Source organism: Oryzias latipes (assembly GCF_053564925.1).
Source record: "Oryzias latipes strain Hd-rR chromosome 1 unlocalized genomic scaffold, Olatipes_Hd-rR_3.1 chr1_Y".
Lineage (NCBI taxonomy): Eukaryota > Metazoa > Chordata > Actinopteri > Beloniformes > Adrianichthyidae > Oryzias > Oryzias latipes.
In genome coordinates, this window is record NW_027616335.1 from 6,998,785 (window position 1) to 7,142,254 (window position 143,470).

The 143,470-nt window shown below is 39.5% G+C and overlaps 6 protein-coding genes and 1 long non-coding RNA gene across 14 annotated transcripts in view; 4 read left to right on the forward strand and 3 right to left on the reverse strand.

Moving 5' to 3' along the window:
• Window positions 1-5,053: 5,053 nt before the first annotated feature.
• LOC144990417 (uncharacterized) lies at window positions 5,054-7,956 on the forward strand. The gene is made up of 3 exons (XR_013654418.1): window positions 5,054-5,630; window positions 5,915-6,017; window positions 6,409-7,956. It is a non-coding gene; the product is annotated as an uncharacterized LOC144990417 (long non-coding RNA).
• Window positions 7,957-19,258: 11,302 nt separating this feature from the next.
• LOC101167344 (lymphoid enhancer-binding factor 1) lies at window positions 19,259-59,238 on the forward strand. 7 transcript variants are annotated; one of them, XM_011476189.4, is made up of 11 exons: window positions 19,259-20,183; window positions 21,557-21,623; window positions 22,699-22,841; window positions 40,710-40,842; window positions 44,038-44,128; window positions 44,933-45,052; window positions 45,681-45,843; window positions 46,490-46,597; window positions 48,776-48,824; window positions 49,336-49,377; window positions 57,851-59,238. In XM_011476189.4, exons 1-10 carry the CDS (start codon window positions 19,980-19,982, stop codon window positions 49,368-49,370), a joined length of 1,113 nt encoding a protein of 370 aa, XP_011474491.1. In that variant the 5' UTR covers window positions 19,259-19,979; the 3' UTR covers window positions 49,371-49,377; window positions 57,851-59,238. The 7 variants fall into 7 exon arrangements, with proteins under 7 accessions (XP_011474491.1, XP_011474499.1, XP_011474507.1 ...); XM_011476197.4 differs by having other exon boundaries at window positions 48,782-48,824; XM_011476205.4 differs by having other exon boundaries at window positions 22,717-22,841.
• Window positions 59,239-61,160: 1,922 nt separating this feature from the next.
• Window positions 61,161-64,502, reverse strand: LOC144990441 (hydroxyacyl-coenzyme A dehydrogenase, mitochondrial-like). Its single transcript, XM_078943713.1, has 8 exons — window positions 64,333-64,502; window positions 63,609-63,737; window positions 63,374-63,531; window positions 62,758-62,884; window positions 62,592-62,681; window positions 61,713-61,785; window positions 61,520-61,636; window positions 61,161-61,437 (listed from the first exon to the last, which is right to left on the reverse strand). Exons 1-8 carry the CDS (start codon window positions 64,447-64,449, stop codon window positions 61,319-61,321), a joined length of 930 nt encoding a protein of 309 aa, XP_078799839.1. The 5' UTR covers window positions 64,450-64,502; the 3' UTR covers window positions 61,161-61,318.
• A 1,369-nt stretch (window positions 64,503-65,871) lies between these two features.
• cyp2u1 (cytochrome P450, family 2, subfamily U, polypeptide 1) lies at window positions 65,872-72,348 on the reverse strand. Its single transcript, XM_020703523.3, has 5 exons — window positions 71,821-72,348; window positions 68,105-68,755; window positions 67,101-67,262; window positions 66,845-67,012; window positions 65,872-66,760 (listed from the first exon to the last, which is right to left on the reverse strand). The coding sequence occupies exons 1-5, from the start codon at window positions 72,245-72,247 to the stop codon at window positions 66,561-66,563; spliced, it is 1,608 nt and encodes a 535-aa protein (XP_020559182.3). The 5' UTR covers window positions 72,248-72,348; the 3' UTR covers window positions 65,872-66,560.
• A 1,009-nt stretch (window positions 72,349-73,357) lies between these two features.
• Window positions 73,358-87,891, reverse strand: sgms2a (sphingomyelin synthase 2a). Of its 2 annotated transcripts, XM_023957417.2 has the most exons (7): window positions 87,755-87,891; window positions 87,351-87,531; window positions 79,345-79,834; window positions 78,408-78,525; window positions 77,772-77,925; window positions 77,413-77,579; window positions 73,358-74,705 (listed from the first exon to the last, which is right to left on the reverse strand). In XM_023957417.2, the coding sequence occupies exons 3-7, from the start codon at window positions 79,791-79,793 to the stop codon at window positions 74,520-74,522; spliced, it is 1,074 nt and encodes a 357-aa protein (XP_023813185.2). In that variant the 5' UTR covers window positions 79,794-79,834; window positions 87,351-87,531; window positions 87,755-87,891; the 3' UTR covers window positions 73,358-74,519. The 2 variants fall into 2 exon arrangements, with proteins under 2 accessions (XP_023813185.2, XP_023813184.2); XM_023957416.2 differs by lacking the exon at window positions 87,755-87,891 and having other exon boundaries at window positions 87,351-87,629.
• LOC101166444 (bifunctional 3'-phosphoadenosine 5'-phosphosulfate synthase 1) lies at window positions 87,884-110,491 on the forward strand. Its single transcript, XM_023957410.2, has 12 exons — window positions 87,884-88,153; window positions 89,270-89,384; window positions 89,471-89,706; window positions 89,841-89,979; window positions 95,219-95,337; window positions 96,704-96,817; window positions 97,023-97,134; window positions 101,390-101,595; window positions 106,094-106,229; window positions 106,811-107,079; window positions 107,439-107,668; window positions 109,529-110,491. Exons 1-12 carry the CDS (start codon window positions 88,094-88,096, stop codon window positions 109,665-109,667), a joined length of 1,875 nt encoding a protein of 624 aa, XP_023813178.1. The 5' UTR covers window positions 87,884-88,093; the 3' UTR covers window positions 109,668-110,491.
• Window positions 110,492-134,068: 23,577 nt separating this feature from the next.
• Window positions 134,069-143,470, forward strand: part of LOC144990245 (dickkopf-related protein 2-like) — a 9,944-nt gene continuing 542 nt past the window's right edge. The window contains exons 1-4 of the mRNA XM_078943284.1: window positions 134,069-134,565; window positions 140,399-140,552; window positions 140,973-141,104; window positions 142,332-143,470. The exon at window positions 142,332-143,470 is cut by the window's right edge and continues 542 nt beyond it. Of these exons, the coding sequence (XP_078799410.1) occupies window positions 134,383-134,565; window positions 140,399-140,552; window positions 140,973-141,104; window positions 142,332-142,582 (720 nt within the window). The 5' untranslated portion in view covers window positions 134,069-134,382 and the 3' untranslated portion in view covers window positions 142,583-143,470. The remainder of the gene's footprint in view (window positions 134,566-140,398; window positions 140,553-140,972; window positions 141,105-142,331) is intronic.

Here is a 143,470-nt window from a genome sequence, read left to right on the forward strand (position 1 = left end):
TCCAAGAATAAACAAAGAAAATTAAAATAAGAAACAGCAGAGTCTAATTTAGGACTAAACTGGCAGGACGTAGACGAGGATCACAGACTTATAAGGATCGAAGAGATGGAACTATAAATACACTGAAGACTAATTAAGGAACAAGACACAGGTGAAAGCTCTCTGGTCTAGCAAAGCAATCAAAGAAAAAGCTTCAAATGACAAACAGGCAAATGAGCATGGGCTAAAGCTCGCCCCATTCTCTGTGGACAAATTCACAGCATAAACACCTTTTACAAAAATAAACTTCTCTTTATTTTAAGAAATAAAAAAATATATTCATTATTACAGATAACGACTCAACGTAAAGAGCACAAAACAAAGCTACATCTATGAAATAATCATAAATGTACTAGCAAAGAAAGCATTGAAAAAATAGACAATAAATGCAACAAAAAAGACGTACAGTGGCACGTTGAAAAATGCATCCCTTGATCTAAAATTAACATTTCTAATTAAAGTTATGAACAAAACAATAGACATCACATTGATTCAAAATGTTAGTGAGTCCCAAGATATAATTGTTTTCAGAGGCAACTTTCTTTTAAAGGTTAAAAATTTACATTGGTCTCATTCTCTGGGCCACTCCTGGCCAGATTGTAAGCTGAGAGCAAATTTTCCCTCCACTTCTCTTCATGTGCCTCATAAACACGTGTGCATGCTGATATCAATGCTGTCTCGTTTTCTCCTCCTAATAAAGGTTCTTCCACTTCTTATTGAGTTAGAACTACTTGTGGTTGTTGCAGAAATAGTATTTGACGGCAAAACCAACATTTTTTAGCAAGATGCTGAAAGGAAAGCAATACATCTTGCAACAAGAATTTTATTTAAAACATTTGTATATATATATATGTACATATATATATATATATATATATATATATATATATATATATATATATATATATATATATATATATATATATATATATATATATATATATATATATATATATATATATATATATATATATATATATATGCACATAAGTTTTCCGACCATACCCCTTCTTTCTAATTCTTTAACATTCCTTCATAGTGAAATACATAATAACGCCTCACAGCTGCCCTGTCAGCAGGGGTTCTCTTTCATCGTGCTGAATCCATATCTCACCATTTTCCTTCTTTCATCATCCCCACAGTGAGCGAGGGATCCTGGCGACATTACGCAACAAACTGAAACGCTATTACCTCATTGTCAGATTTTAGCATCGTTGCAAAGGCGGGCACAGGACCCTTCAAAGCTGCAGTCCAACCGATTCAAATGTCTCCTCGTGTGACGAGATTCGCTGTGACTTCCCTCCTCTGTCAGACAACTAAGGGGGGCTGTGGCTGGCTGGCCACCTCTAATTATTTCATGCCCCTTGGTTTTGTGTGTACAGTACGACATGGTGTACAGTTGGAAAAGAATGAGGCTGATTGACAGCCAGCCCCCATCCCACAGGAGCTCATTAGGCTTCCTGACTAAAAGCTGGTGGGTACGCTCATGCTGCTCCTGCCTTCGTCTTCCTCTGGTCCTCCTTTTAGTCCTACATTCAGTAAGTTGGAAAAAGAAATGCCTGAACTCAGCTGCAAGCAGAAAAGTGAACTTACTGTGCTCTTATCTTATCTGATCTAAGGATCAGTTCAGAATAAAAGTTTTTTCTGTTTTTTTGTTCGGCTCACTTTCATTTTAAAGCTTTTTTCTTCTTCTTTACTGTCAGGGGCTCTCTGCTCATCTCAGAAGCAATGACTGTATTGCATTTTTGGTTTTGGAGTATTCTCGCTTTCACTCGCTGTGTCTAGCTCTCTCTCTTCATTTCTCCTTTGCTCTCTTTTCTCCCCCTCTCCTGGAGTGATACAAGGCAGTGGTGTGGGTTCTAAGAGCGCCTTGAAGTGTTGGGTCCTCTGAGAATACTTAAAAAGGCCATTTCATCAGATCATGAAGCAAAACTTGAAACCAAGCTCAAATATGACTTATGTGAAACTAGCATAAACTCCCTGGAAAGTTGTGCTACACCCTAAAAGATATATACTACTTTTCTGTGCAGTGGAGATCGAGCTGTGGTGTCTGTTTATGGTCTTACACTTTTTTTCCCCACAATCTTCACAGACGTTTTTGTTCAAGGAAAAGACAAAGTTACTGAATGTTGACAGACATCAAACTCAAAATTTCCTTTTGACAAGTCTTTGACAGAGAGCCACATAATCTGGGATGCAAGACGCCAGAAGTTGAGACGTTCACTGTGCAAACTCATCTGGGTTGATGGACGTGTGGCGGTGAAATGTCAATTAAAAAGATGTGTGTGTACGATGACAAAAAGAACACGTTTTTTTAGTTTTAAGTCTATTTCAGGATAAGCTCAACCTTTCTCGTAAGGGATTGGACTTCCACATGGTTTCCTTCAGCAGCTGTGACTGCGGCCCACCATTCCCCTTAGGGGATGGGTCAAAAGCATGGAACAAAATTTCACTCAACCATAGGGGTGTAAAAATTAATCCACATAATCGATGAATTGACATCCTCCTTTGGTTCAACCAGATTGATCTGTCTGAAGCAGACTGTTAATCCAATCGAATTGACCTGTAACATGAGAAAGTTTTTCAAAATTCGCGTACATCGATTAATCAATCTTGGAAAATACCTTGGATTGAAACTATAAGTTTATTTTATGAAATAAAAACGACCAAGTATCATCACAGCGGACAACACACTTGTGTTGGCAGCGAAAAATGATCAAGCCATAATTACAGTCCAATGTGAATTTTGCAAAGACGTGTAACCCTACAGATTACAGTTAGATGTAACCTGAATGTACTAGAATGTTCTAATGTTCCATTTTTGTTCTTTTCATGTGGAAAAACAACAGTGGGCTGAACTTATGAAGCCAAAATGTGAATGGATTTGCCATTAGTTCTTGTTTACTTGTTTGTTGTAGACATATTTTATTTACATTTGAATATCTTGCAAGAATAAGAAGGAATCTGGAAAACTTCAGCTGTACTGTTCAGTACCCAGGGATTTATCTCAGAGTCACACTGGTTGAATTTTTGACTAAAGAGGTCCTGGATTGATTTTAGGTCAGTAAATCGGATCATTCAAAATGAACCGATATCATATAAATTATCATGAATTAAATCAGTGTTAAAATGAATCTTTACACCCCTACTCACCCAGGTGTGTAACAACCGGTGGTCCCACTGCATCTTCAAACAGGACCACTGCAGCACTGTGTCTTTTTATCCAGTGGATTTACTGGTATGGTGTGGATCATTGTCTTTACTGAGTGACAAAGCTCTTGTCAGGCCTTGTATGGCGATGCCATGAGTTAAAGTGGAAATCTAAGACAGGAAATTCAGAACTTGTTCATTTATCAATGATATAATATTTCACATAAGTTTAAAAAAGGCCTTTGTAATAAATGTGTCTCTTTTTAAGAGAGATCAAAAGTACATAATTAAAATTAGTTTTATTGAAAAAGACAGAGACCAATTTGTTCCAAGAAGTGAACACAGATTTTCTAAATAAAATGGCTGCAAAACAGCCTAACAAAAAGAATAAATGTCCAAACACAACATTTAAAAGTTAAAAATGGTTAATGTGTGTGAACTAATACTAAAACTTCTTTTTTTTTTACTTATTTTCCTGCAGTAGTTTTCTTGTGAATTTCAAACCTTTAACTCCAACTGTTTGTACAAACACATTGCAGGCAAAGACAGTCCAGTTCAAGAGACCAGTGATGAGAACACCATGCAGTTAACATGAAATTAACGTTGTTTGTGTCATTGTTTGGCATGGGCTTAGAAAAAAGACATTAATGAAGGATATAAGATGATTATGAACATTTTCTTTATTTGGTCCCAAGCAATTGGTTAAATATAATTAATAAGAAAGCGGAAACATCAGTGAGCTTTCTGTCACTCTTAAATCCCTGGTTCTTTGAGCTTTGTTTGATGTCTTAAGTGAGAAGCTCGTTCACACTAAAATCAAAGACCTGCCATCTTGGTTGCTAAAGGAGCAGCTCATATAATTCTGTGGGACTTTTTATAGGAGTTTGTTTTTAAGCCTTCAGGAAATTGTTGTTTCCAACGGGAGGTTTACTTGGGATTTTCTTTGACTGTGATGCTTGCTGGCCACCAGATTTATTGCTCTTTTATGCTGTCTCCATGGAAATCTTGAAGATTCCTATTTCACCTACATCAAGCCTGAAGTCATTTCACACATTTCATTTAATGCACTTCAATTTGTGCAACTTGGAAATATCATAACAAGTTGGATTAAGATTAATTTTTAACTTTACCTATTTTTAGAATGAAACCACATTTGAAAAATAAATATTCTGAGCCAAATTGTTTTTTTTAAATAAAAGGTTGAGAGCAGAATTTAGAGTAAGAAGTCTGAATTTCTCAAAAGCGAGCCAATTGCAAATCTCACTGTGCTTGTAGGCACCATAAAGAAGTGTTTATCACAACTAGAAGAGCTAAATTTTAATCAATTCATTATTACTATGTGCAAAATCCCACCCAAAACAGAAGTGTTAATTCAATTCTCTTTGGAGTATAAGTTGCATTTTCTTGTATAGTTTGCTGTATTTTTCTGTATTTTCTTAAATACATTTCTCCCAAAACAGTGACTTGTATATGATTTCTTTTCTTCTTTATTACAAATTTTAATTTAGTTAATTCATCTCTCATTGAGTTAAATTTAACACTTAAAAAATGTATATATTAGTCCACTGTAGATTGAGTTAAAATAGCGCTTTTGAATGGTGAGTCCCATTACACACACTGCTTCCTGACACTGGCACCAACCTCTAACCACCAGGAGTGATGTGAGGTTCAGAGTCTTGCTGTCTTGCCCAAGGACACATTGGCACATGGGTATGTAAAGCCGGAAGTGAACCTGTGATCTTCCAGCTCTGCACCACAGCCACCACATAAGGTGCAATCAAAAACTAAGCCATGTTTGAAACAAGCACTGTAAGTACTGCTTAAAATTAGATATTTATTGTTGTTGTTCATGGATTGTGAGATTTGTAAAACGGATGATGTGATTTGATTGTTATTGCCTGGGAATGCACTATAAATTTTGTTGGAAGTATATGCTCAGACAGATAAGATCTCTCTCCTGAGAATGTGAGCCTTTTGTGTTGGTGGCAGGTGAGCACGTCAATTGTTTATGAAGTTATTTCAGCACCGATTAGGAGTTCAAGCTGGAAGAAAGAGCTGCAAATGCCATACCTTGGAATCAAAGGCAGAATCTGAATGCTCCCCCTACCCCTACAGCTTCTCCTTACCACTACATTAAGCGCTCCAAACGGAGGGTCATTGAAAAATATTGTCTCCTCATCCGAATGTCACTCCCACTCGATGGCGTCATCAATAGTGGCCGGTGAGCTACGTTAGCACATAGCTGCCAACACTCGGAAATACATGAAAATATCAGTTTTATAACATTGAAAAATTCCTGCTAAAACAAAAAGTCATTACCTACACTGTTTCAGAGCACACCCATGTAAAGAAATGTGTTTCTCCTCCGTGGCACAGCGCGACGGGCAGCCCTACTCCCTCAAACGCCCCCACAACTGGAAGGGTGGGGAGAAGCCGGAGGGGTAGGGGAAGAATTTCAGTCATAGACACAATTTTGTATTTTTGGAGTATAAGTTGCCTTTTTTTGCTGTATTTTCTGTATTTTATTGGGGAAAAAATTCCCAAAAATTTCACTTGTATATGATTTTTTTCTTCTTTATTACCCCTTTTTCCTGCTGCGACTTATACTCCAAAGCAATTTATAATCCGAAAATACTGCAACTAAAGGGACACCAATCCTTAATGGATTTTGATGATGCCTTATACCTGCTCTTTCTGAAGAATTTCCATGTTTCCCATGCTTCAGGGATATTGCAAGGGAGAAGAAGACGTCTCATCATGTTCGAACTGAACTTTACAATTGAGAAATCACGACATCACAGAAGAACACAAACCACAAGTTACAAGAGGTAAACATTGGTCTTGTCAGACACAATGAAAAAAGCCACTTAAAAGGGCAATGTAAATAAGCAAACTGGGCAGAAACTCAACGAGTGAGTGTAATCATATGCCGGGGTGGATTTTAATTGGGCTCCACCCTAAGGAAGCCTTCACCAATCAGAGGGATTAGTGTGGCACGCTTCAGGGTGACCGCAAAGGAACAAAAAGCATGCAAATGAGCGGGTCAGGATCCAAAACCTGTCACCCAGTGTGTTTCACTGGGTCACCACATTTTTAACAGTAGATTGTTTTGATTTTTTTTTTTAGATGTTCTTTCTACCCGAATAGTTGTTATCTCTTTTCACCCTCTTCCCTTCTTGTTTTTTTGTTTGAGCTGATTATTCCTCCTTTATTTATCAGGATGCTCTTGGTGGCCCTCCCTTCTTTCCTCCTCCTCTCTCCCTGTGCTGCTCAGCCCATCTGGGCTGTCTGCTGGAGTTGGGAACATCGGTCGCTGTCAGGGAGCTCAGTGGGGCCTTGTTGAAGACACAAAGAGGGGATTACTGCAGCTGCCAGTCACACTAAGACCCATGCAGCAACTCTTCGGAGTCTACGCCAGTGTCCTCAACCTTCTTACCCACCCTTGTCACAAAGGGACATCATTAGCTCTGACACAAAGGAGCCACCTTCTCGCTCCCACTTAAGCAACACTGCAATGTGGCAACCCGATTAGTGAAGATGATATGCATCTGTGATGCATGCTACAGCAGTGTCATCTTTTTTTAAAGGGAAAGCTGAAGAATGGGAAAATGATTATATTGTGAATGGAAACAAGTTTTTCTGCCTTTCTTTTCCCCCATTGTACTAAAGTGTAGTGCATGTTTTTTGGTTTCAAGGTTTTGTTTGTTGTCTCCATAAATAGTTAATGAGTTTTGGAGGCTTTCTGTGCACATCCATGGTCTTTCCTAAGCTTCATCCCTAAGTCCTACAATTTCAAACATTTGTTGTTGTTTTTTCTGAGTTTCTGATATTTAGCATGTTAGTGATCACTTGCAATTTTTCGTCAGAGAATTTAACAAGAGCCGTATTAAACCATCATGCTCAAATGCAATGCAATGTCATAGTATGTATTAAACAATTTCAATTATACATCAAAAGGTGACTTTTAATTGGACTTTGCAGAAGAATTTCTGAGCAGTTCTTGATGACAGTATACTGCAAAAAAAATCTGTTTCTGTCTTAAAAAATCTTAATGTTTTTTGTGTATTTGATTTCTGTCAGAGCGGGACTTCTGTGTTTTTGTGGATCTTTGTGTGCGTATGTCTATGTCTGATTATTTTCAGGTGTTGTGCTGGAAAGGGTGTGGCCTCCATTTGGACCCAAGCTGATGGAGACAGCCTTCAAAGGCACCATGTGGACCTCCAGCCTGTGAGAAGGGAGCTTTGCTGCAACCGGTCTCCACTAGCTTGGCGCTCTTCTCCATTTGTTTTGTAGTTCTCCACCTGCTTTGTTGTGTTGCACTTTGTAATTCTTTGTGTTTTGTATTTGGGCCCACTCTAATTTTGTTTGGTCTAATTTTGTTTAAGTGAAGCTGTAGGGGTGAACTGCCATTTTCTTTAGTACTTATTTTCTCCTGTTTATGTTAGTCCAGGAAGGTTAGTGTTTGTCTTTGTTTTCCCTTTTCTTTTGTTTCAGGTAAGAAAACAGATTTCAGGGGGTTGTTCCAGGAAGCATGTTTAAACTACCTTGACTTTAACCCTGAACTGTGGCTGAAATCCGCCTGAACTTGCTTACTCGCGGTATGTTGGTTCCAAAGGACCAGATATGAGTTAGCGTAAACGCACTCCACTTGGTAACCCTGGGTTAATGCACGTGCACAGCAGGTACATAAAGACAGATCGCCAATTTCCGGAGTCACCATGGAAACCCGTGGTGAAAAAAAGAGAGGGCTATCCTTCAGTGAGACAGAGTCGGATATTTAAATGACGGCGTATTAAGATTATACGTCCATCAAAAAAGTAATGATTTTCCTCCGGCTGCATTATCATCAAAAGAAAGAGTTTCTGCTTGGAAAAAAAGAAAGCACAAAATAAACGCAAGAGTTTCTGATCTTATTGTCATTGTGTTATATGTATATAACTTTTCCAACTTAAATGGATTCAATTGGTAACATATGTCATATCTCATATGTCTAAATTTGAGCCTGCAGATATTCTCACTTTTATAACAATAAAATGAATGAAACAAAACGGAATGATATCATGTAACCATATACCATATCTATAAATTATCAGCCATGACACAGTAGGGGTGCTATATAAACTCATCCTCTTCTCCCTCCCTCTCACTCATGGTGCAGAAAGAATTAAACATAGTAGGACAAATAACTTGTCAAAACACACTAGAACAGCTAAACAACTAAACACATTTGGTCAAAAGGGAAAGGGAATGGTATCCCACAATCCTTTGCGGTGCCGATCTGACAGCAGCGCCAAAGTTACACCTACTTAATTGAATTAATTTTAATAAAAGTAAAATAAATGTCTGGTAACTACGTGTTATTTTTAAGCTGACTTAACTAAAAAGAATTGATTTATCTTAACTAAAGCAAATAATTAAGTTAGATAGAAGTAAAAAGGTTTATCTTTCCAACCTCCATACGTGGTCTTATCACCCTCTCACGGTGTAAAAAGTATTATCTGAGCTTCTTCATCCACTAAATCATCTTCAAATGGACACGCCATGCTGCTTCACCTCTCTGAAAACAAACTAACCTTCAACTAAACCTGCTCCAGACCAGGTTATGTTCAGAGCATGAGTTGCTACGGGAACTAAGCATACCTCAAACATACCTCTGTTTTTGGAACCGAAAGCGGTGTTTGTACACTTCTTTAGCCTCCCACTTACCGTGGGAGCATAACCTGCTTTCTGGAAAATCCCCCAGTTAGGTGGGGTTTTGTTTGTTATTTTGGCCTTGCTTCACCCTGAGATCTTTTTGCTTCACTATAAGTTCTTGTTGGTTTTTATTCATTAATTTGTAAATGCATTTGTTAGATTTGTATGGAGACATTTCTTTTGGTGTTTTTCTTCATTTAAAATTCTTGGCCAAAACCATAACTTTTATGTTTTGCTCCTCCAAGTAACCCTAGAACTAAATAGGGGTGTAACATAATAATATATATTTTTAATAAATGCAAGAAAATATTTTTTTAGACCATCAATTAAACATCTTGCAGGGTCATGCATTTTTTAAAGTCCTACTCAGATCATCTTTTGATCCATTGAAAAAGTGTTCCCAGTGGTCTTTTAATTGTGTTCTGGCTGTTTTTAGGCAAAATCAGTTTTTTAGAACATAGTTTCTGCAGACCAGCAAGACTGCCTCAGAAAATTGCCTTTGAGTTGTAGACGGGACCGTTGGCATGGAAATAAGCATCTCCTTATTTCCCATCATCCCTTTGTTTACACCCTCTTCTGCAAGCTCACTGCCCCTCACAACCCCAACCTAACATTACCGGTTCAACAAAAATGACGAGAAATATCAGAATTATCCAGCCGTACAGTTTTGAACAAGATGCCAGCTCAGATGAGGAAAACAAAGATGTACGTGGATCTATTTGTCTGCAAGTGGAGGCATCAAAATGGAGCAGGGCAGGGACCGTGCAGCCTACCGATTGTAGTTTGTAAGCAACAACTTTTTTTTTTTCATCTTTTCCAGATTCACCGCGATTTGAATAAAGAAAACTCAAAGTCTTAATCTTAACTTTCTAAATATGTGTTTTATAACATTAGGAAAAGCTACAAGAACATGTAAAAAACACCAAAAAGACCATTTTCATCAAGGTGGGTCTTTAAAGACTTTTGATGCAGGACAATGAATCATGCATCAAGTGGTCCGTCAGCAACCTGGGACACATTCTTGTATCAAGTGGATCTGAAAGTTATGGCTTCATGAGTTCCTGACAAGGTGCAGAAATGTTACCTAATCTCCAATAAGACTTAGAAAAAATGCTATGACATTGTTGAAAGTATGAGTCGTGAATATTGGATGTGAAGGTAGGCGATGCAGAGAAAAACAGTATTTTCTTCCATCTGTCAGCTAAATATAAGCATCCGAAGCTACAAATAGAAATAGGTTAGCTTGTTCAAACTCAAAGACAGGAAATCAAGGAAAAATATGGACAAGTTTGACTTAAAAATAGAACACTGCCAACAAAAACCATAATACAAAAATAACTTTATTAGTAAATGAAAGATTTGTTTTTGCTATTTTTTGACATCTGTGGTCTAAAAAATGTGTTTTGTTCCAGAGCTGATCTTCCATTATCACTGACAAAAATAAAACAATATCAAAATGACATCTTCTTTAGAATGATTAATGGTAGTTTTCGACATAAAACCATAAAGACTTGGCTGCAGTTGCCATAACTGACAATATTTAATTTGATGCACATTTATTACTGATCTGGGAAATTCTCAAAACATGAAAACAGTCTTTGACTGTTGGATTAAAGCAAGGGGTGATTCAAAAATGTGGCTCAAGGGCTTGATGTCGAGTTTGGGAATTTCTTTAAAGTCTGAACCTGGACCAGTGACAGTCTTCAAAGGGAGCAAACATTCACATGTTTTATTCGAAGTGGGAGGGATTTCTGCCCACGGAAATGTGTGAACAGTTTGAGCGTTATCTCCAGAGGATTGACATCTCCTGACTCATGGGGACTGACTCTCTTTGACATCCATCAGTCTGCTTATCTTTGCATCCAACTGTGTTGTGACCTGGAAAATGGTGAGCAAAAAGTAGAAACAATTTAAGTGAGTGAACTTCAGAGAGAACTTTTGCGCGGTAAAGACAACAGATGATAAAGCTTTTTTACAAAACATAATAGAAAAAATGTAAAATCTGGTTTAATCTGCTATCCAGTGGATTTAGTGGATCTAGAACTTGAAGCAGATTACATCAACAAAGTTTCATGCGTGTAAATCTGCAGAAATGTGCATCAACAGAACATTTTTCAGATTTTCAAAAATACTAACACATCAGAAATTTCTGTTAAAAATAACCAGTTTTTTTTTTTTACCCAATTCTAAGTTTAAAAAGGGATTCACCTTTTTTCTGAATCATTGTAACTCAAGAAAAATATCATAATTGGATTTAAATGAAACCACTGTCACCCTTAAATTGGTCTTACCCCAAAAAGTAACCGTAAACTGTATCCCAACAGGAATAACCCAAGAATTGGGTTTTTAGGAGAGAAAGAGCAGTTCTCCTTTTTTAAGAGATTTTCATGATTAGATTTTAAATATCAAATGGCAGAACAAGAATGTGTTTGGCACAGCCACTTTATGATTCTTTCTTTGGGATTTTAAGATTTTAAAATTAACCCACCACTGGATGTGAAGACTCTCTCCTGCAAACCAGTTAAAGCTCTGATGCAACATGACAAAAAAAAAGTGTCCCTTTACAGCAGTGACTCTTTGAGCTGGCTCTTTAAACTCTAAATTGTACTTTTATAAGTAATATCTGCAGGTTCATGCTTGAGCTAAAAGAAACTGGGAGGGGAAAATGTGACATTCTTGGTTTAGAGTCTGCCCAGAAATGAAGGTCAATTACTGAAAGAAGGGCTTTGATCTTCCTTTCCAGGCCAATGAGAACAATAACACATTTATTTACCTTCGAATGAAGTCATCCATGCAAACAAAGAAAGCAGAAACCTGAACATTTTCTTCACACACATCCCGGTCAAGTCTTTATTGTCTGGTTTGTACAACAAACATGTTAGATTAAAAAAAATTCAAATAAACTTTTCTATTAAAATCATTTCAACATGTACAATCACTGATTGTATCACAGAATATTTCCTATTGGAAAAGTAATGTTAAAAAGTAGTCATAATAGAAAAAAAAAAGCTTTATCCATTCATTAATTTCTGGAAGAACCAAGAAAAAACTTGTCAAAAGAAAAATGCTTTGCTTCCTCTGGGAGACACTCGTTAGAGGACAATAGGAAAGAAACTATATAGTTGACAGCAAAATTGACAAACAAATAACAAATAAAAAATGTAATGGATTTTATAACAGCTATGGAGTAACAGCAAGGCCTCTAACCTTTTAAATTGGCAATGTGTGCCTGTGTGAAATGCTTCACTCTCTGGCAGCACCTCCTGGGAATTACAAGCTTTTCCTCTGAGACCAGGAGAAATCAATCAGCATGAGTAAGTATTACACTCCAGTGGTTTTAACAGTTAATATCCTGATGGTGCACACAGGAAATCAGCTCTGGGCCTGGTTAAATAAAGCCTTTTTAGACTCTTTACACAGACCGGCCTCAGTTGCAGACACTTAAAAAAAATGGCCAATTTATGTATGTGCATGTGTGTGGGTTTTAGAAATTAGGAATCTTTCAAAAAGGGCAATAGTAAAATTTTTCTCCCACAATATAAAAGTTTTGAACTGGTTGTTGTCTTCAAGTAATACTTGCTGGATGATCTTGATTGGATTGCAGCGTTTCCTGCTAATGCAGCATCTTTTGGCTCAAAATCATCTTCAGGACTTGTATGTTGAAATCAATGTGGAGAAGAAATGAAATAATCTTCTCATTTGACACAAAAAGCAGAAACAAAAGAGAAAGCTGGGTATACTTTTATTTTTTCAGGTTTTTTAATCAAAGTGCTTCCCGATTCTGTCGATTTAGCTGTATGTTTGTGCCACTTCCATCCATATAAACTGCTGCTAAAAAAGAAATCTAGAGAGTGATAATTTCCTCAATTTCAAGCAGCAAAAGTGGCAATTTAAACAAATAGAGACTGATACGTTTTAAAATTGTGATATATTGATGGGGTTTCCTGTCGCAATTAAATGTTTTCATGCTGCAGTTACCCATAAGGTGAAACACTGTTTAAGTTGTTGTAAGTGTTAAGTTTAAACAACAAAATCATTTGAATTCTTAGCTTATTAAAACAGCCGTTTGTCTTACAGTGTCATAAAAATGAATAAGGAATCAGATAAATCAGAGGCTTGCAGACTTTTGTGCTGTCCTACTATATCAGCATCTCAGCACACTAAAAGGCAAGAGAAAATGTTTGTTGTTCGTATAAAAGGCAGGAAAAAAAATGACAGCGCTTTTGTGAAGTCTATTGTGATATCTGTATTTCCATACAGACATCACAATAGACTTACACACAAACGCACACACAAACACACACTAAGCCAAAGCAGGCAAGCTGTGTTTACTGTTTAGCCCTGCGAGCTGATGTGATGGGACATCCAAGCTGATAACACAGGGCCAGAGGTACTGCCGCTCCGTGTTTGATCTCAGGCGGCCCAAGGCTGGGAGATGAGCGCAGACACAGGAGTGGGGTCAGGGAGGTGTGCTGTGTGCTTGATTACAGATTGGATGGGGGCCCTGTGACCTCTTAGCAGGTCTGTCCTGACCCCTGACTCCTACACAGCAGGCCTTGATGCACTGCTCAGTACTTTCTCCAATAACACAGTGTGATGAGACGAGCGGTGGCGAGCACACACTGGACCACTTCCTCCGTGGACGAGGAGCATGTGGCACGGCGGAGAACAACGCTCCTCGTCTGACCTAATGAAGTCTCCTGAGCTGTAAAAAAAAAAAAGAAATACAAATCTCCAAGAAAAAGTTCCACAAAAATCCCATTATGCATAACTGATGCGTTATGTTCTTTTGGCTGATCTTTCAGTAAAAATAAAAAAAACTGCTTTTCTCAGACGGTTGTGTGTATAATAAATCACTGTGTTGGTTTTTTGGCATTTCAAACTTATGCTCCAGTGAAAACAAAGGACGCCAAATGGAGAAGATCAGCAGATGTCCACAGACTGCTTGTGACAGTGAAGAGAAGATGGATGTCCCAGCTGAGATGAGATTTTGAAGGGAAACACCCCTACAGTCCCTTTTCTCACAGACACCTGAGTGAGCCAAATGCTAATCTTCTCATTAGTCCTCTGGAGTGACAGCGGGACAGGGCCGCATGCACGCACAGAGAAAAGGAGAAAAGACAGGCTGCCTGTTATGAAATTAGACGGCCCAGAGGATTTTTCTTTGCCTGCAGTGAGGTAGCACCTTTGAGCATCCTCTTGCTGTGTGTTTAAACAAGAGAGATGGCCCGGTAGATAAAATTGTTGCCTGTACATGTTTGTCTAATGGTGTCTGGCAATGTTTTAAAGGTTATATGTTCCTGTTTCGTGTGTGAGATGCAGCCAAGTCTCAGGGGAAAGGTGATCTCTTGCTTGGAGCTCCAGACTTTTTATTTTATCTGCATGACTGGCTGAAGAAAATAGGGGGAAGCCACATAACACTTGCATGATTCTCTGTGAGTAAAACAATACAGCCGATTCTAGAGTCTGTATGATATAAAGAATACAGTAAGACAGTTGATTTTATAAAATAAATATATTTTTATGCATTATGAATGCATAAATACTTCCCTTTTTTGTTTTTATCTCCACCCACAAAAAAAACTTTTAGAGAGGGAATTTTAACATTGTACAGTTTTGATTCACATTTAATTGTTTTAATCTGCATTAATAGTCATAGTTTAAACAAGATTTAAATCATTAAGAGTTCTTTTATTTTTACAAATTTCATTCCTTTGGGGTATTGGTCTTTTTTTTTAATCTACTCATTTAGGAGGTATAGTTTAAGGAATTCAAAACAAAAAGTGCCATTGAAGAATTTTCCCATCAGGACCAAACCTAAATCTCTGAAATGCAAGGAGAGGGGTGTATTTTAATTGTCTTAATTTTACAATCTTATTATTTTATTTTATTGTTTGGCCTTGCAGCATGCACATGTCTAGTATATAATCCATATTTTATAAGCAGTAACAGTAATAAAAGACCTCTGCCAACTGAAATTATCATATTTCCTCTGCAAAACTAATGTTTTTGAGACTTATGGCCTATAGATTAGATATTCATGTTCACTCTGTGGGTAAAAATAAAAGACACATTTTGGAAGAATATAAAATCAAATTGTCTCCAGATTTGCTTACAAAATTGTACTTGATTGTGTTCACAATACACAATATAATCTAAAGAAATAGGTGTGCATTTTTCTAACTTTATCTTCTGTAGTGTAGATCCAGCTCAGGGGCTGAGCTACAGGGGAGAAAGGAGGGCGCCCCCCCTCTAATTTTTCTATTTTAGTATAATTATCGACAAACATTAAGAAACCATCCACACAGTACCTTTGCTTTAACCAAATTCCACGCTGTTTCCATGCTTTGCCAAAGGGAAATAAATGAATATTGAAGATTGAATTTTGAAAATGCTGTTTAGAGAATATTTAGACTTTTAAAAAAAATGTTCCTGTTCTTCTCAAACTTTAGTATGTGGATATAGTTGATAAATTATTATATAAAACATTACATTATATTATTTGTCATACTTATTGTGCTTAAATTCTATAGAGGTGCATATTTATCTTTCAGGATTTTCAGCATTTTTTTGCTATTGCTTTAGTAATAGTACCTCAGCTTAAGGAATTGCTGTTTTACCATTAATAATAATAATAATAATAACTATAATAAAACTGTTTGAAATACGTGTGCTTGATCATTTTATTTGCAATGGCCCTCCTCTCTGCTGCTCTCATTTGCCCCCTATACAAGTTTGGTGTTGTGGCTCTGATCCAGCTTATGAAAAGGAACTTTGTTATTTGGAGCAGCATCCTGTGGCATTCCAGGTTGACAGTTTTTGCATCGCTTGTTGCCTCTCAAAATGACATGTAAGCAAAACAGAGCTTTACTGAGGCATTGGACCTTTTTGTAGTTGGTGTTTTTACACTTTAAAAGTTTACAGGATTGGGATGAACAACCCATTTGGATTGAGCTTTGAGCTCAAGAAAAAAAACGTTTTAAGAATAAACAATCCAGAACTAAATGCATATATATATATATATATATATATATATATATATATATATATATATATATATATATATATATATATATATATATATGTATGTACAGTGGTTAAGACAGAACACCACATTTCTAATTTTTGTGTTGTTTACAATTGTGTCAACTTGCCAACAAACATACACAAATTACAAAATAAATACACAGTCTGACAAATTCCCCTCCTTTTTCCATCAAGGAGATCATTTAAATTTAACGACAGTTTGTCTGACACCGCCTCCTAGGAGCACTGCCATAAATCAACAGATCATAGGTCTGTCCCTCCATCCTCTGCACCTTACCCTCCAGACACTTTCCTCCCCTTTAAGAAGGTGACTCATCTTCTACCAATCAAAGGGAGGCACCAATAATCACCCACCTTGGATCTCCTCTGGTTTTGATTTATGCTTTTGATAAATGTGTCTTCGCTCCGCTTTAATTGCAGACTCTTTTCATCATAATTTAATGTTGGTTTCCTGTATTTTTGTCAAAGTTATGAGCACAAAGGCTGTAATTTTTACATCAAGGAAGATTTTTTTTTTGTGAATGAGTAGCAGGTGGAATAGACAGCAGCAGGATGAGTTTAGCAGTTAAAAACCTCACAGAAAGCAAGTTTCACACTCGCAAACTCGTATTCACTTAGCAAATGCAGCACACTGGAGGAAAGGAGAGGTAAAGGAGGTCATTTCCATTTGAAACATTCAATTTGTGCAGATAAAAAAGGACACAGCTGTAGATCAACTGAATGTTGTCTCATACCTGATAAACTGTATCAGTTCTCCAAGTTTATCATGAAAAAAAGGTGATCTCAAAGTAGATGTGCAGTTTTTTGTTCATCAGCACTTGGAGAAACACTCATTTTCATTTTATCCATGAGATCAACTAGCATTTTGAAAAAAGGGGAAACCAAGCATCAACAGTGTGCTGGCGATAAATTATGCCGTGTGTATAGATGCACCCCCCCCCCCTTTTTATATAACATAAAAAAATGAGTATTTAAAGTGAGAGACAAGCGAATTCAGGTCACAACACAGCAGGAAATCTCCCTTTTCATGTGAGATCCAGAGGGGTCACTCTTATGAACTCATTAGGAGAAAAATGCAAATGTGGCTCTGTTTTTTTTTTTCCTCCCCTTTTCTCTAGCTTTTCCACTAGCTCAGCTTTCCCAGTTAACAGTTCAACCAGTGATGTACGGCTTATCCTGTGAGCGTATATATCAGTGAAGTGAAAGTGCATTCAAAGGTTCAACGCATTGTTAAATCATAAACTGGTGTTGGATTTTTATCATTCATGATCTAATTATACCATCAAAATAAGCGAAACTATTTGCATCATTGTTATATCCTGCAACAAAAATAATTATGATGAGAGTTAGGACTCTCAACATTCATTTTCCCATCCAAACAGGAGTAGACGTAAAGTAATTTCTGTTTTTTTGTGCCAGAACTTAAGAGGATTATTTTTTGTCTTCAGAATTCCGTTAGAGGCTGGTATTTTATGTTGTCTGCAAAACATGAATATTTTATTATGTATATGTTCAATGTGTGTGTGCTGGATACAAGCATTAATTCAAATGTTCAGCTAATGCATTTGAGAGACAAAACAGAAATAATTTGATATATATTTTTGAGCACAATTTTAAATTATGTTCTGTGTTTAGAAATATCCTAAAATGTTTTTATTTCAATCAAACGATCTTAATCTACTAAAAAAAATTAGCCTATCAAAGTAAACAAAAGGCAAATAGGAGACCTCTAAGGACTTATCTTTTTTATTGCAATCCATTTGTTTCAATAGCTAAGTGCATTCTACCCTTTTTTAAACATAATTTAATATACATTTATATTAAAATATCTTTCATTTCTTGTGGCCTGCATTCTCTTAACAGGTCTTGGTACAAAAAATGTATTATTACATTATTATTATTATAAACGCTGTGACAGTGTTTATGAAAGTGAAGGAGTTGATTTTAGGCTGGTTGTTGATTGAGTGTCATCATTTTTAATCTGTGCCAAAAAACAAACAAACAAATAAAACATCCGGATAATTAAACGGATCCGTGATGAGGTAGAAGAACCGACAACTTCTACACACAGGGAAGGAACACAGACAGAGCTTTCACCATTAACGCACATTTTGGCTGGAAAAAAGGATGGAAAAAAGCTAAACTGTTGAAGGGTATTTTCAAATAAGAAGGCTCGGTTGTTCTTGTCCGCCTGGGTGAAATCTGTCTAATTAGCCCTCTCTTTTATAGTGCTGTATTTACCGCGTGCATGAGAGTTGGTGCGCTTTCCGCTATACTCTGGAATGCAGCCAGTCTCTTTTGAATCCACACTCGGCTTCCAAAACCCAAAACTCTTTGATCTTTTTTTTTTTTTTTTCTCGGTCTCCCTACCCGGAAGAGAACCCCTTCTCCCACCCTCATCTCCTTTTCTCCCCTCTCTCAGCTGGGATGAACGCACACGTGGAAATGTTGGCTCGGCTCCACACTCGGACCAAATTTAGTCATACAAAGGCAAGGGAGTGAGGGGAGGGAGGGAGGAGGGGGGCAGAGGAAGGTAGCGGCGGTGGGGGAATCGGCTGGAGGGAGGGAGGGAGAGAGGGGGAGCTGGGGATGAAAGAACCAGCCGCCGCAAGATCAAAAGAAGCCGCGGCCCCGCCTTCCTAACCCCACCTCCGCGCTTTATAAAGACCTGCCTCCCTGTCCCAGCTCTGATTCTCACGCAATCCTGGACTCGCCGCTCGAACACGAAATATGCCCGGCTACATTATTTTCTAATAAAATAGTTCCGATTTTGAAAAACATAAAAAAACCATTTATTGCGTGTTGGTGTGTGTATTATTTTTACAAAATAAAAGACATTCAGAAAAGTCAAATGTATTTGCTTTTGCCATAATTATTCTCTGTAGGCCCTTATGTTATAAATACATTTGTTTGGTTTTAAAATGACATAGCTCTGTGATAACATGTTGTCAAAATTCTAAAAATTATAAATGTTTTATATTTTGATTAACACTAATTTTTGATAGCTATAAATATTGTTTTATTATTATTATTTTTATTTGGTTGGCGTTCACGCTGAAGCTCGTGCCAAACAAGCTTCCTCCGGTGTCTTTTTGTGTAATCTTTTTTTATTTCTCCTAATTGCTTTAAATCAGCGTGTGTCAGCCATGGCTGCTCCTTCTTCCCCTCCTGTCTGCCCATTTGTTGTGAGCTTTGTATAAATCTCTCTCTCAGGAGGAGTGTCAATTGGTGTGGTGTCAATCAGAGCCTCGGCTTCCCTTTCATCTCTCCTTCCTCCCAGTGACTGAAGAGGGAGGAAAAAAAAGGAGGGGAAGGAGGAGGAGGAAGCGCAGCTACATTACCAACACACACACGCACGCGCTGGTTACATTACGCCGTGGAAGCGCTGCAGGAGCAGTGGGAAGTCTTTCTCTTTTCCCCCCACCCCACTCACAGCACATCTTACTTTTTTCTTGTTGTTTGGTGACTTTTATCTTCGCCGCGTTCGTCCAGCTCTGAGGATGTATTTTTAAAGCATCACTTCTGTTGAACTCCTCGAAGTTTAGTCGGCCGTCCGTCTCATCTCCTGGCGTCTTTTGACTTTTTTTTTAGCCTACTTTGGTTCGCTAAACCACCGAGGAGATATTTTTCTCACTTTCTTTTTTTTTTTTTTTGTAATTCAAGGACAAATGTTTTAGTTGACTGAAAAAATGAGGAGGTGTTAACTTGTGTTATTTTTGCTTTTCCGTGACATTAAGTGGGACTTTTTTCTCTCCAGTTTTTAGCTAACAGGTTGAGTGTTTTTAGTGCAGCGGTGATGGTGAGGAAGGAGGCGGACAGCAGCCGCTCTCCTCCTGTTGCTTCAGCGTAAAAAAGAAAAACCTTCCGCCGCCGCCGCGTGCGTGAACGCCGCTTCCTTCAGTGCAGTGAGGTTTTTCTGGGGACTTCCGTGGGAGTTAATCCTTCAATTTTATTTTTATTCCCTTTGCAGTCAGTGCTGGAGTCTTTTTCGTCTTCAGTGGCGAGACAACATATTTTGTTTTTAAATATATATTTTGAAATTTAAAACAATGCCACAGTTATCGGGCGGCGGTGGCGGGGACCCGGAGCTTTGCGCCACAGATGAGATGATCCCCTTCAAAGACGAAGGAGACCCGCACAAGGAGCAGATCTTCGCCGAGCTGAGCCACTCCGAAGAGGAGGGAGACTTGGCGGACATCAAGTCATCCCTGGTCAACGAGTCTGAGAGCAGCCCCAACAGCAACAACCACGATGTGAGTCATGTGTGCAGAGATGTCTGAACTCCATCACTGAGGAGGGGTGGGGGCAGCAGCCCCACAACATTAGGTTATTTATTTATTTAATCCGAACCATCACCTGATCTAGCTTTAAGCTTTGAATCAAACTGACTGAACCTGCTGTCTTATTCTGATCACATTTGAACTTTAGCTATAAACTAAGAAACAAATGTTGTACATTCAACCTTAAGACAGCTGGATGAAGCTTCTCTAAATTCATCCTTCTCTGCCTCCATATTCCCCCAATGTGTGTGAATGAAAGGCCTTCAAATTCTGATGAAATGTGTAGAATAAAGAGAGAGAGAGAGAGAGAGAGAGAGAGAGAGAGAGAGAATGATGCAAAATATGTGGCCTTGAGTGCAGCCTAAACTGATGTTTACTTGATGCACTTGCATCTGTATTTTTTTTTCAGTGAAAACCCGTTTAAAAATGTTATTTCATTTTAAACATGTCTATATTTTTCTTGTTTTGTTTAAAATATCTCATAGAATTGCTGACAGATTTCAAACGACAATGAAAATTTTGACATTTTTTGGAAAGAAACATAATAAAGCCAAACATGCTGTAAAGACATCCGCACACACGTTGACAGGAGATTTAAAAAAATTCCAGCGTGTGTTTTGGTCCTGCTTTATTATATGTAGCTCCCCATCCATCATGCACCTGAGGCTGTGTGGCTTTCTGCTCCCCCCACCTCCTCACACAAAGTCGGTCGGCTGTTTTGTCGTTAGCAGAAGTTTTAATGAAATTTTGGCAACGTCCAAAAATTGAAATAGTACACAGTCGTCACTTTAGAAGCAGCGGGATGGAGGCTGAATGTTAATTAGGAATCCCATGGAATTTCTTCACTCAGCTCAAAAAAAGCCCTCCTGAGGGGCTTGAATCCCCAAAAGGCAGGTTTGGTTTCCTAATTCAAATATGAAATAAAAGTCTTTCAAAGTGCAAAGATTGATTTCTATTTGATGGAGAGAAAAAAAAAAACGAAACAAATTTACCTCACTTTTTGCAAAACTTGTAATGAAAAAAGGAATTGTATTTTTATTTGAATGAATAAATGAGAGCCGACTTCAATTGAGGTTTCAATTCCACCTCTTTAAAGGACAGGATTTCTAATTGAGTGTTTCCTTCTGAAGCTTTGATGCCGGCTGCACCATCCCCGCTATGTGTGAGTGTGTGTGCTTGAGCAAAATAGTGAAAAGCAAAAAAGATGCACTTTATCCCAGAAGCATTTGGGGGGGGCGGAGGTGTCTGCCCACATGAACATGTGGATGGAACTGGGGGGCCTCATTGCTTCAGTGTATATTAATTGTTTTTTCTTCACCTTTTCTTCTCTTTTGTTTTTTTCACAGGCAGCTAGGCAGTCCCAAATACCACCAGATTCATATCATGAAAAACACAGAGACCTCATAGAAGATGGTAAGTGACAGCAACTCACTCAGCCGCAGTGCAAACCTTTTATTTTTAGAAAGAGTTAAGAAAAAAAGGGGACAGAAGGCGTCACAGTTGTTTTACCCAAACAGATAGGGGTCATGCTGTGGGCCCCCTTGGATCAGAACTGCTGATTGTCCTGATCCAGGTCTAGTCAGAACACGCCTTGCATTCATAAACAGAGCTACCTGTTACCGGTTCCACCAGTGAGGGTTCCTGTTGAAAACAATTTATCAAATGAAAATAAAAATTAAAAAAAGAAGGAAGTGACTACTTTAAAATAAATGATTGCAGTTCAGGCCTACAATTCCCACAATCCCATTTACACCTGGTTCTTTATAATAATGCCCAACATCCTCTCACATGGATCGACGCTATCACATGCAACATGCTGCTTCGGGCCCCTGGGACTCATTCCTGCCTGGCTATTGTGGTCTGACCCTGCTGCTCCAGGTCATCATTAGGGCTTTAGAGGAGGAGTGTGTCCTCCTCTGGTCTCCCTTTCACTCTTGAATAGGACCCCATAAAAACCAACGCCCGCTTCTTCTCAAAACAAGATCCATGTTGCCATCACCCCCCCCCCCCCCCCCCCCCCCCCTTATTGCACAGCTGAGAGGCGAGTGGCGCTTTATGGAGGACTCTTGTATGAAGCTCCCCCTCTTAGGTCATTGAAGAACAGTTGGGGCGTCTCCTGTTTTGACACAGTCTGTATGTTCTTCTAATTGGCGCTAATTGGCACAGAGGGGCTCCATTGTTCCTCTGCATAATACGACACTCCTCTCCAACATGGAGGAGAAAGGGCACAAACAAAAGGCTGTGGCAATATGGGGCAGAGGTTAAAGCAATAGGCAGTAATATCATTACAGCTTTTACACCAGGTGAGGCTCGGAACCAGACTTCTGTTCAGAATATTGAGCCCAAGCGCATTTTAGAACATCTTGTTGTCCTGGATTTGGTTGTTTTTGATGTTCCACTGTAAAATATATATTATATAATTAAAATGTCCTCTTTGCAAATATTTTGTCTTTGTATTTTATGGATTCTTTTCATCCGTTTTTTTAAGCGGACTCTTGTTTTTTAGGAAAACATGCGGACATGTACGGTAAAGGCCACGTGTACCCGAGTTACCCAGGTTACATCATGATGAACATGAACAGCGACTCCTACATGAACAATGGCTCCCTCTCACCGCCCATGCCCAGAACGGTAAGTACCGGCTTTTACTTTGTCTATATTATTTTATACCACATCATGGTTTAACAGCTTAGAGAAAATAATATCCACACATCATTTTGGATTTGTTTATACAATAAACTCAAGCTTGAGTTTAACAATGCGTATAGTGAAATATTATAGCTATGAGAAAGATGGTTTACAATTCTTTTATAATAGGAAATGGTTAAAAAACATTTTATACTTATAGATAAAGGGATTTATTTTATTTCACTACAACTTTTTTGTAAGCTAATAACTGAATGCTGAAAGCAGGGGCTTGTCACCTTTTTCCCCTCTCTGAAAGAAAAAAAGGAGAAAACACTAGAAAAAAAAAGAATGAAGCGTAGCTGTGACTGACCAACAAAGAATTAACTTCATTTTGCAGCCGTTCAAGTAAAAACTGAGGCACCACTATGAATTTTACAGTTTTGGTTGTGTGCTAAAATCCTATTTTTGGGGGTTTATTTCAGCACAGTTACAGCGTATAACCCAAGTCAAAGAAGAAAAAAAATACAGACTTTCTCTCAAATTATTATGGATTTTTTTGAAACTTTACTTTCAGTATGCTTTAAAAACCACCAGAGAAAATCGTTAAAATATTTCCTTTTTGTATTATTGTTATGTTTTCATTCCACCATTTTGCCAATATTTTTAGCTAGGTCAAAACAAAAGCTTAAACATTATTTTTTTTCTAATAATGTGTTGCTAGAAATTCAGCTAGGCTTTTTAACTAAATAGCTTTTCACTGAAAAAGCTTTTTTTGGTCTCTGCTTTACTTGTTAGCAGTGTTGACTCCTGTCCTGTCAACCACTCTGCACAACTGCAAATCAAATACTCTTTTTTTGCCCACAAAATTACCAAGTGATCTACAATATTTCCCATCCAAGTCAAGTGATGCTTTTGCGACCGTTATACCCCAAGTAAACCCTCTTAAATAGCTCATGACTCAGTAGGCCTGAGTGCAAAAAGTCATGTTTTGAAATTCCCTTGTAGAAGATTTTCTCCTACTGTCTGGTGAATGTTGGAAAAAAAGATGGTGGTATTAATTTCAGGCCAGCTGCAGGTCTCTCGCTGGCAGTTTCCTGTGTCTGTCCCATTTGCAAATTTCTCCTCCCAAGGCAGACATAAAACACAAAGTGTACCAGCAGCTGTCCACCGTAATCCTTTTTGGACCATGTCTCACTATCTGACATGGTTGGACAAAGAGATGTTCAGTCTGTCCATAGGTGGGTCCCCCACACAAAGGAAAAGACTGCAACGTGAATGACTGAAAGTTGTTTCCTTTGAGTGCACGCAGACAGCAGGAGTAATCCTGCTTTTAATCACTTTTTAACAGAGGATGTAATTGCAGATGCCACATGCTGCGTGTAAAGAATCTCCTTTCACATGCAATTTTTCTTATCAAATGGTGATAAAATTGCATTCTAGGCTCCAGCATGAAACTATGCAACATGCTGGAGAAGAAATGACTGGTTCACTTTCCAAACTGCAATACCTTCTGAAATGTGCTTCAGGATACTTTCCAAGCTGTCTTTATGGCTTGTTTTCTGGTTGATGGTATTAAAAAAAAATTCAAAGTCTGTATGGAGACCAGCTGACTTTGTAAAAGGAAATTACCTCCCGGCACAGATGTTGTAGGCCAGGCGGTTAGGCGTCTCACTTGTTCCCAGAACCTCTGAAGCCCAAGCTTCATTTCAGTTTCTGTGGTTGATACCCTTCCCCACCACCACCACCACCCCCTCCTCTCACCCTGTCTTCAATAAAACGGTAGTTCTTTCTACGCTCTTCTCTCACTTAACCAAATAACACGAGCCAAGGCTTGGTGGAAGGATCACGGAACACAAGTCCTCTGGCTTTCTCACTGATGTCAGCTTGTTGCCATTGCTGCTGGCCACCGCAGCCATAGTATCTGCAGGCCTGGGATCAGTTTTCACTGAGATCAAAGGCACATTCTCTCTTTCATTCTCTTCCATCCCCAGCCCTATCACCGCCCCCAATCCCGGCAGTTTAGATTGATTTCCATTGACCATGACATTCCTGCACATGCCGTCTACTCGTGATGGAGCTTTTGGGAGTTGCTGATTGTCAGCAGATTTTAGGACCTCTGGCTTAATGAGCTGACTTCTCCAGAAGAGCTCAGATTTGGGTGTAAAGACGCTTGCGTTTAGGCTATTTCTTTCCTTGTTTAACCTCTTTAGACCTGGCGTCCACATGCATGGACATCACGTTTTGAGTTAGATTACCACAGTAGTCTTTCTGCTTAACTGGGGCCCTGTGTGTTTTGAGGGGTTAGTTCAAATATTAGCTGGGGTCCACAGAGGTTACATACATTTTATGAAACATATTTGTTCTATTTCTTTTTTATCCTGATGGGTACTGGAAGAAACCATATGTATCAATACATACATTTTTATATCAAACATTGTAGGAAACCTTTTTTTCAAAAAAAAGTAACTTGTTTTTAAAATAGGGCAGCTTTTTCAAAAACACCCTCTGCCTTATTGACTGGAATTTTTAAAAAACAGCTTCTAAAAAAGAGAATTAACCTTAAAATAAGGGTCAGTCTATACTTAAAAAAATCCAAAAATCTGCTTGAAGCATACTTCTGTCATGTTTAGAGCATGTACACTTCAGCTTTATAGCATTAGGCCTCCCTGAAGAGTGGGATGGCTTCCTTCAGTGAAGACACACAGAGGAGAAAAAGTTCTCCTTCAGGTCAGTCTTTTGAGTGGAGATGCAGCTCAGGACTTTCACCTGATGCTGAAGAGGCTTGTGATCTCCTGCTGTGTAAGAACAATGCTGGGGGTCTTGAGTAACAGCTTGAAGAGGGAAAAAACAGAAGTAAGCATTGCTGATTTTTTAGGTTTGTTTGCTGTGCTGGTTGTTGGTGAGTGTTCAGGGAGCCGCTCCTTTTTTTTTAGTGCCTTTGGACCCTGAATTGCAGATCCTCATGGCAAAAAAAGGGGGGGGGGGGGGGGGGGCGCAGCACTGCGCTCTCCTTTGATGTACTGGTAACGTGACGGATCTGCAAGCCAGCGTCTCGCAGCGTGGAATCACTAACCCAGGCTTACCTAACGGGATTTGGTGGGACTGCTCTGGTGTCCCTCAGTGCCATGTGTGTCCTGAGCTCATGCCCTCAGTGCTACCGTGGAAGATCCCTGTTAAAGAGAACACTGCATCTATCAGCTGCCTTCCATGTTCACACATCATGTTTTAGATGGCAGCTTCTGGCACTTTAAGGGGTTCCTTTTTGTGTCTCTACAGCGTGGACGTGTTGTGGGAACTTCTATGATAGCTGAAAGGGGATTTTTAGGAAGCTGAGGACCATCTAAAATAAATGTAGGCTGCTAAAAAATGTTCCAGTGATTGTATTTGTGCAGCAGGAGGAAGTGCATTTGTTTTCTCCTGCTGTGTTCCCCCCTCTTACTGTCACGCTGATGTCAATGTCCTCTGTGGTGCCGATCTCACACTGCAACGTGTTTGTGCAAAATCTTCACCAGGGACTCCAGCACTCAAATGAATCATTTGGCGTTTGTTGTTGTTGTTGCCTCTGTGTTGTAGGGTTTCATAAACAGTGCCGTTAACGCCATTTTTCCCCCCTTTATGTCGTCTGCTGTGGTGTGGTGAAGCTGGTTGACACATTTCCTCAGCATGCACATTTCTAATGACGCCATGTGCTTGCAATTCTCTTATCAGCGTTTTCATCATCCTAAATGGAGCTCAGCAGAGTAATTGTCTGCTAGCAGAGCAAGTATGTGTTGCTGTTGTTTAAGATGAGAACAAGGAGAAGACAATCAAAGTTTGAGCTGCTGAACATTTTTTGTTTCTTTCTTGGCACTGTTATGGTATGGGATATGTTGTTTTTTTTCTTATTTGTAAGGCAGTTTTGTCATTGAAAGACCTTTAAAATTGTCCTGGGTAAATGTTAAAATCTGTCGTTCCAGTTTGATCATTTTTATACTTGTGGAAAGGCATCAAACATTGAATCATTGTTTGAGGTACGTGTTTGTAAAAAGTTTTTTACATTCCTGAAAGAAATCGGTTGCATCACAGCCCACATCCCCGTACACGTGACAAACCCTGCTGATGCTTATTTTTGGGCGCGTGCTATTGCTCTGAGCATAGCGCTCATAGATGATGACATTTTCTTGGTTCCCAGTCCTCCCACTGAATTGAATAAAGCTTAACTGTTCATGCAGCCTGGAGCCAGCCAGTCAGACTTGTATGAACAGACTTGTGTTTGGGCCTCAGCACCTGCTCAGAGGACTTCACTCCTCACCAGAAGTCTGCCACTAAACTCCACGGGTCAGGTCCCGATGCCCACTTTGTCTAAAAGGCCGGGGTGTGGACTTCCTGAAAAAGTGGATAAAAAAAATGGAGATTTTATTATTAATATTATTATTATTATTATTTCAAATTTGTCCTACTGCTTTGGGAACAGATTAAATGAATATCTGATATTTCTCATTGCAATTTTAGACCTGGGTAGAATATGCAGTTAAACACATGTCAGATTTGAAGCTTTTTTTTTTTTTTTAATATTAACACAAAATGTTCTGTTTATGCCTTTAAAAGTTTTTCTGTAAGTCATGACTAACTTAGCAGTAGTTTACAAATGTGTCTCACAGTATCCCACTGTTCCCTGATGCAGCCATAAAATAAGTAAAAGCATGAATAGCTTGTTTTGATGTCATCCTGACAGCCTGTAGGTCTGGAAGGAGGTGAGCAGCATTCAGTGTGCTAAATTGCAGCAAGCGAGAACAATAAGATCAGAGGGGTGAACTGTGGTTCCAAATCCTGACGGCCGCGTCAGACTTCAGAAAAGCTGAAACAGCCTTCACTTTGTCCGGCTAAAGAAACGGAGCTATGATCAATAGCGGCTCTGTTGCATGATTCTGGTCAGTCGAGGGCGTGCTCTGCCCCCCACCCCCTCTGTGCAGTTTTATATTTTTCAGTAGCTCATTATTTCTTTCTGCTGTGGGTGTAAGTGCTAAAGAGGCTAACATGCAATGTGTATCTGACAGCACTGAAATATTAATGGTCCCCAGTGTAGGAGGTTGGTATAGGGCCTGCATGGTTGCAGTACAAAGGGTGCCTTCTTGCCACCAGGCTTTATTGGCCAAGCCATTAAATGAATAGATGGGTATAGCTTGCACTCATTTTTTTTTTAACGCCTCCTCCAGTGTTCGTCTGCTAAACATCAAACCACTTTATTTTGGTCTAACCATTTCCAACACAATTAAGCGTCAGATCAGATTGGCATGTGTGCCAACATATGAGAGTTGTACTACATAGATTTCGGTGGGAGGACAAAGAGGAGAGCTTTGCTATCAGTTCATTTTGTGTGGTCTTGGCCCATAAAAACACCCTGTTCTTTGACTGTGAAAAAAGGCCTGTCTTTAATTTTTGGGAAACCCATAAAAGTTTGCCGCTCCTTTCATATCGGCGGCAGAATTGGAAACAAATGCTACATTCTCCCCTCCTCTCCTTTGAACTGGCCAATTATGGAGTTGTGAAAAAAAAAATCAGTCTGTGGATCTCTTTACCCCTTCTCTTTTCTCTCCACTTTCCCCCTCTTTTCTCCCCTTTCCACACTCTTCATGTTTTCTTTTGGTTTTTTTAACTCCTCCTTTCTTGTTTTTTTTTTTTTTTGAAGAAACCGAGGGGGATCACTGATGTCAAAGTCAAAACCAAGAGCATTAAGAAAACTGGCGAAATGCAATACAGCTGCAATCCAACATGACGCTAGAAAATGGGGCTGAGGAGCAGAAAGCCTCTCTCCCGTATTCCCAGGGCCCGCAACTGCTCCCGGCCTTGGCTTTGATCTCTTCAAAGCCTCCTGCCTCCTACTAGATGGAGAGTCTTGGCTGCTGCTCGCGAACGCTGGAGAGAAGCAGAGAGGGAGTGGTGGGGGGTGATAGGGGGAGGGGGTGGGGGGAGTAGAGGGGGCATCGTCTTTTCCAAACCGAGGCTGAAATCAATCACAGTGCCGAAGCAATTATGTGTAATTCAACCCCAGCCAGATTAGTGACTCTTGTTACCTGAGCGACCAGAGCTCTGTAATCTGTGAGACACACCGGCCTCACCAGCCACAGAGAAGGAGCCAGGAGCAGGCAGAGGCACTTGAGGAAAGAGGAGGGGATTCAGGGGAGAGGTGCTGAAAAGCAGGCTGCCATGCTGCTGCCCAGCAGAGCAGAAAATCGGAGTACAATGGAGTGATTACACTTGCAGATGTAGCCTTATTTATGACGAGATGGATGGAGGGAGTAGAAAGAATAGCGAGTGCTGATTGCCATGGAGCTTGCTAGTTAGTGTGCTAACGAGCCAGGTCCCCTTTGTGTTTAAACATGTGTGCACTGTCACCTCCACTTCTTCCAGTACCCCCCCCCCCCCCCTCTGCCCCGTCCATGCGCTGTCCCCCATCTAGTGCCATATCTCTATCCCTCATGCCCTCCACAGTCGGCTGCGAAATGCAAGCTTGGCTGAGGCTCCTGCCCCAGGCGCCCAATTTACTATGGCTGGAGAAACACTGTGGCCCCAAGTCACAAAGGAGAACAGCAGAGCTCGCTTCCCTGCTGCAGCTCATCCAATTTGAGCAACTGTTTCAGCGTCTTAATACGCAGCAACGCCGTTTGAACCCTCCTGCCTTTTCATGCGGCTCCTACCTCAGAAAGACTCATTCCAATCTTCCAATTTTCTCTTTAGTGTGAGGAACTCCAAAGTATGCTGGGAGAGTGAAGCTCATGGCTGTTTGGATTTTTGGTATTTAAAGCTGTCAAAAGGAGGTCAGTCATGAAAGTGCAGACTTGCATTTTTGGAAAACAATTCATTGACTGCAGTTTGTCAGTAGGTATTGGTGTCACAGCAGAGAGAACAAGCTGTGTTTTTTGTTTTTTTCCCCCTGCTGCAGTCGCTCCATGCTGGATGATGAAACGCACAAAGATATCTAGCAAGAATATTTTTGTTGACGTGAAGAGCTCACACTGTACCAGGTCTCTTTTGATCATCAGAAAACACAGTCGGTGATGGAAAAATCCAGATTTTTCGTAGGATATAAATAAATGAGTTACATAATGCAGATGTGATCAGTGCTCTAAAGTCTGCGACAGGTTTTAAAATGCTAGGCTGACACAGAGCGGTAGAACTGTCTCTAAAAATATAAAGGTCATGCTGAAAGGATTATGTGGCATGAATGGAGCCACCGTCCAGCTCCACAGGAACCCTTAAATCCACCATCAGCCACAGTCCCTCGACGCAGGGGCCAGGTGATGCTTTTCATGTCCTCCAATGGAGACACATCACAGAAGCATCCTCCACTTTGAGCTGCCCGTCATCAAACAATGCATCAAAACATCAAATCAATCCACCCACACTCTATGGCTATATCTTTGAGATGAAACATATTGAGGGGAGGGGTTTACTTCCAGGTCTCCCTTTGGCAGGGCAGACACTCAAACTGCTGTTTGCCATAAAACTGAATGGTTGTTTCTAAATTCACTCTACGGTTACAAGTAGACAAAGTGGTGACAGAAATAACTTCACCTCAAGTCGGTTTTTCCAACCTAAACCGATTTCTGGATCATAATTGCTCCAAGTTCCATCGAAGTCAACTACCTGTTTTGGAAAGCAAGATATGACTGTGCAAAATAAACTGAAATAAAATAAATGAATTGACTTTAAGGGTCATTAAGTGTCAGACTGGACCTATGGTCCGCTTTAAGTGAAACATAGTTCGTTTCCCCTGATAATCCGGAACAAAGTTTCAGTCTGAATACATCCAAGCGGACCCTGATGCAGGACCAGGAACCATCTTTGGAGGTGGTCTCGATGCGTTTCCAATTGGACTGAGCTTCGATTTGCTCTGAGATTCCTCAGTCTGAATACAATCTGTCCTCGGAGCGGAACGACTGGACCAAAACGGCCACAGTAGCCGACGTGAACAGAGTAGGAATGAAGCAATAGATGAGACGCGGACAAATATAAATTAACGATTGTTGTGTTATCAAACAGAAAAAGAGTCCAACTGTTTACTTGAAAGAACGTTTATTTTAACACCGTTAAAAGCGTGTTTAAAATGCTTTTTGTGTCTCCTACCTTGTAGTTTCCTGAACAGAATTCTCTCAAAACAATGCCATAACACCACGATGATACACAGAAACTCATTTAAATGTGGTCAGATAAATGCAAGCCCATAAAACATCTTTTGGTGAGACCCACACTTGCAGTGCTACACAGTGTTTCCCCGATAATCAATATGTCATAAACACTTAGCGGCGTACCTTTATACCCTTTAAACACTTGCGTGTTTTGGCGTTGCAGCATGCCTCGGCTTTACCAAAGTAAAAAGTAAAAGGTGTTGTTGTCAAAACTGGTAATCAAAATATAAAGTTATAAGTCCACTGTCCTGATAGGGATTGTAAAGCACAGCACGTCTGTCTTTCTCTTGTTGTTTAAACTAGTCGTTGTAATTCCTGGCCAATGACTGAAGAGATCTTGAGTCACATGGTTTTGTTGGCAAACTTTGGTCCGTAACAGAATGGTCTGCTTGATGCAGACTACAGACCAACTGCAATGTTCGGAGCTTGATTCGGAAGAAATTAAGCGGACTCCATCCGGAACGAAGGATCATTTTCTGAACCACAGTCTGAACACACATTTCATAGCATTGTTACAACCCTTAGCAAAAGTGGAACATTTCTTATTGAGACACATTGGCTGAAGTTGAACGCTTTGTATCATGTAGAAGTTGGCAGAGACGGGCTACAGTTCTGACAGATCCTGAACACATTTATTAATCTGTTACTTCGCTCTTTTCTCAGCCAGTTTGAAATGATCCTGTTTTCAATTTACCTAATTTGATTGGAATACATGTTTAAGAGTTTACCTCAAAACGGAAAAACTGCGTTGCCTTGGTTTCTTAGGAGAAAAACAATTATGACCCTTGTAGTTGTGCCTCATGAATGAGTCCAGCTGAAATAGATCTGTGCTGCCTTCTTTATATAGCTAACACTTCAGGTTTGTGGCATCAGGTGCATGAGTGTGCCATATAATGGCGCAGCAACCATATGCCCTAGGACTAAGAAGTCCCTTTTGTATTCCAAAAATTACCATATCTTTAGACATATCAAGGGATAAGCAGACACCCTTTGCCATGTACATGGTCATTGTTTTGTTTGTGTTTAAGCCCACTAAACCCAGCTACAAAGCTAATTGGTGGGGAGGAGTTTTCTTGTGACCGCTCCAGATCCACGGAGAGGTTCTTTAAGAGTTCCCTTCTTCTGTGGGGTTGGAGAAAAGCTGTTTGTTCGAAGGGGGATCAGATCTGAATAGCTCCTTGCTTTCTATTCAGACCTTAGCAGGGGCGTGTGCGCCAGGCAAGAAAGAAATCCTGAAATGTGTGGTTTGATTAATGACTAATTCCATGGTGAAAGGCAGTTGTTGGTAGACTTTACCAGTTAATCCCTTAAAACGGGGAATTGAACCCAAGCAGTGGGCTGCCTGTATTGTTGTTTGATCCATGATGTGAATGAAATGTTTGCAGTGTCATCCACAACTATGAAAGCTCATTAGCACTGGAAGGAAGATGCATTTTTACAAACCTGCACACACAAAGAAATCGGTCAAATCAATTCTGTCCAATTTTTAAGAATTTTTTTTGAATGTTTCAATCCTATTTACAAAAGACTCAAATAATGTCAGAGTCAAAGGTTCAGATGCAGGTGAGCAGAGCGTCACTTACTTTTTTAGGATTACATAACCGTACAAACTGAATCAGTTGTCACAACTCAAACCTGAGCCTGTTCTGGTTGCATCAAGTCATCACTGGCAGTTAACTCTGATCTCTATTTTTATTCATTTTATTCTTGAACATCATGTGGGAGGGTGTGCTTCCGTCTGAGGGAACTACAGACGAAAACTAGGTCAGTACTCTCTTCAGCACAGGCAGGAGCCTCCATTTGAATCACCTCCCCATCCACATTTCCTGGTGTGTGTACCATTGACCTGCTAACACAGCAGTGCTCTCACTGCCAGCTGCTTGGTCCACTTTCAGTCCTTATGCCATCCATTTCCATCTTTTCTGCAAATGGGAAATTTTGCATTTGAGCTTGTCCAGGCTTAGTGCGAAGAGCACTGTCTTTAGCGCTCATCTCTGCAAGTAGATGCACACAAAGACCCCCACTAGACTCTATTTTTCCCCTCAACGCTGAGCTCCCAAATCCAAACTGACAGCCATTCATGCCCAGAATACCTGGGTGAAAGCTGAGGGTGGAAACACTATCTAGGTGTTGCAGGCAAATCCGCTCTTGTTCGGCAGTTCTATGAAGCTCCTGCATAAGGCAATTCATCAGCACTTTTCCTCCCATTCTGAACTGCATTTTCTCTCCCTGTTTGTGTGGGATTGTACGGAGGCTAAGGTTTTGGCGCTCCTGCTACCCGAAGTTAGCTTGTGTTGCGATTTTATTTGTATACATGTCTCAGGGCCTCAGACTGTCTTTGGATGTGGATGTTGGCATCATTGCTCTTCCTGGCATGAATGTAGCTGCTAATGATAAATCATGCAGTGTGTTAATGCAGCAGCAAGGCTGCTATAAATAGTGACTGAAGCGGGATGGAGATTGATTTAGGAAGAAATATATTCCAAAAATGTTCCGATTTTGGTCAGCTTTAATGATGAGTTTTTCCTGGTTTTATTTTTAATTTACAGCAGTTTAGAAAAAAAAGTTCAGTAAAGCTAAAACGTAACTTTTATGTGTTCTATTATTCATAAAAAATTACTCTCGAATTTTTTAACTTTTTCAATCTGGTGTTCAAGTGAGAGAAGGTTTGGACTCGGTGCTCACATATGTTTGTGTGCGGTCTGCCTTTGCTATATGCGTTTGCCTATGTGCTCACAGGCCTGCTGACTGTGGCACTTCAGCAGAATGTTTGCCCTTTCCTTAGTCCTTTGATGTGACCAGGTCCTGCTGTGATAATGAGCCCCGTGCCCCGCCGCAAGGTGAACATCCTGCAGTTTGCCCAGGGCCATAGCAGCAGCCCAGCCCCCACCATCACTACACGCACATACATGCACACGGCAAACAGAACCGTGAAGAAGCTGAGTCCCATTTAGAGCACGGATTGTTGTGGATTGGCAGCAATTCAAGTCTTAAGTCTCTACGGATGTCTATGTGGACTGTCCACATGACAGACATAGTGAACCGTAGATTCAGGTATTTACAATGATTGATAATTATGTGGATAAATGCAGAAATGTAACTACAATATATCACCTGAGTGTCAGTCAGTTGCTTGTACTCTTTCTTAAGCTACTTTAAGGGCTCTGAAATTTCGGTTTGTCATATAATATTATTAATTATTAAAACTAACAGTAACTTGTGACATCAGGGCTATGTAATCCAAACAAAGTTTGTTTTTGTTTTGTGCTTTCCTTGTTGGAGCGGGTGTGATAGCGGTGAACATGCAGAGCAAAATCGTAAAACAAAACTTGTATCTGTGGTGTTGGTTTATTGGTTCTATTTTTCAATCTTTTAAACACAGCACTTAAATAGAGGTAAAAAGCGGAGTGAAGGCTACGGATACATTGTGTGTTTGAGTTGTGGATCAGGATATCAGTAAAGCCCAACAATCATTGAGAATATTACATCTCATATGTTCATGAATGTCATCAAGGGTTCCACCCTGCTGTTTTCTGAGCCTTCAGATAAAGTTCAGAGTAGAGGAAAAAATGTAAACACACATAGAAAAGTAGCACCCCTGGCTAAACTGTTCATATTCATTTGTGGTAAATAATTGACTCATTTAAAGCTTTTTAAAATCATGTTAAATTATGAAGAATCAAGATGGCTACAACCCACAAAAAATTCTAAGACTTAGAGTTAAGCCCCATCACCATGACTTCCTAATATTTTGGAGGTTGCACCAGCAGTCATTTTGTAAAACTAATACAATAGCGATTCCCTTATATCCACATTATATCCATAATATCTGTCTGTTATATGTGTTATAACAAGCTTTCGTACAACAGCTCACTTTAAAGCTTTGGGAACTTTTACATGGAGCTTTTTGTTGTTTCACAGGAAGTTCCTGTACTGTTGCTAATTCCTTTTCTTAACATGTGAGGGAAAATAGCAACTGTATTATTTATAATGATCTGTTCCCTCCATTTGTTAGTACCGTGCTGCACAGAAATTAAGAGTTGAACGCTTATAAAAAAGAAAGTCTTTTAATCTGGGGCAGGCACATTTCACACATATTATCTGCCTTGCATGTGTAGAATGTCAGCAGCAGAGCTAACGTGATGGGATGCTGCAAGCGCATGTTTTTCATGCCAGCTGAAGGATGATGGGTAATCCATCTTGTTTTATTCACTCGAGTTTGGTGGTGGGATAGAAGACTGTGCTGTTTTTAGCTTTTATTTGTGTTTGTTTGCAGCCTGTATGTGTTGCAGTTCTTATTGGTCCCTGCACCATGAAGAAATTTTAAACATATTTGACCTCTAGGTTTTCCTGTTTATGTATGTAATTTATGTATGAGAGGCTTACAGAATCACAAGTAGTGCTATAGCATGTTTACTGTAAATTATCTGACTGGGAAATAAAGAATTGGGAGATTGTGGGACATTTTACAGATTATAGATTTTATTTGACATGAGAGTATTTGGAGCATAATGATTTTGAGGTCACAGGGTGGCTGGAGCCTATCCCATGCACTGTTGGGCAAAGGGAGGGTGCACCCTGGATAGTTTGCCAATCCATCGACGGACTCTAACTTACCAAAAATAACTTCATAAATTGATTGACTGAAGGGCACAACATATCATAGATGTAACCTTATGAAAGCACCAGTTGGAAAAGACTTTGTTTGGAGTTACAGTTTATTTAATGGGGTATTTAACCCTTGTGCTATCTTAGATGATCCCACCCCTACATTGACGTGTTCTCCCTACCATGACAAAGGTGGATAAAGGTGGAAAGATTTCATGTAATCCATGGACACCAGTGAAGATCACAAATCATTGAAAAAAAAGGTTCAGAGCACTGTCTAGTGGGTCTAGATGACTCAGCTTCCAACGTTAAAGTGCCTAGGATAGCACAAGGGTTACATGGTAGAAACAGTCTCACCACTAAAACAACAGAACGCTAAGCCATACAAGATGGTGACAGTAGTATAGCTGTTGGGGCAAATTGCAGATCCTCTAGCATTCTAGTAGGTTGCACTGTTGGAACAGAGAAAATTTGTCAGGGTTACAATCCAAGTTACCGAGGTAACAGAGGCACGTGCAATGGGAACGATAAAACACCACACTCTAAACATGACCCATTTTTTATGACTCAAGCTTAAAGCCAACAACAACAACATTTTGAACTTTAATTATGTGGCATGTATTTTTGTAAGGAAAAATCAAAATGCTACCATTAGTTATTGTGATTACATGGCTTTGCGTCAGATCTCAGTACCGGGTGTTTGGTGACCCCTATATTATCCTGATCTGGGTCACAGTGGTTGCTTGAGTCTATCAGCTGTACTCTGGGAAAAACATGGGTTACCAGTCATTAGTAGAAGCTTTTTCCCCTGGTTATAATAAGCACTCTGGCCACAGGAGTCTTTCCTGTGAGGTACGTATTCTAGCTTGTCATTCAAATCTGGCTGTATTCAGTGATTGATAAGTGGTTATTTATTTAGGCTTCCACAGGTTGGTCCTCATAGGCTTTGGTATACAGGGTGGTACAGTGCCCTTTCTTTGCTGTTCTTTGCACTGCTTTAAGCAGATGTTTGCTCTCTTTTGTTGAGCAAAGGTTGGACAACTAGCTCGTAAATACACCTGAGAGTGAACACCTGGTCTGGGGTTGATTGTTGGAATCCAGTACTGGACACACCTTTGCTTCATACTCAAGCTCGAAGGATCTGCAGTGGCTTTGTCCAGATAAGCTCCTTCTATGTGCACATTGTAAGTAAGAAGAAAATAATCAAAAGAATTTTTGGTTACATATATTAAGGGTGTGCTCTCACTAGTGATCAACCTGATGTAATTTAAAATGATTATCTGCAGGAAGAATAATTCCGTTTTACGGTTTCAGTTTCTTGCCTCATCTTTTTTTTATATATATATATTTTTCGTCTATTATGGGTCTTTTTTTTCCTAGAACTTTTTCTCTCTAGTGAGCAGAAAATCTTATGTGTGGGTGAGGTGAAGTTTTGGGGCGAGAAGGCCTTCTGATTGAATAGATTGAGCAGCATGGGAATCCATAGCCACCACTTGAGTGCCATCTCCCCAGCTGTTTGTGAAACACCTCACATGGTTTCTACACACTTGATTGTAGCTGCAGGCGCAAAGAGTCCTCATTGCATATAAATTACAGAAGTGGGAAGTGATTATAAAATTCCTGCTTTTTCCTTTTTCCCCCCCCCCCACTCCACTCTGCAGAAGTGGTATAATTGAGGGGAGTACAAAAGCTGGGCTGTAAGGCGTGAGAAGAGTGGTGCTAAAAAGGCAATATAGCAGGGATAGTCTCGGCGTGACACGCAAACCCATGGAAGCACACGCATTCATGCTTAGCCACCATGACAGGATGTGGTAATATGACAAAACAAAAGCTCACGGACACCTGGCGTGGTGTCTCACATTTGGGTTCAAGTTTTCCAGTTAGGCAGCAAGTCACTGGTTCTCCAGCTGAAACGGAGTGATGTTTTTTTTTGGCTTTTTAGGACTTTGCCAGCTCCAGTTCCACACCATGAGTTTCACAAAACCACATGAAGGGTTCTTTTAAAAGACCAGGACTTAAAATTCCAAAAATTGAACATTTTTTTAGTTATTGCCACCTTTTTGCTTGTGTTTTGTTTGGAAACAAAAAGATCATAAACCCTTTTCTTTTTCCTATAAAATAAAGGACTTTTCCAGTATATCTACCATTCATAGCTACGGTTGCTGCTACTGAAGGTCTGTGGAGTTAGGGAGGAGTTGAAAAGGGGATGAAATAGCTTGAAGGTTGTGTTACCTCCACTCAGCTGAGAGTCTCCAACCACTTTGTCCAGGGAACTGGTTAAGTGTTTTGTGATTTGGGGAATTTTTCAACAGCTGGAAAGTGTTTTGGACTCTGTGCTAAAACTGCACCTCTACGATGATTGTTGACACTTAAAAAAAAAAAAAACTATTATTTTTATCTATAACCCTGTGAAGCTGTTAAATTTCAATTGAGAATAGATTGCTCTTCTAAAAGAAAACTATGGAGCATGCACCCAAATAGAAAGCTGCAGGTTTTTCCACGGTGGATTTTTTTTCTTCTTTTCACAATGGTGGCAGATTATCAGGAAATTGAGAAAAATGGGATTTGACAGCTGTAACTGGTGGGGTTACTGGAGAAGTTTCTTCAATTTTCCCTCTTTCTCATTTTTATTTTTATATCATATGGAGCCCAAAAAGCGGTTATATTATTAACAGAAAGTAACAGTCATTTGGCAGTTATTATTAATATATTTTATTATTTTACCTCTACTACACTTTGAAGAAAATGTGAAGGAAGCAGTAATCTCCGTGGTTCTTATCTCTTTCCCACAGAATAACAAATGGGAGTGGAGAGGCGTAAAGTAACATGGGTGAGAAAGCTATTATTTGGCCTGTGGTGTGGGCATGCATATAGCCCCCCATCAGCCCTGGATAGCCCCCTCTTTTGGGTTTGGTCACGTTATTAACCAGCTCTCCTTTCTGTAGGATGGGGATGGACACTCCCTCAATCACAGATTATCCCATCACCTTTGACCCTTGGTGACCAGGGGGTCAAAAACCCATTTCGGCTAAATCGCTTAGTCCCATCAGCTTCCTCTTTTATGTCAGTGACTCAGATTTAAGAGTTTGCTGAGGTTGATGATTCAGTTTGTGGCTCACAACAGAGCAGAAACCCGAAGCTGAATTAGCAGAAGAGATGGGACTCCAGCAGATGAGGGGTCGGAAGCAAATGAAGCCACACGTTCAGTCGTTTTGCTGGTGTGAGCGCAAATGTAAGGAATTAAAAAAGAGGAAGGGGTGGGACAAAGGGGGAGGTCTCACGGGTGCCAGTCTGTGCAAGGTTCGGGCAAACCCAGACATTCCAACCTCGCTGGCATTTGGGTGGGGTGAATGTGTGTATTGTGGGAGTGGGCCAGAATGTGCTCCAGTTCCCACTCAGTCCTGCAGGAATGTCACTGTCAGTCACATGTTATGAGGACAAACACAGCAACCTTATGGAAAAAAGTTTAGCTTTCATAATGTGCATTCCTTGTTAATTTTAGAAACAGCTGTATTTTTGACATGAGTCAGACCTGAGAAGAAATTATAGCCATGTCTTCAAAGTCCCACTCTGATCATCTTTTGATCTCCTGCAAAAGCATTCCCAATTGTCTTTTAATTATGATTATACTATTTTTAGCCAAAATTTTAAAAAAGGTGTTGTTTCCTATGACAGAATTTCTGCAGCGCAGCAATTGTTCACTAGAAATTTGCCTCCGAGTTGTGGGCGGGACCGTTATTGTGGAGCAACTGCAACAACCTAACAACCTAACATTACCGGTGCAACAAAAATGCAGAGCAATATTGCAGCTAATCAGTTTTGAGCCAGATGCCAGCTCAGACGAGGAGAATGAAGACGTTCACGGATCTAGTCGTCTGCAAGTGGATGCATGGGAATGGAGCAGAGCAGGGACCATGTGGCCTGCCGATTGTAGTTTGTACGCAACAATTACAAGCTTTTATAAAGAGTATCTTTTTTCATCTGCTCCTGATTCACTACGATTTGAATAGAGGAAATGTTCAGAAATGCAATTTTAAGCTTATTTTTCTTTAAACATCAGAAAAATGACACAATAACATGCTAAAAACACCAAAAATACAACCTTCATCTTAGTGGGTCTTTAAGGTGATATTTGGACTCCAGCTTGCCTCAGGGTTCAAATTTTTAAAGCAGATTTAGTCGTACTAAACACTCCCATGTGTTTCGTCCAGATTAAGCGTGCGAGAGCTGTTGGCTGAGGTTCTGCTGTGCCTGTTTGGGTCGGTTTTAATTGTCAGGAGGTACTGCAAGTTCCCTCTGAGTCAGCGCAGAATGAGGAGCCACTGTTGACGTGATTACCCCTACATTAGGCACCACTGCAGACATCTGTCTTACTCACGCATTCTCTCCATAGTGGGGGTGCAACAGATCCCGGATTATCAGTGATCCGTACGGAACACTAGCCATGGTTCACCCCCACCCTCCTCCTCGTATGCATCTCGCTCATCATTATTCCCGTGTTTTTTTCCCCCATATAACTGATCCGAAAAATTAGCCGAATCCTGACGCTAAAACCGTGACACGATCCGAACCGTGAGTCGTGTTATCCATTGCACCCCTACTCTATAGTCAACCCCCCGTCCCTTCCTCCTCCTCCTCCTCCATCCCTCATCTCTTCTTCCCCCAGCTCTTGCTCTGTAATGAACTCCCCTTATTCACCGGCTAATGACTGCCTTTGATCTCCCGCCTCAGACCTCTGCTCTAACACTACCTTGCAAGTCTCTCATTTCTCCCCCCCCTCCACTCTTTGCTCCACTGCTCGCTTGCTTCCCTTCTGTGTGCATCTTTCTTTCTGTTTCTATCAGAACTTGCACACGCTCCCTCTTTGCCTTGTTTTCCCTCTTGTCTTCAGGGAGTGGAATTTTGTAGTCCTGCTGACCTAGGCTAAACAAAGTTCTGAACTGCTGGGCGCACAGCGAAAAAAACAACAACATTTTTTAAAGTGTCTTCTTGAGCAAAGTCTTAAAGCCAGATGGAAATAGTTCACCTGTTCTCTACCATGCATTATATTGGAGTTACACACCGTTCTTAAATCCAGTTGCACTTGTCTCCGCAGTCCAACAAAGTCCCCGTGGTGCAGCCGTCCCATGCAGTCCACCCACTGACCCCGCTGATCACGTACAGCGACGAGCACTTCGCCCCAGGCTCTCATTCGGGCCTCCACCCACAAGATGCCAACAACAAACAAGGTAGGAGAAGCAGGCGTGTTGCACAGTGAGCGGCATGTCCATGGCGTTCGTTTGAAAGCCGCTCATGTTGTGGCAGAGCTATTTACAGATCAATGCAACTTTTTCTGAGCATCGTCTCACTATATTTAGGTGTAAGTGCTGTCATGTGGCCCCCAAAGGGCTTTTACCCAAAAAAAAAACCTGTTTATCTCACTGCCCTGAAGTTTTCTGTGTCTGAAATAAAGCACGAGATGCAGGATTTTGTCAAACTAGATCTACATGTGACTGAGCTGATACCTGGTGTGTGTGTTTTTTTATTTAACTACAACTGTCAACTCTGTCAAGAATCAGAGATGCTCCTGCTAAAAATATGTCAAAACAAAGTCATCCTCCTAACATCTCTGAGTGAGAATTCATTTGAAGCAGCCTGTGGGATGGCACGCTGAGCTCTGATGCCCTCTCCCTCTGCACTCTTTGCCTCTTGGGAATAACTTCAAGCTGTAGCTCTGACAGCTGCGGAGAAGCTCCTCTGCTGTTTGGACGGGCTCTTCAGCCCCGCGCAGCTGGAAACTTTGGCAGCTCCTTCGCTTGATGCCACAGAGACGCGGGCCAAACATAGTTTTGTCCTGCACCGTTTTCGCTTTTCTTTGCTTTCTTCTTCTGTGGCTGCCAGTTGAAAAGGAGGGGGATGATGTAGGCGATGAAGACGAGGAGTTCTGAGGGACCAACTATAAATAAGGATGTAAGCACAAGGGATGCAGCCCTGTGAGATTTAAGCTCCACATATGTCATACATCTGACACACGTGCTGGGATATTTTTACCTTCCAACTACATAGTAAAAAAGAACAAACAGGTAACAAAGCAAGAGGTGCACTCGCTGGGTTTGAGGAGTTCTTGTCACGTAGAATTCAGCGGCAGTTTCTTTTCATTTTCCTATTCGCCCTGTTTCTGACAGCGAAGAGTGGAAAGAAGCACCTGGGGGGCCTTTTCCTTAGCATTTGATCTTGGCATTCAGAGCCTAACAGAAATCCATGTCCAAGCAATCCAGTTGCAAAATTAGCTGCAAATGATTTCCCTAGGCATATTCATGTATGGGTAGAGCTGGGCCGAACACGCTGAAAACCAAATCTCCCCTCATTCTCCTCGTTTGCTGTCCCTCTAGTTCTTTCTCTCATATCGACCAATTGCTGCTCTGCTTCCTTTAGCGGGCTCTGACTTTGATCCGCTCGTTAATTATGAAAAACAATCATGGATTTTCTCATTATGGGCTCTAAAATGCAGAGGGCCTCTATGTGGGCTGGAAGGTCGCACCGAGGGAGGGGGTGGAGGAGAATTGTTGCTAATTTCTCCGTGTATAAAGGCAAATCTAACATTCAGAGTTTAAATATGAGCGCCAGCTGTATCCAGCTAGTGTGTGTCTTGTTTTGGCTTCGTTGGACGCCAACGGGAATGTGTAAAATGAGGAGCGAGCGGGTGTGATTAGGCATCATAGAGGTGTGAGTGACAAGGTTAACACGCTGGGGCTCTCTCTTCCTCCCCTGCTGCTTCACCTCTTGCCTCCTTCCTTTCTCCCTTTGGGAGGGCCCTAAAGGAGTGTTAGGCGGTGGATTAGTGAGGAGGAAGCAGGACTATCCGCGCCATGAATCCAGCGTCGCAACATTGGCTTTGGGGATATAAGCCTCCCTCTCAAGCTGCCTCTCCAAGGAGGGATGCCCCTTCAGATCCCAGCCTGGGGAGAGAAGGAGGAGGACCAGAGATGAGAGAAGCAGGGGAGGAAAGGCGGGCTCCAGCGGGGTTTGGAAGATGGTGCTAATCTGGACGCATGTGCCCTTTCCTTTTTTTGGTGTGTTGGGTTGCGAGGAGCTGCATTCCACTTGTCTGTGCATGAACAGCATTTCCTGATGTCTGCTTGACCTGCCGGGAAAGACCAGGAAACAAATTGATTTAGGAGAAGAAGGGATTTTCAAGTCAGACAGATTTTTGTCATCCTGCAGCTCCGTTTTCACTGCCTTCTGTTTGGAAAATAGACCTCCTGACCTTGAAGCCCAGAAGGAGGTGGAGAAAGGAGAGGTTAGTCCAAACAGTCAGTCTGAGCCGATCCCGTGCCTACAGGGAGCACGGCTGCCGCCACCGTTAAGAAGAAGCTGCAATTATGCAGCTTAAGGATGCTGAAACACACTAAGAGGAACATAGCTCAAGGAACAAATGATTCTCCTTTTCTCCTTGTTAAATAGTGAGGTCAGAGTTGGTCTTTTTGAAGAATCACAAATCTTACAACTGTAGAGGACTATGCTTCTTCAAACCAAGGAAACGCTCCCATCCAAGTTTTTTTAGGATGAGTTTGTCCTGTTGATGTCATTTTGGCTTTATTTCTTCTGTTCGTGAAACTATTTCCTTGTCCTTTTTTCCTCTTTGTCATTGGCTGCTAGCTTGTGTTTGCACTTGTGTCATTAACCAGTTGTGAACCAGCAGCGACAAACAGCTAGGGATGTAAAGGATGCAGAAACGTATGAAAAAAAAATGGATTCAGTACTGAGAGTAACGGCAGTATCCGTTAAAAATACAGTTACAAACAAGATTATGGTACTTTATCAGTTTCTCTTCCTGTTGTGTCCTCTGCTGTCTTTGCTTTTTTATGTACATTTGATCCAAGCAAATATCAAAATGATCTAAAAGACCCAAAAATGCCAAGTTTATACGTTTAAAGCTGTTTTGTCAAAGACATTTTGTTTTAGTTTCTAAAAATAAAAAGTGGCAGTAAGAAAAAAAAAACAGCTTCTTTGATAAAAGCATTTTCATGTATAATTTTAAATGACAGATGAATAATACATATTTAGATTGTAACCATAGGGATGAGAGTTGCACTGTTATGTATTGCCACAAAGTTAATTGAATCTTTTATGTATTGAGATGCATATCCATCGTGTGAGAGGGAAAGCTACACAACCATAATGAAAACCCATTCTATTTATGACTAACACCTGCTCTGCTATGATATGGATCAAGAAGGTTGACGGAGCATATCCCAGCTGTCTTTGAGCAAAGGGAGTCTTGTGACTAAAATGCAAACCCCACCTAAAATTTAAAAAACAGAGATTATCTTTGTCAGCATCAGCCATATATTGTGTAAAAAAAAAAAAGACTAATAAGACATTTTCTTTGTATTGTATACTCTCAAAGTATCTTAGCCACATATTTTATGGTTGTTTTCCAGGAATGCCCAGGCATCATCCAGGACCAGACATGCCCAACTTCTACTCCCTATCCCCTGGAGGAGTGGGGCAAATCACACCACCACTGGGATGGTGAGTCCCAAATGGACAACGGCAAAGCAACTGTTGTTGTTTATTGCAGAGGATCAGGGATTACCATCTTTGGTCTTCAACACGTGGACCCAGACACCACAGACAGTAGATTATTTGTGTGTCTGTAGAAGAAAGTCTGACTTTCTGCAGACGCTCCTCTTTGATATTTCTGTTGGGCTGCAGTGTTCTCAGCCAAAGGTCTCCTTTCTGTGTCCAGCACCTTCAAATTCATGAACACATACGTGCCGCTGCATTACCATATGTCTGCTTGAGCCCCATCAACTCTCTCCTCATCCTTGTATTTACGTTATGTTTTCTTTTGTTCCATTTCCTTCTTTTCTCGTCAAGTTTGGTCACTAGAAGTGAGACATTTGGCCTCAAACTCAGAAATTCCCGCAGCTTGATCTCAACCACATCACCCGAATTGAAAGCAATGTTGTGTGGGTGGTTTGCACGCTAAACACAAGAGAAGGCCCTAAATGTGATCCAACTGGATGCCATAGAAAGTCTCTGTTCTCTACTTCTCTCCAGTCTCTTAAAAATCCCTTACATTCTCGAATCTGAGACCAACAGCTCCTCCTCTTCAGTCCACACAGAAGCAGACATCTCTGCTACTATGAACAGAGAGAGCAGCTTTCTTCTTCTCATACCCTTCCACGCAACAACAAACGTCTCTTCTCTCTAAGTCTGAACGAGGCATTCCTCTGCATGTCTTAATGGTGTCCAAGTGAAGCAACACACAACGTCAAGAGGCTTGTAAGAGTTCAAAGCAAACACATTTTTACCTTTGAATTCTTATTGCAGGTTCTCACACCACATGGTCCCCGGCCCCCCTGGTCCTCACGCAACTGGGATTCCCCACCCAGCCATCGTCAACCCACAGATCAAACACGAGCCTCCGCATGAAACTGACATCATGCACATGTGAGTCCTTCAAGCACAAAAGTTCTCCCTCGGTCACACTCTGCACAGACCCGCAGTCGGGCCCTTCTTCTTGTTTTCCCGATTGGAGCAGATAATCAGTGAGGGCATGTGCTCCTCTGATAACATCCCCATGCCTCGTTTGGCCTCGGGCCTCACAACACCGACAGCACACACAGGTCTGACTCGAGTGAAGCAGCATCCACAGTGAATGCGCTGGAAACTGTTGGCAGGACTCTGAAGTGCTTGTGGCTGACATTTCCATTATTCATGCCCATCGTCAGCCGGGACCGCACTCGTATCAAAAAGGTTGTCAGAAAGTGAGTCCACAGTAATCAGTCGTTCGCTTTGAAAGTTTGAGCATTTGGTTTTAAGCCAGGGTTCTGTGGCTGCTACTATTGGATGAAGAATTCCTCCACATGACGGGGCGCAACTGCACATGATTAAAGAGGAAATGGCCTTAAAGCCCCCATGCGCTGCCTCACGATTGGCTAAAAGGGAACCCTCCGATGATTTTAACGCCAACCAGGCACCACAGCTTTCTTCCTCTTCGTTTTATCCACCTGTTTTTTTTCTCTAAAACTCTTCAGTCTCCGTTTTTTTTTTTGCATCTGCGTTTTCTTTTCAACAGGAAGCCCCAGCACGAACAGAGAAAGGAGCAGGAGCCCAAAAAGCCGCACATCAAGAAGCCGCTAAACGCCTTCATGCTCTACATGAAAGAAATGCGTGCAAATGTGGTCGCCGAGTGCACGCTGAAGGAAAGCGCCGCCATCAATCAGATCCTGGGACGGAGGGTAGGTCAGATTGCTGATGCAAACTTCGTCTCACTTGTTTTCTCAACTTCAGCTTATCTTCACAGATTCATTTAAGAGTTCAGGCCAAACGGACCTTTACCGAGCCCAATTAGTGGGAAAAGTACAAAGATTTGCCTGTCAATTAGCCTAAAACCATTTGTGATGATTGTCATAATGATTGTCCGTGCCAATTACGCCGCTCTTGGCGACACAAATGCAGTGTGTGTGAGTGACATTTAATCAAAATGGTCTCAGTAAAATATGCCGGGATAATGGCATGGCTGAAATGTGTCCCTTTTGAGGAATGGGAGCAGAGTGGAACCACAGAGCCATGTTGAAAGCCTTAACGAACAGGCCTAGGCAGCCAGCCACAGCAAAGCCTAGTTTGTGGCCTGCAGAAAGTAATTGCTTGCTGACACAGTTAGAGTAAAAAGCTCCGCTCAATTAGAACCAGTGTTTTTGATATGCATTTTCATCTCCACATCCCAATTTCTTCTCCGTCTTTTATCCATTTTTTTTGCTTCTACAGTAAATGTTTAATCGGGTTTTCTGTTTATCACTTGTAAAAAATTCTCAAAAGACAAATATGCAGGTAATGTACAGTACTGGTGCAATGGCTCATTGACTGTTTTTCCCATTTTCCCAGTGGCATGCTTTATCTCGGGAAGAGCAAGCTAAGTATTATGAGCTAGCTCGCAAGGAACGGCAGCTCCACATGCAGCTCTACCCAGGCTGGTCTGCTCGAGACAATTATGTAAGTATCAACAGAACAGACTGGCAGAGGTGCGCTTGTGTGTATCTGTGTTGTTGTGTTTGTGCTGCAAGACTTCCTCCTCAAATGACGCCCCCCAAAAAAAGAATGATAATAATATTAAAATATCACTATGCAGTCCTAATTCTCTCTGGCCTCCTCCATACTAATAGGGCCCATTATTTTGCCCTGATGTGTAATTCATAACATTGTTTTAGCACCCTCCGCTCTAAAATGGATTGCAGCGCCATTATGGTTACGGTGAGTGAAAATTGCTCGGTAATGGCCATGCCAGCCTTTGATGTCCCACGTCAGTGTGGAGCTCTGAATGCAGAGGCAGCTGTTTGACTGAACCGTGGGGGCTGGATTGTTCACTCGCCATTCAGCAGCAGCAGCAGCAGCAGCAGCAACCTTTGGTCCCCCAGCCGTCCATCTGGCCAAATTCAGGCTGTTATTGTTGGGGTGTAACGATTCTTTTGAACAGATACTTGATTCACATCACAATTTGTGGTTGACGATCCGATTCACTGACCTAAAATCAATCCAGGACATTTTCAGCCAAAAACTCCACCAGTGTGACTCAGACATAAATACCTGGTGCTGAACAGTGCAGCTGAAGTTTTCCAGATTCATTTTCTTTCTTGCAAGATAATCAGGTGTTTTTTAATTAAATATGTGTACAAACAAGTAAATAAGAAATAATGTCAATTCCATTCACATTTTAGCTTCATAAAGATCAATCTACTGTCGTTTTTCCTCATCAAAATAATCCAAAGGAAACGTCACTAGAACATTCTGCCACCCTGTTTGGTCACAGGTCTTTGCTAAATTCAAAGTGTTTCCACACATTGGACTGGAATGATTGACTGATCATTTTTTGCTGCCATCCCATGTGTGTTATCTGCTGTGATGGTTGTTTTTACATTATAGTAAAATAAACCTAATGTGTCTCAATCCAAATGGTATTTTCCCATTTTTGATAGAATCGATTTATTTCATTTGAAAACCATTTTATAATGGTATAGGTCGATTTGATTGACCATTTTGAAATGCCTCAAACAGATCAGTCTGGCGGGATCATAGGAATATGAATCGTAGGTGGATTACTCGTTACACCCTTGTGTTGTTCTATTTGTTTTGTGACCAGTATTTCAACACGTATGTGTGTGTGTAGGTGACAATGTGAGTGGAAGTCGTCCAAACTTGTGTGTGTTAGCGTGCTGTGCGAATATTTCTGAAAGAGAGAGCACCAGCTTTTCTTAAAAGTGTGGCTCCGGCACTCACATTCACTCCACCACCAAAGTGCTATGTGGTGTTTATCTGCCTCCCCTCGGACACCGGCAGCATCCCTCCTCTTTCCGTCTCTGGCGCTCCACTGCCAAAACGGGCGACACAGAAGCAACAGATTTGCAGCCTAGTCACCAAGTCAGTCCTGATCTTTAATGACACATAGAGGGAAACGGTGCACGAGTTTCAGTGTTTCACATGAGAGAGATAAAGAAGTAACTCCTAATTATTTCTCCTTGCGAGCACTCTGCTCCGGCGCTCCCTCATCTATCTCATCAGCTGTAGGCAGATCGTTCCTGGAAAACAGGCGACGCGTTGGGACGCAGAGTGTGCGGCTCTCATCCTGCCTCTCACCCACACTCTCTCGGTCGCCTCTTTCCCATCTGCCGCAGCAGTGGAAGGCAGATTAGCTCATGAATAAGTGGATTAGCAGACTTTGCAGCAGGAAACCAAAGTGCTGCTCATATTTGACTAGAACGACTCTACACTGCTATCTATACCTATAGTCTCCCCCCCCTGGGGATTTAGCGTAAGCTATAAATCCCCGGGCACCCCCACCGCCTCACTGGAGGAAGAGTGGCGCTCCTCATAACCCATGAGCCAGTCTGGCCTAATTATTGTGAGCACTGATAATTGCACTTGATGGTTTCAGGGATTTCGTAGATTGTTTTGAAGCGGACACAACCGCAAAAAGAAGCTAACGGCCCCACTTAGCATCAGACCAGATGCCTACGCGTGTTGGATTTTGGCCGTGGAGTCTGGAGACTGAGGGATGCTAGTTGAATGCCCAGCAGGGGATGAGTGAACATGGCAGTCAGCAGCATGATATCAGAGTGGTCTAGTGAGCGTGAGTGCTGGAGCCACACTTTATGCGTTCCCCTGTATATGTTTTAGGGGAAGAAGAAGAAGCGGAAGAGGGAGAAGATGCAGGAATCGGCCACAGGTAAGCGCCTCCACCGTCTGCAGCCCCTCGCATCTTCAAGTTGAGAGTAACAGCATCTTTCCAAGGAGTCCACACATACTGCCAGTGGCAGCACAACTCCTGCATGCCTTTTAGTGAAACACGACAGATGACTCCTCTTCAGCGAGCGATATTCCAGTCTGGCCTTGTGTACTTCACATTCCTTCATCTGTTTGTCCTCTGTCCATATAAAATCTCTGCTTTCACATCTTACACCTACTTTGGGATTAGTCTGTCCATTCTTACAACTACTTACAAATCCTGGGCTTTGCATTATTTGTTTGCCTGCTGCATAACCGTATGTCTTTTTGCTGATTTTGTTTAGCTGCACTTTCGAGCCTACGTTTACTGTAATCCACTGAGAATTACATCGCAAGTCAAAATGTTGGTAGTTATTTTTTTTTTTTTTGGTCATTTTTGGCTGATTGGCAGAAATGATCCATGCTGTGTAGGTATATCTCAGATGTTTAAAAAAAGATGCAATTTTCTGCAGGTACAGGCCAGAGAATGAAAACGGCGTACATCTGAGAATATGGTAAGACAACCCCTCTATGCCCTCCCTGTCTACTCCACTTTTTGATGTCAAGTTTTTCTTTTGAAACTGCTAAACACTTGAGAGCCTGTGCTCACAGACTAATCCTAAACGGGTCCACCCTAACCTCACCATAGTCATTGTGTCAGCAGTGTTTAGGCCTGAAGAGGGATTGCTCTTTGTGTGTGGAGTTTGCTCAGAGGCCTAAGCAAACTGCGTGTTGGATCTGTGTGTGCGCTGCATGTGGAAGTATTCTGAACTTTTCTCTGTGTGTGTGTATGTGTAAGCACTGCGTGGATGAAAGGGTAACATGTCGCGTCAGACGATTGAAGCTTATTTGCCTCCTACCATGCGTTGGAAAAACTTCCACACTCACCCACTCCCTGGGTTCTGCACACGGACTAAATATTACATCTGAAAACACTTGAACTGGCCCAGAGCTTTTTTTTTTTTCTTAAGTGGTGGTGGAGGCTAGGATTTCAGCCCAGCTCCATATGGACTACATGTGTTGTCTTCCTTTGCTTTTTTTTTTTTTTTTTTTTGGTTAAGCAGAGCAGGATTCAGCAGCGTTTGGCAGGAAGTTAATGAGATGCTATACCTTAATAAGATTTCATGGTATCTGAGGTCTCAGAGCGTCTATAATGCTCCAGTAACAAAGGCACAGCTCTGTTTTTTGAACTCATGAAAGATGGATCCAGAAGTATTGATTTTTATTGAATGTTGCTGAACTGTCACCTGCTTTCCTCTGTCTGTGGTGCAGAGCCAACTCTTCTTTTGCTCTCTCTGCATCCTCTTGCCCCCCCCCCCCCCCCACCACTCTCTCCCTCCCTGGGAGTCTGGTAGCATCCTGTTATTCCGCTCTCTTTTGGCAGCAGAAAAAGCCAGGCAGATGTGACAAATCTGCTCTTGCGTCAAAATCGAACCCAACCAGACAAAGGTTTTCCACTTGATCGATTCTTGACCCCGTGGCTTTCTTTTCTTTTTCTTTTTTTTTTCTTGCCCCCTCTCTCAAACTCTGTTTTCAAAGCACAGTGAGTGCAAGTGCTAAAAAAGAACTTTATCTTGGATCCAATAATTAGCAGTGCCTAGCCGCAGCGGGATGGACACCCTTGCTGATTCTTAGTGACAGCCTTAAACTAATATGCATAATACCGAGGATACTGCCACAACTCCCCGAGCCCACAATTTATGCATATCCCAAAGAGCCGGATTGAGGTTAGCTTGCTGCAGACGCCAAAAAAACATCTTTAAATGAACTCGTGTGTCTACTTCTTCTAATTTGTCCCAGCCTCCACCCCATCAGCCTTTCTCATCTGTTTAAAAAAAATAACGGAAATTAATATTTAGAGATATTTTGGTGATGTGGGATTTTTTTTTGTATTATTTCCTTGAAGCAGCTGTAAATGACAGTTCAAGCATTTGGTAAATTAGATGTTTATTTTTAGATCTCATGGTAAAGAAAGAAGTCGGTCTTTGTGTTGGGATTTTGGGCGAGTTTTTTCTGCCTGTGATGCAATAGGTGTTGAGTTCCAGGGCAGCACTCTGCGGCTCCTTTCTGCTCCTCTGTTATCTTTGGCGTGTCAAAGCTGGTTCCCACTGCTCTGCGGACTCTGACATTGTAAAATGAAAGTTTGACGGTCCTCGCCTCGGCCTCCTTTCCCCCTCCGCTCCCTGAAAACGTTCCCTTCTGCCCTTCCGTCATTAACCCCCTTTACATTTTCTTTATTTTGTCTCCTCCGTCTTCTCAGTTCCTCTCGTGCTGTCAGCCTTTTGTCTGGCTGAGCCTGCTGATTCACAGCCTTGGAGATAGTTATCTGACTGGGACACATGCGCGCCCTCCAGGCTCCCTCTCAGCTCAGCCACTGCACATTTTTTTCACTGGGGGGAGACACTTTTAACAAAGGTGGCTTTTTAATCAGCCGCGCAGGAGCCGCAGCATTGCAAACACTCCCCACGAAGCAGCATATGAGTCACATTTCTCCACTTTTCATACCAATCCTGTTTTGTTTCCAGTCAAACCCTCCCCTCGCTTGTGAGAGCTGTCTCTTTTTTTTTATTATTCAGGAGATCCAGGATGTCTTTTTGGATTGATACTCGATGATTATGATGAAAGTCAAGGGTCATCTTTAACTGCATGCTCTGGTCCGCAAACATAAAAGAAAGTCTTGTTCAAGCATCGGTGGCCACCAAAGCCCCCTCCTCCCCAGCTCTCCTCGTCTCCGCCGTGCCCCAGCTCTGCTCCCTCTGATGTGTGCAGCCAGAAGTCAGCTGTCAAAACTCTTTGATGAGCGATGAGGGTGGAGGAAGATGGAGGGAAGCGGGTGTGTTAGCAGACAGAGGCAGGGAAAGAAAAGGACCAGAAGAAAATCCCCCCCTCATTCTCCGGAATTCAGATTTTACACAGTCTCACTCATCTGCCACTCATCCCTGTGTCTCCATTCCTTATTTCTTACCACACACACACACACACACACCCACACACACACAAACAGCCCCCTCCCTCCTCTCTGGATCTTTCAGACCCTCATCACTTGCGACCCCTTTCTCCCCTTTTCACGTGCACACAAACATCAGAGCCCGCCAGCCGCACGTTCCGGCTGCAATTAGCCAAGATTCAGCGTCTGCCTCCATTTCCCGAGTCGTTTCAATTTGGCGCTGAGCCTGGAGGCCACAGCGGCACAGCCCAGTGCCTCCACACCCTGCCTTATTAGTGACCTCAGATAATTGGAGAAGAAATCCGGATCGCTAAAAACTAACTGTGGGCCTCGCTCTGAGCAGCGCAGAGGGGAAATGAGAGGATGTTTATAAAACTACTTCACCAAGAAAGAAAGGAGAAAAAAAATCCTGAATTTTTTTTGGGGGGGGGGACTTTTACGGGTAAGAGGTTGAAATCTGGGCTTAAACTTGAGTAATACCTCAGTTAATGTTACACGGAGTGGGAAATGTTCTCTCCCTCCTCTGACCTCTAGAGTACTGGCTCAGTCTCTGCCCCGACAACCTTATTTGACACTACAAGGGAAAGAGAAGGGGGGTGGGGGCATAGCTCTCTTCCAAATCTGTTTGCGCTGGAGGAAATGCGGAGCGGGTGCTCCAGTTGTTTAGACTGGGGTGCAGAATTTGTTTTGATTGAGTCACAGCCCCATTGTGTTGTGGTTTGGACCAGCTGCAGTAACAGTATGAGGGTCCAGTGTCATGGCTATTTGTGATGTCTTCTCCACTTCCTGTCTTTCACTCAGTCTCTTACCCACCCACCCCCGCCCCAAACCCCTCCTCACTGCAGTCTTTCCAGAGGAGGAAATTCACGACCTTCTAAAACGCTGCCCTCTCCAGATCTGAATCTGCAGGTAGTGCAGTTGCAGGAAGGAAGATGACTCTAGAGGTGAAGGGATGGGATTTGTTATTGTTGAGAGGCAAACCTGAACTCGCTTTTCTTCTTCCTCTCATTTTCTGCCTCTTTTCCTCCCCATTTTTCCTCACTGTTGTGCTTCCCGCCTCCCTCCTCCGCTCTGATCCAGGATATGTATGGCAGCAGGAGCTTTTTGAAGCGAGACCGCAGCGGTTAAAGTCTCTTTGAATGTGCCGCAGCCCTCCCTCCCGACGTCCTCCCGCCTGCAGTGGCTCAGACTGAGCCATGCGGGGGCACAGGGCCAGACTCTAGCTGCCCGGGCCCCCAGTGACGCTGCTTCAGATGTGGGAGACGGCTCTTTCCAATCCCCCCCCCCATCCTCCCACACTCCCCTGTGCTCCCCTAGTCTCACCCACGCATGCTTGAGGTTTGGGCTGGTGACTCCCCAGCCCCATTCCCCCTCTTTTGACCACAACCAAACCCCACCCTTCCCTACTATGGAAAAAAGACCTTACCTCTCCTTTTTCTTCTGCTTAAGTCTTACCAGGGTTCCTTGAACTCCACAAAATTCTCTGGTGGGATCTTCTTTTTGACTGACAGATAGAATTCAAGAGCCAAACATCTGGGAGCTGAAGAAAGTGCTGACGATGCTCACATTTCAAACTCTTTCAAGGGGATTTAAATTAAGAAAAAAAGGCGTTTCTGTCTGATTTCTCCCTTTCGTCTCTAAAGGCGGGACTGCTGTGACCTACCGACTGCAGGTGCCTTTGAGAAGGAGTCACCAAATGTGGGCTGTTGTACCGTAATTATTCTCCAGAACGACTCATTCCTATCAGTGACAAAATGCATAATTATATAAGTCTCAATGGAGTATAAGTTACGCTTTTGGGAGAAAATTATTTAACAAAATACAGGAGCAAAAATTGACATTTCACCTTGAAAGGTAAATCCTAATAATGGAATAGAAGATGATTATTAGCTTCATGAAACATAGAAAGAATCTAGTATATTAGCATCTAGTATATATGAACAATTATTCAGTTAACCGTGGCATAAAGAACATGCTAACACGTCAACAACACTAATATATCACTTCATATAATATATACACTGAAACACACACTTGCAGCGCCCTCTAGCGGTTGTTGTTATTAAAAACAAAAATTAAAATCACATATAAGTCGCACCCCCGGCCAAACTATTCAAAAACAAAAATGCAGTGCCCATGAACACCAGGCTTAACTGTTCTGCTCAGCAATGCTGATAATTTAGTTGTTGGATAGAACTCAGCATAAGTGGGGTTTTTTTGTTTGCACCACAGTTTTTCTGCTGTGGTTGGTTCTGCAGTAATGAAGTAAACTTGTCCTTGGGCACTGCAGAGATTTAACTATGTAAACTCCTTCAGCATTAAAGCTACTTATTGTCTGTAAATGCTTCATGAAACAAGGTTTACATGTAGAAACCTTTTTTCAAATAGGCTGATTCAAATAGTCAAGAACCTAAAAATGGCAAATGGGGAAGCTTTATTCATCTCACTGATTGTTCACCAAGCTTTAGCAGGAGTTTGTATCTCACAGCTCAGATGGAGCGGTGTAGTTATAGTTCATTTATTTAGGTAACTATTCAGTCTTATACAATTTATTGATGTTTTCCTTTAATGACACATTGCTTTTCCCACTTTTCCTCCCTTTTTGCATTATTTGTCTCCAGCACCCCCACCTCACCCTCAGCAGGAAAGTCAGGAGTGTGCTGCACACACCTCCACTTATTTTTAGACATTTGTTGGCAGCGTTGTTTTTTTCTTCTTCTTCTTTTTCGTGGCTCAAAAAGAGCGAGGAAAAAATAAAGGGGGGCTGAGAGTGGGGCATGAGGGGAGCGGAGGAGGTGGATGGTGTTGCCAGGATGAAGGTTAGAGGGGCTGTAAGGCGTGCGGGGGCCTCAGCTGCGAGCGCTTTGATTCTGGCCCGGGAGGTGAAAGCAGCGATTGAGACGCGAGAGGCTGTGCCAGTTATCTTAACCTCCCACACTTCAAAAGCTGGGTGAGAGCTTGCTCGACTCCTTCCTCCCTCCCTCCCTCCCTCCGTCACATAGAGGAGTTGTGGGGGGAATGAGGAGAGGAGACTGAACCTTTGCTCACCACTCTGAACAGAAGAGTGTTTCATTTCCTCCAAAGAGGGAAGAAGAAAAAAAAAAAGGAATCCCGCCAGCATTCCTGAGCTCTAATGTAGAAGGAGACCATGGAGGGGAAGGCGGGAGGTGAGCAGGAGTGAGGGGTCAAGTTGCTTCTGAATCCCAGTGTTTGTGTCGGCAGGACCTTGTGAAGCTCTGGCCTTCTGCCCCGTACAACCATCGCCACATAGGCACACAGCCCCGCTGTTTCGGCCCAACGTTCTTTTTGTTTTGTTTTTTTTTGCACACAAACACACTCCAGCTCACACCCGCCCGCAGCCCCCTCAGGTCTCTTCCCCAGGCAGGAAGGCCGGGGCTTTTCATGTCTGCGGTGGGGGAAGGAAAAAAAAAAGCTCCCCAGGAAACTGGGTGCAGGGCCGGGCGTGCAGGCCGAATTTGAGATCCTGGGATGAAAAGACGGAGGGCGGCGGGGGTAAATAAAAGCGACAGGAGGGTGGGGGGGGTCTCTCTCTTGTCGGAGCGCGGCGCTCCTTTCGGTTTCTTCTTCATGGAGCCAGAGGGCGGCCTTCCCCAGGCAAGGTGGCCTTTGTCCCGCTCCCTTTTATCCCCATGTGGTAAAGCATTCAGGGCGGTGTGTTAAGACTTCTAAATGCTTCTAAATGAGAGACTCAGCTGACTTCTCTCCCACAAAAACACACTTCACTTCATCTCAAGAGAGAAGCAATCTAATATAGTCTGGGTTTTTTTTCCATTCTCACAAAAAGATTCAGCTTTTTAGTTGCAGGAGGCATCTAGCCACCTCTGTCTCTGCCTCTCCACTTTGATCACAGATTCTTTTTGATGCTGCTCGGGTCTAAAATAACTCTCCTTGGCTCGTCAATAACTGAAGCTAACTCTGTTATGGTCGTTCATGCCCATATCGCGGGAGGGAAAAGAACTACGTTCCTGTGAGGAACCTGGAAGAGCTTCAAGGATGCCCTAGGAGAAAAGCTTCCAGCTTTGTGTTGACCTGCATCATAGCCATGGCTGCTTGTGGAGCCGCGTCACAGAACGCAACACCAGGCTGAGTCAGTGAGCTGAGCCTCTACTGGGTTGAAGGAAAGGTCAAGTGGGCTTCATTTGTGACATTCATCTTAGTTTAAGGGCTACACAGCATTATTAGTTTGAAAATAGGAAAACGAGTTGGAAGTGTTTGGCCAATCACACGGCAGCAGCTTTTGGCCTTTGGGCATGCAGAACACTACCGTACATACATACACTACCAAACCCAAGTCCCCCATTGGTTTAATGCATGTTCAATGGCTGCACATTTTGTACGTAGAAACTTGTATAGCTACGTGGGAACATGAGTTTTGAACGTCTGAAATACACTTATATGAAGTCTGAAATACACACGTATGCGTGTCTGCATAGACTTATGCAGACATAGACATTGTCTGCATAGGCGATGTTTATGTTGACTTATACCATGGTCCGGGTGAAAACTCGATTCTGATTGGCTGCTGGGTGTGCGTCAAAAAGTGATATACCACAGGATAACTGCACAGTGAAAAAAGAAGTTCCGGTCACCAAGCTTAAATGTTTTGTATCACTGCGCCGGCTTCTTAAAAACAACTTTTTTCTTCATCATTTGGACAAAAACAAGCGGTAAGAGGTGAACTTTCTCTCTGAACTGATGCTTTATTCAACCCATCGGAAAGATCAGTATTTATATCGCCGAATCTTGACTGCAGCGGTGGTGCGGCGCAACGCGGACTATTTGTTACGTGGTGCGGCGCGACGTAACAAATAGTCTGCTTTTTGTGAGAAAAGTGATTCAAATCGGAAAAAAAACAAGAATTAAGGACTAAAAACTGGTTAATATTTATTTCTTTTGTAAGTGACCATGGTATAAGCGGGTTAATGGCCTTCAAAGTATGCATTATCACTTTTCAACGCACGTCGCGGAAGTAACCTGAATACTTGCAGCCTCCGCTTCGTGTCGGACGGTTCAGGCTTCCACGGTGTGCGTTAAAAAATGATAACGCACACTTCGTCGGCCATTAACCCTTACATAGTCTATGTCTATGCAACGCACGTTCAAGTGCGTTGCTGTGGGCAACGCACTTGAACGTGCGTTGCTGTGGGCTGTGTGAACGTAGCTTCAGAGCAGTGATAGAGGTGATTAGGCCAACTTTGAACAGATATCTGAGATAGACGATCCGGTTTGAGAATTTTTTGAAACTCTTTGACTGGAATTTCCACACCCAACGCTTCATTAAACGCCCTACTGATGTGGGGGGTTATTGAAGGATGGTCAGACTAGTTTGTCGTGCCAGAATGCCAGAACAACCAACAAAATACTTCTAACATCCATTTCACAGCAAGGTCCGCCTGTGACTGCTCATGTCTGAGGCTGAAGCTGATGATCTGGTTCATCAGAAGTCTTCCCTTTTTTTCAACGCATCACAAAGTATGGATCCACGCAGCTTTAAGTAATTCTTTGTTTCCATGCTGCTACTTAGTTGGGTCCACTCGCATACATCCAGAGGAACACCTTCTCATCTTAAGACCAAGTCCTTGACATTTCCAATCCTGATTTGTGGATGGAGCGCTCAGGCTGCTGGCATTTCTTCCGTCTGGGCCTTTCTTGTGTGCAGCCCACAGATCTCTCAGCACACATTCAGGTGCTCAAAGCCGCACAAAGAATTTCCTTTTCTCGTTTGCCCCCATCGCCCACCTGCAGCTCCGACTTAAACCAGGAAGCTGGGTGAGGGTGAGAGGAAGAAAAGGGTTGCAGCGCTGCCAGCTGGGTCAGGGCAACCCCCATGTTAGAGCACATCAAAGCTGGACCGGCCAACATCCTGTCAGTGACCCTTAACCTCTCTGTGGAGCTCCAAAATGCTTTCATTCTATCATCTGTTGAGCTGTAAAGCAATGAGTGATTGAATGGATGCCTTTGAGTTTTCCGTTTGAATTCAGTGCGGCGGTTTTTAACCTGTTTGGATCTTGTCTTCGCAGGAGGAAAGCGGAACGGTTTCTCCACATGCAAAGCAAAGGCAGCAGCTACGGGCCCTCTGCTAGAGATGGAGGCCTGCTAGATCCCACAAAGACCCCCTTCAAATCTCCAGAATGAAGCCTCCGGTCCTCAGAGGAACCCCTCGAAACCCCCACCCTCTAGCACACCCACACCCACCACCACCATCTGTCAAATGTCTCTGTCCCCATCCGGAAAAGGCGCTGCTGCAGACACTGAACTGAACGAGACAATCATGAATTTGTAGAAGCAGCGCCGTGTTTCCTTTCAATGTCAGCTTCACGGCTACCCGAGGCACTGCACTGAAAAAAACAGCAGCAATTGTGATGTGCGCACAACTCGCACCCCCAACTCACTCCCCACACCTGTCACTAAGTTATTCTAAGTTATTCGACACCTTTTTCCTTTTGTATAGTTTACTAGGCTGATATCCACTCCCCCAGCACCCTCCCCACCTTCTCTCACTGGATTTAGAAGACCATTTGGGGGTCCCCCCCCTCACCCACCGACCAAACACCTCTTTTTTTTCAGACTGCACTAAGGAAGATGGAGGAATTACTTCTTATCTGCTGACCAAGTTGGTGCAAAAAAAAAACATCATCTTAGACTGATTATCATTTCCTTCTTTTGAATGCTTTTATTTTGTATCCTTGTTTCAATTTCTTGGTGTATATTTTAGTGACTTCCTTTTTTTTTAATGTTTTTTTTATATAGTGGTATATATGAAAATAAGCTTTGAACACAGGAAAGCCATTTTTTCTTGTTGTAATGTCTTGCAGAAATTGAAACTTAAGGCTTCTTTTGATAACTATTTGTAACAAATAGTGACCTCGAGTCTTGCTCAGATGTAAAATAATTCTTCAGTATGTGTACTTTTTCAAACTGTCGGGACACGTCAACTTTCTTGGTATTTTTGCAGGCTACATTAGGACAAAGGCAGGAGCCACAGCTCCAGAAGCCTATATTTTATTGTTCTAATCTAAAACATGATGCAGATATATATATTTACCCCAGCACTTGACAGTCTTTCTTTTACTGCGATGGACCTTTGTCTTCTCTCTCTGGTAGCTAATAGTGTGGTCTTTAGCTATGTTGTTTATTCCATGCAAACATCTCTGTAATATTTTGCGTTGAACACTCTATTTTAGTATTACTTGATGATTTCCTTTTTTTCTATTAATATTATTATTATTTTTTGGGTCACTGTTATCTTGGTTTGGCATTTTGCTTCCCAAGTGGTCATATTTGAATGTTTTCAACATGCTTTGTTTTGTTCTGTTTTTTTAAAGAAAAATAAAAAGGCACCTTTGGCTCACTGGATTGCTTTGTGTGGTGGAAAAGGCCAGAGCTAAATGTGCCACATTTTACAGTCTGTGTGTCTTTGTTGTGTTTTGTTTTTTTGATTCTTGCGTTTATGAAAACCTTCAAAATGTTTAAACTTATCCCCACAAGGCTTAACGTTTGACCTTTTTTTTTTTAAATTCATCCCTGTGCATTGAAAAAAGATCATATTTGTGTTTTTTTTCTCGCTCAGAAAATGAACATTCTTTCACATAGTGACTGCACGTTGGAAGTGTGATGATAAAAGAGCTGAGATCAGAAGAACATTCTATTTATAGACAGTGTGAAGCACAGTCTGGTGAAACAGCACCACCTTGTGTTTGGAGATCAGAAGGCAGTGGAAGAGCTCATGTTAAAATCTGATTATAGAGGATGGTAAAAAATACATATAGAAAACTTGTCCCTGGGCTTTTAGCTCTGATTTGATCAAAAATGAGAACACATGAACACTGTTAGTCAAATTCTTTAAAGGGAAAGTACAGAAGTAAACTTAACATGCATTAAGGGAAAATCAAAAAAAGAACGAGACAATGAGGTTGATGTTTACTCTGTTAACCCTCATGCTATCTTAGATGACCCCACCCTTACATTGACATGTTCTCCCTACCATGACAAAGGTGGATAAAGGTGGAAAGATTTCATGTAATCCATGGACACCAGTGAAGATCACAAATCATTGAAGAAAAAAGGTTCAGAGCACTGTCTAGTGGGTCTAGATGACCCAACTCCCAATGTTGCCTAGGATAGCACAAGGGTTAATGACCATTTAATAATACACTAAACCAGTAACTTTGATCCCCCCCCCTCCCAAGTCCCAATTTACTACAGCGAAAGAAAACAGCCTCATCCCGCTCTTATTTTGAAAAACTGGGGAAAGTAGGTTATACTTTATAGTACTTTAAGTGTTTGCAAATGCAGCTCTTCCTGCAACAAAATGCATTTATATTCCACCTTTATGTTTTATTGAACTTTAAAAAAAATGTCTGTATTTTCAAAATTTGTAGTTCAGATCCAGAAGAGAAGAGCTGAGACTGTGCAGATGCAGACTAAAATGTGATTTCATCCATTTCTGTCTGTGTTTATAGAGCACATTACAACTGAGAGATCAAAGACCGAAATAGTTGAAATGTAAAAATCTATCCATTTATCTATCTGTCCATGAAAATTGAAAGAACAGGCCGTCCAGGTTAAATTTAAGTTTTATAATGTTAATAGTCTACTAAGTTAGAAATAGAAATGGTCCCTTTACATGTGATTTTCAGATTGCTTCAATTTTCTAGAAGAGCTCTTTCAGTAGCTTCTACTGAAATTAGAATGAGTGTCCAGGTTTGGGTGAAAAAGTGCAGAAACTCAGGCAGAGCCAACGAGAATTCTTCCAAAAACAATCTTTTTGAAACGAATCTTCAAAGAAACAAGCAGGTAGAAAAGTAAGAAAATATATTGGGAAAATAAGACACTGATCCCCAGTGTTTTGGAAGACAATTACATTTTAATATTTTTTTTTTAATGATCAAGTTTCTTCTTTTTTTTCGCATTTATTTTGTTTGTCTTTTATGCAAAAAAAAAACAAAAAACAGTCGTACATGTGCTTTAAATCATGGCGTGTGTGAGTTCAGCCTCTTAACCCTTGTGCTATCCTAGGGACTTTAACATTGGGTGTTGGGTCATCTAGACCCACTACACAGTGCGCTGAACCTTTTTTCTTCAATGATTTGTGATCTTCACTGGTGTCCATGGATTACATGAAATCTTTCCACCTTTATCCACCTTTGTCATGGTAGGGAGAACACGTCAATGTAAGGGTGGGGTTATCTAAGATAGCACAAGGGTTAAAAAATCAAATCAAATTCAGCAGTTTTACTGATTGTTTCAGTTTGAAGTGTTTGTCTCCACAAAATCATCTGATAATGCAAACATGAGCACTTTCTTAATCATCAAGGAACAAAAACAGCATTATTTTTTCCACATTAGTTTTATTCAGACATGAACATGTCAGTGAGAGAGAACCAAACAGAAACCCCAGGCACTTCTTAGTGTGAATCTCCTAACAGTCTTTTGACTCTAAAGATCTCTGCTTGTTCTCACAGAGAGAACCGCTCAGCCTCGTCACATCACTTGTACTTGTAGAACCCTTCTCCAGTCTTTTTGCCGTATTTGCCCTCAGCCACCAGCTTGTTGAGTAACTCACTGGAGGCGAAGAGGGGGTTGTGGGGATCCTTTGCACTCCAACCTGGAAGCCAAAGAGGTGGGAAGTACTTTCAACTAAAACCAGACTCTTTTCATCACCACAAAAACCTGCCTTCAGTACTCACCATCTATGATGAACTTCACTGTATCCAGGCCTACGTAGTCACAGAGCTCAAAGGGGCCCATGGGGTAACCAGCACCCAGTTTCATGGCAATATCAATGTCCTCTTTGGATCCGTGACCTACAGGGGGGGGGGCAGCTCAAAATTTACACATAATTTACATTTATAGAAGAAAAAACATTAGATTTGAACGCACCTCTCTCATGCAACCGGAGAGCCTCCATCATGTAAGGGACTAACAGACGGTTCACAATGAATCCGGGTGTATCCTGAAGAAGAGAAACGGTGTTAGCTCTAGATCTTTACATGGAAGAGCCTCAAAATGTCTTTAAATGGAATAATTTTCCCACATTTGTCTCCAGTTTTTGCTTCAGGCTATCCAGAAACAGCACAATGTGCCGAATTCAGAAAAAAATGATCATCTATTGAAATGCTTTGTTTTTGACGCTGCTGCTCTACTTTTATTTAATATACTTATTACAGAGGAATCACCAACAACAGGAGGAAATATTCACTGAACCACCAGAGGGTCAAATCCAAAAAAAGCAAGGCATCAGCTTTTCCTTTAGAGCCATTAAGCTACACACGTCATAAAAAAGGAAAAACTTTGATCGGTTAAAAAAGAAGCATGTAGATAAACTGAAGAGAAAAAAAAAAAAGAAAAAGATCTGAGTGACACAAAGGTCATGATTAAATAAAAATAAATAAGGCGCATACCCAGAAACATCATTTTATTGGGGCATATTTATAATTCTCAATGACTGCAGGACTGAACTTCTAGATTTTTCCTCCAGTTTCAAATAGTCAGAAAGACTCAGATTTATAGGGGGGGACAAAAATAAATCAGCTATTATATTCTGATGATTAGGAAGGAGGTGTTGACATTAAACAAAATCTAGCTGTTATTGAGCATAGCTGTAGCACAAACTCCTGGAAAGAACTGATGCTGCAAACAAACTTCAGAATTGTTGGACATTGTTGGACTGGCCTGATCCCATCACAAAACATGTAACATGTTTTGCTTCTTCTCGGTTGCATCGTTTGTGAATGTGCGTCTCGCACAGCAGCAGCTCACCTTGCACGACACCGGCGTTTTTCCAAGCGCCTTGCTGAAGTTCAGGAGGGAATCAAACGTCTCTTGGCTGGTGGTTGACGTTCCAACAACCTGACAGGGACCAACACGTGAATGCTTCTTTAATCTCAAAGAAAACAAATAAAAAGCCAACAGGAACGGAGCCCACCTCCACCAGCTTCATCATGGGGACGGGGTTAAAAAAGTGAAGGCCGCCAAATCTGTCCAGCCTGCTGGTGGAGCTGGCGATGTCGGTGATCGGGAGGGAGGAGGTGTTGCTGGCAAAGATGGTGTTCCTACAGGAAGTACAGTAATGGCACACCGGAAATGGTACGGTTTGATAAATTCTTTTGTTTGAATTAGCCATAGCTTAAAACTTCCAGTTTTAAAAGTTGCTTTATTATTCAGTCTGGGATGCTAGGCCTACTGACAGCCACATTATGACACTACCACCACCCATTTTGGTCAACAGTACCCTGAAAAGCAATGTCTAGGTCTTACTTTTATCATTTATTTCATGATGACATTTGGCCTCTTGTATGATCTATTATGCTGTAAATGAGCAATGAGGTCATCTTTCAGATTTCTCTCAATGTAAATGTAAAACAAATCAAATTTTAAGTTAGACAATTTTGGTGTTGTGCATTATTATACTTTTAACTATACGTAGGAGTTCAAAAATGTTAAAGAGACATTTCCAGATGTTGATTAAACAGGTCTGCCTCTGGTGGGGATGAGACAATGCAACTGATTAGACACACAGAGAGCCGGGAGGCAGAGCTTACGCTGGTGCCAGCTTATCCAGGTGACCGAAAAGGTCCTGCTTGACTTTTAGATTTTCCACTATAGCTTCCAACAGGAGATCTGCAGCCTGAACCGAAGCTCCAGCGTCTGTAGAGATGGACACGTTCTGCAGGACGTTCTGGATGAATTCCTCGCCTGCCTGGGGGGGAAAAAGCAGACGTACTTCAGTTACCCTGCGACACACTTAATGCTGCTGATAATCTGGCGGCGTTTCACCTCTGGCTTGTCTGCAAACTTCTTCTTCACGACTCTTTTGAGACTTCCTTCGATCCCCTTTCTCGACTTCTTCAGGATGTCTTCCGAAGTGTCCACCAGAGTCACAGTGTGGCCGGTTGAAGCGGCGACCTTTAACACAGAAACCACTTAGGATCTACCAAAAACCAGTCAGACGATCTTCATAGACAGTCTCTTAGATTGTTTTTAAAGGCGTATTGGTGACTCAAGGAACTGAAATAAAACATATCCTAACACTGAACCAGAAACAAAGAAAAAACAACTTCATTTCAGTTCCTGATGTAGAGGCTGACTGAAATAACCTCTTTGAATAAATTGAACGTAATGACGTAACAACAGTGAGCTTGACCTTTGTCCCAGTGACCTAGGTAGTGTCCCAGGTACATATATTAAGGATTCATCCAATTCTACGTGCACTATACTTAATTTCTATAAGAAACCTTTGACAAAAGTGGTATTTTAATAATTATTTTGACTCGTTAACGGTCTGCAAAGTGCAAATTCGGAAAATTGGTCAACATCCGAATGTATGCACGGAGTTCCACATTTTTAGGTGTATAAAACAAAGTTTATTTGGCACATTTTAAATATTTTTATGAAACTCTTAAATGTGCTAAACACAACCACGGGTCCAACCAACCAGCAGCCCACTCAAATAAAGCCCTGGAGACGTCTCCAAAATGTCCACCATAACGATAAAACTCACTTGAGCAATCCCGGCCCCCATCTGTCCCCCTCCGATAATCGTAACATTTTTAATGACGCCGTTCTTGATAATCGAGGAAGAGAAACCTCTTCTGATCTGATGAGTGAAGAAAGCCATGTTTCCCTCGGACCAAGAAGGACGCGGACAGCGATGACGTCATCACGCAAATTAATTGAGCCTCCTTCTCCTCGCTGCTTTTTTTGGGATACAATGCTGCCACCTACTGGTCTGGTGCAGAATTTGACCGTGAGGAAATTTATCATTAAAATACATTTAGACGTTTCTGCTTTTACTGATTAAAACAAAGCCATTGTTATATTATTAGTGTATGAAAATTGATCAATTGGTGGCCCTCAAAAGACAAACAGGAAAAAACAGCTTATTTTTAATTTTTACGTGCATTCCGTACGAAAGTGTTTGACATTTTTTGTTTGCATAAAGCTTTAACGCTTAGCCACATTAAAAAAACAATGATTTCACAAACCCACAAATCAAAAATTGATTTAAATGTATGGGACAATAATTTTACAAAAACATATAGCATTTTATCTAAAAAATATAACAAGTGATTTATTTTCTTTTATTTTTTTAAATCACATTTTTGCACTTGCTAAATTGTATTCCTATTTACTTAATACACATATAAAATGAAGAATATCCTGTCACTCTTCTGGGGTTCCCTAATTATCATGAAATCATTTTCTAGTACTGTGCAGCAGAACATTGATTTATTCAAACATTCAGACAAAGAGATACAATCGACGATAGTATTTAGGCAAGTTCAGAAACTGCTTCTCAATTTGAGGGAAATGTAATTTTTTCATGACCCCCCCCTCCCAAAAAAAAACAAAAAAAAACAATTCCCTCCAAAATAAAACTAACATTCTAAAAGGAAACTTTTAGCCTTTGCCTTGTGTCAAAGCCGTGGTCACAACACTGTTCAACATTTAATTGCGTTAAGCCAGTTTGAAAAAGATAGATGCGCAAACGACAGGCCCAGTGGTGCTACACAATGTAGTGTCACTCTGACACACAAGAACTTTAACATTCAAAGATAGACACAACTCAACCACTGCAGTAAATGTTACTGAATAGCGTTAGGAAACATTAAAAATAACAAATGACTGAATACTGTCTCTGCTTAAAATAAACAACCTTTGAAACACTACAATTTATAGTAAAAAAGGTCATGGCGCTCCGTAAACTGTGTCTTCCGTGACAGGTGTCGTTTAACTACAAACTACACAAAACATACTATAGAGAAAACTTTTATCAAACTAAAAATCAGTTCGAACTGATAAAAGTGCAGGTTTAACCTTTGACTTTGCTTAGTTTCACAGTAATTCTAGCTATACTGTTTTCTAAATAATTGCAAAAAATGTAAGCAGTCTGAGAAGTAATCGTTCCATTTTAGAAAATGTCATCAAATCAAATCCAATCAAACTTCTTTTGTTTAGCACTTTTACTACATCATGGAAACTACATATCCAATAAAAATACAGTATATGAAAAAAAAAAATGATACCACCACCAACAATGTGAATTTCGTTTAAAATTTATTTAAAATTCAAATAATCTTACATAATTTAACTGTGCTTATTACATGTTTTTACAAAAAAAATTATAACTACTCGTTACATTTCAACATTCATGAATCAAAACAATGATTTAAAAAAAAAATCAACTCAGATCTGATCCACTAGTCCTTATATTCTTTAACATTTTGATCTAACACTGAAACTGAACTATTGAAATGGTCTTTTCCTTGGAAAAAAATGAATCCCTTGACACCTATAGATGCAAATATGGATCCAACCACTTGGGCTCCAAAATAACCTTAATTTAGCATCTTTGATAGTAAAAAGTGATTTTTTTTATTGCTGGAAATAAATTCAGGCGTCAAGGCGTCAGCAGCATATTCATGATTGAATAGTTTTTGATCTGAAATGAGAAACCGGACCAAACACAGGTAAAAATGTTAGTCAAAAAGAATCAACAAACTAAATTCTTTAGTATGGAAAACTTAAAACCACATTTTCAATATGCCCTAGAGATCAATCAATCAAACTTTATTTATAAAGCACTTTTCATATAAAAGCATAACACTGTTATGTGTTACTGTTCAAGTGCTAGAGACCAATGGATTATCCATTCGTCACAATGATTTCGCATTTTGTGGCGCTCTAACAGGAACCATTTTCAATGGTTCTGTCCATCTGCCTAGTTTTTCAGGGATTTAAATTTGGTCCACCTCGAGGAGTCACACACACGCTGAAAGGGCAGGGCGCCATGGTCAGGCCGAAGCGCTCCTTCACGGTAGGTGGAGGATTTCCTTCAGGATGTCTGAACTTGAAGGCTTGCAGTAAAGTGGTGACCGTCAGGAACAGCTCCATCTTAGCTAGCTGCTCTCCCATGCAGACTCTGCGACCTGGAAGGCACATGAGTGGAACCAGAGGTGAACTTGCATCGGCATACATGTCATCTTTAATGTACGGGTAAAAGAAAAGCATACCAATGCCAAATGGTATGAAGTACTCTTTCCTGAGCAGATTCCCCTCATTGTCCAAGAACCGCGAGGGGTTGAACGAGTCAGCATCCTCCCAAAGTGTTGGGTCTCTATGCACGGACCACAGGTTGGGAAAAATAACTGTTCCCTTTGGAATAGTGTAACCTCTGAACACTGAAGGAGGAAAAATATTTAAAAAAAAAAGAAAAAAGTGGATGGTTGTGACATGATTCTGTTGCGTGAAGACCCATAGGCTGATTACCTGTTGTCTCTGAAGTCATGTGCGGAATGGCAAGGGGAACCACTGAGTGCAGCCGCTGCACCTCCATGATGGTGGCCTCCGTGAACGGCAAGCTTCCTTTGTCTGTCACGGAGGGAACCCGATGTTTTCCCACCACTCCATCGATCTCGGCCTGAGCTTTGTCTTCAAACGGACATCAAAACCCAATCAGAACAAAATGTAAGAAGTGGCTAAATGTCAAAAAGTCATTGTATTAGAGTTGGACAACTCCTTTCTTTTTCTACAGATGTTTTGTATTTTATCAGTAAAACATCTCTAAGCCTTTAAAAATGTTACAGTCTCTTTATATGCAGGCAATGTTTGCCAAAAATAACCCAAAAGAATGAAGTACAATCTACATGTTTCAAAGATACTGATCCATAAAATGCATTACTATTACTATCAATGCAAAAAACAACTATTTTTCACAGTCTGTTATGGTTTTCAAGTGATAATGTCCAATAAATATTACTGCAGTTCCTATTGGGTATTTATAAGGATTTAACCCTAGAGCACTATCACCGGGTGGTTTTCATCCGAGCAAAACTATTTACATGAATTTAACCATGTTTGTGTCTTCACCAGGGAAGTCTGACATGTCCGGGAAAAGGGAGACCAAAGACCAACCTTTCAAGCATCATTTTATTATTTATTAAAAATCTTTTGTTCTCAAATTCCTACTTTTCAGTAATTTTTGAGCATGCTATAGGAGCTTCCTGTTTTTCTTTTTCACTTTGTTATACATACCACAGTTGAAAATAAAAGAAAATCACTACAATTTATCATGTGTTGTCATGTCTGGATCTATTTTTTGACAACTACTTTTTGTTGGGTATATTATATCGGGTACCAAAAACAACGGCAAAAGTGATGGTGTAACTTATTTTAGCGGAAGTGTTCTAGGGTTAATGTAAAATCTGCAGTTTAGAGGACAATAGTAGGACATTTTTGAGGCATTACGCAGACTGGATTGTTGCTGCTTTTACCTTGGACGTCAGGGTGTAAGATCATGTATAGCAGAAACCATAAAATGGAATTGGTAGTGGTGTCTGTGCCAGCAATAAAGAGGTCTCCTATAACGTAGAAGAGATAGTCATCTGTGAAGCTGCTGTCCTCCTCTCCTGCAGCTTGCTGAGTCAACATCTCTATCAAGTACATGTCTGTGAGGTCCCTTGGATTGTCGGGATCCAGCGTGTCACGGTGCTTTGCAATAATCCTCTTTAAGAACGCGGTGATGTCACGCTCCACCTGCCGTAACTCCTTGAAAACGCCGAAAGGCAAATAGTAGAGCAGCGGAAAGATGTTGATGAGGACCGCTGGACTGTTGATGCAGATTTTCAGCCCGTGTTCCATGAGGCGTATCATTGTGCGGAACTCCACGTCGTGGTGGTGGAAGCACTGGCCCAGGATCAGGGAGCAAATGACGTTTGACACAGAGTTGCCGATCAGGGTGGCTGGGTCCACGCCGGCACTGCCACGCTCCTCGTTCAGCCGGAGCAGCTCTGCTTTGACGCCGGCCAGGCCTCGTTGTATGCAAGGTTCCAAACTCAGCTTTCCCAAGCCAAAGCTCCGAAGTGTGGTGTGGCAGAACTTGCGTTGTTTTCTCCATACTGGTCCATAGGGAGCAAAAACGATTCCTGAAATTGGAGATTTCAAGACATCAGCTTTTGTTTTGGTTTGTTTTCTGTCTATGGGTTTATGAAAATATACTATTCAGCCTGGGATTAAGGTATGGATTTTTCCAAATTACCTCATTCTTAGTTTGATATAAAGCTAGTTTAGCTATTTTCACTGAAAATGAGCATAATGGTCACGTTTATTTTGACAATCCCTTTGTTCTTTAAGCTAACTCCACTACAGGCCCTTCTTCAAGGCACCTGATCTCTGTTTTACTGTGTGATGTCTGGACCAGCAGATACTGATCATATCTGATAAAATGTTGTTTTCATTAGTTGAGCTTTTAACTGGCAGGCTATGTTTTATTTTAAAGCGCAATATAAATGAATTCAACTTAAAACTTCAACTTACAGTTGAATAGAACCGGTTCTGCTATGATTTACCAAGATATTGTGACATTTGGAGCTTCGCAAGGTATTTACATAGGAAAACCCACGATCCTTTCAGAGTAAAACCCAGAGACAGAAGCATGGAGCATATCACTTGTTTACAAGAAACATCAGGAGGTGGTCTTCTGCTCTGAGCTCGGGCTCTCCATCCCTCCATCTCTGCAGCTGAAACTTCTCGTTCCTCCTCGTCTCTCTTCCTGCAGCCATCGGCTTTTCCATGTCTGCTCCCCACTTTGCTCTCTCCTCATCTACTTCCTGTATTTCTCATTTCCATTTTTTTGCCTCGGAAAGATCTTTTTCGCAAACATGTATAAAAGAATTATGGAATGCATCAAAAAATGAATAAAAAAAAAAAAAAACTCCCTCCCTCTGTTAGCCCGTAAGACGAAGATGGTGTGGATCCCTGAGTCTGGCCAGGATGCAACATTTTACTGGATTTGGGCCCAAAAATGAGAATCTGGATGGAAGTACCCCCCCATTAGCTTTAAGATGGCTAAATACTTTGTGCTCTAATAATTTAGGCTAATTTTGATGACATCAAAGTCAGTCCAATTTCTTAAGTTAATTTGGACTCTCCTACTATAGTAAGCTGATTAGCACTTATTTGCATCATCATACCAATAATATTGGCATAACCACAGTATTTTGTAATAATTTGGCTTTCATATTTTTATCATCTGAAGCTGTTTTAGCCGACAGGAGGAGTTAGCTCTGAATGAAACCACCAAATATTGGCTGACTGATGACATGGGAGAATGAAATGAGTCCAGACACATAAACACACCATATAAATAGAAAATGTTATCATCTGCTAAGTTATGATGGTGAGTTTTTTCTGTCTATCTGTCCATATGTATTCAAAAAAAGCTCTAAGTGATTGACCACATGCAGAAAAAGGATGTAGGAGATTTTTTTAATGCAAACATTTTATGACCTCACTGCTTTGAACAATTACATTTATTATTACAATTACTTTTGGCAATCCTTTATATTGCTCTGTTAAAGCAAAAAAACAACAACATAAAACAATATACTGTGAAACATCCCCTTTATAATTAGTTACATCCAACACTCCATCTGACCTGATGGTATGAAGCAGCAGCTATGTCACGCTAAGATGAAAGGTATGAACGCAAAATCAAAGATAGGGAAAAAAGGGAGATGAGACACAACGCATGGGAAAATATTTGTGTTGCAATGGAAACATTTTTTGAAAACAAAATGTTTTTTTTTTTTGAGAAAAACAAAAGTTTTTGGAAAAAAAAGTTTTTAAGGAAAAAAAAGTTTTTGAAAGCAAAAAAAAAAGTTTTTAAAGGAATATTTCATATTTTCATTTGCTACATAGAAAGTTTTGATTGCAATGTCTTGGCATAAAAACATGGCAGATTCAACACCACTGACTGAAAACGTAGGTGAAAGACATGTCAGACATGCTAAATCAAAATACTGAAACCTTTCACATTCTGAAACTATTTCGGTCATTTCTCATCAAAGTGGTGCAGTGGTATGCCGTTTAACCTCTGATCGGAAGATTGCAGGTTTGATTCCCACCTTGCCAGCATATGTCGAAGTGTCCTTGGGCAAGGCACTGAAGCCCACCTTATCTCTGGTGGAATGTTGGCGACAGTGCTCGGCAGGGGAGCCACCATCAGTGTGTGAATGTGTGTGTGACTCTATGGTGCTTTGGGTCTAATTACTGAACTTATATAAGAAAGATCAAATCATTTGTAGCTGAAGTGTGATTTATTGATACTTCAGGATTCTTAACTCTTTCTGATAAAAGTTAGGAACCGGATAATGATAAATCATTTAATAAAATGGTTACAGTAGAACGGGTGGGATTATATAATGTGCTTCCTTCTACTCCCTTTCAAGCAATATTTGATTTAATGTCTAATTATACTAAGTTTGATACGTCCTTGTTTGAATGTATAACTGATGATTGTGTGTTTTTGTGTATTATTCTTATTTGATTGCTTGAAATAAACCATTTCAAGTCAAATCAAAGTGTAGATTTTTAGAAAAATGGACCATGAAAAAGAATTGATCTAAGATTCTTTTAAATCTTAAAACAATGCCTTTTTTTCTCAATAATGCATCTGTGCAGAGCTACAGTAACATTTGGCATAAGCAAAACTATGATATCTGCTTCTCAAGCAGACAGCATTATTTTCTAAAATGGGAATTGGAATCTGATTCTGACCACAAAGAAGAACCAGACAAGCTGAGGAGGCTTTAGAACTCCTGCACACACATACAATAATAATCAAGCCTCTAAATGTGTCAACAACCAAGTTAAAGTTGCTCTTTCCCCATACATGTGTTTATATGTTAATAATGCCATTAAAAAAAAAAACTTTTAAGCTCCTTTAGTCAATTATAATATAATTAAATCAATATTATACTCTTTTTAATTTATATCTTTTTACTTTTTATTATGTATACTGTATTTGTATCTTTTTTCTATGGACCACATCTGAGTCTGAAAATAAAAGTGTGTTAATTTGACCTCTTTTATGTTCCTTAAAAAATATGAATTTGAACTTTTGATATTTCTTCTGTAACTATAATAATCAGATAAATGTGTCCCAGCTTTCCTCATTTCCCGGTATATTGTTTATGGATGAGCTGCTTACCTTTGCGTTTGGTCAGGATGGTGACGAGAGGGATGTCAGGTCTGTCAGAGAAAACCTCCGGCTGGTTGAGGAGGGCGTCTCTGATCAGATGGAAGCCGTGCAGAACGACGATCAGCTGGCCGCCAATGAAAAGGCTGTGTATGTTCCCGAACACGGTGGCTTGCTGCCTTAAAGCCTCAATTTCTATAGCGTTGGTGCTGTTCGGCTGACCTGCGATTTTCGTCCTAACAGAAGGAGGCACGAAAAAGTTGCCGAAGTTCCCGACGACAGGCCACGGCTTTGGACCTGGAGGAATATTTTTGTATATTGTACGCTGCTTCTGATAAAAACGGACTAAATAATAGACTAGCAAGAACAGAAGTGAGGTTAAAAGGTTTGAAAGCGACAGCACAGAGCTCCAAATGAGTCCAAACGACGATGAAACCATGGCGAGAGTTAAAATATACCAAATTTGGTGAGCCAGCAGGGCATTTTCGGAAGAAAAACGGTGTCCGCGCCGTTCACATGCTCTTCCTGTGTTGTTATGAGAGGACGAAAACAGCCTCCTTCCGTTACAGCGCTCCTATTGGCCGACAGTTCTCAGGCAGACTGTGATTGGTCTATCAGCACTAAAAGAGAAACAGTGCCCCGCCCCCTTTAATAGGTCTTATTTACAGTGAATGGATCTCCCCCGTTTTTACAGACCCCTTTTTTGTTTTTCTTTTCTTTTTATAATCTATTAAAAAAAACATTAAAACTATAATTATGTTTCCCCCTATGTTCAGAATTTAACAAAGTGTTTGGTCTGTCTAATTGATCATCTTTTAATACTTAAGCCAACTTTGCTCAATGTTTTTCTATCTTTAAGTTTACCTCCTTCAAACTTTTTCAATGATGAGTTCCTAGTAAGATATTTCGTTCGGCAAGTACCAAGGCAGCATTGCATTCTAGATATTTCGGTTTCATATACCTAAAGACAGAGGCAGAATTACCATTAGGCATACATAGGTGATAGCATGGGGCCCCCGATACTCTTGGGGCCCCGAGCTGAACACTTAATAAAATGCCTAAAATAAATTTTGCATTCATCATTATCTAACTTTGTCATTAAAAAGCACCCTAAAATCACTGAACTGGCATAAGATTGATTGTGCAAAAGTGTTTGGTCCTCCCCTGTCCTTCAGCAGCAATGGTATATTCCAGTGACCAGCAAGGCAGAGACTTGCAAGTTAGACAGCAAACACAGCAGCATTGTCAAACTGGGCTGTTTTCTGCCCAATAGGGCAGCTTTGTGGGTAAAAATAGCTTTAGGTGGATGGACATAATTTGGGCGGGTTTGGGAGATTCCAGTTCCTGGTTGAAACACGTTTCAAGCAGGGAAGTGCGGTCTGGGGAGGCTTCACCTATTTTTAAAATTTGTACTCAAAGACAATCTGATTAAAAAAAGATGCCTGGCACATCATAATAAAATCTGTCCAAACAGAAAAACGTAAACAAGTCATATATTCCAAATGTTTCATTTGTGGTGGATTTTAAATGTACACTAACAACTAAAGACTTCTTAACACATAATTATCAACTTTAATGTGAATTCCCACAACAAAAAAATGTTGTTTTAAAATAATCATGACTGCATTGTTGGAGCTGTCAGTAAGATGGGGTAAGAGATAAGATATTCCTTTATTGTCAGTGTCCACTTGGAGAATAAAACTGAAGCAGTCACCAACACAGTACCAAAGAAGAACAAAAAAAAACAACACATAGAACAAAGTATAATATAAAAAGTATAGCAGGGTTTTGTGAGCAAAAAAGGACTTCAAAAGAAGAACTCAGAACTTTCATTTGACAATCATTCTTGCCACATGTATGATAAAAACACATTTTTTTTGTCAAATGTCAGGTTTCTCCCTAATCTGAGCCTCCGTTTTAGTTTCTCTAACCCCCATTATTGCATTATTGAGTGTTTTTTTCCAGAAAATGTAAAGGAACAACTGAAATCCTTAAAAAACAGAAACAAACACATCTAAAGATCATTTTTTTCAATTGTAAAATTACTGCAACTGCCGTTTTAATTGTTGTGTCTGATGCAGCTTTTAATCTGTATAAAAATGTATTTTACAATCTAAAATTGTAATTTAAAAAAAGGAAGGTTATGCAGTAAATCATTACAATTATATTTTATTAGAGTGCTACAACTTGAGTACTACAGTTAACAAATGTATGGCTACTGCAAATAACACAAACTCAATGAAATTAAAAGAATATAAAGTTGAATTTAAGACAAAAATGGCAGCTTTGGTACAGTTACAGATGTTGAAAACACTAAGGCACCTTGTGACCTCAGTACTATATCATATTGAGGTCACACTAAAGACACATTGCAGTATTTGCAGTTTTCATCTACTAAAACAAAGTACTGGAAGAATAAAGCTGCTATGTTGAAATAAAAGTAGTTGTGATATCAAGAGAATAAGAAAAAGATTAGTGTAACAAAAAAGCTGTATATCATTGCAGCACTTTATCTTATAAATAAACCACAGTGGTAAAATTCCTAATCATCCTTTTTGCTGTAATTCTCTTTTTCTCTAACCTATATGCTATGAATGAGGATTAAGTAGGTAGATTTTGGTCCCTGCACAATAGACAATACTGACTGAGTGAACTCCACTCCAAAGGGTGGTAAAGGTGACAGGCAAAGGTGCTACAGCATCTGAGGAGCGTTACTCCTCCCGTGTGCTTTGTACCATGGAGTACGTCTTGCAGGGATTCTTCAAGCATACAGACGGCCAGGTGAGGGGCCAAATGAAGGAGCACGGCACCGACGTTTGCACGTTCCTCTCCAGGAAGTTAAACAATGGGTTCCACCAGGTGTTGGTGAGATAGTTGTTGGGTGAGCATTTTAGGGTCTGTTACAAGAAAAAAAAAAGAATTGGAAAAATTAAAATAAATCATTTAGTTGTGAAAAAATTGACTTGTATCAAGAAAAGAACCAACACATTCTCACAGCACTTTTTCATTTTTTTTATCATTGTTCCTTTGGATGTTGCGTTGGTAGGTGGTTGCTACTAAAGGCGGTGTCACACAGCCACTACATACATTTTGCCCAAATTGCACAGAGGAAAATTGGTCTAGCGTGAATATATGTGGAAAAAAGTTGTGGTCTACGTGAAACTGTCGCAAATGTATCATGAATGAATCATGTTAAAACCACGGAAGAGGTACGAATAAACCGCGCAAAGGACACGTAACTCAATGTAGAACATGAACCGTTTGTGATTGTTGCGCTGTTTACATGCAATTCATTAGTGATTAGTGCATCATTTATGTAACGTATTGTGATATGTGCGCTGTATACGTGATATAAAAGTTATACGTTGGTGGTACATGCGTGAAAAGTCCGTTGGACATACCTGGAACACTCGTAGAAAGCCACAGAAAGCCACATCTCACTAAAATCATTGCGTAAGTTTTACGTAGAAATTGCGTATAAACTACGTCAAATACGCGTAAACTGTGTAATTCTCAACCAACAAAAAATTTTGAACAGCTTAAAATCGAATTCACATAAAGACCCGTCTGCACACATCAACGAAAGACGAGGGCAAGAAACCCGTATGAATTACATAGATCAAGCACGTATCCCAAAAGACAGAAATTTTATACGTAGAAAATGCGCAAAATGTACATAGTGGCTGTGTGACAAGGCCTTAACATGCATTGAGGAATATACAAAAACATCCTCAAATACATCTCTATAATTTTCTGTTGGCTTACATCAAGTTTATTTTCTCTGCTCCTTGTAGTATTTTCTTGGTAACAAAAACAACAGTTAACCAGATGACACAGGTCATTTTTCTACTAAAAAAAGTATGCGAAAATGTAAAATATGAACAAATAAGTTCTCAGTGTCTTATATTTTCTTATAAATTTCGGAGCAACAAAGCATGTTTCAAGAGTTTGGCTCATAACAGTTCTCCAAGGGTCAGACAAATAAATAATTTGCATTGGGCTGAGCCCTGAACATTGGTCTATTGCAACATTTTTATCCTTTTTCTTCTTTGCCAATTTGCTCGGTGACCTAAATTGGGTCAAGCCTTGGCTGTCGATCAGATTGCATCAAATGTGAGAATATTCTTATATAACAGGAATTCAGAGTCAGTGTAATAACTGCTGAGTCAAATCATCATCTCCATCTTTTCGTTTTTTTTTATTTTTTTGTAAAACATGGCACTGAACATTGTAGCCAAAGCAGATCAATTTTTACCGCACACATGAGACTGAAAAAGCATGTTATCACACAAGCTACAAGAAGCAGCCTAATATATGTTGTAACTAAACACCCATATAAGAGTTCCCTTTACTCCCAAATAATGATACTAAAGAAATCAATGCAGTATCTTGTTGGGTGATGGGGGGAAAATTCACAGGTATAAAAAAATAACTGAAGTATTGATTTGAACATGTCTGATTTATGATCTAAAACTTATGGAACCAGGAAAACAAAACAAAAATGAAAACCAATCAAAAACTTGGTTTTCCATTTTTAAAAGTGCAGCATAAAGTTTCTGCCGTTTTTAAAAACTTTCAGCAAGCTTGTAGTGTTAAATCATTGTTACTTTAACCTCCACATGCTGTTTTACTGAAATATCTTTGCTGATGTGCTACTGTATAAAGTCAAACTTCAGTTGTATTGAGAAGACATTCTCCAAAAGTCTCTATACTTCCCACTGTTCATTATTAACCCATTCATGCAAGATTTTAATGATACTGCTATTCGGCAGATACCATTGTACACATTTTTAATAAATGATGCAAATATTGCAAAAAATATAAAGTTATTTGATCGACAATCGTAGCTGAGTAAGAGTGCTGTTTATTGCCTCTGCAAAAAGTAAAAAGTGGGTTTCAGTAAAACTACTCTAAGCTGTGCTTTTAGAGCAAAAAGTTACTGAAATAAATGTAACTTGTTGCTACCCATCTCTAGTAAAACGTGTAAAAAAGGAGACTGTGCTACTTTTTGATCTTACTTGTGCAAACATGCCACTGAACATTAACAGACAAAACAGAAGAAAAAAAAATCAAAGTCATCTTAGACCAGCAGAAAGGATGTTTCAGGCAAAATGAAAAAAAAAATCTACTTTCCAAACAATTTCTTATATCAATTTCCCATTCAAATTCTCTTATATTTTAAGGCAGAATCAGACTAAAGTTGAGCTTTCCTTTTGACCTTAATTTCTAAGTTTCAGGATGTGATAAAAATGTTGAATATATATCGGCATATTTTTTGGTTTATTCTCCATTTTTGCTAAAACTTTTTTCAATGTAAATCTATTTATAGCTGCTCTTCTTTATTGAACTATTGTGACAGTTGACCTTCGTTGCAAAGCAGTTTGTTTCTACAGTCTCCACTAGAGGGAGTACTTCAAAAACTCAATGGTAATTTCAAGAAAGCAGACATTAAAAGGTATATTTTATAAGTATAAAACATTGAAAAGTGAAGCATCTGAAACTCTTAACTATATGATTCTCAGTAATAGTAAACTTGTTGTAGACTTCCAAATAAAGAGCTGTGTCCTGCAGCTGTGGGTGCATGTTGCCGCTCAGTATCCTGACCTGCAGGTTGGCCATGGTATGGTACCACCAGAACAGACGGGATGTGATGAAATAGGCCACGACTACGTCCACGCTGTAGTGCTCATGGGCCACCAAGATGCAGACCACACCCACGGCACTCAGCAGCCAGCATATGAGATGGTACCACCAAAACGACCGCGGCGAGTCTAACATAAAACGGAAAAAAAAAAAAAACATGACTCCTTTTAACTGAAATGACAAAGACAACACATTTCCTGTATCGATAGGGTTTTAATCAACTTGTTTGTTTTAGAATTCAGATCTGAATACTAAAACAAACAAGTTGATTTAGGAGGACCATGCATTATTGTGTGATGCAAAACTAAAATGGTACTCACACTCCTTAATGAACAAGTAGGTGAGGGTGAGCATCACTGTGTGTCCACTGTAGAGGAAGTCTCCACACAGCAGATGCGAGTTTGTCATGGACAGGCCTCCACCTGACATCAGCCGCAGAATTCGCTGAATTTTTGCTTGGGAGTCTCCGTGAAGCTGCCAAAAGGAACAAACTCAAACAATTATTTGAAGTACTGTAGGACACAAACATCTGAATTGTCTAACATTTTGAAAATAACAAGCTTATTTCTTGAGTTTAGTCTCTATTTAACACCTCGAGATCCTCGACTTACAACTCAAATTGGCCGTTTCTCTCTGCTTGCATGATAACTTTATAGTTGTCACATTAAAACAGGAAATTAATTGAAAACAAAGAATTTAATATAACCCTCTACTGCGCTTCTATTAAAAAAATATTGGGTCAAAAAGTCCTGCAGTGCAGCTGTATGATGTTTTTGTACCACTCACTCAGCAAGCAAATGCCAAAAGCACATGTTTCAGATCAGACATGGAAGTACCTCAATATCCCTGGTGCACTTGAGGCCATAAAAGACTTTCTTTCTTGCTTTTTCATTTATAGAGCATCTGCTGCGTGAATGTCCAAAAATAATACCAGATGTTGCTTTAGCAAAGCTCACCTTAGGAGCACAGGTCATGTGCACGCCAGGCACAGGCAGGGTGGTGATGTACATGGTCACACAACGGTACAGGTACAGGGTGCCGATGAGGAAGAAAAACCTTCGGAAAACAATAGACCTGCAGGTGGAAATGAAGCACATGTCATTCGTGTGCACACTTCCACTTCTTTACTTGTTATTGAAGGTTACAACTTTGCTGTGAGTAATATACCTAATCACACATTTTTCCCAAATCTGATTCTGGTTTGATGCCATTTTATTTTCTACTTACCGGTAATCAGAAATTGGTGAGGAGGAACTTTGGATTAAGTTTATGATCCTATTAATTGCCTAAAAAAGGGAAGGTTTTCTGAAAGTATCAGGTTCCTGACTAAAAAGCAGTTTCTTCAGAGATCTACTTTAATAAAATGTTGGGAATAACATTTAGGGATGGCTTTAGAGTTTTAGGTTCCCTGATATAGTCCATATCCTTCTATTATTTCCGTCTATGTAAATCATAGGGTGGAGTAAACACTTTTCTTGTTTTTATTTTAGATTAAATTAAAAACAAACCAGACTGAAAATTATACAAATATGGCAATGGGTCACTAAAAGAAAAGGAGTAAAGTTTCATAACTGATGATTTTTTTTTTTAAATTACAAGGAAACCTTAAAATCCACACTGACTCATCCATCTATGTATAGATATTTTTTTGTCTCATCACCCACCGTCAGGATCCTAATTTAAATGTCTATTTAAATATGTTTGATTTGAATGATACTTGTAAATTTCTGTGTAAATGTATGGCACATAAAAAAACAAAAAACAATTTTAAATCTTTTCTGAGCTGTAGAACTTGAACAACATAAAAAACCTGTTTTGGGAAGCAGAATCTACAATGAGAAGTCACTCACCTTCAATCACAAATCTATCAAAAGAGAACCAAATGGTTCTTACTTGTATTTGAAGAAAAACAGCTGGATCATCCAGATGGCCAGCAGCAGCATGCCGTTGATCTCTGTCACTGCAAAGGCCCACTGGACCCGGTCGATATAGTCAAAAAACTTATCAGGCAGGGGTGGGCTAGTCTCTTTAGGTGGGACTCTCTCATGCACGACGGTGATGACCACGGTTGTCAAGACCAGGTTAAAAGCAGCGTAGAAAAAAGCGATCACTGTCTTCCACCACTCGGTGGGGAGACGGTTGACTTTAGACTCAGGCACTGTGATTTTCACATAGTCATTGTGTCTGCTCATGCCCTTCCGGAAACCCCTCTTGGCCTCCTCGCCACTCAGAGCGTGGACGGGGCAGGGTTTCGTGGTGCTGGGCTCGGCATCATTGTCAATTTTTGGCTTCAGATTATCAGTGGCAGACTCCCTGGCGTTTCCAAGCTCCTGTGAAGCCATAAGTGTCTGTTCAGTCCACCTTAGGAAGAAACACTCTCCAGCTGCCAAGATACAGAAAAAAAAAAGTGTTAGATGTGGAATTATTGTATTGTGATGCTTTTATTGCTTGGTTGCATTAAAGGGAAAAAATGAAAATGTATCTGTTTTCTTTCCTTAAAACATATTTTAGATAACTGTAAAAAAAAAAGCAGGTGAAAATTCAAGGAACCTGGGTAAAAGACTGTACAATTTATGCCAAACTCTGTGGCTCCCCTGAGCAGTCCAAGGTTGTTCTTATCAGGAGCCTGCAAGATTTGGAAAAATATTTACCCACTACAGTCTAAACAATAGATACGTGAAGATGCTGTTCTTACGAGATGAGGAGACAAACTCTCCTATCCATGGCTTCTAAAAAAAACAACACTTTTTCTTCAACAGTCACCCGCAACCACAACTCTCAGAGAGATCTGAATGGTGAGCAAACCGACCTTCAAATATTCAGTGATAATGACAACAACCTTCAAAACATCGACCCTGATCAGTTCTTTTCCACTGTTAATATGGACTGCAAATATTACAGCATAGATGACTTTAAAAACTCAGTTAACCCAGAAGAAAAACTGTCAATAATTCACTTTAACAGCAGAAGCATGTATACCAACTTTGAAGACATCAAGGACTATTTACAGAACATCGGGCATTCCTTTGATATCATAACCATATCTGAGACTTGGTTCAGCCGCGACAAGGACGCTGACTTTGAATTGGAAAACTATGAACTTAACTATGTGAACAGAGTAAACAAAAAAGGTGGAGGAGTCGCAGTATATGTGGAAAAAATATGAAGTTTACGGTAATTGATAAATTGTCTGTCGCAGTGGATGGAATACTGGAATGTCTCACAATTGAAATATGTAACAATTCAGGGAAAAATGTCATTATAAGCTGTGTTTATAGGTCGCCAGGGTCAAGCTTAGAAGTGTTCAGTGACTGGATGGAAAAGATGTTTACCTCTCTAAATAACAAAATATTATACATCTGTGGAGACTTCAATATCGATCTGATTAACCCCAGCAAACATGAAGCCACCGACGACTTTATCAGCAGGATGTATGCTATGAGTTTATATCCAACCATAACAAGACCCAGCAGAATCACTACGCAAAGTGCTACTCTCATTGATAATATTTTTACAAATAATATAGAATACACTCATATGATTGGACTAATGATATGTGACATAACTGAACATTTACCAGTTTTTGCACTATTTGACACCAATGTGAAGACAAAGAAAATTATAAAAGAAACAGTCTACAAAAGGTTAAGAAATGAAAAAACCATGAATGCTCTAAATAATGACTTGTCCAGACAAAACTGGAAGTCTGTGTGCAGAGAAAAAGATGTCGATATTGCTTATAAATGTTTTTTAGAAATATTTAGCTCACTTTACCATTAGAAATGTCCAATTTATAAATTCAAGAACAAATTTGCCAAATGCCCTTGGTTAAACACCGGTCTACAAAATGCTTGTAAAAAGAAAAATAACCTTTTTAAAAAATTCTTAAAACAGAGGACAAGAGAAACTGAACAAAGATATAAGTCATATAAAAATAAACTAACTGAAATAACACGTTACAGTAAAAAAGTGTACTTCAATAATCTACTGAATGACATTTACCGCTCCCGCCTCACCCGCAAAGCCATCAGGATTGCAGGGGACCCCTCACACTCATCCCAGAGACACTTCAACCTGCTGCCATCAGGGAGGAGGCTGCAAAGTCTGCAGGCCAGAACCAGCAGACTAAAAGACAGTTTCCTCCATCAGGCGATAAGGACACTCAACTCCCTCCCTGCCCTCCCCCCTCTGGCCCCTCCACTCCGTCCTACAAGCCCACACTGAAAACTTTCACAACAGTTCAGATCACCACTTTCACCAAAGACTGCCATCACTAACTCATCCACTTACTGTTTTCAGCACTGTTGTCACTTTAAACTGCCACTTTAACCATCTCATTGCTCTCTGCACTGTTTAGACTACTGTTATTCTTCTTATTATTGCTGTCTTTTTATCTATTTTTTAAGTCATTTATTTCTTTATTTTTTATATGCTGCTTGCACTGTGGGGTGAGAGGAAAGCAATTTCATCTGTGCTGTATGTCTTTATGGATGCAGTACATTTGACAATAAAGCCGACTTTGACTTTGACTTTGACTAAATACAACGTAAAGCGAGTTTGGGAAATATTAAATAACATCATCAAAAATGGGACAAAAAAGCGAACTTATCCAGATTACCTTACCGATGAGAAGGGTCAAGTTATGACATCAATGTAGCAGCAAATGGTCTCAATAACTATTTTGTAAACGTGGGTCCAGAGTTGGCAGCGGAAATTCCAAAATGCAAAACCAGCAAAGACAATAATCCACCCATCGAAAGGATCCCACAGTCAATCTTTCTCTCTGATGTGAACGAAAATGAGCTGATATCAATTGTGAATAATTTCAAGAGTAAAAACTCAAAAGATTGTGAGGATATAGATATGAAGGTGATGAAAAAATCATTTATAGTGGATCTAAGCCTATAACATACATATGTAACTTATCATTACAAACTGGGAGATTCCCAAACCAAATGAAAATAGCCAAAGTGATTCCTATCTATAAGAGTGGAGACAAACACCAATTTACAAACTATAGATACTACTATATTTTCTCTTTTTCCACAATTCTCAAAAATTTTAGAAAAAATATTCAATGATAAATTAGCTTTATTTATTGAAAAACACAACATTATGAATTAAAAAACCAATATGGCTTTAGAGAAAATAGATTAACCTCATTGGCTGTCATTGATGCTGTGGAGGAAATCACAAATGCTCTGGACAAAAAGAAATATGCAGCTGGAATTTTCATTGACTTAAAAAAAGCATTTGACAATCTCAATCATGACATCCTACTTGAAAAACTGGAAGTGTATGGGATAAGAGGACTAGCGCTAACTTGGGTCAAAAGCTATTTAACGGGAAGAAAACAATTTGTCAAGATTGATGAATATACATCTGAAACCAAAGAGATAAGTTGTGGTGTCCCAAAAGGATGAATTCTGGGCCCGCTGCTATTCAATATTTACATAAATGATATATTCAATGTTTCAAAGCTTATGAAACTCATATTATTTGCTGATGACACAAATATATTCTGTTCTACAGACAATTATAGGGGAACTTATCAAGGTGGTGAACACAGAGTTAAACAAAATAAAATTATGGATGGATTACAACAAATTATCTTTGAACCTAGATAAAACCAAAGTGATGTTTTTTGGAAACTACAACGCAAATAAAGAGCTCTCAATTGAAATAAATAATGTCTTAATCGAAAGTGTTACAGAAATCAAATTCTTAGTTTTTTTTTTATCGCTGACAAACTGAGTTGGAAGCCACACATCAGACACATACAAACTAAAGTCTCAAAAAGTATTTAAACATATATTAGGATACAACAGTAGATATTTATTGTACTGCTTCTTAATATTACCATATTTCACCTACTGTATAGAAATTTGGGGGAATAATTACAAAAGCTCATTACATCCTCTCTTTTTACTTCAAAAACGAGCCTTCAGAATTGTACATAAAGCCGGATATCTTGATCATACAAACAATCTATTTTATCAATCAAAACTTTTAAAACTGCCTGACTTTGTGGATTTTTACACTGCGCAACTTTTATACAGAGCCAGTTGGAAATCGTTACCATTCAATATCCAAAAACAGTTCTTAGAAAATGAAGGAGGCTACAGACTGAAGGAATGTAGGAAATTCAAGATCAAATTGATAAGAACCACAAAGAAAAGTTTCTGTGTGTCGGTGTGTGGCAGTAAACTATGGAACGGTTTAAGTAATGAGCTCAAAAAATGTTCAAATATTCAAATATTCAAGAAAATGTGTAAAGAAACTCTTATTTCAGGTTATGAAGATAAGAGTGTTACATTGTAATGTGCAATAATGATTACTGAAATGTTTAAATTACAATCCATAAGCTATTGATTTTGTTTACTTGATCTGCAATGTGTAGCAATATTTTCTGGTTTAATGTTATCATGTGTTCTAATGATAATCAATGATTATTACATATCGGTACCGTTACTGTTTACTGAAATCATGAATGAATGTTTTCTGAAGATCATCAATCATTTCTAGGCACTGGATTTTGTTACTTGAAGAGAATCTATCTGATCAGAACCGGATTTAAAACACTATAAAACTATCAAATGAATGAACTCAGTAGGGGTGGGATTATATAAGCTTGCTTCTTCCCACTCCTTTTCAAGCAATAAATCCAACTCTACTTATACTGATCACTGTATTTAATTAAGCAAATATGATTTAAATGACATTTTTGTTTTGTTTTCTGTCTTTTTAATCTATGCATTTCATCATTTCTGTAATGAGTTTGATAAATATGTGTAAATTCTTTATTGCTTTGACTACAATGCTTGAAATAAATCAATACAATCAAAATCAAATCAAAAATCAATACTAATTTGAAAATAAGCCAGAGAAATGTTCGGTATTGAAATATTTACAGTCTTTAATCGTAGAGTGCTTTGTGTCATCAGAGATGTTGACCATTTCAAAAAGACTTAAGTACCATTAACAGCACTGTTAATAGACCAAATGTTGCTTTTGGGCTTGGAATGCATTACGATTAAAGTCCTCTGGGAAACCACAAATGTGTTTACTTGCAAAGAAACTCAATAGCAAAAAAAAAGGTACTGCTTGTTACAGGGCAGCTCTCAAATGTTTTCTTAGGACGGCTCATACTTGACAGAACAGTCAAATTTCAAGTTAAAATGCACTCTCACTGAGCAGATTCAATCCCAGTTATGTAACTGATGGACGGCTACAGAGCAAAAACTCTGACTACCTTTCTAGGTTCATAAGGTATGTTAATATTGACCAAGATGGAAAATTAAATCAGAACAAACAAGAAGACAAAATAAGTCCATTACTGTGCTGGATCTGGGTTGCGATGTCGTGGCTCTGCATGAGCTATGCTGCAAGCTGCGAAGTGAAGGGCATTTGGGGGAGAGCCAGATTCTGTGTGAGACGAATTTTAGAGATGCACCAATTACATCAGCATTTAGAGCCAAATGCCTGAGGGAAATTAACACCACTGTTTTTATAATACCCCGTCATTTGTCTTGTGCATATCACTCTTGAAGCTTTTTGTTTTCAAGCCAAACAGGAAAGCTGTGGCAAACACCATTTTTTTTGTTCAGTTTTGTTGAACAAACACAACACCAATGATGCTTTAACGTACTGAGGCGCTCACTAGTATGAGGAAGGGGTTAGTGACCGTTAAATTGCACTGCCTGTGCAGTGTGGCGGCAGGTCAGTGGCACAGTCTGCATTTGGCTAATTTTCCAGTCCATTCCTCCCTGCTGTACAGTGCACAGTATTTTCCCAGTCGCCAGTGTTCTGAAGGGATGGGTGGTGATGGAAAGCTGGCAGAAAACCCTGTTCAGCATGGACGCAAGCTGCACTAATGAATAACCCTGCTGCCTCCACACACCCAAGCTATTTCGGGTCTACCAGTTGCTTTTGAGGGCTACGTTTTACTGTGGGACACACAGTTTTCGCCTCGTTCTGGGTCCTTCTAAATAACATGCTGCTCTTACAACCTACTCATTTTCATCTCGCCGTCATGTAGGGCCTTCATCAAATGGCCAAAAATAAGCTACCCCAGAGAAGGGCCTGCTTCCTACAAACCAGTGACACCCAAAGATAAGCTGACAACAAAATTAGTGAGGAAGATGTAAGGTGATGCCCGCTTGGGCTTTTTAGCTATTTACAGACTTGCATTGGTTTATAAAACTGTAGCTCCCATTAAAGAATCTCCCTCTTTAGAGCAGTGAAAGGAGAATCACAAAACACAATTTTTTTGTGACAATATACTGGGATCATAACAGCAAAATCAATAGTGATTATAAAAACGTTGTTCATCGATAGGCTTATCCCTTCAGAGGTCAGCTTTCACGGATTCGCATAGGTAGTTTGACAGAGAGTTTTTTTTAATGCCAGATGACCTTCCTGACTGTATTTTATCCGGGCTGGGGACCGGTACAGGGCGCAGTCCTAGACATGTTGAATTCTATAAGGAAATACAACTGCCAAATAAAAAAAAGACCAATCAATGAAATGAAAGCATATTTGATATTTTAGGAGTGTTATAGGTCAATAAATATATAGGTAAATAGGTTTATAGGTAAATAAATATATAATTTATGTAATATGTAAGGTTCTTTTTAAGTTCTAGATGAAAATTAAACTATGTCCAGATTTGTTGCAAGTCCTTGGTGAATTTAAAGGGAGGTCAGCTCAGCATATTAAAAAAAATCAACTTGTCATTTGCACAAGACAAAATTGGAGAAAAATGTTCTAATTCAAAGGGATGGAATGCAAAAATTCTGTTTCTGAGAAAGAATTTAGGATGGGCTTTGCACACATGGAGGAATTTGAAGATCAATGTCTCCCTTCACAGTAGTGCTCAGCCTAAAAAAAGCCAATGCCCACTTTTGAAGCAAGGTGTGTGGCGACCGGCAGGATATTAAAGGGAACCACTGCCGCTTGGAAGCAATTAAAAGCCACTCTCACACTTGTTAATGTCCATGCTCCACCATTAGCAGAGCAGCAAAGCCTTGAACGTAAACCACTTCTGTGAACATCAAGAGGATTCTCAACAACCGACCAAAGACAGTGTAACCTTTCATAATAATTTATCTTTAAATCTTAAAGATAACATGGCAGGAAATAGGCATAGATGATCATTTTTGATTGCTCTGTTGGATTCAGAGATTGTCATTGTCTTTTGTCGATTTTTTAACATTCATTTTAGGTTAACTTGCTTTAGTCACTATTTTGAAAGTCTTTTCATGGAGCTTGGATATATCTTAGTCCAAGAACCCTACATCCATTCTTTTCTGGGTACCAAAGCCACAAATGATGAGGGATGCTGGAAAGGACTGTCAATGACATGGCTGGGTGTTTCTTTTTTTAAATGCCTTACACACATATTATAGAGTGGGAAATTTGGCACATGTGATGCTTGGACCACCGCCACCTCTGAAGTTTACTCTTGGGGTGTAGCACAGTGACCCCACACAGTGTTAAACACAAGGTTATGCATAAGGCTTGGAGGGTGGGGCAACAGGTTATCCCAAGTCTAAAAAGAGAACTGTTAAAGGAAAATCTAAAAATAGAAGAAAATCACAACTAAAGTTGTGCGGTTTCAGTAAATGAATAAAATAGACTGTTCCTTTAATTGGAAAATGGTAAATCATGCAGAAATTATTACTAAATGTCGGCATATTTGGCATTATAATCTAAACAAAACACGAGTTTAGCAGTAGACGTTCTGTACAGTTTACATCCCCATATGGCTTAAAAGTTGGATTTCATCCCTTGGGCACCACAGAATCCCGACCGTTACAAACGCATCGCGAATAGGCCAAAAACGCATGGAAGATTTGTCCATTCCTTTATTTTTTTCCGGTGTTTTTTATGCATCCTACCTTTCCTTGCTTGGGCCTTCTTGCTGTCCTCCTCGGAATCCCTGATGCTTCCAGATGCTGCCCGAATGTCCGCCGCTGGTTGCACTGTTCCAGTGCGCGGAGCTGTCTGTAGCTTTTGCTGAGGCGCTCCTCCCTGAAGCGCCACGAGCGCGCCAGTATCCCTCTGTAATTCACGGCTGTCCTGTAATCAGCGCATGTGTCGCCCTGTAACTATGTTCTTTTGAAATTGCTGCTCCTGGAGTTGGCGTGCGATGTTTTCAATTTTATAGAAATCTGCTTATGTATCACTAGCAGATTATTTATTTATTTATTTATTATAATACAACTAAAAAAAACATGAAAATGCACGTATTAAATGTAAAACTTCTATATTTTCTACATATATTCAATATTTCTCAATTCACCTGGAATTTTCCTTTCAAGTGTGAACCCCTCACGGATTCAGATCAGGTCGGTTACCCGGACATTCGCAGTTCTAACGGATAGACGGTGATGCTGAACTGATTTCAGACCAGTTTTTCTTCCGAGATGCTACGTCACTCGTGACGTAGGCGCTAAGGAAGTAGTGCTTGCTGGTGCACCGGCGCCTCGTTTTGTAGTAGTGCCAAAGCCTGTGGCTTCTGCATTCCATGCTTTAGAAGCCCCACCTGTACTGTTAAAAAAGCCACATTCGCTTTAGTCTTTGTGCTTGACCCACTTAGGTGCTAATTTATTTATATTAGCTGCTCCCCCCCCGCTAAGCAATGGAAACGGAGGGTAATTTGAATAAAAAACAGAAGCTAAGCAACGCTCCTGAGAGCTGGGTGAGTTTATTTTATATTTTTCCTCGATGTGTTGGTATTTTATCGCTAACTGTCAACATGAGTGCGCACTTAAAAAAGCTGTAGCTTAAAGCGCTGTCAGTTCGGCCAACCTGGAAGCGATGCTTTAGTGTTTTTAAAATTAGCCAGTTAGCTAGCTGTAGCCTAGCTCCTCATTCAAAGCCATTTTTTTTTGCTAATTTTTAGCTAATTCCACTAAACTATCCCACGAACTTTCTGCCAACATCAACGCAGTCAATACGATATTTCTATTCAGACCTCAGTGATTGATGCCATACCTATTACTTTTTATTAACACTGACTGTAAACTTTAATTTAAGGCATAAAAAACATGTTAAATATATCATGTTTTCAGTTGTAAATCTTAACTGAGTTATTTGATTTTCAGAAGAAATTTCTCCCCAATAATGAATCTTTTTATGCACGTATATCAGTTAATATAAACAGTATATGTTCATTTACATCTAATATGTGTTTGAAAAATGCAAAAAAGTGAGTAGAAAACAAGTCCTCCATTCTATACAGTCAATGCTACAAGAAAAGCACATTGATTTTTTTTCTGACAAGAAAGAGATTTAAAAAAACACGTTAAAACAAAGGTTAAACAATTTCAGATTAGATGTTAAAAGAACATTAAGAAGTGCTAATGTCTTCTCATGCACATGCATCATTTTTTAATTCTGTGATTTCTGCAGGTAAATTAGTTTGATATGTTTATTGCAGTTATGTGACTACATCCAGTTATGAGATTTGGGGTCATGTAAAGATGCTCTTCTATGATTTTCCACAGATTCCCTAATTTGAATTGAAGCTTTGATTTATCACTATTTTTGTTTTGTGTTTGAATGTTTTTTTTACCTAGCTTGGTGAAAGACTAAGACTTATGCAAACTAATTCCAGGAATGTAAATGTTTTGAAACCAAGGTTTTGGAAATGAAAGCTTTGCATTATATATTGAATGTAATGCAAATCGGTACTGATAAATAGTTCACTTGGATACAAAATTAAAGCATTTGTTGACTTTTCTCATATTTTAGATTTGAATTTGTTTGTGTTTCTGGAACTCCTGAGTTTCTCACTGAATCTGTGATATTCCAGGGAATGCAACGTGCAACTAATGTCACCTATCAGGCTCATCATGTAAGCAGAAATAAACGAGGTCAGGTTGTAGGCACAAGAGGAGGATTCAGGGGGTGCACTGTTTGGCTCACTGGTATGGTAACATTACAATGCCAATTTGGCTCTTCCCTTAATTAGCTGTTTGACATTCATAACAGTGGTGTTTTGCTTCTTGCTAAGGTTTGTCTGGTGCGGGAAAAACAACAGTCAGCATGGCTCTGGAGGAGTACCTGGTTTGTCATCGCATCCCCTGCTACACCCTGGATGGGGACAATATTCGTCAAGGTCTGAACAAGAACCTGGGTTTCAGCCCAGAGGACCGTGAAGAGAACATTAGGCGGATTGCTGAGGTGGCCCGGCTTTTTGCTGATGCAGGACTGGTCTGCATCGCAAGCTTCATTTCTCCTTACAGCAGAGTGAGTGAATGTGAACAGAAATAAATCATGTGAAATGGTCTAGCTGTGTTAAGATGTGTTTTTTAAACTTAAAAAAATGCAACAGGACAGTGTACCTTTTAATAAATGTTTGTCCAACGCTGTTTCACTGACAGGATCGCCTTAACGCACGGAAGATCCACGAAGCAGCGGGACTACCATTCTTTGAGGTTTTTGTTGATGCCCCGCTGGACGTTTGTGAGCAGAGGGATGTGAAGGGCCTTTACAAAAGAGCCAGAGCAGGGGAGATAAGAGGTGAAGTACAATTCTGCTCAAGTTTTAAATCGGTTCAACATTAGAACTAAAGCAGTAAAATGTCCTCAAAATCCTTATTACTTTCGGGTTCAGATAGAATTAAAAGTCACATTGTAGCTGACAATCTTGATTTTTGAACAGCATTTAATACCAGACATATCTCAGCATTAAATAAGAGTGTCCTTAGAGAGTGTCCTTAAGAAGAAATTTATGTTTCTTTTTGTTTGTGTAATGTTTCATACTTTTTTCAGGCTGAAAAAATATATATTATTAGTAGGGATCCCACAATTCTTGGCCTAAAACCAAACCGTATGCTATACCATGCCACCAAATCTTGAGGAAAGTGAATTGTTGCATCACTTCATTTGCATATGTTAATCTTGAAAGTGTTAAATACGTGTTGTGCTAAATTTAGGATGTCTTACTGGGATTTATTGGGTTTTTGCATCAGGCTCAGTTTAAACCAACTAACAGTTTTTCATTGTAGTTATTTGCTTTATAGCAAATAAAAACATTTTTTTTCTTCTAAATTTTTAGTTTTTGTTGTTGTTGTTTTGTCGTACACAACTTTATTTCCAACCGAAAGAAAACTTTGATCCAAAAATTTAAATTTGAACCATGTTGAAGGGAAAATAAATCAGTGCATCCCTAAACTGGTACTTTTAAAACAGTTTGTATTTCTTGTGTTATCCTACTGCCTTATTTTTTTAACCTAGTTTCAAATGCAAACCAACACCTCACATGGAGGAAATGCCTGTCATGGCTTTTCATTGCTTCATACTGGTAGGGTGACACATCATATTTTTTCTGAACTTTTGCAGTTTCTTTACCAAAAGGGCTCAACCTCTAACATATTTGTGATCCCAAAATGCTTTCTGGCTTATTGTGGTTTTAGGAGGAAAAACATTGCTAAAGTCCTCATTAATGTCTTTTTTTTTTAATCTGCACGCCACAGTAAAGTATCTTTTAGTACTGATCAGCACCTTCCCCCATGCGCTGTCCATTCAAATCCACGCTCACACAAGATCTGCTTCACCAGGCTGGATGTCATGCTGGGGGGAACCCCTGAAGCACTTTTGGCTTAGGGGTCTATGATTGCAAATCTAGAGACCATATGATTTTCTACAGTTAGGAAATAGTTATGTTGCTGGTTACGTTTTCATTAGAAAGCAGTAGCTGCGGGGAGGAAGAGGCGGAGTAAAAATGTTCAACCCAGACAACGACTTTAATAGTTATGCTGTTTCATATAAGTTCCTTCACTTAACATTCCCTAAATACTCCCAAAATTACATCTTACAGGGCTCCAGACTAACTTTTTTCACTAGGAGCACTGTGGCCCCCAACTGAAAATTTTAGGGGCACAACCAGAAAATTTAGGGGCGCATACCGTAAATCAACATTCTAACCAAATCTACTAATTTCCACTGTATTACTAATAAATACTTTAATAATAGATGCAGAAATTACAATGTGCTGTTTCAAATTCAGTGTCACATTTTATTCTGCACTTTTGAAGATGCAGCAACAAGGTAAACTGACAGCACCATCGCTGTCATGACAGTACAAATAGTAAACAAAATACCATACATTTAGAATTAAAAAAAAGCGGTTAGTAACAAAGTGATTACCGTAGTAACCTTTCGGTCATTTCACAGTTTCAAACAATACTTAAATGTATGTAAACATTAGGGGATGGAAATTCATCTTGGTGACACCAAATAGGTGCAGCCAAGATGCACAATGAGCGTGTTTGAGATCACCCAGGTGGAGGCAACGCTGCACAGATCACCTGGTGTGAGACATATTTTTGTTTTTGCTCTAACATCACCTGTCAATCAAAACAGAAATATCACGAGAAAGGGGTGGGAGCAAGGCCCCAACCTACATGTACACAGCTGGAAATTTAGTACTGAACTGAATGAAAGCTGCCCTGATGACTACAAAACAATGCATTATGGGACATGTGTCCGGCTGGGTTTTTGTAGTTCAGTGATCAATTAAAATAATTTAATATGCCAACTGATTAAAAAAAGGCTACATACATTACAAAACATTAAAATAATTATAAAAGATATAATATCACAGATCATACTAAGGGGAAGAGGCATATTAAAAGTAAATTGAATCTTAAGGACAACAACTTCCTGTTCTCCTTAAGTCTCGCTGCAGCTTCGCCTTCATCCCCCCCCCGCCCCGGTCACCCCAACAATCCAGACGCGGAGCTGGTTCAACTTAAACACGTCTATTGTTGCATTTTCCCCACGTGTTTTAAATGTGTCTAAGACTAAATCGTGTTGTCGCTCACACGTGTTTAATGTTAGAGCCCCGTTAGCTTTCACGCATGTAGGTGTGGGACATTTATGCTCCTCAGCTGACCATCTCCCGCGGAAGCGGTGTGCTTCCGTTAGAGCCGTGCATGAGAGCCGTGATTTGGTTCGCGAGTTTGAGACCCCTGCTGTAGACTCTGGCACTGGTACACTAGCAGTGTACCAGGTCGGAAGAACGAATCAATAGTTCGCTTATTCGTAGCTCAGACGCACATATCAGGTTGTGATGATATTTGTCTCCGTTTCCTTCCTACAGATGTTTACGCGCGATCGATTATCTCTAGGCCCCTCCCCCGCCACGCATTTAGCCACTTACAGTGGCTTTGCCTATTCTTCTCACACGCAGTGGCCGCCTCACAGACGGGCATCACGCGAGTGTGTGCTCGCGTTTCATGAGTATGTATGCGAGTGTGTGTGTTTGCGTGTGTGTGCGCGCTCGCGTCTCATGAGTATGTGTGCTAGTTTGTGTGTGTGTGTGTGTGTGTTTGTGTGCGTGTGCGCTCGCATCTCATCGATTATTTCATTGATCATTGACGTGCCCCTTCCATGTTTAATGTATAAAAAATACGGAGGGTGGGGGAGGCAAATTTACTGGTCGCACATGTACGACTGGATGTAAAATTCAGTCGCACATTCTCAAATTTTGGTCGCAAAATGCGACCAAATGGTCGCAGTCTGGAGCCCTGCCTTATACTGGATGGTCTTTGTCAATGTCTGTAAGACATTCTTACATTCTAGACTAAAAAATAATGTATTCCTCAAGAATATTTTCCAATACTTGCATGAACATTTTTAAAAAAAATGTCACAAGCACACAGAATGTTCTATTATTTCACATTAGTAGCAATAAAACAAAGCAGTTCTATTGTTTTTCAAGTTTCCTATTCTAAACTTTAGACACTTTTGACACTTTTGTTTTTGTTGTATTTCTTAAATTGGAGTGAGAACATGTTTAGCATTTATTTGCAAACATAAGGCATTTTTAAAATAATGTATTTCTAATATGTTTTGCATTAAAGTGAATAACATTCAGTACATATTTGTTTTCATCCTGAAGAATTTTTATCTAGTAGTTCAGCCAGACTAATGACTTAGAGATTTCTAAACCATTTCCTTGGCTTCGAATAATCCCTGATGTAGACTACAGTTTGTACAATATAGATTACAATATTTATTTGTTTAATATATTGAGCAGCTTTATTAATTCATTTATCTTTATTAATGAATTGAGGAAAGATGGCGAAATCAAACAAGTTTGTTTTTCTCACCTATTTCGGTAAAATGTATACACATTTTTTTCTTTTCTTTATATTTTAATAGAAAACCATTTGTAATATTATATTTCTTTATTTTATAAGCTGATGTTAAGCTCTACATTTTATTTTAAACATTTTTCCATTCCAATCAACTATAGTTGAATTATTATCTTACTCACAAGAATATCAATGAATTGTTTTGCCAAGTAATGGAACATGTTTCTTTGTAACCCTTGTGCTATCTTAGATGACCCCACCCTTACATTGAGGTGTTATTCCTACCATGACAAAGGTGGAAAGATTTCATGTGATCCATGGACACCAGTGAAGATCACAAATCATTGAAGAAAAAAGGTTCAGCGCACTCTCTAGTGGGTCTAGATGACCCAACTCCCAATGTTAAAGTGCCTAGGATTGCACAAGGGTTATATAGAAAGGATTCCTATATAAAAAGATTAAAGATCATCAACAATGCCAAACAGCCAAATTCCTTCAGTGGTTGAAGGCTGACCAATAACAGCCACCATTAAATATGGTGTTTCACTTTGCATCTTCTGCTATTACTGAGTACATTTATCACTCCACAGCGTTGCAGAGTCATTCTTTCAGAGTCCATTAGTGTTACATATGTGCAGGAAGAGCATGCTAAAGGACACAACTGTTCTTCCGTAACATACAACACAAACACTGACTGTAAAGTAATACTCTAATTTATGATTATGTACAGTGCACAAAATTGACTGCAGGAGTTTATTTTTTTTATACATATTAAATAAATAAAAAAGTCCTCTTTTTTTATTTCAGTTGTGTTGTCACAGGTATATTTGTCAGTCCATTCTCACATCACTGCTCACTTGTGGTAAGACGATCAATAGGCTTTTGTTATCAATTATTAATTAATTGATCACATAAAGAGGAGCATAATATAGCCTTTAATTGCAAGAATATATATAGCCTTTGTGAGCCGTTTTGCTGAATGAAACCACAAAAAGACATTTTGTGGCACTCAGATTTATATATATTTTTAAATGGTTGTCAGTGAACTGAAAAGTGAAGTGCTTTTTTTTATGCTGTTTTTGAACAGCAGAAGGCCTTGCATATAAGAAATCAGTATCATTTGGTGCTTTACTATTCTCCACTTTCATTTTCTTAGAAAAAATGTTTTGAGTTATTCCAGTGTGACCTTGTTTGTACCCCTCAAGGACATTTAGGTTGTGGCACAGAAGCCAAAGGTTGTATCTAGACAAAATGTGAGGTGGGTGCTGACAGGTGGAGAGATTTATACGAGGATTCGCTCTTATGTTTATTGTTTATAGTGTCAAGCCATTTTGGCTGCTTTTGGATACAAGTCCAGCTTGAAAATTGTTAAACACAAAATGGGAAACTCTTCTAGTTTTCTGTACCTTGAAACAAGTTAAAGTTTCCAAAAAAATGTAAGTTTTTATGAACCACAAATGCATGCACAATGAGCAAAGTTCTCATGATTTTTTATTTTTATTTTTAAGCATTTAAAAACCGCTGCAGTATATATCTGACTTTATTAACAAACAAAGGATCATCATATAAGGGTTTTTCCCTGAATTGTTTGCTCAGGAATGGAACATTTGGAATGTAGCACAGCTTAAAGCTATAATGAAATTGTTTCTGCTTTGATAGGATTCACTGGCATCGACTCGGAGTATGAGAAGCCCGAAGCTCCAGAGCTGGTGCTGAAGACTGACTCCTGCAGTGTGAATGAGTCCATCCAACAGCTGGTTGACCTGCTTCAAGAACGGGTAAAGGACCAAAAATAGCTTGATGTGATGTTACATTTGAGTACTTTCTTTCTTTTTTTTGTTTTTTTCACTTCCGTAGAAATTTCTGACCTGATTAAGATAGTGCTGTAATTTTGCCACTGGCCACCAGGGAGCGTGAGAGCATCATATTTGCTCTTGTTATGGCTCTTGGGACACAGGATGGCACGGACTTTGATCTACAAACATAATTTTTCTCCTCATCCCTACTATATTTGGAATAATGCAGATATTCTATACAAAACCAAGAGTATTTTTCTTGAAAATTGGTTTGAAAAGAACATTTCTCTTGTGACACAAGCGGATTAATCCACAAGGTAACCTGATGTCATACGTTGAGTTTCTGTGCACCTATAGTCTGCATTTCTCACCTGCAGAGTTTGCATTAGTTATTGGAGCCATCCCAGGTGGGGTTAGACTTCTGTGTAGCAGTTCTCCTTCAGATACTCCATGTTCTCCTCCCAAATTAACAGAATTGTGGTGTAGAAAGATATGTGTTTCAGCTGGCAGGAATAATCAAAGTATCCGTTCTCTGTTTCAAAATGAGATTGCCACAAAACTGCATGTTATCTCCTACTGGAACAGCTTTGGCTGTAGAATTCAGTGGGAAAAGGTTTGGTCCCTGCCCCAAAAGTATTTCATCACCAATAAAATCAGAGAAATTTCTTTCAAAGTTCTTCATACATATTGTCCAGTGAAACACCTGGACATCCCAAGTTTAAAAAAGATCTGGACATAAACTGTTCATTTTGTCATTCCTCACAGAAACGGTGCCTCATCTTTTTTGGAATTGCTCCTTCACTCAACTATTTTGGGAAGATTTGATGCGTTTTATAAGAACTCATCTATGTGAAGATTATAGATTACTTTATGAGCACATTATTTTTGGATACTTTACACAAGGGAGACTTAATGCAGAGAAAATATATGTAGTTAATTATGGCTAAATACTTTATACACAAGTGTAAATATGACAACAAAAAAACAGTATTTTATGTTTTCCAGAAAGAAATGGTACTGTATGTAAACAGTATAAAATCCTCCACTAACAAAAAAGCTGTCATAACAGTTGAAATATGGTCTCTTTTGAAACTTTAACAGATTCCTTTGCCTTTATTATTTTTGTTTTATTTTTGGTTAACCTGTTTTACATTGTTATTATTATGGGTTTTTGATTTTTTTTGTTCATTTTCCTGGCGAACTTGAAAATGTTATTTTGCACACACTGTGGAGTTTTGTGTTTGGTATTTTGTATGTGCAGAATTTGTTAATAAAGTTATTTAAAAAAAGGAGCACTTATGATGAACTTCTTTTGACGTACCTTGTTTCTTGACATCTATCTGTGCAGGATATCGTTCCGGTTGATGGTTCCTATGAGGTGAAAGAGCTGTATGTTCAGGAGAATAAATTGGATCTTGCTAAGGCTGACGCAGAGACCCTCCCTGCTGTGCAGATTGGAAAAGTACGTATGTTGGGCTTTTTTCTTTTTACTTTAGAAGAATTATTTGATTCTGACATTATTTTATCATATTGTAAAAAGGGTGGTAAAGTCCATCCATCCAAATGATGATTTGAGAGTACATTTTAAGATTTAAATGTACTGTAATTAGAGGGCCGATTGGTTATTTCTAGTCTTTCATGAATGGTGATGTGACTGTCCTCTTCAGCTGGACATGCAGTGGGTGCAGGTGCTGGCTGAAGGCTGGGCCACTCCTCTGAATGGCTTCATGAGAGAGAGAGAGTTTCTGCAGTGTCTTCATTTTGACTGCCTGCTGGATGGTAAGATGTTTCTCAAAACAGCAGTTTGTGTCAAATGAAAAACGTACCGTGAAAGCAACTTAATTGCATGTTTTATTTAAACTTTAGTATCTTTGGCTTGGGATGCACTAAAACTCGGATACATTTCTTGACAAGCTAAATTTTCATAGCAAATTTGACTCAAGTTTGTATTTTTTTTAATGTTTTGTGTTTATTATAGTCTTTGGACTTTGTATTACTTAATGTATTCCACTTTTTCTTTTACCTTAAAAATGTTTTTAGTTTATCTGCAGTGATGGATGAAATCTAGATTTGGCTGGGTACTCTCCCTCCATCTTCTTACATTCCATCATCCACTTTAGAAGAACATGAAGACCCACTCGAGCACAGGTGCTATCTCACCTTTGCACAAATGGTTTGAGTTATTAAATGAAATATTTCACATCGGCTGATCCGAATGCATAACTATGCTTGTGTGAACATCAGTTGTCTTGTGTACATGTTGACATGTTTTGTATGTGGGCATTTTCGGAGCCCACAGGTATGTTTGTGGCATTTGGGTGTGTGTGTGTAGACAGGCCCCGCCCCTTTTGGATTTATATTACGTATAAACCAGACTGTAATGATTGTAAACATCTAGCAACTTGTTGCTTTATGCTGCTTAACGGTTCTACGCCTCCTCCTCTTTAATTCCCGCCCGGATCCCTCTCTCTTCTTCCCTTCTTTTCTTTTCCGTCCGGGCCAACAAAAGACTGTTACAGATATGAGTAAGATGAATAAAGTTTAGCCTAAATTACAAAAGGGGTTTATTTAAATATACATATAGTGTGTCAAACGTTTCATAACCCCTATTGTGACAGTAAAATCTGTCGAACACAAGAGACTTTCAGCTCTCGTCTGTCTGCTCAGCTGTTGGACAGGACAAGTAAAAAAAAAACGAAAAAAGTTAAACCAGGTGGAACTTTGGCCAACCAGGGACTCTGATTTGGTAGTGACGTATGAATGGTGTCTGTTTTCAGTCACCACCGTTTGAAAATTGATCATGGAGGAGAAATTATTAATTGCAGGTTTAGTCTTTCATATATTAAAATAGAACTGTAAAAGAAAAAGCTTGAAGCAAAAATCGCAAGATTTGCACCACTTTGACATTTGGCATCAAACCTCTTCCAACCTTCGGATGGTGGACATGCGCTGGTAAACCGTAGAAATAGTAAAAGAAGTCTCTACCTTCTCACCCAGTGTGAACACCAGGGTCTAACCTTATATCGCCCACTTTGAAAGAGCCTGTTGTGTGATGGTTTGATGTGAAACCGCTTTCTCCAACGACTGGACAAAGTTTAAAACAGGTTTGTTTGTTTGGCAGTAAAAATCAGCTCATTGAGCTGGAAACTAAAGTCTAGACAGGGTCTTTTTAAACCTCTTAGAAAATTATGGATTTTACACACATTTTATAAAAATTCAATAGAACGTCAGCCTATGTCAACATTCCTGCTTAGAATTCTTGCTGGTGCAATTCTGCTTTGACTGTGCCATCATGATAATTGCAAATGTATCAATGCACCTGGATGAAAAACGTGGAACAGGTGGGCTGTTTCTCTGCATTTTTCTCTAAATGTACACACCTTTGTTTGTTTACCTGGGGCATAGACATTTGCTCACAGTTGTGGGTAAACCAACAGGGAGAGTGGACAGCTATGTCAGAGAACACAGGTAACAATGCTAGACAGGAACATGAAATGGTACACACTTAACTCTTGTACTTAGGAAAATTGAAAAAATATTTGGATATCAATCCTCTCACCATCCTTTTAGGTTAATCTACTTTATCTGATTCATCTCATATTCTGGCAAATCACGAAACTTGCCAAGTGCCAAAACCTAGACTGGACTGGATTGGTAGATGGTAAAAAGGTTAAGATGCAGAAAAAAAAGTCTTCTTTGGTTTCCCCCAATGTTTTTTTTTTTTTTACAACAGATCAAGTAAAGCTGAAGCAAATCATGAGTAAAATAGAATTTTAGTTTTTTTGGAACTGAACTGTCTTATTGTTTTGTTCAAAGCCGTTTTTTGGGAGGAATATCTTCAAGTGGAGTTTCAAGTATGATTTTAATCTAAATATCGGTAAAAATATTGCCCATGTATTGGCCAACATGTCTTTAAAAATATCAACATATCAGATTTTGGCAAAAAAGGGCAATATTGTGCCTCCCTGCTTTCAATCATTGTCGCAGTCCAACAAGAACAAACAAAACAAAATGTCAAAGTCTCCCTTTTAAGACTAGTCCCTCTCAAGCAAATCTTTGGCACTGTCATGCGCTTGTTTATTTAATTACAATGAAATGAATTTTTGACTTGCTTACACAAACTCCAGATTCTATGATGGTCTGCAATCATGACGCAGTTGGTTAGAAATTTTGTGACTTATTATAAAGAAGTCACGTTTTTAAGAGCTGGTAAGGCATTTTTTAAAATTGTGTTCTAAAATATATAATCCCAGAACAGGAAAGGGGGTGTACCTTACATTGTTTTCTGCATACTTTATCTATTAATATATTTAGACTAAAAAGTCTAGATTAAGTTTCCTGTTAGTTCTAAGAGTGAAAGACGTGGAGGAAGAAGCTTTTTATTGATTGACACCACACACCGCTATTTGTTCATTTCCACTTTGGTGGTTCCACTTCCTTCTTTGAATGTGACAGGAAGGGGATCGATTACACACAACATAATTCTATAACTGCTTCTAACGCACAAAACTGCTGCTCTGGCCAAACAAAAAGCCAAGAAACATAAACAGACATCCAAGTTCAAGCGCGTATCTCTCACATTCTGACGTTTTGCTGTGTGTTTTATTGTATCCAGCTGTTCTGTGAGATTGGGACAGAAGCTGGTGGCATCCACCCCAATTTCTATATACTTAATCTTATATCTTGTAAAAAGTGCTCAGGTCTCAACCTTCTATTCACCCTTATTGAAAAATTGAGAAACTAGAAGAACACAGACAAAGTATGACATAGTAGTGGGACAAGATCTAGTGTAGTTTCCATTCTTTCCATTCTTCTTTGAGCTTCTTAAATTACAGCCTTTAGGATGTGCGTTCTTGTTGTGGCCCGAGGGTCTACAACATGATTCTTCACAACAAAGAAGGCTTTACATGTTTTCTTACACTGTACATTTATATATAGTATTTTTTGGTACATTATTGCCTTTCAACTGTGGTCAAGGGAAACACCTAAACTGTACTAATAACAACAGGTACAATTTGTTAGACCATTAAAAGTGACAGCATACCTAATTACCTGGTGTGCCTACGTTTAATTTTTCTTTTGCTTTCTGACCTGGAGCTGAATTTCTGTGGAACACGAAGCTCAAAAATTTACAAGGTTTGATTAATTAAAGCTCTTCACCACCTGATAGATTGTTGAAACATTACAGCTGTGTTGTTTTGTATTTTATGTGATTTTGAATAAATAAGGACACCGTTCACTTGAAAAACTTCCCATCAATCCCTCTGACCAATCGCTTGCTTCTTGGTCGCTCTAGGCATTCTGGATGGTGTAGTTATATCACATTAGGACTGTGTTGGTTGGTTATTGGGCCTTTTGAGTTGAGAATCTCACTCTCCATTCTTTTATTTGAAAAAGTTCCCCTTCACTACTGTGCAGACGCCATAACTTAATCGCTCATCCGTGACTGCTGGAGGTTTGTTTCCTGGTTGGGCCTCTTTCTGTGTGAAGTTTTCAAGATCTCTTTGTCGTCCTTTCAGGCTTTATGCCTTCCTCCCACAGTCTAGAAATTTTGACGGATTACTGTCCCTGTGGTCTGTCCAGGCTTTCCTCTCATGAGCTCAATGGCACTTGGGATCGGAAACCTTCTCTTTTTGTCGAGGAAGAGAAAGGGTTTTATTAACAGTTTAATGAAGTTGGAATTGAAAGATTGTTGTAGATATCCTCTTTAGCATTTGGACACATTTTTTCTGCTTGTATTTGTAAAAGTTAAGTGCCGAGTTGTTTTTCAGGGTCACGGTAACCCTTGTGCTATCCTAGGCACTTTGAAATTGGGAGTTGGGTCATCTAGACCCACTAGACAGTGCACTGAGCCTTTTTTCTTCAATGATTTGTTATCTTCACTGGTGTCCATGGATTACATGAAATCTTTCCACCTTTATCCACCTTTGTCATGGTAGGAATAACACGTCAATGTAAGGATTGGGTCATCTCGACCCCATAGGATAGCCCAAGGGTTAAGGCAGTAATAAGTTAAACACCCCGTCTCCAACAGGTGGAGTGATCAATCTTTCTGTGCCTGTGGTGCTGCCGGTGTCCACAGCCGATAAGGAGCGTTTGGATGGCGTCACCGCTATGGCCTTGGTGTACGAGGGCAAAAGAGTGGCCATCCTTCGTAATCCAGAGTTTTATGAACACAGGAAAGAAGAGCGCTGTGCTCGGCAGTGGGGGACTACCTGTAAAGACCACCCTTACATTAAGGTGAGTGTCTGATGGGACTTCCTGCTTGTTCAGAATTACCTTGATGCACCAAACAGCACCTGCTTTGCTTTTTATCTAAAAGTATTGGGTATTTGTGAAAGTTGGAATTACTGTTCTTCTTTTTAATAAAACTGAATAATTTCTAAAGTGCAGCAAAGGAAGCCAAAACAAAGTTGCTAAGAAAATGAGGGGCAAAAGTGTGAGTCTGGAAGTGCTTCATGGGAAATCACACAGCTGTTTTGGACCACTGACTGTAAATGAGAACTGGATCAAGTAAGTGTGATGTCACCCATTAGAACACATGTTGTATTTTCAGTTATTGAAAACCAAGTGTCAGACATGTGTCAGTCATTGTAACGTAGCATTAGGTTCAGCTTGTTCTAAAAGCAAATGTGGGAATTGAAATACAGACAGAAAGTCCAGTAGTGAGTTATCCTGAAACCCACTTTTCCTAAAACAAATACTTTTTTTAAATTCTGAGTTCTAAAGCCATTTACAAAGAATGCTCAGGATAAGAAAAATCTAATATTTCATAAACTGCATTTTAGCATCTCTTGGTTGGTGAAGCTCTTCTGTGTTCATACAAAGTGCAATTCCCATTCTTCTTAGTACGGAAAATCAGATCTGGCCTGTTTACGCTGCCGGCCTCTCCAAAGAAAAACACTGCAAAGCATCTTTCATTGCTGTCCTGCTGCCAGCTGCACACAGGTTGAACTGCTTAGAGTGTGGGACATCACAAAAAAACTCTTAAGAGTAACTTAAAGACAAGCCAAGTGGTTATTGATTACATCGAGTGGACACTTTTTCTGCTGGCAGCCACATTCGTTTTTTTGAGTAAAGCTTGCCAGAACAAACTATAATCAGTCATTTTGATACTTAATCCAAAGCTTTAAGAAGTTTGAAAGGGCTTACACATATTATTTATTAGTGAAATGAGTCTCAAAGCTGCAAACCATTCCCATACATCAAGTAAAGAAAACTTTTGTTTTCTTTGATGTTAATTGATTGAACAACCGATGTCCAACTGCATTCTATGTATAGATCTTTTGTACCTTTCAAAAAACGAATACCGAAAATGGAAAATGCTTCATTTAGTTAATTTGTTGTAATTTCAGTTTTTCGGCCTAATTATTGCATGCTTTTAATTTGAAAGCAGACTGTTTTCCCAGTTTTCCCTCTGTTAGAACAGAGATCCCATCTGTTATTTTCATATTACCTCTGGAAAAACTGAGCTTTTCAGGGCTCAGTTTTTCTATCGTTCTGCACAAACGTTCAGTGTAATCACTCGAAGCCTTTTGGTCCTCCCACATTTGAAGGTGTTATATTTGGAGGTCGATTCTCCCGCTCGGCCGGCACCAAAATATGTTTTTGAGATTGCATTGATCTGTCCACACCCATCTATATTTCCACTTGGCGATTCGCTTTCCTAATTTAGCCCGTTTTTTTTCTTTTTCTTTTTTTAGTGCAGTTCTTATTAACCGGTGGGGCTCAGGTAGACCCTTTAGGGAGACGGTGTCCAGAAATGATCCTCCACGGTCTGTGCAAAGTGCCAGGGCTTTGTTTCTATACAAGAATGTGGCTCATGTTACTGACACAAATAGTTTATTTTATTTATTTATTTTAAATATTCAATACTTGTTGAGCAATAATGCAGGCTGGTTTGTAAAATGCCAGCTAATTTTACAATGTTTTTAAAGATCCAATCTGATGAAAAAGATATCTTAGATGTTTTAATGTGTTCTTGTGGAATTTTTGATGATAGGGGACAAAGATAAAGAAAATTAAGCTTAAAATTGCATTTGGTCCCAGTTTGTATGAACTACTTCCACTCTGTAGAAACTATGTTCTACAAAATGACACAGGTTTTTGGATTTTGGCCAAAAACGGCATAATCATATTTGAAAGACCCCTGGGAAAATGCTTTTACAACTGATCCAAAGATGATTGGAGTGGGTTTTTAATAAACACATTCAGTTGGCTGCTTTTACCTGACATAAATGAACACATTTAACTCCTGCTTAACTCATGCTGTCCCATTTTAAAACCTTTACTTTGCTTCATCAGCACAGTAACAAAATTACTCTGATTAGTTTGATGACAAGGCAAGTTCTACAGTTATTCTTCCTTATTTCTAATGGTAAAATCTGGCTTGGCAGTTTTCTAATGCAATACAATCTGAAAATGTCAAATACTGGTACCATAACTCTACACTGTCATCACCTAATGCACATGTGTCAAACTCCAGGCCCGCCGACCAAATGTGGCCTTCCGTGTCATTTTTTGTGGCCTGCGAGAGCATAAAAGTTTTTAATTTCTTAAAATAAAAATTGGTGTGTATTTATTCATATCTAGGGGGAATTGAACTTGAAATATCGGATTGGGCAGCTATACATTAGGACTTAAACATTGTCCATATAACCTAACCTGACAGAATCCAATGTAAAAGGATTTATGCTAGAGTAACAAGTAAACATGTGTTTTCTATGCAACTGTAACTGTCACTTTAAAAGTTATAATAAATAAATAATGAGTTATTTAACATTAAGGAATAGTTGCATACATTTTTCATTACATTCAGTTAGATGTCTAACTGGCCCTTTGAGGATGACCACTATGCTGATGTGGCCCTCAGTGAAAATGAGTTTGACACCCCTGACCTAATGTGTCAGTGCTTCCTTAGCACATGTGCTAAATGTATTTTAGCACATGTGCTAAATGTATTTTAGCACATGTGATAAGAAAGCTGTACTTTTTTTTTCTTTTCAGGCACTCAAACCTAACACAAGTTCACCAATGAAGGTCTCACCCATTAAAGTTGTGTGTTTGCACACATCAGTATATGTTTAGCTTAGTGTGGTGGAGTCTTTCTGTCAGCGCTCATTTACAGTTACAGCTACAACTTCTATTCTTTATTTTTTGTGCCCCCTTCTAGTCACAAAAAGAGCTTTTTTTTTCTGCATAACAGTCAATCCACTCTTTCCTGTTTACCTGTGTGTCAGATAGAGCTGCTTTTGCTGGAAGCGATGCTGCTGCAGCTGTTTATTTGGTTAGGCTCTTTTTCACATGTGCAGTGAGGCTCTTAGCATTGCTAAACATGCTACATGTGTAGATGCTTCACATGACAGTTTATCTGCACACGGATTAAATCTTTCATCGTTGATGTGGACAACGTGGAAAAGAAAAACAGGTTTGAAAAACAATGTATTTGTGCAATGATTGAAGCAACCTTCTGTGAAGTTGTGTTGATGCTAAAGCTGCAGACCACTCTTAATCTGCATTGCATACGTTAATACGTCTGCTTTTAAAGTATAAATATCAAAGTGTTTTCACATGATAGATTACATTCTAGTGAATTCAGCGACGTGGGTGGATTTTTCCATGTAAGTTTGTCACTTTGTATAATATTAAAATAGCACAGGCCAGCGATTTCTGTAATTCTATCTTTGGTCTCATGAGTGCGGCAGGAGGCAGGCGAAACAGCGCCTGAAACCAAAGGAGCCGGTTCCTGCTTCCTTAGCACTTGAATGACTTTGTTTGATGAATCCCACAAGGGGAAGCTCTCTGGTGAATGTGGTCACAAGCTTTTATCAGTCTGTTAAGTTCATAAAATGTCTCCATTTATAACACTATTCCAATTTTACTTGGAGTTAATGAATAGAATTTGAAAGTCACGACTCTATCTTGACAAGGGGTGCTGACTTAATTAGTTTTTAATAACTTTGGAAGCGACTTCCCAAATCCAGTCCTCTCATCCAGCGTGTCAAAATGACTGGAAGAAACTCAGCTTTCCATACAAAAGACTGTTGAAAGGCTTAGCATATGTTACAAAATGAAAACTACACAGAAAAAAAGCAACTGCATGCTTTAGCTTTTCTGTACATGTCATAACTTCAAACTAGTAAACCAAACATGGTCTTATTTGAAAATAAGTGTAATTTCTGGAAAAAAAATGCTGTTTTGCCTACCTGACACAATCTATTTCTTTAACGTCAGTCAAAGCACAGCAGGGAAAAAGAATTAATTTGGTGTGCAGAAACAAAACAATAAAATGTGTTTTCTATGGACATTTAAGAAGACAGGGCAAAACATGTTTCTTTAAACACATTTGCAGTAATTTTTTATTTCTTATCTAAGTTATTCATGAATATTATTCATAAAGTCGTTGTAGTTGTGAAGACATTTAGTTCAATTTAGTTTGGTCTTTTTTTGTCTGCCCCCGGCAGAAGGGGCAGTCTTTTCTTTTTCTTCTTAAGGCTGTAAAAGTTTATTTTCAAATGAAAAAAACTTTTATCAAAGTTAAAATAGATACTTTAATCAAAAGCAGAAACGTCCAGATTCTGTCATTTTACTGACTGTTTTATACTATACTGTCTTTATCGTCCTATTAGAAAGCTTGACGGCAATTAAACAAAGAAATGAAAGGTCTGCGATGCTTGAAATCTAAACCCAGTCTGATTTGTGTTTACTGTTGTGATCACCTTTACTGTTACTACTGCAGATGGTGATGGAAGGTGGAGATTGGCTGGTAGGTGGAGACCTGCAAGTTCTGGACAGGATTCGTTGGAATGATGGTCTTGACCAGTACCGCCTAACTCCCAATGAGCTGAGGCAGAAGTTTAAAGAAATGAATGCAGGTATGGCGACAGGATAAGGTTATTTTGTACAGAATATTCTGTGTCCCCTACCTGAACCAAGGAGAAACAGGACTATGCAGCAGATTTTCTTGTTTCTTTCTGTTTTATCTTAGCAACTAAGCAGAACTTTATACTAATTCTGCAGTTTGGGAAGATGAAAGTTTAACTTTTATTGTTTAGTCTTTGGTGAATGTTGATCCTTTATATGTTGCAAAAATGGGTAACTAAGCCGTCGGAGGTCATTGGGTTACATCTTAACAGCACATCTTAAGGGGGAGGGGGGGGGGGTGTCTTGCAATTCCCTTGGGGCTCATTCATTGTTGAAAGGGAATAACAATGTTCGTTGTGCGTGTGGTAAATATATTGTGAAGTATTTGTACGGAGAATGGAAGCTGCACTCGTTTTTTGACATTCGGGTGATGCGGTCGTATGGCGCCCCCTATGCCTCACTCTGATCGTCCTTAAGGTGCAAGTACTGATCTCTTACCGGCCACGTGTAAATGCTACAAGCAATTTTCTTTCATTTTTTTTTACTTTCAGGCTGCCTTTAATAACCTTTTCTTGTTTTCCTCTGTTGTTAGACGCCATCTTCGCCTTCCAGCTCCGTAACCCAGTGCACAACGGCCACGCCCTTCTAATGCAGGACACCCAGAAGCGTCTGATCGAGCGGGGCTACCGCCGGCCCGTCCTGCTGCTCCACCCGCTGGGGGGCTGGACCAAGGACGACGACGTGCCGCTGCCATGGAGAATGAAGCAGCATGCCGCAGTGATGGAAGAAGGCGTGCTGAATCCAGACTCCACCATTGTTGCAATTTTTCCCTCCCCCATGATGTATGCGGGGCCAACCGAGGTAATAATCAAGGCCACGATGTTTGCAGTTGCATGCCTGACATTTGTTTGAACACAGCGTTGATGTTTTCCTCAGAAGTAACTGAGCAAATATGTTTCTGTAAAACACAATCAGAGTCAAAGCGTTTGTTCATTTTGTTTTAGAGAAGCAAATGTCAAAAAGAGGAATTTACTATTGGTTAAAGATGCGTACTTTACAGTGTTTTCAGACAAACCTAACATAGGTATATTCACATCAACGTCTAAAAGTTTCTGACTTTTAGGATATAGATGCTGTTTGTTATTCACCAAATGCTTCCTGCCTAATCCTTCATTTACGTTTTTAAATGTGTTTTCGTGCGGTTGAACCCATCGTCTCAGGTTCAGTGGCACTGCAGAGCGCGCATGGTGGCTGGAGCCAATTTCTACATCGTTGGCCGAGACCCTGCAGGCATGCCTCACCCCGACACAGGAAAGGACCTGTATGAGCCCAGTCATGGAGCCAAGGTCCTCACCATGGCTCCGGGCCTCATCAGCCTTGAGATAGTACCCTTCAAGGTTGCTGCTTACAACAAGATCAAAAGAGCCATGGACTTTTATGACCCCAAGAAGTAAGCACTGTTTCTATAGTCTGAAGGGCCGTTTTGAGGAGTGGACTCTTTTGTCTCCTGTAGTTTTGAAGGTAATTTATTAAAGTAATAGGATACAGGGGAGGTATGCAGGAAGTGCTGGCTTGCACAGAATTAATTTCTAAACTTATTTATGGATTTAGCCCACACTAATACTTCAACTGTAGGCTGAACAACCTAAACAGAAATGGCATTCTCTTGTTTTTTTATTGTTTACAGAAAAGACCTCCATTCATTTTTATTTTTTTTACGCTGTCTGAGTTGAAATATTGAGCCAAGAATAACAGCAGCTGCTTTTCGTTCCTATACACTTAAAAGGCTTTGAGGATTAGTATGACTTTTGATGTTTGAGGAAATTACCGTTGATTAAAGTCTGCACATAGACACTGTGTATAATGACTAATCATACTGTTTCTTTGCTTTTTATCCAGGTCTAATAAAAAAAAGCTCTACGTTGGGTTATGCAACTGTAGTTGTGTTACACCAGAAATGTTAGGATTAATCAAAAGATTAGCTTTATTATCCATGATGCAAATCTTCAAGATTTTGTTTCCCCAAACTGGAATCAGTTCTTTTTGTCTTTTCTATTAAATGAGACAATTAAGACCTCCTATTGATATTGTTTGAAGTCCAACCAAATGATCAGGCAGGGGAAGTTATAACTATTTTATACGTTTATCTGATTTTAAAAGAAAGATTGTTTCCCAAAAACAAAATACTAACAGCTTTACAATCCTTCCCTCAGCCGTACATCGCTCTTCATTTGTCTTTTAAACCGCAAAAGATTCAAAGTAGATTCCTATTTGCCGACCAAATGGAAGTGTGCAATGGGTGTCGTTTTTTTACCCTTTTTTTTTTTTTGGATAACTTTTAGGAATATAAGTGCATTCTCTGCTCTGAAACGGTTTATCTTGTGGCTTCTGCCACAAAGCAAATTCCATCTCAGAGACGTTTGCCGCCATTCTGAGTAAATTTATGGCATTTTTTGTGGCCTTTCTGGCTCTTCCAAGGCAGGTTATAGATGAGCATCTAAATCACCAACACCTCTCAGTCTTTCTCTGAAGTGTCGATGCTTAGATCAGAGCAAGCTGCTCACCAGCTTTTGTGGTATGGATGTTGTTTTTTTTCCCCTAAACTTTTTAGAGAACTCAAAAACGTATTTTTAGTCACAGTTTATGATCGTATTTATAGTCAAAATTAACTTCAGTGTAGAGAGGGAACTTTCAGAAGCCATAAAAGGGCTTCATTGGGGACAGATTTCAAAGGTTTCTGGCTTCTTGCTGCCTGCTAATCCTCTTATAGCTTTTCTTAGTTTGTTACATTTTTTTTTCTTCATTTTAAGCTCAGAGGCTCATTTGTTAAACTCAGGAAAGAGAAGGTGACGAAAATAAAAGCCAATGGAATTTCTTCACTCTGACAGATGGGTGTTTTATTTTGCGGTACCTAAATGGTTTTTCTTCCTTTGAAAAATAGCGTGTTTCAATAAAAAGAAAGACAGAAAATTAGTATTAATTGTGTGTTTAATCGGATGCCAAGAGAAAAGAAATGGAGCGTTTTCAGAGCTAAAAGAAGTCCATTTTCAAAAACTAAAATGGACATTAAAGCTGTTGTTCCTTCTGTTATAAACACATTATTCACTCTTGTTAAAACTTCTCTAAATATCTAGTTGTTCATTCCTTTCTTTTTAGAGAAGACGTCTTTATTTTTCAAATTTATTTTTCTAGTTTTCTGTTGGTGAGAACCTGCCATTCAATGGTCAGACAGCAGCTGCCTCCTATCGTTCATGTTGACCACATTTATTATTCATCGTCTTTCTTTCTTTTTGTTTTTATTCCTCTCCAGCCATCAAGACTATGACTTCATCTCAGGCACCCGCATGCGTAAGCTGGCTCGTGAGGGACAGAACCCTCCGGATGGCTTCATGGCGCCGTCGGCCTGGGCTGTGCTGAAAGAGTACTACAAGTCACTGGAGAAGGCCTGAAGGTGATGATCCTCGCACGACCAAGACGGGAAGAATGGGAACAGCTTCTGCTCCAAAGGAGGGGACCACTCACGTCTATAACACAAACCTTTTATCTGTCACTTTCCTGCTCTATGCTTCTGGTTTGCTTTTAGTTTTGTCTTGACTGCGTTTTAGCTGTATGTGTTTTATTTATCTGCATTTAAAGACTATGAGAGAAGTCAGTTTGCTGCAAACATGACATTTTATAAAAGTAGGCGTTAGTGTTTCATTAACACTTTAACTGTATTTTCTAACATCTGGTTTAAAACGATTGTACAAAAATAATCAAAGATGCAAGAAGCTCCTGATGACCTGAATGGACGGGACTGTTGAACAGTACTAGAATGTTCAGGAATGACTTTTGAGTTTTGTCCACATCTAAAGTGTTACTGCTGGAGTTCACCTTTTGCACGCCTGCGGCACAAAGAAGCTTCTTTGTATTTTCCTTGTGCAAAAGACAAAAGATGTGTGCACAAGTATTAAAAGTGTGAGTTGAGTGCCTTGGTCTTCACAATCAGTCACGTCTTGTTTAAAAAAGAACAAATAGAACCTTTATTAATGTTTTTATTTTTTTTGTCCCAGCTGTTATGTTCATGTAATGCTCAGTCTTTTAATTCAAATTGTCTTCCATCATATTAACCTCATTCTGCATGTAACTATTTACATGTCATATATTTAACCTTTTTTTTCTTGTATCTGCTAATATTTTTCTGTATTTTTCCTGGTATTCTATATATTTAGGTGTTTGGAGATGGGGTAATTCTATTCCTTGTCCAATAAACAATTTTTAGAAAACAAAATAACTCACTTTTTCAGTTTTTGTGGTATTTTTCTCAAATTTTATTTACTCGGAATAACTCAAAATCCAGTCAGTTAATGTTAGAAAAAAAGCAAAGCTTTGAACAAGAAGCTGTTTACCTGAAACTGAGCTGAAATGCTGAAGTAAAATGTGAGAAACTTTGTTTTTTACGCGTCTTTAGGAAAGTTTTTTGTGGTAACCCTTGTGCTATCCTAGGCACTTTAACATTGGGAGTTGGGTCATCTAGACCCACTAGACAGTGCTCTGAACCTTTTTTCTTCAATGATTTGTGATCTTCACTGGTGTCCAGGGATAACATGAAATCTTCCACCTTTATCCACCTTTGTCATGGTAGGGAGAACACGTCAATGTAAGGGTGGGGTCATAGGTTAACTTCATCCAGTGACAAACTGAATATGTTAAATCTTTAATTTGCTGTTGGCAATTTGCAAAACTGGGACTTTAAGACTGTTTTAGATAAAAAAAATAAATTAAAATTGTTTTTTTGTCAGAAATACTGTAATTACATATATTTTTTCACACTGTAACCCTATTGATGCAGAAATGCATGAACCTACTCCAAAATTATCTTAATTCAGCATCTATATGACAGCAAGAAAACAAAACTGATTTTTTTTCCATAGCTGGAAATACATTTAGGCTTTAAGGTGTTACATTTTTTATGAGTTTGCAGGTAAAAAAGTTTTCTAATTTTTTCATATTTGTCTGCACATGCAGACTAAACAATTCCATTAGAAAACTTCACTGTATCACTGCTCAATAAAGTATTTGTATATACCAGAATTTATTTAGTAAATACTAAAATCTTTTTTCTTCTTCCTCTGTTGGGATGGCTGCTTCCCGCTCTTACAACTGGAAACTCTGACTTTTCATCACCTCTTCATCTCTTTGTCCTTGCAGCTGCCCTCATTTCAGCATCCCCCTTCTTCAAAATGTCACTTTGTCCCGCTGGAAGCCGTGGTGACCTCTCATTTGGTCAATCAGCTGTCCGTCATATTAGACAAACCTCCTGTTGACCTCAATCAGGCTTAAACACCCCTCACACAGTGTATACAGAGAGCCACAGCTGGCTCCCAGATGCAGAAGTGGGAAATAAAGGATTGAGAAAAGTTCTGTCAGAAATACTCCCAACAGTTTTTTTAAAGTGTTTTCTACGAGGTTGTGTTTAATCTCTGATATGCTTTTGATGTGATAGACTTTTGTACCACATCAAAATGATACGATTTTGGCAGAGATGTTTCATAAATGTCAACCTAATTATCTGTAAAGGATATGCGCTCTCTGGGTGGTGCTATTGTGTGCACTGGCTAATTGCTGTGGAGGGTGTTACACAGAGTGAGTTTACAGGTGCCAGGGGCCGGAGGGTCTGTCTGTACTCCACCTCCTATCATTCAGAGGTTGTGCTTTTGTTGCACTTATGCAGGTCAAAAGATTGAACTGTAACTGTAAGAAGTTAGACTTAAGTATTCAGTAAATAACAAAATTTGGTTGATTCGAAAAGCTGCTAGAAGACATCAATGCAATGACATCAAACTGCAGTTGGAAGAATCTTTATTCCATACATCACCTAATGCAGCCTAGGAAGTTATGTATGTGGCTCCTGTGCACCATTATAGATGCAAGCATCATGCCTTTATTGACATCATCACTGTCTCATCCCATCCCACATGGACTCCATCTGCATTTATCTCCAATTTCCTTCCATCTGTTTTGGGTTCCCGTCAAAGCCGGTCACGACAAAAACAGGCTTTACTTTGAAATATGCGATTCAAAGACACAGGACATGATTAAAATTCAGGGGAAGTGGCATTCCTCTGTGTTGGCTCTGACTAGCATTTGTGGGGCAGAGTTGGTGCCCATTTGCAGGAAGAAGTTTGGGTTTTCAAAGGCAAAATGAAGAGTTTAGTGGATGTCTGACGAGCAATTTGGTATAACAAGGCTAATCCAATTGATGCTTTTATTTTGGAACGTCACAAAACTACTTCTTTGGTTTTTCTTTTTGCATTGCAGCCATTAAATATTCATGAATCTTTTCATCAAGTCTGCAGTAATTTTCATCACTTTCATCACTTCAAATACTTGGAAATGACAAAGTATCTTTAAACGTTAGACCCACAGACCCAAATGTGGACTCCCTTGGAGGGACAAGGGGGAACTTTCCGGATATGTTCATTTTGACTCAAACAGCTGCAGTGCAGGAAGCTTCATGCAACAGTTCATTACTCCAAGTTTACAGGGGCTGGATAAATCATTCCCATTTATGGCGCAGTCAAGCCGGCGTTTATGGATGAGGCCGGACAGCCTCTGAGACATTAACTTATGAGACGAAAGCCCAGCATGAAGGGGTCGTGCATCAAAAGTGGAGTCGTGCACACATCAAAGAAAAAGCATCAGTTTCCCAACCTCATAGCAAATTAATACGAATTCTGCGCTTCATACAGAGTGAGGGTGTCTGAAAAAGGAAACTGTATATCTTTACTTGTCACCACTTGGAGGACTCGGCGGTGTATATTTGCGGTCAGAGGTTCACGTACAGTTGAAGGCAGGTTTAGTGGGGTACAACTGCAGGACAACGGGCTCCTTAGGCAAACTGAGAGACATTTCAGGAGCTCGGTAGCAGTCTCAGTTTCAAAGTTTCACATTCTGTTGACAGTGTGTTGTATCAGAAACTCATCTGTGGAGGGAAAAAAAGCTCACAGGTCTCATGTTAAACATCCAGTGATTGACTTTTTCATTATGTGTCCTCGATTTGTAGATGTGGGAGATACTGAGCAAAAAAATGTGAACATTTTATGACCTAAATTATTATTATTTTTGTTTAATCCAAGGAGCAGGACTTTCTTTTATTTCCAATTGACCCTTGTGCTATCCTAGGCACTTTAACATTGGGAGTTGGGTCATCTAGACCCACTAGACAGTGCTCTGAACCTTTTATCTTCAATGATTTGTGATCTTCACTGGTGTCCATGGATTACATGAAATCTGTTCACCTTTATCCACCTTTGTCTTGGTAGGGAGAACACGTCAATGGTCATCTTGACCCCATAGGATAGCACAAGGGATAAAGTTTTTTTTTAGCAAACGTCTTTAAGCCTTTCTTTGGACCTTAGCTGCTGATTTCTGGAGTCCTTGCCATCTTCAGGCCACCTAAATGAGATTCTTTGCTCAAAGTCCCACTCTGATCATCTTTTGATCTCTTTTGAAAGCGTTCCCAGTGGTCTTTTAATTACAACTATGTTGTTTTTTAGGTAAAATAAAAAAACCTGTGTCGTTTTCTAGGACATAGTTTCTGCAGAGCATCAGGAGTTCATTAAAATTTGCCTCTGAGTTGTGGGCGGGACTGTTGGTACGGAGTAATCATCCCATCATCCCTTTGTTTACGCCCTCTCCTGCTAGCTTACTACGCCTCACAACCCCAAGATAACATTACTTGGATGATACTTGTATTTTACGTCACATCATTTTCGGCCTTTTTTATCATCATCTGCTCCTGATTCCCAACAATTTGAATAAAGAAATACTGAGAACAACAGTTTTTATCTCCGTCATGAGAAAATGCAGCAAGAGTATGCTAAATGCAGTAAGAATATGCTAAAAATACCATAAACACAATTTTTATTGAAGCGGATCTTCAAATATTCAAATAACTGGTTGATTCCCTAAAAGTACACAAACCAAGAAAGCAGCCCTAACAGCAACGATAACTTTGCATGAACTCTGTATATATAATATTCTCTGTTAAGTTGGGGTGTGTGCTAAACACAGATCAACACATCTGCTTTTTTTTCTGTTGGAGAAAATTCTATGAAATGATTTATCCCTAAAAAGTTAACCAGGACCACCTACTGCTGGGAAGAAACCAAAGTTGAGGCCTTTTCTCAGCCCCATCTCACGACAGAACATAGAATAGCTATTTTGGTCCAAAGGGAAGACTTTGCAGTTTTACCATAAAGAAAAATAATAAGCACAACTGTGTTTTTCTTGTCCGTTTACCTTCTGAAATCAGGCGAAACAGCTTTGTTGATGCCATAAAAATGCTTTCTAGTGAGTTCTGCATCATTTAGCACAGAAATGGCACAAGCTTCTCCTGATCTGTGTAGCGATAAAGTAAATATTCAGAAGGTTTTAATGGTCAAATGTACAGTAAAGTGGCAAAATGATCAAAAATATATATATATTTGAAGAAAAAAAATATGACTACAGGAAACTGAGCCCAAACCAATCCCTTTCATTTCTCAGCATTCCGCATCTTAGTTCACTAAGAACCCATGAGGTCAGTTTGTACATGGGGCGTAATGAGCACCTGTGATTAACTTCCAGCCGCTTCTTCCTCACAAACAAACACAGTGATGTGGTTTCAGCCATTCACTGGCACTTCTTACTCAGGCGATCTCAAGTTCTCCCCGCGTCTTCAGATGTGCTGCTACCCGATGCCACGCTTGTATTTGTCTTGGACATTGTTCCAGCTTTGATCATAAATTGCAGTAATTACTTTGGGCCTTATCCTCCCTTCTGGAAACAATGTGTGGAACAGGAGAAGCCACATCGTACACAAGCACAGACACAAAGCCCCCCGCCCCACATGAGCAACCACCAACGAGATGATAAATTATCTCTGTAAAAGTTTGATTTTATTTTTTTTCTCCACAACTGTCAAGCTGAACCCATCTAACAGTGGATCGCTTAACAAATTAGAGTACACCGAAACAGAACCAGATTACTTTTGTAGTCCTTTCCTTTTGAACCTTTTGCTCTGGAGCTGACATAAATGTCTGAGCAGATCGTGGTGCACAGATAAAGGGAATGCTTTACTAAGCTGCACAGTGATTCATTATTTTTCCATGGGTTTTATGGAGGAACGCAGATTTAACCCTCCACTTGCTGCAATGTCACGCTGAGCCACCTTCACAAGTCCTCTCAGGTCAAAAAAACAAACAAAACAAAAAAACACGCAGGAATCCCAGCTGACACACCGCACATACTCCGGCAGCACTTTTCCATTACTTGTTGACTCCGCAGAAATTGTTGAATCTCTGATTCTAGGAAAGGAATATTAGGATGGAATCTCAACGAGGTTTTAAAAAAATGGTGACACAAATTCCCAAGATTCTCTATTTTTAACCATAAAACTTCGAACAATGTGAGATCTGCTTCTTCCTGGGTTTTGCCACCGTTTCCTAGCAAACACTTCCAAAAGATCACTTATCTAAAGCTGATAAGCCGTCGCTTTTTTCTTGCTGTGTACAAAGAGATGCTCCGCCGAAATACTGATACAGACAAATGAACATGTGACAAAGCAGATAACGTTTGAATAAAAATTGCTACAAAATTTTTGTGAAACAATGTAAGATTATTTCAAAATTCTGAAAAAAAATAGGTTAATTTTGTTGATTGGATTTGCAAATTACCTTTCTTCTTTTTGGAACAATGTTCATGAATTGCTTATTTTAGAGGCTTCCATGTGTCATGAAGAGAAGAGACAAACAGGGACAGGAGATGCAAAAAAGAAACTAAAAGAACTGAACCCCATAATTTACAGTTTTAGATGAAATGTTTTGTTACTAAAGTTTCTAAAAGACGGTTTCAACTGCTGCAGCACATTTGTTGAACCTGGCCAAAAGTTTAAGTGCGCCTTTGCCAGTTCCTCAGAAAAACTCATTACGTAAAAAGAACATAAGTGAACATCCACCTAAGAATAAACTCTAGCCTTGCAAATGAATTGTGCAACACTTGGATTCTGTTGACGAACTCTCTTATTGGAAAACATCCTGAGAGCACAGAGAAGGAAATGTGCATGCAGCCGGTATCAAGTGTGTGTCCTGAGGGGGGTCATTACTTTATGATGTGGTGTGTTCAGATGCCAGCGTGTAAGGGGCCAATTCATGAGAGTTTGCCCCCCTGTTCGTCTGCTTCAAATGAGAACTGAAGCTGAAATATTTCTGAATTTGATAGCTCAGTTTTAGTCCTGAGAGAAAACAGGTCTGCAGTTCAGTTTTTTTTTTTTTTGAGAAACTGCAGCAAAACCTGTCAGGTGGAATGTAGCATATATTCTTCTACTTCAAGCACAGGATGAGCAGCTGCTTTAAGGAAGTAATTTGAATGTTATTTACAGGCAATAAAGTACATTTTGTTCTCTGCTGTTCACCATGGATGGATGCTCTTTGTGAGCCTGACCACAAACACTTTCTTCCCTTTCTCAAAGCCTAATTCTAACCAAACGCCCACTGCATGTAAGTGGTGACTAGACCAATGTGCATCCCAGCTGCCTGCTGGGAGTGGATCAACATGCCTGTCCCGATTTCAGGAACACCTCTGGAGCATGCAAGTCCTGTCAGAAACATCACAACAAATATAGTGCACATGGACGAAGGAAACATGATCGCATGTCGATAAAAACTCAAGTCTGTTCCAGAAGCATCCTTTGTATTTAAAGGATTTAAATTGCTGTTGTTTTAACTGTTTATTGTATTTTACATACTGTATATATGTTTTACGGCAACCTTAAGTGCTCAGAAAGGCGTCTTGTAAGTAAAATGTACTATTATTATTATTATTGTTATAAAAAAAATAGAGTTTGGAGAGATTGTTTAGGATTGTCTCACAAACATTTATACGTCCAGGGTCATTTCATTTGGACAAAATCAAAGTTTTTGACTTTAGCAAGGTTGAAAGATCTTGTGAATAGCACACCTCCATGAAGCCAAACCCTTCCTCTGTAACCATGCTTGTACTGAGAGGGGTCACTTCATATCACAGAAGTTCTGGTGTTTCATTTGTTGTGTATTTCTGCATCAGGGCAGAATCTGTTTGTCAAGCCTGGTCAACTATTGTAATATCTGTATTTATCTGCTCTGCGTCTAGGATTAATTTGAAAACAAACGATCACAGAGCTTGTTGGCTCCTATTGAGTCACACTTTGATTCTTGTCATTGGTCTCCTCTTTGCGTGCACACGTCTGACAAGGCGTCATCGGCAAATCTTTTCACCTTGTATTTTAGTTTGTACTTTCTTGGAAGGCCATCACTTACGGGAAGCTCTATTTTCCCTTTTTCTTTTGGAATGACTGGATTGAAGAAATATTCTATTTTAAAACATTTCTTACAAAAAAACAAGGAGAAAATCATCATTCCAAATGATTTTTTACTGTCCAATAAAAACAAGTAAGAAAATGTTGCTCAGTTACTACAGTTAACTGTAGTCTAAAACATTTAATTCAATTCAATTCAATTCAATTTTATTTGCATAGCCCAAATTCACAACAGTCGTCTCGATGGGCTTCGTATCGGTAATTGAAAAAGTTAAACATAAAATCAAAAGGATCATGAATCCATAGAATTTAGTAGGAGAGTACTAAATTGAACTAACAAACTGACTAAGCCAAACTGGACATCCCTGCCCTTAGACCCCCCTTCAATCATTAGATAAAAACACTAAATATTCAGCCAATACTTCCTTCTTAATAACACTGATCAAATGGACTGATCATTGCAAATCTGTTTGGCACCACCATGTTTGTTTTCTTTAGTGGGTTTTATGCATTCAGCAAATTTCTATGGAAATCTCAAATTCTGAGTAAAAATCCTGAATTTGTCGCAGTCTGATGTTGCACCAGGACTTATAGCAAAATTATCATCAGCTTTTAGAGTAACATTGGTTTGGCAACATCTCAGCCTAATGAAATATTGAAAAAAGTCAATGCAAAAATTAATTTTAATTGTCAATTTCCATGTTCTTCTAACTTTTGTTGGTTACATGTGGTTGGTAATCTGCAAAATCTAACACATGAAAGTTATTTATTTGCTCTAAACAAGTCATATATAAGGATGAAGGACAGTACAGATCAATTGGTCTGATAAAAAGTCACAGACGTCGCTCAACAGAGGTCATTTGTCAGCATCATGCATTTATAGGATGAGCAGCAGTTATGCGTTTTTGTCTTTTCTTTGTGCAATCTTCCGGATACTCTTTCCAAACATTTTTGTTACTGACTTTTGATAAAATCCTTTACTTAACCAGGTGTGTCAAATTGTAAAGGGTTCTCATTTATAGTAAGGGTTTGTTGCTGCTTAGATGAAGCCTTTTGTAACATTAGTAAAGATTATTCCTGTTTTTTTAAGAGTTGTGTTTGTTGCTGTTGTTGCTCGTAAGGGATTTTATTCTTACCTTTTACGGGGAGCGCATTAGTCCAGGAGTGGCTCTTTCAAAGTGCTCCATAAATAAAGTCTGATTGATTTGTGTAACTTTGTCTTGCAGGAAGCACACAAAAATAACATGCACCATCTTGTTCCTCTCTTTAAAGGAATTTCTATGTGAAACTAAGACAAATGAGTTTCTCCAGCTTAAAGTCGTACCCCCATGAATATGGTCCGGTCACATCAAACCACTAAAAACAGCGAGGACCAGGAAAAATAACAGTATAAAGCAGTCACTCTGTGATTTATGAACGTCAAACACATCTCTGCAGCCCAGCAGGTGTCCATAGGTCAGGTCCTTAGACTCCAGGTAACTGCAGATGGAAGAAAGATGAAAGGTTATGACAATGGAAAGGCCCACAGCTGGAGAGAAATTCCTGGAGGATCATTTTATTAAAACAAGTGGGTGTCTGGAGAAATAACAGCCCTTTAAGGGCCCCATAATTCATTGTTACGCCACTGAGCATGAACTGCAACACTGGGCTTTGGCGGAAAAACAGACAATAGGGTTTTGTCTGCTGCTTTGTCACAGTTACAATAAGAAACTGTAAGGTCAGGTATGTCACATTTTGTCTTTTTCCTTATTAGTAACATTTACATCACTTTTAAATAATACCACTAAATATCATTTATCATTTTATCATTTTATCGGAAATGAGAGACTAAGAGATTCTTGCTTTTGAGGCATCTGAGTATGTCTTGTTTAAAATTCTGAGGCAAAAAGTAAAATGTTAAATGAGTGGTTGGTGTTTTAAACTGTCCGTCTAAGAACAATAGACTTCCCTTACGGGGAGTTTATTGGTGGTCAAGTCGAATCATGTGGGCTCGAGATGATTACCTTGACACTTGTCCAAACCAGAACTATTTTACCACCAGCCATTAAATCGCAGCGGTACATGACTAAATGCCAAAGCATCTGACATGAAGTTGCACATGCCTGTGGTGTTAGGATGGATGCATCATTGCAAAAACTGTCTTTAAAAATAAAAATCATTTCCTGGAGTTCAGTTGTATCTCTTTTTTTTACTTTTAACAGTTGTTGAAAAGAGCTGGAACTTCTGTTTGTACCAGGCCACATCAGTAACAGAGTGTTTTACCCGTGAAACAAAACAGCAGCTTTGACATTTAATGTATTGGTGGGTGAGATTTCTGGAAAATAAAGTTGATAAAAACGTTCTAAAATCGTATCACCTGATCTAACTTAACTAGAACAAATAGATGGTAGGAGCTTTTATCGGTGCTATTATTTTACGATGCCACTTGTTTTGTTTGTTATTATTTGACTTTTTAATTCATTAAAAATTCAGAGGATTTGCTTGACAGCATTCACAGATTCACATGGGTGGTTTGGCACAAAGATTTTTTTGTTTTTTTTACTCTACATGCCCTTCCTGACACAACCTTGTATTTTCGCCGGGCTGGGGACCGGCACAGAGGGACCCAGACTTCCTACATAGATCGGCAGTAGTGGATCTTGCCCAAGGACCCACACTGGGTGTTGAACACTGAGGAAGTCCTGCACTTAACCAACTGAGCTGTCCAGCATGCTGAAAAAGAAAGATGAAAAGAAAAGTTTAAAATTAATAACAAAAATGTTTTTTTTTTTTAAAAGAGCAGCATACATTTATAACAAGCAATAAGATACATAAAAGACAGATAAGAATTCGATAAACTGAGTAATAGGAGCCACAGTGCCTCGGTTGGTTGCAGTCATGTTGAGACGCCACTGTGATGCGATGCAACGTAACTTGACTTAATTCGATTTTAATGACGAGCCTGAGTTTTTATAGCTTTATCATATCTCCACCAACATTTGTAAATCAGGAACATGTAGCAAAAAAAATAAAAAATAAATAGGGCAGCAGTTTAGTTCAGGCAGTAGAGCAGGTCATCCAACAACCAAAGGGTTGGTGGATCAATCCCTGCACTCCCCAGCTAGCTGTCGCCCCTCCAAGTGCGGCTCCCCCAGGGGATGGGTCAAAATGCAGAGAAGAATTTCCTTATTGAGGGATAAATAAAGTATCAATTTAATTTAATTGAAATTTAAAAAATTGTAGAGAGCAAATATGCGTTTTTTTTGTCTTATAAATGCATTAAAAAAAAAGTCATTTCCCAACATTATTTTTGAACATTTATATAGTTTTTTTTCACAATTTTACATTAGGTTTAATAGTAATTTGATTAAAGCAAGAATCTTTTTTTTTAATCTAATTTGACCCACTAATAGATGTTGCTAGACTAAGTTGCAGTTCAAAATGCTGTTGTGAAAATGTAATAATGATTCTCATAAAACCAAACAACAAACTACTTTTTTTTGCAGTAAAATAATTACTATTTTATTTTTTTACACCCTTTGAATTATTATCTAACAAGAATTGTCTGCCAAACTTTCAGCGCCGAGATCAAACAAGAAGGAGCTGCAGAGAACATTGTGTTTCCGAGGTCCACCTCTGTTACCTCGATGTGCACCAACATCACAGGTTTAAGCACAATGGAGCATTGTAGTCCTGCCATTTAATCCTGGCCAACAAAGTAACACTGATAGCAAGTTAACACGTAAAGCTGATGTAACCACAGCGGCTTGGAGAAACAACAAAGAAGTACTTTTCCAGGATGGACAGGCCCAAGTCAGATTGACGCCTACAGGAAAGAGTCTTACAATTCTCATGTTGTGTTTAGTTGAACACGATCAGGGTTAGAAGAAGAGAACTTGAAACCTCAGTACATACTAAAACGAAAACTCTCTTTGATCCATACCTTTATTTGAACACATTAGAATAACTAAGTGTTGTATAAAACTTGGTTTAGACAGAAGAAACGAGAGAACAAAAGTTAGAGAATGTAGTTTTACCAGAGTCTTTGATGCAGAGAATACCTAAGTGATTCCTGATCATTTAGTAGCAAGGTGGTAACTGGATGACTACAAAAGTGAAAGGAGCAGATTCCTACACACAGTCCAAACATGCAAAACTGAAAATTTATTGCAAAAGTTCAGCATTCAGGCTTTTGTTGTTACAATCCAAAAAAACCTACAATTTAAAGTCCCACCCTGACCATCTTTTGATTGTAAAAGCATTCCCAGTAGTCTTGTAAATGCCCTTTTAACCAACATTTTAAAAATCAAATTTGTTTTCTAGGACACAGAGTGACAGCAGTTCATTAGAAATTTGTCTCTGAGTTGTTGGCAGAACTGTTGGTGAAAAAAACCCCACTCCCCTTTCCCGTCACCTGTCCACATGCTCTCCCGCTTGCTTACACCCCCTCACACCCCAAACCTATATCTTTACCAGTGCAACAAAAATGGCAATATCTGAGCTATCCAGCCGTACAGATTTGAACCAGATGCCAGCTCAGACTAAGAAAACAAAGACACAAGTGGATCTAATCTACAAGTGGATGCATCAGAATGGGGCAGAGCAAGGTGCTTGAGGACTGCCTCGCGTATTTTCTTTGTCACAAATAAGTTATTTTTCAAATGTAATTTGTTTTCCTGCTCCTCTCATTCACAATGATTTAAAATTTAAGGCTTAATTTTCTCAATATATGTCACCCATCATCAGAAAAATGCTACAACAAAAACACAATTTTCACTGGAGTGGGTCTTTAAAAGCCAATCAGGACCACAACTAGTTGAAAAATGCAGAACAAAAAAGTCAACATTTTACACCAAACCTCAGAAATTATGGCAAGTCATAGATTTAGAAAAAAAATCAAATCCATCTACAACTCTACTGTGTTTTACAAAATCCCAAAGATGTCCCGCGAAACACCAGAACACAAGATGGATGAAAAATTTAAATAAAAATACAGAAAATGTCACAAAATTAAGAAAGATGTGAAAGAAGTGTCTGAAACATTTTAAAGGAGAAATTGGAAATAAACGGGCAAACATATTTTCAAAAAAATTGTGAAAACAACACAAAAAGTCGTCTCTCTCCACTTCAGATGTCTAAGGAGCAGTCAGGATGAGGAATGATGGAAAATGGTCTGTTTTGGTGCCTGAAAGCAAGGATGACATAAAGAAACTGGTTCATTGACCTCAGTGGTCTGTGTGAGCCTGTAAAACTATGGACAAGTGTGGTACTTTGCCAAGCATTCTCTTAAAAGTAAGTGATAAAAGTTTTAGTGGAATCCTGGGATGGATAAGCAGCGGGTGTGAGGAGGCCAGAGAAGCTCGTGTGTTTCTTTTCTGTGTGCAGCCTACAGTAAACTAAATGACATGTGAACAAGAGAGACATACAGTTGTTATCAAAATAAGGCAATTAATTGTCTTCATCAAATCAAAATGATAAAAAAGAGATTTTTAGTCCCAATACTTTAAAGTCCCATTCCCAACGGATTTTTAAAATTGTGATTATACTGTTTTTAGCCATAAAAATAACTGAATTGTTTTCTAGGACATATTTCTGTAGAGCGGCAGTGGTTCATTAGAAATTTGCCCATGTTGGTAAGGCCGCTCCAACTTCCCACCATTCATTATTTTTACAAGCTCTCCCGCTAGCTTACAGTCCCTCACAACCCAACCTAACATTACTGGGGAAACAAAAGTGGCGAGCAATATTGGAGTTTTGAGTCAGATTCCAGGTCAGACGAGAAAAACAAAGACGTTCATGGATGTATTTGTCTGCAGGGAGCTTGTGGGCCATCAACTGAATCACCTATGTCACTGCTACAACTTTTTTTAAACAGCATTTTATCGTCTGCTCCTCAAATACAACGGTGTAACTCTTGTGCTATCCTAGGCACTATAACGTTGGGAGTTGGGTCATCTAGACCCACTAGACAGTGCGCTGAACCTTTTTTCTTCAATGATTTGTGATCTTCACTGGTGTCCATGGATTTCATGAAATCTTTCCACCTTTATCCACCTTTGTCATGGTAGGGAGAACACGTCAATGTAAGGGTGGGGTCATCTAAGATAGCACAAGGGTTTTAAATAAAGTAATACCCAGAAATGCAATTTTAAGATTAACTTTCCTAATATATGCCCTCCATAATGAGGAAAAAGGACACAAGAACATATGAAAAAACACAGAAACCAAAATCTTCTTTGAGGTGGGTCTTGAATTTTTTTCACTCTTCCAATATTTGATTTAAAGGTTTAAATCAAATTAAAAATAAAACAAAATTCAGTGAAATGTGGCCAGGTGGATACAACGATAGGCAAGACAATGACCAAATATTTATTTAATATTTGTCAAATAAATTGACCAAGAAAGGATATTTAAGTGGGAAAAACTTGAAATCTGGTTGAATCTGTTTTTTTGACACCAACAGGGAGAGCTGCAGTAGCCTACTATTTGCTGACAAACAGAAATGCCCATTTGTTTTAGAAAAGTACATGTAGTTTATTTAAATGTATATATTTAAATAAAAAAAATAACAAAGAAACTTTAAAGTAAAGTTAGATCCCAAGACTTTCAAGCTTAGACTTCTGCAAACACTTTGCCCACTTATGAAGCACATTGTGTAACTCTTGTCCTAAAACTTGTTGACACACTGATATAGCTATCAGCTTCACGCCAGAAACCAGGAAACAGTGTTACTCAACGTCTGCAGACAGGTCCTGGAGTTACGAGCCAACAGTTGTATGCGGCTGTAATTACTGCAGACATTTTAAAGCAGCACTTTGAGGTAAACTGCAGAAAGCACGCCCGCACTAGACATAGCATGTACACTAACGGGCTCTCATGTATTTGGCCGAGGCTGGTTCCAATTAAAACACTATTACTGTCAGAACTAATCAACACTCCTCATGGGATCTCAGCGGCAACAATTAAGCATACATTTTTATCTGTCCTGTCGACGCATAGCTGAGGTCCACGCGTGCCATTTCATATCCACGGTCAGTATTATCTAATTTTCTGGTTTACCATATTGATTCAATGAAATATTTAGAAAATCGCAGTTTATCGTGAGAATATGGTATTTATAGCCCATGCTGATCAGATCATAAATCTCTTTTCGGGGAGCGGTTGTGGGTTGCCAAACTCTGGCTCCTGTCTCTGGGGTTCTGTTAAAACTTTACCTGGAGCCTGTTATTCATGGTTCATGAGCATGTGAGCCAAAGACAGAAATTTATTTGAATGCAAACCTTAGCACAATTGTGTTAAATCCTCTCAGATCCAGGCAATCTCAGAATTAAAACATAAATAGCAAATGATTGCTTTCAAGTATTGTTCGGTGTAATACCTGCGCTTTATTGTCTTTTGATGCTCATATTTATGACCCTATTTTCCCATATGATCCTCCATGAAGCTTGTCTTTTCTGCTGGAAAGAAAAAAGGGGACAAGGAGTCACATCTTTAAAGACGACTTCAAATATCAGGCGGAGCAGTGACAGTGCTCTGCACTGTTTTCCACAGCCCCAGGCAGAGAGGGCACAGTTTGATTTAGAAGCATTAATGGCCTTCTGGGCATCTGCATCCCAGAGTGTTTGATGCTTTCATGTGGTCAGCACTCCGCCAGTGAGGGGTCACTGCTATCGATTAAATAATCTGAGTCTGTTCAAGGCAGCAATAGGGCGCATTCATACTCCCATCTGAAGGTCCGAGTCTTCGGAAATGGGCTAATCCATCTTCCGTGGAAATGGGAGGATAGGAACAATTATCTGCCAGCATGTCCTTTAAACTGAGCCGTGCTCACCGCTGGCTGCAGCCTTCAGTTGATCTTCCTGGAATGTGCAGTGAAAAGAGGTTTTGAAAGCAGTGCTGGACTTTTGATTAAATTGACACAGCAGAAGGGATCCTGATGTGAGCTGGAGGACATCTCCATTGTGGAGAGTGGAATCTGTTAGCCGAATCCAAATTCTTCCCATACCCCTACGGCCTGTACCTACTCCTAAATTTTAGCCCTCCAAAAGGAGAGGTATGGAAAAATAGAGTTACTCCCTCTCGAAGATGTCATCAATAGTCAGGGGTTAGCTACGTTAGTGCGGAGCTACTAGGGCTTGCAAATACATAGAAACGTTGGTTTCATAATTTTAAAAAGTTCATGCTAAAACAAAAAGTCATTACTTACAATTAAATTTAAACTTCTGTGCATCAGAGCACACCCAAGTGTAGAAAGGCATTTCTCCTCCACGGCACAGCACCTTCGCGGCGGAGGGCTCGGTTAACCCTCCGCCTTGAGGGTTAGCCATTAATAAACTATTTCAGACAACCCTACCCCTTCAAATGCCCCCACAATTAGAGGTGTAGGGAGAACCCGTAGCAGCAGGGGAAGAATTCGGGATAACTTTTTCTTTTACAGTACAGTACTTACAGTGTACTTAAGTGGTATTTACTTGGTACTTATAGTGTAATTACTGGGTACTTACAGGGTATTTACATGGTACTTTTTAATCGAATTTACTGGGTACTAACAGGGTGTTTACATGGTACTTTTTATGGAATTTACTGGGTACTTAAAAGGTATTTACATGGTACTTTTCATGGGACTTACTGGGTTTCTACATGGAACTTTTATGTGTCTACTTGGTCCTTACATTGTACTTGCTGTGTATTTATGTGGTACTATTTGGTTCATACTTATATGGTACATACTGGGTATTTATGATATACTTACTGGGTATGTACATATTGTGCAACAGTGTCTTTTGTGGTACTTACCACATGTAAGAACAAGTTAAGTACAGATAAAGTACCTTGAATTTAAGTCTGCACTTGTTGTATGTTTCATGGTATTTACCAGGAATTTACCCCAGAAACTACTCCTTAAGTACAATGAAACTGGACTTTAAAAGAAAGTTAGCCCTATTTCCACTCAACTACATGGGACTTTCATTACTAAATACAGGGTATATTCACTTGAATAGTACTTGGTACCTTCCCCTTAAGTACAATGAAACTGGACTATAAAAGAAAATCAGCCCTATTTCCACTCTATTACATGGTACTTTCAGTAGTAAATGCTGAGTATGTTCACGTATTACCTTCCCATACAGTGTACATACACACTTGGTCTTTTAACCTTACCAAATGAGACAATGCTAACTTGTTGGTAGGGGTGAAGTAACTCCATTGTAAAAACATATTCTGGTCTGGTTCCTTCTTGTAACATGTGGCAAGTTTAAAGAGAAACAAGACAGCAGTGAAAACAACAATCTTTAATATGATACACTTCTGCAGCATACAAAGTGTCATCACCATGAAATTTGTTTAAAGTACAAAAAAGTAAAAAGGAGCATTCCAAAGAACAGATTTGTTTTCATATTAATTATCTTTTCTTCCAGAGTTTTGTGTTGTTCCAGGAATGATTCACACTCCTTTGCATAGCTCATGAGTTTGTCACCCACCATGAAAACAGGAAATGGCCCCAGATCCTTACCTTTTCCAGCCAAAGTCACTTCTGCAATAGTTGCAGTCAAATCTATTGCATTTTTGTCTATATTACACTGGCGACATGTGGGGTCGTGCTTTTTGTCCGTCGAAATTCCTTCAGCAGAGTTTGGTAATGGTGCAGGACTTCTTCCGGGTTTGTAAAAATCAAAATATAAGCTCAAATGAACGTAAAAACCATAATGACTTTGATGAAGTACAAAGTATATTTTAGTTATTTAATCATTTCTGTAATGAGTTTGATAAATCTCTATGAATTCTTTATTATTTTGACTGCAATGCTGGAAATCAATCATTTATCCTCATTTATAAACATGATATATTATTCACAACTTCACTTTTTTGATGAAGTACAAAGTATATTTTAGTTACATTAAACAAAAACAACAACAAAGAAAATAAAGGAAAAATCAAAATTGCCATAAAAAAAATCTACTTTGCAAGAATCAAAGAATTACAAAAGTAATGTTTTAATAGGCAATGCCTGTGTGTATTTCTTCTTTATAAATATTTTTGCACCTACAATTTGCATTAGCATAAAACACATGGCAACGACCATGTAAATACCGAGTAGACACATTGTAAGTACTGTGCTGTAAAAGAAAGCGTCACCGAATTCGGATTCGGCCTTAGATGTGTGAATCAGACAATGAATTTTGTTCTTTCGGCGGTTTAAGTTTCACCGTCCACACTCACTAAAAGGCATGTTACTCTTTTACAACCTCAACAATAAGTCATGAGTGGACTTGTAATTTCTGATTTGCTCAAAAGCAGGTTTTCCCTTTTTATTTGTGTATTGGGGTTTTTGAATTTTTCGGTACTCCCAGGTTAGAAAATAGTTGAAAATAGTAGAATTTGTGGCATTTTTCATGTTTTTATTTTACTGTATGTTTCCTGTTGACGCTTTTAAAGCACCAGTTTTACTTAGTTTTGAAAGTATGCTTTTGGAAATATTAAAGTAAGAGTGACGTGATTACGATGAATAAGTTTAAATTTAATGTTTCTGTATTTGAAAGTAAAAACAAAAATGGGTTCACTAGATTTGGTATCTTCAGCCTAAAGCAGGGTGTGTATGTCAATTGGACAACAAGTACCCAAAAATGGTTGTTTGGATGGGACAAGAAAAATGTAGTGATGTTAAGTCTTTTCATTGGTACATCAACCTGCCAATCAATAAATTATTAATATAAACAGACGATGTACAAATATCAGCTCAAATAAAACAAAAACAACTGATTTGAACAAAATCCCCTCATAAATTAATGAAACTTTTGTTAACTCATTTTTTATTCTCTTTTTGAATTTTGTTTTTTTTACCATATTGAAACCTTCTGAAACCCAGTGGACTTTTGAGGAACTGCAACATTTGGCCTCTCAAAGTCCCACTCTGATCATTTTTTGATCTATTTTCAAAGCATTCCCAGTGGTCTTATAATTATGATTATGTTGTTTTTTATCAAAATGAAAAAAAAACCCTTTGTAGTTTTCTAGGACATAATTTTCAGAGCGGCAGAGATTCTTTCAAGATTCCCCTCTAAGTTGTAGGCGGGACTGTTGACGCAGAGTGAGCCTCCTTTCATCTCCCATCATCCCTCTGTGTACACTCTCTCCCGTTACCGAGGCAACAAAAATGGCGAGTAACAGAGCGGGGCAGGCAGCTTGCGGCCTGCCGATGGTTGTACCTAACAACTACATGCCTCTCCTGATTCACCTCAGTTTGAATAAAGAAATACGCAGAAATGCAGTTTTAATCTTCTTTACATTTTTGTCCTTCATCATGAGAAAATTCTACAAGAACATGTTAAAAACACCCAAAACCCTATTTGTATTGGAGTGGGTCTTTACATTTGAAAACAGAAGATTGAGGCTAGTTTTTGTAATCATGAAATGTGTCAATAAGCAGGTAAGACATTTGTTGTCAGCAATGCTCTGCAAATGTGTGAAACATTTTTTGGAAAAAAAACTTTTCAGACTTTTTTACAATTTCTGGTGTGTTTCTTCTAAATAAATACACAAGCTGAAACCGAACTGCTTTATTGTATTGTACTTACAATGACAGAGGAGACATATTAAAAGAACCATAAACTTGTTTTTTTAATTAGGCACAATTGCAATTAAATTTAGGCACATATAGAGGAACAGATGCATTAAATTATATCAAGTCAAAGTTTACTTTAATCACACAACAAAGAACTTGCATTTAATCCGAAAACCCTACCAAATTCACATACTATTAGTTGTAGTGGAAAACAAAGGGTTTAAAACAAAGACAAAGAAAAAGCGAAACATGAGTTTACAGTTTTTACACTTGGAGGATTGTATACCAAAGTGCAGAAACCCTTCATAATCTCTATATCTGACACTGAAAGAAGCTTGGATCAGAAAACAGGGGAGTCCATCCATCAGAAAATAGCTCAACAGGTCTTAATCCAAAGCAGAAATTGTATGTTTTTGCAATACAGAATAAAATGTTTTTTTTTTCTTCTTATGAACGACTAAAACCAAAAGCATGCTGGTGTTTTCACTGCAGCTGCAAAGATGTTCAGACTGTTTGCTTTTTGTTCATCCACAAGCAAGAACCTGACAAAAAAATTGTTTATAGGTTATTTTTGTGTTTGTGTGTCTGTCTGATCGCATATAGACTGTGCCAAGTCCTTTAAAAAGATGTATGCATTAATTGAAATAAATTAAGATATTTGATTATATGATTGACGTTATTTTGAACTTATACCAGTTTGAATGTAAGTAAGGGCAGAAGAACACAGAGTAACATTTAACTAAGCAAAAGTTTAAAAAATCCTGAAAAAGAGATTCTTATGAAAGTTGGAGGAGATATGGAGCAGAAATAAAATGGAAAAATGTCCACATTTCTGTCTTTGGACACATAAAATCCCATTCTCAAGTTTCACAAATTTATTTCTGTTGAGTTGAGATGTCCGTCACTGAAAGGAAAAACTGTTTATCTCATCTTTTACGACGGGCACAACTGAAATCTGAACAACGTTTTTTTTTTCTTGTTCAGAAAACAAAGGTTTTACTATGAAAAAAACGAAGGCAATTGTCTCAAAGTTGGACACAGATATTTCCTTATAAATCTGTTCCAGAAAAATTCCAGTAATAAAAACATCCACAGCTGTCTACATTTGAATCAGCACAACTCTCAACAAATGTGTTTTTCTTTGAACATCCAAACAAGTACTTTCCTGGAAGCAGACATGCTTCCTCTTGGCCTGTTGCTGCGGTGGTTAGCCACCTGCAGAATGAGACTCTTCATCCGGCTGCCAGCTCACATCTGCCAGACATGGTCCACTAGAGAGCAAGGCGCTCACTCGCATAATGTCATCTTCTTTCTGAATCCCATGCATGGAGTTTCAGTCTTTTTGCTCCGCCTCCTGAGCAAGGCATGACTGACATGTTGCTGGGTCTGATCATTGGGGAACCCCAAATCCTGTTAGGAACATAAACAAATTCCAGAATGATGCAGAATCAAAGGCAGACTCAAACTAGGCCGACCCACACAGTTGTGGGTGGTCAGTCGTGATGTCAATGTCTGGAAGATGAGATCCACGAGTAAGGCTTGAAAAAATAAACCAACACGGACTTTAATCACATGTATTATTAGAGGCTGAAGCTGGGCTTCACACAGTGTGTCAGACAGTGTCTCTAACTGCTGATATCCGCCTTGAAAGCCTTAGTGAGATTTAAAAGGTTTTGTTCAAATTACTCTTGTAACAGAAACGAAATTCTGAAGTTCTTCTAAGACTGAGAAGTAATGTAAAATTTTGACGAGATACAAAAGTCCCAACATCGAGCACTATCCTAGTTTCAGAGAAGTCTTGAGATCTGGACTTCTGACCTGCAGTATTTTATATATAAATGTGTTTTCCTGACATAGCCATGCAGTGGGCATCCCAGTGAACTTCAACTGCAAGCCCTTTTGATGCAATAAGACATGAAATGTTGCAAATGATGCCACTCTAATCTGTCATGGAAACACTGAACATCTAAAGTCTGATTTTTTTTCTTCCTTGAAATAATAGCCCCATGTTTTATAAATGACAATGTGTTTTGCATATTTGGGAGGGTTTTTAGATTCTGAATTCAAGGTGGGAATTCAGTTTGTGTTCCAAATCCAGATTTCACAGCTCCTATGCTTCTTTTCTCCTGTTGCCTTCTGAACAAACAGGCAATGGTACATTTGGAAACATTTACAGATTACTTAATAATGATCAAAAAGTGAATACCATGAGGAGACTGGAGCTAATATAACGTGTCAGAACAAGGTGATCCCACGGGAAACTCCTTCCAACTGACCAGGCCAAAAACAACAATCATAAAGGATTATCTCAAAGTCCATTTTACTTTTTATGACAAATACCTCAGATTCTGCAAGCTTGTATTTGTGATGCAGAGAGAAGAGAGAGAAAAAAACCCCCAATAATTTTATCTATTGCACCTGATGCTTTGCAGTCTGTCAGATCAATCGGCCTTCGTGCTCTTGGTTACTTTGCTACTCTGGCCTGTCATATCTCATCTGCTGCAGTTCCTTCAGACATTTCCACACTAATCAGTAACAGTGTGTCCACATGCCTTTTTTTCCCCTTGTGGACTCGAAGCAGTCTGTCATTTTGAGAGTCTTTTTATTCGTGCTTGCATCTCATGAAGTGATGAATGAGTTTGAAATTCCACCGAGCAGTGACCCGCCTTGCTCTGGTCCTCCAGTTCACTGTGATCCCCTTACAGCCTTTCTTCAAGGCATTTTATTATGTTCATTACATGTAATAAAGCAGAAACATTGCAGTCTGATCATGTTGATCAGGTAAATCAAGGCAATTGTTGTTGGGGTTTTTTAAATTTGATTTTTTAATAAGAATGTCCATTCATCACTCAAAAAACATGAAGCATTCAGAATTGATGGTAGGTGATTTACAGGGAAGTTTTTAAAATATAAATGCAGCAGTCAGATATTTCCGTAAAATAAAAAAGGTGTGAAAATGTTTACTTAGGTAGAAGGATTCCATTAAAATTTAGGTGTTAATTTTGCTATAAATTTTTGTCAATCTTATTAAATAGTTTATTTAACCCTAGTATTTAAAAAATGATGATAAAGTCCACATAAGGTTCCTGTTGGGACAGGTTTATTGCCAGCCCATAGCTAGTAATCTGAGAATATTTAACTTATTGCTCCCCCTATCTTACCCACAGTAAAGAACTTTGGGGGAATAATTACATTTTTGATTACATCCATTATACATATTTCTCCACAGAGGAAAGATTGTTTCATAAACTAGGCCAGGGCGGCCCATTCCCCCTGCATAGATTAATACTATATTGCATTAATATCAATATGCTAAAAATGTAGATATTCTATTATTCTTATTATAATCACTATACGTGCCAAAGTGCATGCAACTTACTATTAACATGTTTGAATCATGTACTTCTCCTCTATTCTTGATAGTTTATTTATTATGTAGTTTTATGCCTCTGTTTGGTGCAGTGCGCTTCATGTATTATCCCTCTTTCCCACTCCCCTCCGGGGATTACCTGGTGGTAATCCTGGTAAGTAGAACAAAAAATAAAGATGACTAATAAAAATATTATTAGTCTTATTTTGAAAAGTTTTATAAGTTTGGTTTAATTCTACAATCTACTATTGTTTAATCATCCTAATTTTTTGTAAAGTAACTTTTTTTTAGCTAATCCATGGTGGCTTTTTTCACTAAGCTTTTTTTTTTTTTTTTTTAGTTTTCGTAACTTAAAAAAGTCTGCTATTAGTTTCCAAAAGAAGTTAAAAGATTTGGTTTGTCAAAAAGTAAATATGAAAGAAGAAAGTATTTTTCTGACAATTAAAGCAAGCTTTTGTGTCCCTTAAGGTGAGGTGTTACAATAACTTCTTACATGAATTCCGGAAAAAGACACTTTCAGAGTGTATTTCTGGCGAAGGCATCTGTCTGGTGTGACTCTTTCATGGTAAATCACTGTCCACTCAGGTGACTAGTAAGGCTAAAATAGTAGCACTTCTGAGCGTCTACAGTTACACCAGACAAGTCCAATACTTCCTCCCACTCCCCAGTTCAGTTGGTTACCTTTTGTGTTTAACAAAAGAACTTGACACTTTGAATTGGACTCTGTGATGGATCGCCTTTGAGGTCAGAAGCCTTTACTGGTATACTGGTTTCCTCCCTGTTCAGCCAAGCTTACAACACTGAATAGACCAAGAGTGTGTGTGTGTGTGTGTGTGTGTGTGTGTGTGGGTGGGGGGGTGGGGGGGGGTGAAGACTAAAGCAATATTAGGTGGGAAAAGGAGAGTCATTGTGGGAAAGCTGTTTTTCTGAGAGTTCTGTTCACTTTCATTAGTTATTGTGTGTGCATCCATCAAAATGAGGCTTTCCATGTAATAATAATGTTCAGAAAATTAGGTGATCCAGCAACATACTTTAGCTGCCTAGAATGAAAGATCTCAGTTCCCCGATTCTGCAGAATCCTGGTGCAGAATTCCGAATGAAACTGCAGTCTATATTTTCTGCACTAACCTTATCTCATCCGGCATGTGCGTCATGCGGGATGTCTTTCCCATAGAGGGGAAAACAGTGATTATCAGACTGATTGTAATTGTAAGTTATGAAGTAAGGTCATATGAAACTTGAACTTTTAGGCCTGCGTTTGAACGCATGTAACCATTTCCTTTAGAAATGAATTCTTTCACGTGATAATGAGGAAATGTTCCACTTTACTTATAATAGGCCTCTTAAATTTTTTTTCTCTCTCTCCCTATTTCCTCTGCATCCCCAACCGCCTCGCAGTAAAGAAGGGTCAAGTGCTCAGTTAAAATACACAGTGTATAATTTTATAGCTCTTTCCCAAAGGAGCTTCTGGTGCCGGTGTGGAGACGACAATGCGGGAGCAGCAGTGCCGCGCACAGATTAGTTTCACTCTTTGTCAGTACTGGATAGGGGCGGAGGAAGCAAACTCATTAGGATCCTATTAAAAAAAAAGTGTCTGAGATCATAAAGCTGCCGGCTGGAAGACGGAGTGCTCACTCACAGCCAGACGGAGACACAGTGGAGACCTCCTAAAGGTCCTTTTCTTTTGACCAACTTTGACTCTTCATTACTCCCCTTCTTCACTGGACTCTGCCCATGGCAGGCATTCTTCTGAACATCACATCAGCAGTATAAATTTTTGCCTCACCATCCTTCCCTCTGTGTTGCGCTCTTGGCAGCCGTGACGCATGGACAGAGCGGGGGCGCACGCGCCTTATTGAGATAGACTTTTTTTTTTTAATTTCCCGACACAAACTTTAAAGTTTTTGGTTTTTCCCTCTCGACGTTGTATCGAGGATGCTTGCCACTACTTGGAATAGATGCTGTGTTTTGATGTTTCTCATCGTCTCCGTGAGGACAGACGCATCAGAGGGGCGCCCGAAAGAGAACTCCATCAAGTCTGGTCTCATCGAGGAGAAGCCCACAGCGGCCACTAACCGCTCTGCTGTTGTCACCAAGAAGCGCAACTTCATCCCGCAGGTACACTTTCACTTTTTTTTTTTTTTTGGTCTGGAAAATCACATAGACTTTTACGCATGCGCCAAAACAAGATAAAAGATCATATTTATTCACACCCAAAAATATAACTCACGTTGTGAGAGCTGTTATTAGAACTGTGGGAGCACTGGACCTCTCATAAACCTTAATTGCCTCTCAAACCTGACGCCACAGTCGGGTGCAGCGCACTTCGACAGTAAATCATTGATGGCAGCAGAAATGTGAGAAAAAGTTAACACTTGGGGTAATTTTCTGTCTGGGACCTGGTGTCATTAAAGCGGACCAGACGCTTGCTGGGATTATGAGATTCCGTATGGGGCCGCTGGGATACACTTAGTAGCCACTCAAAAAGTTATCAACTCATGCTGCTTCGGCAAAGTGCCACATCAATGCAACTAGAAATAGAAAGCTGGGATTAAAAGGAAATAATAAATGAAATGCATATTTGTCTGTTGTGTTTAGTTTAGGAAATGCCTTATTGTGGTTTTTGTGCACATGGCACTGGCACATCTCCATATCTCCCACAATCCATCTATCATCCTAATCAGATGCTTTTGCCTCAACTTTGTTTTTCTGTAAGATAGTTTGCTGTGATGCCTAAATGCAAAATGTGCAACACTTACCTTTGCAATTGTTTAACTTGGTTTGAAATGAATTAAAATGTTATGAAACAAAAGTGCCTTTTGTACAAATGTTGATGTGTTTGTGGCACACCGAGAAAGTTTGTGTAATTTGTGTGTCTTGTAGTTTTAGTCAGATCTCAGCCACAAAGTAGTAGCACTTGTTGTGTAGTTCATAAACTCAATTTGCCACATTGTAGCCACAAAGTGTGTGATAGATTCTGCATCTTTGTGTTACTGAATTGTGGGTCTGTCCCTTAGCTTGTGTAATTGGAGAGCACAAAAACATGTCAAAGATGACCATTTTTTTCCAGAAGTGGCTCACGATTGAACCCCCCCCCCCCCCCCCCCCCCCATACCAAAAGCTTTCAGTGCTGATTAAGGTTTGGCTTAATATTTGGAAAATAGCAACAACCTCAACATTTCTTTGCCTTTAACCACATTTATGAGGATGCTGCACATATATGCTGCAGACAGACTTATGCTTATGTTGCCATTCTGCTGACATTTTTTGAGTTGGTGGGGTCTGGCTGGCAGATTTTCACACCTCTAGACAATTTGCAGGAAATAGTTGGATAGTGAGCTCTCACCACATAAGCCATCTTTTCTTTCTTTCTTGTGAAATGGGAGGAAATGCAATGCTTCGTTAGGGCTATCAAATTTTTAACAATATTTTTTTGATATTATACTGCCACTTGTTTGAATGGCACACATTTTAGAAGTGTAGCCTATCCAGCTTGGGAAAAGACAAACAGGAAACTAGAGTGTAATCTGGTGTTGTCACAACACTTGTGGGTGAAAGTTGCATTATTCACTGACAAACAAAAGCAGGTTTTAACTGTTTCCTGGTGGTAATATCCTTCTTGAATGAATCCCTCCATTGTTGCATCTGACTGACTGTAGTAAAACTGTCACCAACCATTTTACTTGTGGCCTTTGAGAAAGAAAAAAGTGTCAGACAAAATTACAATTGAGGACAGCAGTGATTTCTGTCTGTTTGTTCAGCTGAGTTCAGTTTGTCCGGTGATTGCCTGAAGGATGAGGTGCCTTCATGCGTTGGTTCTGATGAGAAATGTCACTTCACAGGGTTACACCTTGTGGATTACCACTGGTAAAATCAGCTCAGAGTTTATCTAAACTAGGTTAGGCACTCAGCCTTATAGTCTCCACTAAGGCGCAAGTAGAAACACATGTGACTATGTATGATGAAACACATCAAACTCATGGTTTGTGTGAGTGACTTGTGCACAGTCATCTCTATGTTATGTGATACAACCTCTGTGCTTTCAGGGTCTGTGAAGACAGTTTACACAATGGCTTTGTTTATTTGACTTCTTAAGGCCCCACAGTACTCATTAACACCATTCATAGGTTCAGGTTACAAACTGTAGCTCTGAAGGTCCAGAGCATTTGTAAATGTCAGAGGATGTTTCCAACCGAGGGATAAATTAAACTTAATGGCTGAATAGTTAAAACAGCTTTAAAATTACATTTTACATTAAAAAAATTAAAAAAACTTGTACTTTTAGGGGAGTGATTAACAGTTTTGAAAGTTTCTTCCTAAAGAAAACATTTTTCATGACTGATTAATGTGTTTTTTTGTGTGTGCCATAAAGCAAACAGCAGGCCTAGCTTGGTGGTTATGGGGAGTTTTACTGTTATCTATTTTTGGCAGATTGGTTCCAACCAAGTTCCCAAAAAACTTTGATTTGATCTTCAAATGAGATGCATCTCCTCCATATGTTGGGCTTATAGGATGATTTTTCAACAACTGCAGTTCCACACTGGAACAGAAAGAAAAAAAAGTAAAGATTTGACATTCAAAATGAAGGGACATTCAAAAGAAGTACCAATGAATGAGTAAAAATAACAAGCATGAAACTTTCAACTGCAGAAACAGCAGAAGTGATATGGTCTGCTTGCAGGGTTTGGTTTCTGTAACACAAATACATGGATTTTGTAAAGGTCATGGTGCAGAGGTAAAGCGGTCAGCCTCTGATCGGAATATTGCACGTTTGGTTTCTGCCTTGCCTGTCCATGTTGCAAAATGTCCTTGGGCAAGACACTGAACGCTACATCGCGCCTGGTGGTTAGGGGTTGGCGGCAGTATTCGGCTGCTGAGGCGTGTGACTTTTTAAAGAGTTTTTGGATGTCTGCCAATCAAATTTGAAAGATTCTCAGACTATCATACTCCCGCTACCCAAAATGTCCTTTAAATACACATACTCACTGCATGTCTGGTTAGTTCTTTTAGCGTGGAGAGAGATGTGCTCCTCATTGTGGATACACGGTCAAACCAAAATCATTCCCTCCCAAATGTGTTCCTCGCTGTGAATAAGTACGTTGAAACATCTACAGGTTATCTACAGGTAATTTCAGACAAAGGTGTTCCAACAAGAACATCCTGCAGGTAGCTCATTTGCTGTGATTGCATGTTAGAAGGATGCCTCATTGATATCAAAACAACTTACATAAGAAGTGTTTCAATCTAAAAGTGAAGAGTAAAAAGATCCTCACCAGCATGTTTTTTTTTCACTACAGTCTCTGTGTGAAAGTGCTTTTAGACTGTCTTCATTCCCTTAATCCAATAAATACAGTGTTCTTTATCTGGTAACAACATTTAGCTTTGTAGCTTTTTTTTGTTCTGCTGCAGGAAACAACGCCAGTCCGTTGGGATTCTGTCAGTAGGATTTTGGCAATTAAACATGAGCTCATTTACTTCAGGATAATTTATTTCATCATCCTTCTTTTCCTGCATTTCAAACTCTCATAAGTATGTTAAGCAGAGGTGGCAGTCATAGTGTTATTTTTATGCATTGCAGGCCATGTCGGTGGAAAAGTATCAACACTCTGGAATGGGTTAACAGACGTAAATAAGGGATCTCAAAGACTGAGAGCGAAGGTTCAAAGCCCTCTATATCCTGGAGTAAATCCCTTGCAGATTGTTGCTCCCGCACATTTATGTTTCCTCTTCAAAGCAACAGTGTTTTACCAGCACAAAAGCAACACAAGATAGGACCGGGGGCTTCCCTTATGGATCTCCGTCTGTCTTTCTCTTTATCGTCACACCAGCATACCAAGAGAGGATTTGAAGTGTTCAGTTTTTAACCCTCTTCCTGTGCACTTTCCAAAGCTTTGCTTTTATGTGTGAAGGTCGTCAGGGTAAAAAATAAGGGATCAACAGAAAAACACGTGAGATGACTTTTTGGATGCAGTCAAATGACGGTTCATTCCTCAGAAGTTGCAAATGGGGCGGTTTAAACACGACAGGATAAGGCCAGATTATCAGCTGTGGTTTCAGGGGTCAGGTATCAGTGCATTTCAAAGGGCTGACATTCAGATTGAGCTGTGATGGAAGAGGTGAGCCCAGGTCTTCTTCATCTGCAACACTCTTTCCTGCCAACATGCAGTCTGTGGAACCTGATGCAACACCACGACAAAATCAGAGCAGGTGTCATGAAATACCGCCGGAGATACGTCTGCATATTTATCTGTGAAGCTACAAAAACACCGGACTTCCCCATTAAGAATTTGCAAAACATGGTTTTTTGAACGCAAATAGAGCCCATGCATGTCCGCCACCTACAGTTGGAAGAGGCTTTCTAACAACTGTCAAAGCATTGCAAAATTCCGATATATGAAAAACTTGGTGTCATATAATTCCGCTTGGGCACAAACTGCAATTATTAATTTCTCCCCCATGATTAATTTTCAAGCGGTTGGCACTTCCTGGAATTAAAAGGGACATCATCCACATGTCACTAAGAAATCCAAGTCCCCGGATTGGTCAAATTTTGACCTTTATCATGCAACATGTATTCAGTGGTTGTGCATTTTGCATAAAGAGCCTGAATATGGTCATAAAAACTTGCATGAACATGAGAGTTGTGAACGCAGAAGCCCAAAACCTTTCATTGGTAGTGGTTGCTTGAACACGCGTTGCTGAGGGTGGAGTGAATGTCGCTTCAGCAAAGAATGTCCCTGTTTCTTGTTGGACCATACTTTCCCCAGCAGTCTTCTGGACATTGAGAGTTTCTTGGACTAAGTATGTTACTCCAATCATCTTGGAAGAAGGAGTTTGTAAAAAGCAAAGAGCATATTAAGTGAGCTTACAGCGATAACTAAAGTTATAGCAATAATTTGTCATCAAGGTGTTCTTCAAGGGGCTGAGTAACAAGCTAGTATTTGTTTACTTGGTACGGCATCTGAGCCGGGAGGCAATTAGTGTCTGACAGGAAGCAGTGGGAACAGGCAGCCAGCTTCTCTTCAAACACCCGTCTCTCCAACTAATTCTCGCATAGTTGATCTATAAACAAATAAAATGCAAAATGGTAGTTTGTGGCATTAGTGAGGGTGTGTGATGTAAGTAAGCTGGGATGTACAATTGCATTTTCTGCACAGATGAAACGCTGGGAGCTGTCGGACATCCAGGGTCAGGAAGGTGCAAACCAGAACCGAAATATGTCCCAAATCTTTTTTTTTAATTGCCGTCTCCCCTATTTTTTTTCAATGACCTTAGTATGTTGGTTAATCTCCCTGAATGTTGGCATAAACACGGATTTGAGCATAATGCTTACTTTTATCCACATGCTGAGCATTTGCTTCCTGTCATAATGATGGATGAGCATTCAGTTTGATATTCCTGCTCGTTTTTCCACTGCTGCACAAGTGCCTTCACACATTTCAAGCCTGAGAAAGTCAACTGTGGCAGCTGTCCAGCAAGTCTAATCTTGTTCTTTTTTTTTGAAGCTCAAATGTGCATGTGAGAACTTCCGATGTGTTGCTGTAGTGCTGATGAATGTTGCAGCTGGTTTAAGTCGCTTCATTTTTCTTCTTTTCTTTCACATCCGGCTCCTGCACCCAAGGTGATGTTCTTCAAAATAAGAGTTTCTCACATGTGGATGGGTTTTTACAGAAATATAAATGAGAACGTGTTTCTTGTACTTCCCACAGAAACTTATTTCAAAATAAAATCAGAGCGTGATTAAAGATACTTACCGGATACATGCAGCTTTTATTCTTTTGTTAGCACTTGTCTTATTTCTTATTTTACTCATCTTCTACAGTGTTGTTAATGTTTTTCACTTTTTCCAAACACTTGTTCTTTCGCATGTTGTGCAGGCAGAACCAAAAAATAAATAAAATAAAGCAATAAAAGAGGTAATTTATTTTGTCTTTTTTTTGTTTTTTTCCAGCAAGTGTATCCATGCAGTAATGGCAAGGAATGCAGTGTGGGCAGTTACTGCCACAGCCCCCAACAGAGTCCCTCTCGCTGCCTGTCCTGCCGCCGGAAGATGAAAAGATGCAACCGAGACTCTATGTGCTGCCCTGGAAACCGCTGCAGTAACTGTGCGTGTGAATTCATTCCCAAATTAAAATATATACAGCCTGATGAACTCAGAGGACATTCTAAAACTTGGATTTGCAACAAAACCTTTTTTTTAAAAAAAAACAGTTTTTTAAGTAAAAAAATTGATCTTTAGTTTGCCTTTTCTAAAAGATACTTTTCTTTGGACCATTAAAGATAAATAATATTTAACCCAAGTTGTCAAATGATCAGTTAAACAAAAAACAAATGTCCACAATTCTCCTAAGCAAACCAATTACTTTAAGTTGGAACGAAAGAATTGCTCCAGTGGAGATGTTTGAGGCTTCACGCCCCACCCTCAAATTATCCAGTGTTCTGAGAAATTCATTTTGGCAACAGGGCTGTTATTAAAAATGTATAAGAGTTAAGCTTCACCTCTGTTCCTGTTTGTTTCTGTGCAGATATTTGTGTCCCAGTGTTTGAGAGCGTGCTTTCGCCTCACATCCCAGCTTTGGACGAGCACAGCAAACACTCCACGAAATACCACAGCTGGAGGAAGAAAGGAAAGGCACAGGCTAAGCATTCGCTGAAAGGTAAAAATCTCCTCTGCAAACCATTTTCAATGTTCTCATTTTTCTCACTGCCATCCTCAACCTCTGTGGATGAAGTCATTACAGCATATCTTCAACAATCTAACGGCCATGCCAGTCCGCAAGTGATGTTGATAGAGGGCCTTTTGGTGCTGTGCCCAAAACATACCAGGCCAGCTGAGAACAAACCACAATGCATGTTGCTGTTCTGCACTGTCACAAAACCACAGAACAGTTCTGCTGACAGCAGCACACAATGTGTGACACACAAGGAAAGAAACCACAGAACCCAGTTTTGGTATGTCTGTTGCAATAACTCATTGAACCTCCTGCTTTGTGTTCATGCCACCTGACAGAGGTTATTTTTAGAGCCTGTTCCTGATGCAGTGGGTGACTTAACTCTAAATGCAACAGAGTTTAAAGTAGAAATCAGTGTTACAACAACCTAAAAGTTGCAACTGATTCATTGAATTGCCTTCATTTGTTTTTGACTCTTTCTTCCTAAAAGTCATTCTTTTATCATCTTTGGATCTATTGTGAAAGGGTTCCCAGTCGTCTTTTAAACACAATTATGTTGTTTTTATGTTGGACATCATTTGGATCTAGCTGTCTACAAGTGACTGGAGCCGAGCAGGGAGCTTGTAGCTTGCTCTTGTAGTTTCTGTCACACCTACAATCTTTTTACAGCTGCATTTTTTCGTCTGCTCTTCATTCACAATGATTGGAATAAAGAAATACTTAGAAATGCACCTTTAAGCTTAATTTTCTTTATATATGTCCTCCATCATTAGAAAAACTACCACAAGAACATGTGAACAATCAGTTTTTCTTTATCAGAGTGCATCTTTAAACACTCTAGAAGGTTCTTGCAAGTCACTGCTTGAGAAGTCTCCACCCAGAAGATCCAGGATATAAAACTATGAATTAATAGTTCATCACTGGCAAGACTAAATATTGAAATAAGCAAAGTAAGACATAAAACATTTCAGAAGCATGGCTTAAAGGATGAAAGTAGTTTTACTTTTTAATGCTTCCTGTGACTCTGACGAGTCCAAATATGATGGAATCTGTGGAATTTTTAGGCGCGATACATCCCCATGTATGTTCTTTTTAAATGGCAGTCAGTGTAAATATTTTCTGCTTGTTCTATAAGAATTTCTATAAGAATCTTTGTGTTTGCTCATGTAACATCTCCACCCCTGATGCTCAGAGTTTGTGGTGTTCTTTCAGGTCACGAGGGTGACCCTTGCTTGCGATCGTCTGATTGCTCGGAGGGCTACTGCTGCGCTCGCCATTTCTGGACCAAAATTTGCAAACCAGTGCTGAGGCAGGGAGAGGTGTGCACCAAGCAGAGGAAGAAAGGCTCTCACGGCTTGGAAATCTTCCAGCGCTGTGACTGCGCCAAGGGCCTCTCCTGCAAGGTGTGGAAAGACGCCACCTCCTTATCCAAGTCCAGACTCCACATGTGCCAGAAGATCTGAAGCTGAGGCTGCAGCTGTCAGTGATGAGGCCTCATCCGTCGATCAGTGAAGGTTTTTTCTTAAAAAAAAAAAAAAAAAAAGAAAATAGTTGGCTGTTTTGAAAAGGAGCAAAAAGCTGACACTAACAAGAGACAGAACAAACTTTTAGGGTTCAAGCTCTCTTTTACAAGAGGAGGCCGCTCAAGCACATGTACACACAGCATTGAGATAACACGTCTGAACTGCGTTTGTTAAAAAAGAATCCCTTTTTCATAACCTTCAGGGAGCTGCAGAGATATTCAGATGAGCGGTGTGGACCAAAATGAGGCCACAGATGTAGCAACCTTCATCAAGCTTCATCCAAACAATCTTAACATAGTCTAAAGATTTTATGTTAAACATTTCTGTTTTCATGACTGGATTTCCTCATTTTTTTGGGTCAAATTTCCATAATTCAATATACATTCAGTTATTTCAAAGCTTAAAAATGTCAACTTTTGCTGTTAGAAACTTTCATAACCAGTAACAGTGTTTTAATCCTTTTAATGACAGTACAGGCTGGTCACCTAGAGTGATAACTTATTTAAACATTACATTTAGTGTTCGAACACCAAAGAATGGCATTTTCTACAGGATGAGCAGTTTCTTATGATGTTGCTATCATAAAACAGGAACTGAAGCATCGTATTTGCTGCAGAAAGCTTGTATGATCTGCCATGATGTAGCTTCTACCAAATGTCATCCAGCAGTGAGTTAAACTGAGGATCTGCTGCAGCTGTTGTGATGTTAATGTCAAAGCTTCTGCTTTTACAGTCACCTGACCTGAAGTCAAGGAAGGAATGAACAAGTCATTTACCATTCATTTTTTGTGTTTTTTTCTTACCATATATTTTCATCCCAAACTTTTTG

Bases quoted from the DNA above. Each gene is read 5' to 3' on its own strand.
- sgms2a (XM_023957417.2), bottom strand. From the start codon at position 79,793: ATGGCTTCACAGGAGCTTGGAAACGCCAGGGAGTCTGCCACTGATAAT. The intron at 77,926-78,407 runs GTGAGCTTTGCT...TCCTTTTGGCAG, and splicing joins ACATGACCTGTGCTCCTAAG to CTTCACGGAGACTCCCAAGC. The intron at 74,706-77,412 runs GTCAGGATACTG...TTCTTGTAACAG, and splicing joins ATACCATGGCCAACCTGCAG to ACCCTAAAATGCTCACCCAA.
- LOC144990441 (XM_078943713.1), bottom strand. From the start codon at position 64,449: ATGGCTTTCTTCACTCATCAGATCAGAAGAGGTTTCTCTTCCTCGATT. The intron at 62,885-63,373 runs GTAAGCTCTGCC...TACTTCCTGTAG, and splicing joins CTGGATAAGCTGGCACCAGC to GAACACCATCTTTGCCAGCA. The intron at 61,637-61,712 runs GTGCGTTCAAAT...CCCCCCCTGTAG, and splicing joins TCTCCGGTTGCATGAGAGAG to GTCACGGATCCAAAGAGGAC.
- cyp2u1 (XM_020703523.3), bottom strand. From the start codon at position 72,247: ATGGTTTCATCGTCGTTTGGACTCATTTGGAGCTCTGTGCTGTCGCTT. The intron at 68,756-71,820 runs GTAAGCAGCTCA...CTCCAATTTCAG, and splicing joins CATCCTGACCAAACGCAAAG to GAATCGTTTTTGCTCCCTAT. The intron at 66,761-66,844 runs GTATGCTTTTCT...TGTGCCTTCCAG, and splicing joins CTTCATACCATTTGGCATTG to GTCGCAGAGTCTGCATGGGA.
- LOC101166444 (XM_023957410.2), top strand. From the start codon at position 88,094: ATGGAAACGGAGGGTAATTTGAATAAAAAACAGAAGCTAAGCAACGCT. The intron at 88,154-89,269 runs GTGAGTTTATTT...GTGATATTCCAG, and splicing joins GCAACGCTCCTGAGAGCTGG to GGAATGCAACGTGCAACTAA. The intron at 107,080-107,438 runs GTAATAATCAAG...CCATCGTCTCAG, and splicing joins TGTATGCGGGGCCAACCGAG to GTTCAGTGGCACTGCAGAGC.
- LOC101167344 (XM_011476166.4), top strand. From the start codon at position 19,980: ATGCCACAGTTATCGGGCGGCGGTGGCGGGGACCCGGAGCTTTGCGCC. The intron at 20,184-21,556 runs GTGAGTCATGTG...TTTTTTTCACAG, and splicing joins CCAACAGCAACAACCACGAT to GCAGCTAGGCAGTCCCAAAT. The intron at 45,844-46,489 runs GTAGGTCAGATT...CCATTTTCCCAG, and splicing joins ATCAGATCCTGGGACGGAGG to TGGCATGCTTTATCTCGGGA.